General features: G+C 42.7%; 3 protein-coding genes and 1 pseudogene across 5 annotated transcripts; all 4 read right to left on the bottom strand.

Moving 5' to 3' along the window:
* Positions 1-6,895: 6,895 nt before the first annotated feature.
* Positions 6,896-27,489, bottom strand: LOC134495933 (cytochrome P450 2K6-like). Its single transcript, XM_063301646.1, has 10 exons — positions 26,993-27,489; positions 25,204-25,353; positions 23,320-23,402; positions 13,481-13,558; positions 12,841-13,014; positions 12,323-12,470; positions 9,824-9,961; positions 9,746-9,792; positions 9,208-9,349; positions 6,896-7,424 (listed from the first exon to the last, which is right to left on the bottom strand). Exons 1-10 carry the CDS (start codon positions 27,183-27,185, stop codon positions 7,240-7,242), a joined length of 1,338 nt encoding a protein of 445 aa, XP_063157716.1. The 5' UTR covers positions 27,186-27,489; the 3' UTR covers positions 6,896-7,239.
* Positions 27,490-32,138: 4,649 nt separating this feature from the next.
* On the bottom strand, positions 32,139-96,469 carry LOC134506861 (cytochrome P450 2K6-like). Of its 3 annotated transcripts, XM_063317230.1 has the most exons (10): positions 96,164-96,468; positions 72,097-72,210; positions 57,524-57,686; positions 50,604-50,753; positions 48,621-48,781; positions 41,106-41,279; positions 36,900-37,044; positions 35,837-36,021; positions 35,396-35,537; positions 32,139-33,244 (listed from the first exon to the last, which is right to left on the bottom strand). In XM_063317230.1, exons 1-10 carry the CDS (start codon positions 96,344-96,346, stop codon positions 33,057-33,059), a joined length of 1,605 nt encoding a protein of 534 aa, XP_063173300.1. In that variant the 5' UTR covers positions 96,347-96,468; the 3' UTR covers positions 32,139-33,056. The 3 variants fall into 3 exon arrangements, 2 of the variants coding, with proteins under 2 accessions (XP_063173300.1, XP_063173307.1); XR_010068833.1 differs by lacking the exon at positions 32,139-33,244 and having other exon boundaries at positions 35,474-35,537; positions 35,769-36,021; positions 96,164-96,469; XM_063317237.1 differs by lacking the exons at positions 32,139-33,244; positions 35,396-35,537; positions 35,837-36,021; ... (4 more) ...; positions 57,524-57,686; positions 72,097-72,210 and adding exons at positions 77,146-77,365; positions 79,178-79,319; positions 79,716-79,900; ... (3 more) ...; positions 92,937-93,086; positions 95,014-95,176 and having other exon boundaries at positions 96,164-96,453.
* A 13,614-nt stretch (positions 96,470-110,083) lies between these two features.
* LOC134506912 (cytochrome P450 2K1-like) lies at positions 110,084-128,440 on the bottom strand. The gene is made up of 9 exons (XM_063317288.1): positions 128,190-128,440; positions 127,219-127,381; positions 126,175-126,324; positions 120,807-120,967; positions 118,761-118,934; positions 117,942-118,086; positions 113,548-113,732; positions 113,089-113,230; positions 110,084-110,445 (listed from the first exon to the last, which is right to left on the bottom strand). The coding sequence occupies exons 1-9, from the start codon at positions 128,370-128,372 to the stop codon at positions 110,258-110,260; spliced, it is 1,491 nt and encodes a 496-aa protein (XP_063173358.1). The 5' UTR covers positions 128,373-128,440; the 3' UTR covers positions 110,084-110,257.
* A 9,307-nt stretch (positions 128,441-137,747) lies between these two features.
* Positions 137,748-144,179, bottom strand: part of LOC134507072 (cytochrome P450 2K6-like) — a 14,483-nt pseudogene continuing 8,051 nt past the window's right edge.

Raw genomic sequence — 144,179 nt, 5'->3', positions numbered from 1 at the left:
ATATTTTAAAAATCCTAATACTTTAAATTTTAATACTGTGGCTCTATCTAGTGTCCAAATATTGTAATTACAAGAGGAAAGAAGCCCAATATACTCAATGGATAGGGGAAGTTATCCAATCAAAAGCCTTGGGTTTGAAACGTGAACTTTTCAGTGTCAGTATTTGAAACATGAGCATTTCAGTATGAGTATTTTAAAACAGTATCCAATCACAGTTTAAAAAGCTAGCCACAACAAAACTTTCTCATGCTGTCTAAAAATAGTTTCAATCTCAAATCCAACAGAATCCCTTGCTTAACTAAAAAATATTGTCCATAAAAATAAAATCGAATAAGAAACAGAGAACAATTTTATTCCCTTAAAAAAATAAAATAAAGTTCAATAAAACAGTATGCCTTTTAGATTTCTTGCTTGACTTTTAATCCATGAAAGTAAACAAAACACATTTAAACATAAGTCCCTGAAAATAATGAAAAATCCACCAAGAGAAGATAGTACTTCGGTATCAGAGATCACCTCTTAGAATTCAGTAAGAAAAGCAGAAGTGAATTAAGAAACCGGGTGGCTGGAATTAATGTCCCTAAGGGCTTCAGACGCAGTTCGGACAAGATGGTTCTCCCACTTCTCAGCTGTTCCACACGCAGTTTGATCATCGATTTCATGACCCTCCGGCAAGCTGCAGCTGTCCAGAAACCTGAGGAGCGGTTCTTGAATTTCCTCCTTCCTGGAGAATATTTTGGGGCTCAGAATCTCCCCTGAGCCACCAATTAAACATCACGCTGTCGGTCTAGCCTCGGAGCTGGCTAAGATCGCACTTCCACCATGAAATCCCCGCTGGAAGTCTCGTAGAAACTTTCCAATTGTGCCCATAGTAGTTTTCAAAGGTGATCATGTGAATTCCTTAAGAAAAGAACTTAAAATATACACTCATGAACAAATATGAAAATCAGGAATGTTACCCCTCTCCCCTTCATTAATAGCTGTAAGAAAAGCTTGGGTGGGGTGTTCCTTCCTGAAGAAATGGTTTTAATTACTTATAATTCTGCTTAAGAGGTGCAAACATAGGAGTCCCTCTAAGTAGATGTATCAGATCTTTTACTTTAATACAGTAGCATTGATATTTCCCCATTGGCTCACTGGGATTTTGAACCATCTCTTTTCCCCTAGTCCCCACTAGCCAACATTCCTTGGTGGATGGGACCGGTAACATGCCCAGCATGCCAGACTGAATCAGATGGGTAGAAACAACTGGGAGAAGACAGTCCCTTAGGTAACCCGGGCCCAGTCCATGAAGGGCTTTAAAGGTGACAACCAGCACCTTGAATTGCATCCAGAAGCACACTGGTAACCAATGCAGCCCCCGAAGCAGTGGCATTACATGTGTCCAATATCCAACACCATTTCCTATCTGTGCAGCAACATTCTGTACCCGTTGAAGCTTCTGAAAGGTCTTCAAGGGCAGCCCCAGGTAGAGAAGTAATTGTCCTAACTGCCAGGAAACATGCTGAGACAAGGAACTGGTCTCTAATGTTTTATTGCTTGTACATAACAGGAATCCTAACAAACTGAAGAAGCGTGGGAAAAAACCAGCCATATAAACCTCAAAGGTTAAGGCGGTCCCGATCTGTCTCTTTGAATGGCTACCTAATTCCTCAGTGCTACGCATGCGCTTAACAGTCTGGATGGGAGCCCCCTGCTCGCCATCCTTACTCATGACAGTAATCCAGATTACTGCATGCTTCTTAATCACCAGGTGTTACGTCCATCATTGTTCTGTAAGGCCTCTTCAGATCCATCACGTGCAGATTTCCCAAAATGAGTATGGTCCTGGGTTCCGGGGGAAGATTTGGGGAGCTGTTATTCCAGGAACTGCCTTTTTCAAAAGGGATGCAATTGCAAGAATAAATAGTAATAATATTAAAATTGGTCCAATCCAATCCATTTCTTTGCACAAAGCAGTTTTCAGTAATAGTTGCAATGAATCTTATAAACTGAAATGATTCAAGCATGTCCTTCAAAGAAATGCATTAGGCATTGCCTGACCACTCTTTCTGCTGAATCACCAGAGTGCTGTGGACAATAAAGTACTTCCAACCTTTTCCCTAGTTTTCTCTCTCCCCACCAGGAATCTGATCTGAACTTGCCTAGGTATGGGCGGGATCTACGAACCTTGTCAAACAAGTTTAAACTTCTTTGAGCTGTGTAACAATCCAACCTTTAGGACAGGTGTTAATAATATTTTACAGAGCCTTTGGGGTAAACATTTCACTATTCAGTTAAGGAATCCAGCAAATGGAATCAAATTAACCAATACTGGGCCCAAAGAAGAGATGTGCCTTCATGAGTAATTATTTAGCCAATGATTTAGCCAATGTTTTCACACAATGAAAAAGAATTTTCCACGTCTCTCTGAGTAGGAAGAGGGGAGTATTTTCTTTTTTCTGCATGATCTCTTCTTTGGGCCAAACAGGTTTCTGTGACCAACTTCCTCTCTGCTTGTGGCACTGGGGTCTTGGAGGGTGATGTATGCAAATGTATGCAGCCGTGTATGGCCATTTCATTTCCTCCTCCTTCCACGCTGAGGAAACCTGTCAACTGGTCCAAGAATGCAGCAGTGTGGGCAGTATTGTGCATGCCTTCCAATGCCCCTATAACATGCCTGCTCTGCCAGGGGAACTGGTTACAGTTTAGTTTCTGCATGAGGGTCAAGGGGCTTTTGTGACCAATAAACCCTTACATGGCAAAGGTCCCGGTTATTTGAGGGACCGCCTATCGCCTGTGGTATCTGCCTGTCCAATATGAGCCGACGGGGTTGGCATGTCCCAGCTCCCTAATATCAACCCACGTCATCTTTCAGGCCCCAGGAAGTGCGCCTTCTCTGTCACAGGGCCTGAGATTTGGGTGGCTTCCATGCTAATGGTGCCATACAGGGCCTTAACGACCTGGCAGTTCTCCCTGGCCTTGGGGCAGGGTAGCTGGATCCCCCTGTGAAGTACAGTATATCCATTAATGCTTTCAGTGTTGTTGGCTGGATTATTATTATTATTATTATTAGTTCTCTATTTATCTTGGGCTTTTTTTAATCTCCTTATTAATATTGTATTTTATTCTGTTTGTTTGTTTGTTTATTTATTTATTAAATTTTTCTGCCGCCCATCTTGCTTACAATGGCTCTGGGTGACTTACAAATAATAAAAATGGCAAATCACTAAAACAATTAAATATAAATACATGAAAATACAAATACAAGATATAAAATATAAACATAGAATATAAAATATAAAATATAAAATTCAAGATGGGAAGCTTTTAATCCTGGCACCTTCACGGGGGCCAACCACCCCCATGAATAGCTGTCCCCCCTTCCATCCCGGGCCAGGTGGCATAACCATGTTTTCATTCCCTTCTGAAAGGCCGGGAGAATGGGGGCCTGTCTTACCCCCAGGGGATAGCTTGTTCCAAAGGGTGGGTGCCATGGCAGAGAAGGCCCTCCCCCTGGATCCTGCCAATCAGCAATCCGTCATGGTCAGGGTCCGTAACACGCCCTCCCTGCCTGACTGGGTGGGATGGTTCAATGTAACGGGGGTGAAGCAGTCCCTCAGGTAACCTGGCCCCATTCCATGTAGGGCTTTAAAGGTGATGACCAACACCTTGAATTGGGCCCAGAAGCAAACCGGCACTCAAAGCAACTTGTGCAGCAAAGGTGTTATATGTGCCCTTCCAGGGGCTCCTAAAACTGCTCGTGCAGCTGCATTTTGCACCAGCTGTAGCTTCTGGAAACTCTTCAAGTGTAGCCCCATGTAGACTGCATTGCAGTAGTCTATGCAGGAGATGACCAGGCCATGAGTTACTGTGCGGAGGGACTCCTGATCCAGGAAGGGACATAGCTGGCACACAACATGAAGTTGTGCAAAGGCTTCCCTGGCCACAGCTGCCACCTGCTCTTTGAGCAGGAGCCGTGAGTCCAGGAGAACCCCCAGGTTCCACACTGGATCTGTCTGGGGCAGTGCAACCCCATCCAGAACCGGATACCTGGGAGCTCCCAAACCACAGCCATTCCGTCTTGCCAGGGTTCAGCTGAAGCCTGTTGTTCCCCATCCAAACCTTTACAGCCTTCAGGCACTGCGAAAGGGTGGCAACAGCATCATCTATGTCACCCGGGATGGAGATGTATAATTGAGTATCATCAGCATATTGATGATACCTCAACCCATGGCAACGGATGATCTCATCCAGCGGTTTCAGGTAGATGTTAAGAAGGAGCAGAGAGAGTACTGAACCCTGCGGCACCCCACAAAGGAGGGCCCGGGGCCAGGATTTCTCTCTCTCTATCAACACTGATTGGGACCAGCCCTGGAAGAAGGAGGTGAACCAACGCAACACTACACTACCCACCCCCAACTCCCTGAGCTGACCCAAAAGGATACCATGGTCAATGGTATCGAAAGCCACTGAGAGGTCATGAAGAGCCAGGATGAATGCACTGCCCCCATCCAGCCCTCACCAGAGATCATCCATAAGCTTGACCAAAGCTGTTTCCATCCCATATCCAGGCCTGAAACCTGACTCAAAGGGGTCCAGATAATCCGTTTCATCCAGGATCCTCTGGACCTGCAATGCTACCACTTTCTCAATCCAGTCTCCCACTTTCTAAAAAGGGATGGTGAGAGACTGGATGAAAATTGTCCAGAATGGTAGGGTCCAGTGATGGTTTCTTGAGGAGGGGGCGCACCAGCACCTCTTTAAAGGCTGCCAGAAACACTCCCTCCCCCAAGGATGAATTGACCATCACCTGGACCCACCCACACATCACCTCCTGAGCTGCCTTCACCAGCCAGGAGGGACAGGGATCTAGTTGGCAAGTGATAGCATTTATAGACCCAAGAACCCTTTCCACTTCCTCAGGCCCAACAGGATCAAACTGTTCCCAGATAACTGAGTGAGTACTCTCCCCAGGCATCTTCCCAGGCCCTGCCCTGCACCTGGCATCCAATTTGGAACAAATCCGAGCAATTTTATCCTCCAGATGCCAAGAAAACTCCTCAGCACAGGCCTATAGATGGGTTTCTAGATCCACCTTCCCTAAAAGAGATCGGGTGATCCTAAACAGGGCCATCAGGCGGCATTCTGTGGATGCAATAAGAGCAGAGAAATACTGACATTTCGCCTCTCTTACCTCCACAAGGTAGGCCTTAACAGCCACTCCAGCTTGTGTTTGGTTGAGTTCAGTCCTTGTCTTTCTCCAGCAGCACTCTAGATGTCTCTTGATCCTCTTCAGAACCCTCAGCTCCTCTGTAAACCATGGAGAATGTCGGACTTGATTGACCAAGAGGGCGTGATCCAGTCCACGGCCCTGGCTGCCTCCCTATTCCAGGCAGCAGCCAGGGCCTCTGCTGGACTATGCAGCAGATCCTCAGGTATAACCCCCAGCTTCCTCTGAAACCCTGCTGGGTCCATCAGTCACCAGGAGTAGACCGATCGAATTGGTCCTGCCTCCCTGTGGAGGGAGCAGCATAGGAGAATCTCAAGGTCACCAGGGTGTGATCTGACCATGACAAAGGGGACAGATGTAACTCGCCCCTCAGATAACATTGCCATTGCTCCATCAAGAAAACTAAATCCAGTGTGAGGCCACTGCCTCGAGTCGGGTCCCGAATAATCTGAGATAGGCTCATGGCCACCATGGTGGCTGTGAACTCCTGAGCTACCTCTGAGGCATGCCCCAGGTATGGCAGGTTGAAGTCCCCCAGAACCATGAGTCTGGGGAACTCCAGTTCCAGCCCTGAGACAGCCTCCAGCAGCTCAGGCAGGGAGGTTGCTATGCAGCAGGGAGGCTGGTACAATAGCAACAATCCCAACTGTTCTTGGGAACCCAACTTCAAAAACAGGGTCTCACAACCAGCCACTTGCAGAGCAGTGCACCTGAGGGCCAACAGAGACTCCTGGATGACAACAGCCACCCCTCCTCCCCTGCCCTGGGGTCTCAGCTGGTGCCATACCATGAACCCAGCCAGGCACATTTCTGAAAGGGGTACCCCCCACCCTTCAGGGCCCAGGCAGGTCTCGGTAATACATGCCAGATCTTTATTCTGTTTATGTTTATTCTGCAGATTCAGTTTATGTAGAGAGCCACTCAAGAATTATTCTGGCATCGGGCAGCACCTATATCAAGTGAATCAAATTAAATTAAAACAATTAAATATGTTTCACCCTTACTACCCTAAGGTAATCCTTAATACAGGTTCTTAACTGTTCTTAGCCAGATTCACTCCTCATATCTTTTCAGAGGTATTCTAGGAACCTCCGCAATGATGGTTTCATCTCTGAAAACAGGGAGCTCTCTAGGACACACATGCATAGACAGTTCACATGGGAAGAATCCAATTCAAGGCTGACATCATTTGTTCATTCTCACTAGCGACTAAGGCCCCTGAACTTAGAACCAGAGCTTCAGAAATTTCCCCAAGTTCCCCCAGGTCTTTCAAGTGTCTGGGGAGGACCAGCCAAATAGGTCCCATCTCCCTCTGGTGGGAGGAAGCCACAGAAAACTCCAAGGCTAAGAGAATCTGTCCTTGACAAGGTACTAATGCTACATTTCTGAATTCTAGATGGTATTCAAGCAGCAATCCCATCCGACCTGCGTGGCCCACCTTTACAGATAGGATCTTATGTCTAGTTATTTGTGGAACAGCTCCCTGGAAGCCACCAGAGTCTCTGGCTGCACACACATCCTGCCCTGGAATATCAACTGACGACTCAGCCTTAAACCCAGGTGGGCACATTTCCAATTTTTTTCTTTAAGAAAGAATAGAATTGATAACTAGGTACAACAAAGGAATACATAAATTTGCACTTGGGACTATTGCATAAAACATGATATTGCTTTTCTAAAAACTACTTAAAATTACTCTTTTTAGGTAAAGCAAAACAGACCAAAAATACTAAACAGAAACAGAAAGTCAAAGAGGAGGAAAAATAGTAAAAGGCAAAGGAAACAAGGGCCCCAAAAGAAAAAGTCAGTAAAAACAATACAAAGCTTTTTGCTTTTAATCATTTCCAGACTATTCTTCCCTATCAGCATCTACATTTTATGTATCTATAGATCATTACAATTCAGCTCCTCAACAAGATCTTAAACTTAGACAATCTGGCATCATGTTGTCAGATTTTGCCAATGTGTCAAAATAAAGCCATTTCAAAGGCTGAGAAAACAGCTTTTCATATTTTTTTTCTGTTGGATCAATGTAAAACAGCACAGGTTTTGTACAGCATGGGAGGGGCTGTAAACCCGACTGCAGGGGTCAGGTTCAGATCATCTTTAGATGTTCCTGGGGGTGGCTGGAAGGTAAATCTCTGCAGCAGGCTGGTAAAGAAGAGGACGAGCTCCATTTTGGCAAGGTTCTCACCTGCACATGCTCTCCAACCTGGAAGGAGGCATAAGTAACAAAAAAAAAAAAAGTGTTATTGGTTTCTTGAACATGTTCACATGGCTTCCCAATGTCCTATGGCCATGGAGAGGTCAGCACACTGAAAAGCAATGGCAGAGCATAGATACAGAATGAAATTAAAAGGCAGTAAAGGAATGCAGATGGATTATTTTTCTATTAGATGGCAGCAGATGTTCTAAATGTGAAAATAATGTCAAAAAGACATAAAATTAATGCCCAACAAATAGAGTAATGCCCCCCTTTTAAATATGTAGGCATCACCTTTCATTAGTTCTTTATATAGGGAACACATGCGGGCAATATCCTCAGGTTGTTTGATTCCAGAGGACGGCAGTTAAAATATTGTAGGGTAAGGTGATAGCCCAGATGTTGATGGAACTGAGATCTGGATGGGGTGAGGAGGTTGATTCTCAGTTAGACATAGCCCAGAATAACTTCATTGGGATGATTTTAGGCCTCCCTAGACCACCCCTTCTGTACATCTAATTCTCTGCTCTTTGCGGGGAACTTAGTTCTCAGACACAGAATACATTAGAGATAGGCTTCTTGAAAAGGATGCTAATAAACATGCTGCTGGGGTACAATGGCATCAAGATGAAAATATATCCTGGTACCATTATTACGAAACCTCTGAAGCCTCTCCCAGAATCTGATTAGTATTATCAGTGCCCCACTGAGAAAGGCCTTTACGTCCCATTGGCTGCAGACTATGGCTTTGGCTTAGCTTGAAGAGAGATTTCATAAGTGCCCTGTTGAACAGCGTCTCTGCCCCTGTGCTGTCAGTCAAGGGGAGGACATTACTGGCTCTGTCCTCCACTGCCCAGTTTACATTGAAATCAGGGCCAAACTACTAATTGTAGGTGAACTCAAGGGCTTGGACCACAAAATGACTGAATTAGATTCTTGCAGATGTGTTTCAAAAAATTAGTAATCAGGTTGCTACTTTTGCTTTGTTCTCATTTACACTTAAAAGAAATTTTTAACTTTTTAAATTGTAACCCTGGTTTTATCTTGATTTATTTTATTTTATTTTATTTTGCTTTCTTGTATTTTATGCTCTGCTCCATTGTTGTGACCTAAACATAATTCTTTTTACTTATAGAGTCAAGCTAAGAATACCGAAAGCCTGCATCCTCCTGAAGGCCAGAGTCAGCCAGGAAGGCTGCAAGACAAGATTCATCCTGGATTGCCAAAATGCAGATGTGGTGAGGCCAACACAGCAGGAATAACAGAAACTCAGGCACAGAGTTGATGGGTCTCCAGAGTTTGGAAACAACAGACTAATCAGTCAATGAGTGGTGTGTTTTTTTGGTTTTTGTTTAATTGTATGGCATAGCATTTTGGTGATCAAGCTGCTTTTCTTGCTGGGAAATCCTTGTGAGGTCCAGCAGCCAGATGTGTAGATTGTTTAGCTGTGAAAAGTCACATTCCCCTGGGTGCACCTTGAGGAGGCTAGTCTACATTGCACTGAGTTGGGCTGAGAGAAAGTGACTGGCCCAAGGTCACCCAGCCGGCTTTCATGGCTAAGGTGGGACTAGAACTCACAGACTCCTGGTTTCTAGCCCAGCGCCTTAACCACTAGAACAAACTGGCTGACTTCAATGAGTGGTGAAGTCTGGCCACAAATGTTGCCCATTAGGTTTAAACTCTGTAAAATTAAGGCCTATGAAATTGAGCTTTTATCATTTGTTTTCTTTTCAAGTAAGGTGTGAAGGCTTGCCTATTAATGGATGCATGCTCACACAGCAGAGAATCTTACCTGCAGAGAAAGGCAGGAATGCAGCGTTTTTTGCAAATTTTCCCTCAGAGTCAAGAAAATGCTCAGGGTAGAATTCATGAGGTTTCTCCCACTGAGATTCATCATGGAGCACAGATGTCAGCAATGGAGCAATGTGCATGCCCTAAACAACGAAAGGGAAAAAACTGTATGAAAAGGAGTATGTCCATTTAAGAGATTACTATATAAATTATATAATTTATTACAGTGAGTTTTTAAGAGTGTTACTGAGAAGTAAATAGTGGGCCTGGAGAAACACTCAAATTCAAAAATAAAAAAATAAAAAATATTACAACTACATTTTTAAAGGGGTATTGCAAATCCAGATATACTGCTATAAATACAGGGCCTAGAGAAATGGACAGGTTCAAAAAGTTGAAACATGAGGCATATTAATAGAATATCAGCTGGACCACTGCTCAATAGCTATTAAACTGCATTTTGTTACCATGAAAATTCTACTTTATGTTGTCCAAGAAAGACTAGATCTTGCATAATGCACTGATTTCAGACTGATCACCCTGGGAATGAAGAAGCCTTTGAAAGCAATATCCCTGGTGGTTGCATGTGGCACATTGGTTGGAACAATTGGTTGCATGTGGCACATTGGTTGGAACAATGTCAGCAAACCTGTGAACTTCACGAATCACTGCATCAGTGTAAGGCATTCGGGCCCGGTGGTCTGTCCTTGGCTGTAGATCTCCGATTACCTTTGCAATTTCTTCTTGGACCTTCCCTGGGAGAACAAAACAGTATTATGTATCACCCCTTCAAATAGTCCCTCATGCATTGGTCACTTTATGAACTACAGTAATGGCTGTACATGTGGCTGCCTTGAAGACCACTTGGTGGTTTCAACTGGTCCAGAATGTGGCAGCAGGGGCAGTGGTTTCCATGCCTCATTGTGCCCACATGAGCCCACCAGAGTAGCTGTAGTAGGCTTCTTAGTGCCATTCATATGCTGGTGACATTGGGCAAGTAGGCTCACTTGGGGTCCATTTATGTCATCTAGTGGGACTCCAGGAAGAGTGCCGTCCCTCTGGAAAGATCCCCCCCCCCCAGAGATACAGTTTTCTGCCACTCTGACGAAGTTCAGAAAACTACTGGAAACCAGGTTATTCTCCCGGCCTTGCGGTAGGTTGAGTTTGGAGACCTTGGTTGGGTGGCTTTTGGTTTTTGTTTGTCTTCAGGCCATTGAGGAGTCTTTTTTTGCTTTTGCTTTTGCTTTTTTTCTTTTCTTTTTGTCCTGTTTTTTTTTATCTGTAAGCTACCCAGAACCACCAGGTCTCAAGTAGCCCCAAAATTGCTGACTAAAAACAAAATAATAAATATTTGGAGAACTGGTGCTAAAGTCTGAAGGAACTTGGTCACACATTAGAGAAACAAAACAAATTAATATTTGAGGGAAATATTACAAAGATACAGAAAATATAATTAGTATAATTTTCAAATATAAAATTCAACGGAGTATTTAACTTGCTTAAGTACATACAGAATATTTCATCGGCAGTATTAGAAGATAAGCCCATGAAGCCAAGTATGCTTGTAGTGCATATCTGGTGGTACAAATCTGTGATCTCCTGTGGGGTACTTGTAAGATTTTTTTTGGGGGGGGGGTTAAATATTTCCCCCCCCACCTTTATTATTTTTATAAATAACTCAAGGCAGGGAACATGCCTAATACTCCTTCCTCCTCCTATTTCCCCCACAACAACAGTCCTGTGAGGTGAGTTGGGCTGAGAAAAGGTCACTGGCCCAAGGTCACCCAGCCGGCTTTCATGCCTAAGGCGGGACTAGAACTCACCGTCTCCTGATTGCTAGCCGGGAGCCGTACCCACTAGGCCAAACTGGCTCTCACATGCTAGAACGTTTTTCTCTTCTTTCTCCTTCTTTTATGAATATTTCCATCCAGCGAAGAGATGAACGAATGATTGACTATCAGCTTACAGCTTCAACCCACAGAGAGAATGAAATGTAAAGTGGAGCACAGGGAGATGTGTCAAAGTCTGATCACAACAGAAATACAGTACTCTTCACAGACAGTCACTTCCCTCTTGCCTCATATTAGTGGGTATAGGGCAACTCCTGCTGCCCCCGGTTTTATTTGTTATTAATTTAATTTCTTCAAAGTTTTGCAAGTTTTTCTGTTATTTCCAATCTTGGATATAGCAGTTTTTTTCTCTTTCTTTTTTGCTGTTATCATCCTCCTTTTCTTCCCTTTTCTGACGTGATATGTCAGAGGTTTCCCTGGTTTGTTTGCATTTCCAAAATATTTTATCTTCTTTTTGAAATGATCTGCCCATGTCACTGAGCAAATCTGCACTTCTGTGAGAGATGGCGCGAGAGCCATAGAGATCCAGCACATGGGAATTCCTGAGTACACTTGGTGTCTTGCCGAAAGAAACATACCTTCTCTTGCTGTTGGATTTCTTGATCTCCAAACATTGGTCAAGGCCACGATATCCATATTCTGAAGAACCTTTCCTGGAAGTTGTCCTCCTTCCTTTCCCTCTAGGGATGATGTGCCTAGATCAGATCTCGCACTTTATCCATGTCTCCTAGGATAATCATTTTCTTCTCTCAAATTAACATCCGGAAGAAGCCTCCATAGAATTGTTCCTTACCTGTCTTTGGAGTCTAAATGGATGCCAGTATTAACATCTTACCTTCTTTTCTTAAGTTTGAGATCAAAGTTCTTCCTTCTTTAACTTTTAATTTTTTAGTACTTCCCAGGAAGGTGATTTAAGATAAATTACTGTTCTGTTTTTCTTTCTATTTCCTGATGTTGTATATTGCTGGCCTAGTTTTTTTTGTTTCAACAAATTGACATTGACAAAGTTTTGTTTTCTGTGTGTTTCTTGCAGTCAAACAGGATTGGCTTTCAATGTTTTGAGTTTATTAAAATTCACTTTCATTTATGAAGTAAGTTACTCTGTATACATTTACTGAGATCAATGATGTCTTGTCTATTTTGAGGGGAAATTATTCTTGCTTCATCTCTTTTCCCTTCATTCAAGTATCATTGACACCAAAAATCTTTGTTCTCTCATTTTTATATTTTTGGTTGCAAGCCAATCACAAGAAAGTCCTTACTTACTCTGAATTTCTGGGTGCTTCATCATTAGGAGGATGGCCCAGAGCAGACTGTTTGCAGATGTTTCTGTACCAGCACCAAATAGGTCACTTATAAGAGCTTTAAGGTTTTCATTATGGAAATATTTGCCATTTGTCATCTTCATATTCTCCTGAAGTGTATAAAGAAATTTCTAGTAAGGAAACTCAACCTACTCATGTAACCAATATTCTCAAAGGCTAAGAGGACGCTTCATGGGTGAGTACTATCCCCCCCACCCCCAAGAGGTTAGACTTGCCCACCCCTACTGGATTTCTATAAGGGAAACTCTAAGAAACAGTCCAGGCGTAGCTTTAGTAGCTGCAGATTCTGAAATAAAGTAATGAGGAGGAAATGTCTAGAAACTGCTAGAAACTCGTTTCCTTCTACATTTCTGAAGGAAGGTTCTTAACCAACCTGCAGGAAGTTTATATGGAGCCACGTTTTAAAAATATGTAAAATAATCATCAATAATTCCAGGCATGTATAAAATAATCCATTACCTCTCTTTGCCGAACAAGAAATGAATCAATAAAACTCCTCCTGTCATTTTCATCAAGATCTTTGAGACGTTCTATGAAGGTGGTCTGTATGAAATCATGCAACTCCTTTCTGTTATTCATTACTGTTTTATGAGAACCCAAAAGCAACCCCAGCATGGAAAATACATTATATATCTGAAAAAATGATGGAAAAAAAAACCATAAAAGCAATCAGTCTAAGCAACCGAATGCAAGCCCTAGTCAAGGAAACTATTGAGCACAGTTAGAGTTGCAGAGTATTCTCCAAAGATTAAAAAGATGGAAAAGGTATTTTCCGTGAAGGCTCCCACCCCTCCAACCTGAGTGCATTCACGAGAAATGTACAAGGAAGGGAGAGGAAGTGATGAAGCATGCATCATGGAGTCATGATGCTCAGAAGGGATCTGCATGCTCCCACGTGATGTTTCCATGCAACTCCTGTATGTAAGGGTGGACTTTGGATCCTGATAGCATCATGTTCATGTTGCCTTTTGGATGGGATCTTGCTGAGGATGCCCATGAGAAGCAACATGCTTTGCTTTGCTTTGCAATAAAGCTTGAATGCCACACATTCTGCTGTGTTTTTTTCATGACATTCTTTTCAAATGAAAACTTAGCTTACCAACACAACAGGAGTTGCTGAAAGCTGGACGTTTTCCCTCATTAGCTTTAGTAGTCTTAGAAATGTGGCATCTTCATAGTCATAGCATGTGATGGTTGCCTTATTCTACAAAAACACAGACTCACCAGCCAGGGCTAAGGATATCTGGTTTATTGAGAATAGAATGCAGACACTGAGAAAGATGGGAATGAGCACATGGCGTGCGAGGTAGCCGGTAAATACCTGCGGTGCGGACCCGATCCTTCCCCACCCCCCATTGTCCCAAAGTCCTGCCTGACGGCGATTCCGGAGTCTCGATGGGCGATCAGGGGGATTAGTGCTGATTACCTCTGTCCTCTTCCTGTGTCCGGAGCAGGTGTGTCCCCCATGGTAATGCAGAGATGTCAGGGAGATAGGATGATGGCTTCCCGGGTCAGGGCAAAGGTATGGCTCCTTTGTCCCTTATCTGCATTGTCCCTTAGTGCTTATAGGATTAGCACTGATTCCTTCCTCCCCTCTTCCCTTCACCGGGAAGGCATGTTCCCTGTTGTGATGTATGTATACATCGCAACGGGGGACATTGTTGAGGTTTTCCTACTAATAGATTAAGCTACTATTATACCTAATCATTTGGCCAGGTGAAGGGGTTGCATTTGATTGTCTCCTCTCACGTGCTTCATGCAAAATAGCCTGGGGGGAGGACCTGCCCGGACTTCTTCACTTCTTCTTTTTCTCTCTGCTGGAAATGTAGCTCAGCAAGGCTTGCTCCAAAAAGGGAGCTAGGTCCTTTAAATGTTTTGCTTTTGGTTTTGTTTTCTGTAAATAAATTATTTTTATAGAAATGCTTGGTGTGTGACTTTTTTGACCTCTCCTGGGCTAAAGGCTTTCCCAGCATCTGCAACAGGTTATGTGCCCAGTAAACAACGCAGTAAAACCCAGAGAGAAAAGAGAGGTCAGCTTCACACCTCGTGCACAATTTAAAGGCAGGTAGCAAAGACCTGTGAAGATTTTCTTTGGAGCCACCTGGAGATTTTCCAGCAACTGCCGGTCTGCAGGACAAAGAAGCTAGCTGAGGTGACTTGCAAAAGAAGGAAGAAGCCATGGCTACCTCCCAGCCCTCAGCGATGCCTCTGGAGCGCCTATCAGAGACCAACTATTTGAATTGGGCCCTGAAGATGGAGATGTATCTTCGCAGAGAGAATCTTTGGCTGCAAATTGGTGAGCAAACCCCCCAAAATCCCAATGCTGAATGGCTGAGACAGGATGAGCGGGCTAGAGCCACCATTATCTTGGGAGTTGAGGACAATCAGCTAGTCCACGTGCGAGGCATGCAGTCTGCAAAGCAACTTTGGGACGCTTTGAGAGACTTACATGTAAAGGCAACAGCAGGGAGTAAAGTTACTCTGACGAAAAAGCTGTACAGAGCCTACCTTGCAGAAGGAGATAGCCTTCCTGAGCACCTGCATTATATTCAGCAGCTGTTTGTTGAGTTGCAGGAGAGAGGAATGGAATTTACACCTCTCACAAAATCCTATATCCTCCTGTCCTCACTAAATGAAACGTGGGACACGCTGATTTGTACCCTGGAGGCTATGCCTGAAGCAGACCTCACCCCATCGTATGTTACACAGCGCTTACTCGCTGAATGGGAGAAGAGAGAGGAAAGATCCCCCCCCATCTCTTCTGGAAAGCTGCAAGACCAGAAAATGAGGGAAAAGAAGGGAAAGGAACCTGAGGGCACAGCACTAGCAAGCCAGAGATGCTTCACTTGTGGTTCAGCTGGACATTTGCAAAGAGACTGTGCCATGAGACCCAAGGGTAGAAAGACAGAGCAGAAGAACACAAGGGCAACACAGAAGAAGGCTCTTCAGACAACCCAAATTGCACAGGTTGCTGAGAAGGGTAATTCTGATGTATGGGTGTTAGATTCTGGGGCCAGTTGTCATTTATGTAATTGTAAAAGCTCTTTTGTGTCACTGTCTAAAACTGAAAGACAAAGTGTATCTTTGGCTGATGGGTCTGTCACCAAAATTATGGGACAAGGTGACTTGTATTTATCCTGCTTAGGAGAAATTGTAAAAGGTGTGTTGTATGTGCCAAATTTACAATCAAACCTTTTATCTGTGGCACAATTGGCTGCAACAGGGTATATCATAACATTTAAGAAAAATGGTTGTGAGATACGTAAAAATGGGAAATTGTGTGCTACTGGTATGTTAAAAGACTCCTTGTACATTGTGCAAAATGCAAGGAAGCCAAGCTGCAAGTCTGCAGTTGGCAACACACCATATCATGACCAATGTGTACACCTGATGCACAGGAGATTTGGTCATGCTAATATCAAGTATATAGCACAAATGCCACAGCTGTGTGCTGACCTAAAGATAAAACCCTGTGATAAATACTTAGATTGTGTAGTTTGCAAAGAATGCAAAACACTAAAAGCTCCTGTGAGTAAGCACAGTGACAGAGTTACAACTAGACCTTTGGAAATTGTACACTCTGATATTATTGGTCCTTTTGCTCCAAGTCTTGGACAAGCAAGGTATGCAATGACCATCATTGATGATTTCTCAAGATACACATTTATCTACATCTTAAAACATAAAGATGAGGCATTTGAGAAATTTAAAAGTTTTGTGACATGGGCAAATGGAAAATTCCCTAGGCCTGTATCTGCACTCCAATGTGATAGAGGAGGAGAATACCTTTCTCACAAATTCAGAAGGTTCCTAGTGGAAAAAGGGATAGAACAAATTCTTTCTAACCCGTACACCCCTCAGCAAAATGGTGTTGCTGAAAGAAAGGGCAGAACCTTGCAAAATGCGATGGAATGCATGTTAAAAGATTCACGATTATGTTTTAAGTTCTGGGGAGAAGCTTTATCGACTGCTTGTTATGTTCAGAACAGGTTGTATAACTCTATGATTCAGGACACTCCATTCCATTTGTTTTATGGTGTGAAACCAAAGGTAAGCCATCTTAGAGTGTTTGGTAGCACTGCATGGGTTCACATTCCAAAACAGCAGAGAAGGAAAGGAGGCCCCACAACAAAGAAAGCCATCTTTGTTGGCTATGAACAAAGCCAGAGGAGCTACAGGTTCATAATGGGAGAGAAATTAATAATTAGCAAAAGCGCTTCTTTTGCTGAACAAAACTGGGGGAGATTAAATTCTAGCTCTCCAGTTGAACTGACCACCACAAGAGAACAGCAAGGACTTGCTGATGGTGATCTTTTGCCTGATGAGGACATTAAACCAGAAAAGCAAACTGAAGATCTGTCTGATGAGACAGATGCTTCTCAGGAAAGTGATAGGAGTCAAAATTTAAGCCCTATATTACCTCGCAGATCTCAGAGGAGTAATAAAGGCGTTCCTCCATCACGTTTTCAGGCTGAAACAGTAAAGGCTTTTCACATATTCACAGAACCTGAGTCTTTAGAACAAGTGAATGCTTTACCACCTGAGATTGCACAAAATTGGCATTCTGCCATGCAACAGGAGTTAGCATCCTTGAAAGAAAAAGCCTTGGAGTTGTGACCAATTACCTAGGTTTGGAAAAACACAGGAAGAAGAATGGTAGCTTTCTGTTAAACCAAAGGGGAGATAATGGTAATGTGAATGGAAAGACATATAAAGTCAGAGAAGATTGGTTTGCAACTTAATCTATAGTGTAAAAAGGGGAGTGTTGAGGTTTTCCTACTAATAGATTAAGCTACTATTATACCTAATCATTTGGCCAGGTGAAGGGGTTGCATTTGATTGTCTCCTCTCACGTGCTTCATGCAAAATAGCCTGGGGGGAGGACCTGCCCGGACTTCTTCACTTCTTCTTTTTCTCTCTGCTGGAAATGTAGCTCAGCAAGGCTTGCTCCAAAAAGGGAGCTAGGTCCTTTAAATGTTTTGCTTTTGGTTTTGTTTTCTGTAAATAAATTATTTTTATAGAAATGCTTGGTGTGTGACTTTTTTGACCTCTCCTGGGCTAAAGGCTTTCCCAGCATCTGCAACAGACATGACATACTGCCTCCCCCCAAAAAACTTCAAGGCGCTGATTTGGACGGATACGCTGCATGGAAGCGTGCGACTAGCCTTTGCGCTGAGACATCCCGGGCATGCACCCACTCAGGGTGGGGGAAATGTCTCCAGCGGACCAGGTACTGAAGGGTGCCCCATAGCCTTCGGGAATCTAGAACCTCCTTTATTTCAAAGTGCTGCTGCCCATTGATCATGATGGGAAGAGGCGGGGGGGTTGTTATGCCACTTTGAGGAGGTAGCCAGTTTCAGTAAGGCAGAATGGAACACCGGGTGTATGCGTTTCAAGTTGTGTGGCAATTCTAACTTAAAAGTTACCGGGTTGATTATTTCCACGATTGGAAAAGGGCCAATGAACTTGGGGGCTAACTTCTTTGAGGGCTGCGGAGACTTAATGAATTTAGTGGAGAGGTAGACCTTATCTCCCACTTTGAAGTCTGGCTGCGCAGCCCTGTGGTTGTCCGCATAATGCTTGTAGGTTGCTTGGGCTTCGGAGAGAGCCAGCTGAATGATTGGCCAAACGTTGGCTAGCTGAGCAGCCCAGTCATCTGGGGAACAAGGCGAGGTAGCTGGCTGTGGCAACTCCAGGATCAGGACGAAGTCTCGTCCATAGACTACCTGGAAGGGGGTGTGGCCCGTGCTCTGGTGCACTGCATTGTTGTATGCCACCTCAGTGAAGGGGAGTAAGTCTACCCAATCGTCTTGCTGGTAGCTTATGAAGGAGCGCAAAAATTGCTCCAGGGTGGAGTTAAGGATTTCCGTAGAGCTGTCCGTGTGGGGGTGCCAAGCAGTGGACAGTGCCTGCTTGGTGCCAATCAACTTCAAAAATGCTTTCCAGAATTGTGAAGTAAATTGTGTACCCCTATCTGTGACCAAGCGGGAGGGGGTACTGTGTAATTTGTAAATGTGATTTAAAAAGAGGCATGCCAGCTGTTGAGCGGAGGGAATGGAGGCGCATGGAATAAAATGGGCCTGTTTTGAAAAGTAGTCCTTAACCACCCAGATGACCGTTTTCTGCTGGCTGGGTGGCAAGTCTATGATGAAATCCATCGAGATTTCCTCCCAAGGGCGGGAGGGGCTTGCCATCAGCTGCAATAGTCCCTGGGGCTTACCCGCTTTTCGCTTGGCCATAGCACATGTAGGGCAAGCAGCGACATAATCTTTTACATCCCTCCTAAGTGTGGGCCACCAGAATTGTCGCCTCACCAGATGTAGCGTTTTTACAAAGCCAAAGTGCCCTGCCATTTTGTCATCGTGAGAACGTCTCAGAACCTATGCTCGCAATTGCTCTGGCACATACAGGCTATTTTGTTTCCAGGCCAAATCACTTTCAAAAGAAACATTGTTTTTGTTGGTCTGCAACCATGTATCCGTTTTTAAGGCTTGTACGAACTGCTGTTGCAATTGCGATGAAATTGACATGCGTCTCCCTCCCCTTGCAGGCAGTTGTGCTGGAGTACGCTGCGTTCCAGTTTGGCTGCGCGTGACAGCTTGGCAACCCAGCTGTGTGTCGGTCCACACCGTACCTATAATATCTGATGCCTGACTGGCATCCTGGGGCCGCCTAGAGAGAGCGTCAGCTAAGATGTTCTTTTTTCCTGGTATGAACTTCAGCTGAAAATTAAAGCGGCTGAAAAATTGAGCCCAGCGAACCTGCTTGGGGCTGAGGCGTTTCAGGGTGCTGAGCACTTCCAGGTTTTTGTGGTCCGTCCAGACCTCAAAGGGGCAAGTGGCCCCTTCCAGGAGGTGTCGCCATGCCTCTAAGGCAGCTTTGACGGCAAAAGCCTCTTTCTCCCATACATGCCATCTCCGTTCTGTTTCAGAGGACTTGCGGGAGAGGTAAGCGCAGGGCTTCAGCTGATCATTTGGATCCCGCTGAAGTAAGAGCGCCCCAATTGAGAAATCGGAGGCATCTACTTGGACTACAAAGGGCTTGGTGGGGTCGGGGTGTTGTAGAACCAGTTCGGCTGTGAACAGGCTTTTGAGATGATCAAAAGCCCTTTGGCATTCAGGTGTCCAGTTAAGTAGCGCTCCCGGGTTTCGTGCCTTGCGCGTGTCTCCCAAACCCTTGATGTGGAGTAAATTAGTTAGGGGCAAAACGATTTCCACTAGTCCCTTGATGAACCCCCTGTAAAAATTAGAAAATCCCAGAAAACTTTGTAGTTGCCTCCTAGTGCGCGGGTGCTCCCACGCCAGGATGGCCTGGACTTTCCCAGGGTCCATTTCAATGCCCCTCTCAGAGATTCTGTAACCCAGGTAATCTAGCTGAGATTTATGAAACTCACATTTAGAAAGCTTGGCAAATAGCTCGGCTTTGCGGAGTTTCCTGAGCACCTGCTTAACCAAGTGCTCGTGCTCCTCTTCAATCTCAGAATATATCAATACATCGTCTAAGTACACAAGGACCCCCTTGAACAAGTGTTCGTGCAAGTCCTCGTTAATCAATTGCATAAATACCCCTGGTGCCCCTGCCAAACCAAACGGTAACACTTTATATTGGAATGATCCCAGTGGGCAATTGAAAGCCGTCTTCCACTCATCCCCCTCCCGTATGCGTATGTGGAAATAGGCTTCTCGCAAGTCCAGTTTAGAGAATATTTTCCCCTTTGCCAGATGTGCTAATATGTCTTTGATTAGGGGCAAGGGATATTTGTTCGATATGGAAACCGAATTCAATCCGCGGTAGTCCGTACAGAGTCTTAATGTCCCATCCTTTTTTTCTCTGAACAACACTGGGACTCTAACTGGCAAGTTTGCGGGCTCGATGAAGCCTCGTGCTAAGTTCTTGTCCACAAACTCCCGCAATGCTGCCAGTTCTTTCTGGGTCATTGCGTAGATTTTTGGCTTTGGCAATGGTGTGTTGGGGACCAGTTCTATCGCACAGTCGGTCTTTCTGTGGGGTGGGAGTTTGTCTGCTTCGTTCTCCCCGAACACATCTGCAAACTCAGCGTACCTGTCCGGCAAGCCTTCCAGGGCTGCTGCAGCCAGATGGGTGGTTGTAGACGCCACCCTCCCCACCACAGCACGGGGAATTCGGTCCCCTGTAGATGCTTGGTAGAAGCCTTCTGCAAATGTGATCGTCCTGGTTTCCCAATTTATGTATGGGTTCCTTCGTACCAGCCACGGAATGCCTAAGATGATTAAAGGGTGGCCCACTGGTGCCACAACAAATTTCAGTCTCTCCCGGTGGCTGCCTAACTGCAGCGCCAATTCTTCGGTAAATTGGGTGACGGGGTCCCCTCCTGCTGCCAAACCGTCCAATTGCATGAAAACTATGTGGTGCTGAAGTGGAAAGCAGCAGAGATTTAAATTGGCAACCATGTCCGGGTGCATTAGGCACCTAGAACAGCCCGAGTCTATTAGGGCCCAGACTTCAACCGACTTCTCGGTGGACCTTAACTTAACTTTTATGTACAGGGTGGGACAGTTGGCACTCACCCAGATGTTGCTGCGCCCATTCTCCTCCTCCACCTGTCCTCTGGCGCTTCTCAGGGCAGGTGGCTGGCGTTTCCCGCCAGTTCTTCCTGGTTGTTTTCCTCCTCTTCACTGGAGTAGGGTAGTTCTTTAGCTCCGATCTCTCCCCTGGCCGCTGGCATCTTTTTTGGGCCCCACAGGTGGTTTGCCCAGCGTTTTTCCTGGCCTGTCAACTACCTTTGTTTTCGGGCATGCCGCCGCTTTGTGGTCCTCTTTCCTGCATCGAAGGCACTGCCCCTTGGCGAACCGTCGCTCTCTCTCCTCTCTTTGAAGCGTTCAATTAGAATAGACTGCGACCAGTCCCACACCTTTCCAGCCAGTGCTTTAAATTCCATGGCATAATCTGCTACCGATCTTTGCCCTTGGCTGATTCCCCTTAGGAATCTCTTTGCTCTTTCTTTTTCTAAGGTTTCTCTGAAGTGTAGATCTAGTGCCCAGAGGAACTCATCGAATTCATAGAGCTCAGGGGCTTCTGCCTGGCATAGCTGCACATACCAGTCAGCCACCCTTCCTTTAAGTTTGTTAGCAATGGCATTAATTTTGCCCTTTTCAGAGCGGAAATATGGCCCAAAATCTTCCATGTAGTTCTTGGCATTTGTTAGGAAGAAGGATAATGTCGCTGGGTCCCCGTCAAATTTGACCCCGAAGTCTTTCACCCCTGCTCCTGGTGGGCTCCAAGCCACATCTGGTTGTCTGGACATACCTCGGGCTGCTGGGGTTCTCCAGTCTTGGTGTGGGGATTCCCCAAGCTGGGCTCCGTATGACGTTGCCTCAGTTTCATGCTGGCTCCAGCCACTTCCCAGCAGTCGCGTCTCCAGGGGGGTGGGGGAAGATGACCTCCTGGCGGATTCCGCGAGGTGAACTCTGCCCGGCGCTGCATCAGCCTCCTGCCATCTCCTTCCTCTCCCTGGCTGTCGCATCTCAAGGGTGAGAGGGGGGGTGATGAACTTCTGGTACCTGGTGTAATGGTTGCCTACTCCAATATACTCAGTCTCACAAGCCCGAGCTTTAAGATAACTGATTTATTAAAGGAATAGTGTGCAGATACAGACAAAGCTGAGAATAAACCAAAAGCGTGCGAAATACAATTCAAATACTGTTGCTTCAGTCCAACTCCGCCCCGTGCCTCAACGTAGCAACCACCCCATCCCAGATGTCAACCATCGTCATACACCGGCCTGGGAAAGTAACCTTGAATAGAGTCACCAACCCAAACATGCATTCCAGAGATTACAGCCTCGCAGGGCTGGAAATTTCCAACAGGGAAACACGGATTAGAAGAGTGACATGTGAAACGTTACGATGTATACAGGACATTGAAATGGAGAACATGACACCTGGTTCCACTTCGCCCCTTCCTCGGGATTCCCATGCCACCGACCATCACAGGAACAGCTGTTCAATTGACTCCAGCCTCGCCTCCATTATACTCAGCCGCTCAGCTGTCTGGGAGCCTTCCCTGGTTCATCCGATCTGGCACCTTCCCTCGGCTCCTTCGACCATCGAGGACAGCAGGTCCCACAGCTTCCTAGATGCCCCGAGTGTCCCTGGCAGGGATTCCGGCGTTTCATCCAGGATGACCCACTCACCCTGTGACTCTCTGGTGGCTTCAGGTGTCCTGCTCCTTCCGGGCTCCTCCTCCTCTGAGCTTGATCCGGAACCCTCCTGGATCTCGTACCGTCTGGGAATAGGGTTCTTACCGATCGCCCGTGCCGTGGAGTCGGGTGCCCCATCGCCGCTCCTCTGGTAGCCACCTCTTCATGGGTTGGGTCTTTCCATTGCCAGCTGTGATCCCTCACAGATGAAATCTGGAATGGTGCTAGCGGAATTTTTTTTTCCGATTCCCGTCTTTATGTGATGGTTGCCTTATTCTACAAAAACACAGACTCACCAGCCAGGGCTAAGGATATCTGGTTTATTGAGAATAGAATGCAGACATGGAGAAAGATGGGAATGAGCATATGGTGTGCGAGGTAGCCAGTAAATACCCGCGGTGCAGACCCGATCCTTCCCCACCCCCCATGGTCCCAAAGTCCTGCCCGACGGCGAATCCGGGGTCCCAATGGGCGATCAGGGGGCGATTCCGGAGTCTCGATGGGCGATCAGGGGGATTAGTGCTGATTACCTCTGTCGTCTTCCTGTGTCCGGAGCAGGTGTGTCCCCGTGGTAATGCAGAGATGTCAGGGAGATAGGATGATGGCTTCCCAGGTCAGGGCAAAGGTATGGCTCCTTGTCCCTTATCTGCATTGTCCCTTAGTGCTTATAGGATTAGCACTGATTCCTTCCTCCCCTCTTCCCTTCACCGGGAAGGCATGTTCCCCGTTGTGATATATGTATACATCACAACGGGGAACATGACATAGCGCTTCCCAAATAGAATAGAAACTATGATGTTGGAAACAGCAGCCGTCATAATTGTTGTGACTCCAAATGATTTTCCTGGGCAACAAATAAATCAAAACAGAAGTGTGAACGAAACCAGGATTAAGTCTTCTCTTCAACACATTTTGACTGAAAGTCAGCTTATACAGTATAAAGGGCGTCTTTATCACAGAAACCTAGAGCTCAACTTTAGCATGTGTAATGAAGCAGAGGGATTTGATGCATGCCACGGAATATCAGAAGAGATTGCATTTTGAGTCTTCTATACTAAAATAAATAGATTGCTTTAAAGTCCCTTTCTGGCATCTTGGCGAAAACTAATGCATGCTCTCCTCAGTGTTAATAGGGACTACTGCATGTGGCATGAGGGCAAGTAAAGCTTGGAATCTCTTTAACCCCTTCTCTGTATCCCTATAAAGCAATATGCACAAGCCTTGATTGACCAAAGCCATAATGGACATGGAGGTAACTGTTTATGGAACATTGGTGATGGCCAAGCAATATGGAATCCGTGACTTGGAATGAAAGAGAAGTAAATTTTAAACCGCTTGAACTAATGAATAAAGGGAAGGAAGGAAAGAAAATTAGATCTATTATATGGGAGGTAGTTATAATAGATCTGAATGCAGATACTTATGGCGGTATCAAACCAGTAGTTACCAACAGGCAGGACAGAGTGATTATGACAAGACTGTGCAGGTGCTTCCCACTCTCAAATCTGTGAACAGAACAGCCAAAACAGCATTCATCTCAGAAGGCTGGAAAGTGCTAGAATTCAAGCCCTGGAATGCAGACACCCACAGTATATATACTGTGACTCCTGTGTAGTGGGAGTAAACTAGATATTGCTTTTTTTCCCAATGATCTCATGCCTCTCTTTACTGCAACTGGCTTACCAGAAAGCAAATAGGTTGATCAGTTGGTAGGTATGTAGGAATGCTCCACAAATGGCAACTCATGTGTCAGTAAGACAAAGAAGCTTTAATTTTCTAGATCACTGTTATATCAGAGGGCATCTCTTTTTTCTTCCTCCTCATGTCAATGAATGGTCAGTTTTATCCATATCATTTCTGGGTTCCAAAAATGCAGAGAACCGTAAATGCCAACGATTATCGCTCTGTGTATCGCTCTGCTGCTATCCCATGGTTATCCAGATTTTTCCAAGCACTGTGTGCTAGGCAGATATGACACTGGAGGGCCTTAGGGACCACGATTGTGGAAAATATGGGACTCCTTCTCCTGCTCTATTGGCTACCTGTGAGGTGTGCTGCTGAATAAGTGCACCAATTGCAGTTTGAGCGATATGATTGTGCTAACGATAACGGGGGATTCCAGATGGACAATGGAAAGGTAATAGTTTCGTTGGAGAACTTGGGTAAAATATGTATCCCTTAATAAATGTGGATTATGTCTTTTTGTTCTCTGGGAAACTGCAATATGATTATCATTGGCCAAGAGCAGGGAGGAGCAGTAACTCCAACATCTTTTCACGCTCAGATGGAGGGCTTGCAGCCCTAACTCCTCCCTGTATTGGGAATCTAGAGGATTCTGAACAGAAAATCAAGCCTAGAACTGTTATTCACAAGGGATCGTTGGACTACTGTACTGTAAATGAACTTTTCAAGTCACATGGAATCCATTTGACACCCAGACATCACATTTCTGTAAATATAGTTAGCATAAATTGGACAAGGAAGCATATTTATAGGAAGAAAAGGATGGGTTGGAGAATTGTTGGAGAGAAGGTACTCCAGAAGCACTCCTTCTTCCCTTGATACAAACTGAGGAATTTGTTTCCCGGTCTGTGTTTGTCCTGGCAGATGCTCCGGTAGAGCATTGGGAGGAAATGCCAACCCACCTGCATAAGTCTCAATCGTCTTTGCTAAGACGCCACACTCTTCAATGATTTTGTCCTCAATGGTCCTCCTGCCCATCCCGTAGTCCCGTAACGTGGCTAATGTGAACCGTCGCATCACTTTCCAGTTCTCACCATGAGCAAAAACAATCCCTGAAGAGAAAAGATAGAGAAAAGGGGTCAGATGTGTAATTTTACCAAGAAATGTCCATGATTTTGCATATAATTTTGGTAGACGTTCATCTGAGTATTTTTAGAAAACCAGGAATGAATTATGTACAAAGCAGTTTGTTTCTATATGATCTTTATGCCAAACATTTTTGTACTTCTTTCCAGGAGCCCAGAATTTTGTGGATATTTACTGAGCAAGTGGCTGTAAAGACCTGAGTTTTTTGGTTTTGTTTTTATTGATGCCTCGATGGATTCTGAATAAGTCCTGCAGTCCCCCATTTAAAATTCCCAGGTCCCTCTTGCAAGGAGAGGGGGGAGGAGATGACCCTGATTGGGATCATCTGTGCCCTGTGACTAACCTGCCTTTTTCCATTAAAACCTGGAAGAGAGGCTGCTTAGACAAGCTAGCTCTTCTTCTTTCTTCTTGTAGCTGTAAGATAAGAAACACCTATTCTGACCCCAGTTGGATAATTATTCCCACCTTTGTGGTAAGGAGTGACCCAATACCTGCTGCACTTAACAGTGTAGCTCATCCTCACTAATAGGTAAGCTTCCCTTGCTGAGGCCTAAACTGAGCTACTCCAGGGGCAGTTTGAAGGGGTCTAAAACTTGCCCAATGAAAACAACCACTTTGTCAGTCGATTCCAAGGAATTGCCTTCTCGCCACTACTTTGGAACTCCTCAGTGGGAGGAATCTCTCTGATGCTGTAAGTATTGGGAATTCATTAATCAATGTGTATTGATGCTGATTATTCTGGTATCTTTCCCGGGGCATACTCTCTTCAGTATCCAATGTGAGGAGAGCAAGCTTCCAGTTGGATGGGAATGATTAACTCAAATGGAAATATAAGGCATTTGCAATAGCCTTGTAGCTGGTTCACACCAGCCTGTTGTAACCCGCATCAGAACATTCCCATGACAACCCATGAATCTGTCGCCAGGATGCCAGAGAAGGACGTCTTCTTCCTGGCATTTGGCACCCTAAGTTGCCACTCCTTCTCACTAAGACAGTTGTTTTCTTTGAAGATAGTAGATATCAGAAGGGTAGGAAGGAACCCAAGACCTATAACATATGAATAGGTATGCCTGCATCATTTCCCCCCTTTTCTGAAATGTATAAATATCAGTGCAATTCGTTTGTTTGCAGGGGTGTCTCTCTAAAACTAATGCATACTCTCCTCAGTGTCAAGAGGGACTGCTGCATGTGGCATGAGGGCAAGTAAGGCTTGGAATCTCTTTAACCCCTTCTCTGTATTCCTATAAAGCAATATGTGTAAGCCTTGATTGGCCAAAGCCATAGTGGACATGGAGGTAAATATTTATGGACCACTTGTGATGACCAAGCGATATGGAAGTCTGTGGCTCGGAATGGAAGAGAAGTAAATTTTAAGGAGCTTGAACTAATAATGAAAAGGAAGGAAACTAGATCTATTAAATGGGAGGAGGTTATAATAGATCTGAATGGAGATACTTATGGTGGTATCAAACCAGTAGTTACCAACAGGCAGGACAGAGTGATTATGACAAGACTGTGCAGGTTCTTCCCATTCTCAGATCTGTGAACAGAACAGCCAAAATAGCATTCAGAGTTTGGCAAAGAACATCCATGCTTGTTAGTTGCCAGGCTTTACCTGTATCATTGTTCTGTAAGGCCTCTTCAGATCCATCCTGTGCAGATTTCCCAAAATGGGTATGGTCCTGGGTCCCGGGGGAAGATTTGCGGAGCTGTTATTCCAGTGACTGCCCTTTTTCAAAAGGGATGTAATTGCAAGAAGACATAGTAATAGTGTTAAAACAAGTCCAATCCAATCCATTTCTTTTTAGCAGTTTTTAGTAATAATTACGATTAATCCTGCAAACTGAAGCGTTACAAGCATCTATTTCAAAGCATTGCATTAGGCATTGCCTGACCACTCTTTCTCCTGAATCATCAGACCACTCTATATGAGAGAGGACTCTGTTTTCTCTCTCCTCCCCAGGATTTTGATCTGTTTTTGCATACCCGTGGGGTCTATGGAAACGTTGCAAACTGTCTTGTACTTGAGAACTGATCTGTTTATCTAAAGCTACAGCTTATCAACAAATATTTTCTTTTTTTAATAGTAATTTTATTAACCATTATAATTACAACAGTAAAAAGTTAAACAAACTAAAAAAGATAGAAGAATAGAAAGAAAGAATAGAAAGTGCAGAAAAGAAAGGAAAAAGGAAAAATAGAAATAGAAGTAGGAAAAAGAAGAAAAGTAAGAATATAGTGAAGAAAAAGAAAAGATTACATATATATATAAAGATTACATATAGATATATATATATATATACACACACACACAGAGACACATAACCATATACTGGGAAGGCACAATAGAGTGCCAAGAAAATGTCTGTGAAAATGGCATCCCCCAAGGAGTCAGAAAATGACTTGGGGACCTTTCTTCTTTCTTCTTTTCATACATAACCATACAGAAGTCACCTTCCACCTTCATCACAACTAGTATAAACAGCTTCAGCAACTTATCACCTCCTCTTACAGGGCAACAAATGGTCTCTTCTTCCCATATCTGATCTCTTATCGATAAACTAATCCGTAAAGCATTGTCATTTCAGTCCTGGTGTCAGCAAAGTCAGTTAAGGGTTAGCAGAGTTGACAACATATTTACTTTAACCTTGAAATAAACCAGCTTTGTATTCCTTCCTTTCAATTCTAACAATCTTAGTCTTTAGTCCATTCAAATAATGTCCTAGAAATTGATTTCTTTTCACTTTTCCTTTGTCCCTTCTCACAAGATTCTTCAAAGATTCTTCAAAGATTCTTCAAACAAGCCTCCTTTGTAAATCCAATATAGGGAAATTGTCTAGATCGCTCTCTTGGTTTATTGTTTGTATATGCCATGTAATTACTGAAAACCTCAGCCGGTTTCCTTTGCCTGTCCAGTGTAGCATCTTTTTCCATGTCATTCCTGTCACCTGTCACCTGTACATTCGTTTTCAGCTCAGCTCGATCTTGTCAGGGAGAGCTTGTTCCTCTTCCATAAAAACTTTTGGAGACAGTCTCTCCCTAAAGGCAGATGTCACTGTTGACGCTGTTAGAACCAGCTGCTGAGTCCATGGTTCAAAAATACCCGTCAATATGCTCAACGTTAGAACAGTTTGCTTCGTTCTGTAATTGTCAGTTGAGTTTCTGTGTTCTTCTCCTTTAATTGTAATCTTTAGTTCCCTCTCATTCCCTCTAGTGTCCAATTTTTAAAGCTTTATCTTATAATGTTTTTTTTAATTCAAAACAAAAGCATTTTACCATGGAAAGGATTCATTATAATTAATTCCAAAACCTTATTTCAAATTTATCTGGACCCTTAGTCCATTTGTAACTTTCTAAAAAAAAAGTTTTGATCACCTTTTTACTGTTTATTCCTTAATTTTTTTTAAAGTACTTAAATCTGTAGTTAGAACTTTTGCTAAGGATTGAAGGAAACTTACCTGGTTCTGTCAAACTTGTTGATCCAAAATTTTCTAATAGCTGAAAAGCAGTTAGCAAGCAATTTCTGAAAATGATTAGAAAAGGAAGTATGAGAACCCAGTGTCCTTAAAGGGACTGACTGTTTGGTTCTCCAGACTTTTCTTTTGAGTTTTATATGTCCGTATGTCCTATCATTTTGTCTTTTGGTTTGCTTTGGCTTGGCTTTTTGTAAGCCACCCAGAGCTGTGATAGTTTGGGGTGGCCTGTAAAATTTGTGAATAAATAAACTCATTCGGATCACTGTGATTGGTAACCTCTCTCAGCTCTTGAGTATAACACACAACCTCAAATTGACCCATTTTCTTAAATTTCTTGCATGTAAGACATTCCGTCTGGATAAGTTGAATACATCATTTCCCAGACCAAGTACATCTGGAACCCTTCACTGTATTGACCCAAATCTCCTTGCTCATGGTTTTCTTTTACTTTGATTTTGATTTTTCCCTTAGAAGTCCTTTAGCAACCCCATTACAGGTAGTCCTCAACTTACAAATATTCATTCATTCATCTCTTGCATACCGACACACACCACCATGCACCCTCCCTGACCATGGATGGGATTGAATGGAACATCAGTCTTGCCCAAGACAGAGGGAGAGACATTCTTCTCTGCTTCAACAGCTAAGGTGAAAGCTTGAAAAGTTTGCTATGCCTATGTCTTCAAAGAGGGTGCATAACTGGGGTGGGCACTGATTTCAGCAGTTCCATAAATATGAAGCTCCCTGGGAATGCGTGGCTAACATATGAGCCCAGGAATGGTTGCAGCTTTAAGAAGGTGACCGTAAGTGTGTTCCATATGCCTTTGCCCACTTCAGAGCTCTTTTTCAGCTTCCAGTCCCAAGTGTATCACATCCATACAGCATTATCTTCCTGGAAAGAACTACACATTGCATTTACAAAAGCTTCCAATCAACTTGGAGGTTTTCACCCAATGGGCAGTCCAAAACCCCCTGCCTATCAGCCAGGTGGACATTAATGTCATTCTTTCCATTTTTGCAGAATGGAATAGTTATGAGACTGAGTACTTTCAGAGGCAGGCTCCCTTTAGTTCTCTCAGGACCTCTTGGAAAATCAGTCCATTCTCATCCTTGTATCTGTAGTTTACTCAGGAAAACCCAGTTATTTCGCTCTCTGGTTGTTAAGGGTTTCCCTCTTGTTCCCAATCCTTCATTCTGCGCCCTGGCTTTGACTGGCACAATGCCAGCTCTACTGAAAAGGAGAGAGATTCTGTAACCCCAAGATCAGGGAGCTCTGCCCCAGATCAGTGGTGAGCAACAATATTCACCTGAGGGGCACTTTGCCTCTTGGCAGACCTCTGAGGTCCACATACCAGCAGTGCCTGAGCAAAAGCTAGATCGTGTTACTTCCTTTCTTTGACTGATTCCCACACATTCACCAATACGTTTCGAAATGCCTCATACCTAGGAGTTCTCATTAATAGTTATTGCACCCTTGCAATTCTACACGTGAGGAGGTAGAATGGGATGGACCTTTGCCCCATGCTTGCTGTGTTTATGGTCCCTCTGGCTGTACAGAAGGAGTCTGTGGGCACGTGAAACCCTGTTGCAGTCACCCTCTGGCAAAGTAGGTTGCGAGATTATGAAACCTACTTATGCTCCCCTCCCTCCTCGTGTTTAGACATGACTCAGAGTAATGAGAAATGAAGAGTACTATATATCCATTAAACCTTTTATACAAATATACAGCTTTTTGTCTCTATGTACGCATGTATTCTTACCCAGAACCCAGGAATATGATTATTTCATAAATTGAAATTTTCTCTTAATTAGCTTTTTCCTCTATTACGCCTTCTGCAAGTACAAAGAAAAACTAGAGAAGAATACAATGAACCAAAACAAAGATTTACATAGTAAAATTAGCTAAAAATTCAAAAGGATGTTAATATAAGTCTGCAATTTGAAAATGTGTGTCAGTATGAATATGTCATTATTTAAAAGGGGTTATTATGCAGTAATTAACATCTAGTATAGCTCAAATCTTGAATTATACATTGCCATCATTCCTGCCTGGTCTAAGATGTTTGCCCTGTGCAAAGCCAGTATATCCTCTGAGTATACTTCTGGGGAATACAGACGTTAGTCATCATTGATAAAAAGAGAGAGCCACCTGAAAGGAAAAACTTGCTTTTAAGGTAGGTTTCATGCTCTTATTAATCATGGTCCAATATTATTGGGCTTTGTAACATTGCTACCAAACATGGGGAAAAATTAATCATCATCCTTTATTATTGTATTTCCAGCAATGCGATAGAGAATGAATTGTCTCTTTTGGCAACCAACACTGGAGTAATATACCATCAGTGGAAGATCTTATACCAGTCTTCTCTGAATATAGCCTGACTGTAAATTTGATGATTTCCTTCCATTTCTATTCTTATATATTACTTGTTCTCTTAACATTCTGCACCAATTAATCATACCGTCTTTGACTTGTTCACTTTCTGAATGATGTGATCTGATTTTTGTGTAATACTTTGTTCAAGTCCTGTCAGGTCTCTACATATTGCACCTGGGTTTTGTAATTCCTTTTGGACTCTGCTACTGAATTGTAGGTATTGCCACCAACGAGGGGATTCTGGCCACTCAGAAGAGAGAGCTTTGAAGGATTTCTTCCTTGTCTTATTAACAATGAAGTCTTGTAGCCCATATAAATTATAATTATAATCCCTCGCCTGATCCTTTGTGTTTGTATATGAAAGTAAATATTTCACATTGAGGTAAGAGGTGATAGAGCTGGCCTGATATTTTTTCTATGTTTGTGTAATCTATTTAAGACACCCTTTATTATTGAACGATCCTTTATTGGTTGTATTTTTCTACATCTACCAAATCAAAGGTATTTGTGCAAGTTCCCTGGAAGTCCTGCTCCGTTCAGAGAGACAATCCAGCCGTAAGGTGTTCTAATCCGTCTCTTATCCCAGTTAACACAACTGGCCACCCGTCCACCTCATTCTTTCACCTGTTATAAATCTTTAGACCTTTTACCTCTGGGTCTTTTACTAGACAGTATAAAATCAGTTGTGTATCTCTGCCAGTGATTTAGTGTGGATTCTTCTGTCTTACTGGGATCCTCTGGAACAAAAACTCAAGCCTTGGCAAGATGTTCATCCCAACCGGGACAGTTACAGCTTTGTCCATCTTGAAATATCTGCCATTCTGTTTCTCCAGATGAGGAAATAATTGTTCTTAAATAAACCTTTTTTTTAACTTTTTGTGAAATAAATTCCCAGTAATGTTTCCTATTGGTACTGCTTTTTTATTTCAGATACGTTCTGTGCCATTGTGCATTTTTATTGGTACAAGAAATCAATTTGGTTAATTATTCTTTCTGCACAAGGGCAGAAATCCAGTATTTATTTTAGTCTATCTCTCATTTCAACACATGGATCCCGTATGTTTTAGGAGAAAGCGTGGCCAATTCGACTGAAAGACTATGCCAATTTATGCTTGATGAAGAGACAATACAGGTAGAAATCTGGAGGCTAAGCAGTCTAGAATCTGGACTTTTTCTGTTGTTGTTCTTGTTAAAACAACAACACTGGTAACTTGTAACGAACAAATACATTATTTATTTATTTATTTATTTTCTACCCCCCCCTTTATTATTTTTATAAATAACCCAAGGTGGTGAACATACCTAATACGCCTTCCTCCTCCTATTTTCCCCACAACAGCAACCCTGTGAGATGAGCTGGGCTGAGAGAGCACGACTGGCCCAAGGTCACCCAGCTGGCTTTCATGCCTGAGGTGGGACTAGAACTCTCAGTCTCCTGGCTTCTGGCCCAGCACCTTGACCACTAGACCAAACTGGCTCTCCTTTATATGTATGTTGAACTATTGTAGAAAAATCTATATTGCTTAAAAATGAATGGAAATAATTAAAAGAAAAAAAGAAAAAGAAAAGAAAATTGAGGGGGCGAAAAAATAGTAAAAGATCAAAGGAAACAAATGGCTCAAAAAGAAAATAAATCAGTAGTAAGGGTACAAAGTACTTCACATGTCATGACTTCCCTCCTTTTTTCATTCTCAGAATCTAGATTTATGTGCATGCAAATCACTACAGTTCAGTTTCAATCAACCTATTAAGCCAAGACCATACAGAATCTCCTTGTCCAAGGCTGAGAAATGGTCTGTTATGAATGCCTTGTGTCTTATGAACGTGGCATGGCACAGGTCCTGTAGGGCATAGGAGGGGTTGTAAACCCAACTGCAGGGGTCAGGTCCAGGTCATCTTTAGATGTTCCAGGGGGTGGCTGGAAGGTAAATCTCTGCAGGAGGCTGGCAAAGAAGAGGAAGAGCTCCATTTTGGCAAGGGTCTCACCAGCGCATACTCTCCGACCTGGAAGGAAGCATATGTGTCAACAAAGATGTTTTTATTGGTTTCTTAAACTATTTTCTATAGCTTCCCAAAGTCCTATGGCCATGGAGAGATTAGCAAAAAGAAAAGTTATGACAGAACGCTCTGATGCACACAAGCTAAAATGCACCAATAAAATAGAAATGGACCTTTTCAGAATCATGCTAATCTTAAAAGAAGGATGAACCTTCATCAGGACCCGTCTACACTGATCCCCTTAAAATCAGGTTGGTTCAGCATCCCACTCTAGGTAGAGATACTCACTACCACTACAGGTACACCTCTGTTTAACAGATCATTTGCAGGGGAACAGGGGACTTCTTTTAAATCTTGGTTTAAAATCTTTTGCTTGTCAGAATGATCTCCTGATCCATGGGCTGGATGATTAATCTTGAAGTTTTGGGGGAAAAAAATGCATCTAGCAAGATCATCTGTCACCATGGGATGAGGTATCATCCGTATGCTGATGATACTCAATTGTATATCTCCATCCTGGGTGAAGTAAGTGATGCTATGACTACCCCCTCCGAGTGTCTGGGGGCTGTGGGGGCCTGGATGGGGAACAACAGGCTTCAACTGAACCCTGGGAAGACCAAGTGGCTGTGGGTTAATGGTTCTTCCGTATCCGGAACATTAACATCTCTGGTTCTGGATGGGGTTGCACTGCCCCAGACAGACCCGGTGCGTAACTTAGGGGTCCTCCTGGACTCATGGCTCCTGCTCAAAGAGCAGGTGGCAGCTGTGTCCAAGATAGCCTTTGTGCAGCTATGTGCTGTGCACCAGTTACTTCCCTTCCTGGATCAGGAGGCCCTTCGAACAATCACTCATACCCCTGTTATCTCTCACGTAGACTATTGCAATGCACTCTACATGGGGCTACCCTTAAAAAGTATCCAGAAGCTTCAGATGGTCCAGAATGTAGCCGTGCAAGCTGTTTTTGGTGCCCCTAGAAGGGCTCATGTAACACCGTTGCTGCGCAAGCTGCATTGGGTACCAGTTTGCTTCTGGGTCCAGTTCAAGGTGTTGGTTATTACCTTTAAAGCCCTACATGGCATGGGGCCAGGTTACCTGAGGGACCACCTCTTCCCCATTACATCAACCCGTCCCACCCAATCGTGCAGAGAGGGCATGCTGCGGACCCCGTCTGTAAGACAACTTCATTTGGTGGGGTCCAGGAAGTGAGCCTTCTCTGCAGTAGCTCCCGCTCTGCTGCCCCCGGAGGTGAGATTGGCCCCATCGCTCCTGGCCTTTCGGAGGAGTCTGAAGACCTGGTTCTGCCGCCTCGCTTGGGGCGGAGAGGGGAATAGATCCACATGGGGATGGCTGCTATAGACCACTCCTCCCACACTCGGACCGTTTTAGTTTCTTTTGCCACTTGGACTTTTTATCTTTACTCTTATTTATATTATTTATTACTGTAATTTTATACTTTATAATTTATGATCGTTGTTTTAATTGATTGTTGTAAACCACCCAGAGTCCCCCAATGGGAGGGGATGGGCGGGGACAAATTAGATAAATAGAAATAAATAAATAAATAAACAGAAATAAATAAATAAATAAATAATCTGTTTTCTACTATTCATGCACATTTTTTTTCTCCAACGATCAAACTAGAGCATTTTCAAGAGTGCCTTCATGTTCTCAGCTAATATTTTGAACCCCTCATTTTGATAAAGATTGACTTCAGATATTTACTGGCTGAAGAACCTTGAAAAAGTAATGAGATAAAGAATGCTAGGATCTGTAGTAGATGACTGCCATATTGCCCTCCAAACTCTTGGACATCTGCAGTATGACTGGTCTTCATCGCTGAAGTCCATAAGTGCTTCCATAACCTATCAAAGAGACCTTTCTAGAGCATTTTTCTGCTGCTGCTGCTGCTGCTGCTGCTGTTTTAGGCTCAGATGTCTGACTGTCTTTCGAAGCTGGATGCCAGAACAGTGAGGTCTCGTTGGCACTGCTACCTTTGTGGCAGCATCAGATATTCTTACGTCTAAAATGGAAGTTTATGAAATCATGTCTTTTTTGCCACTTTTTCACATGTTCCATTCGCTCTTGTGAAAGTTGCTTTCCAAAATGGAAAGGGTTGCCTATTGCTGGACGCATGCACACACATACAGAGCATATTACCTGCGGAGAAAGGCAGGAATGCCTCTTTTTTCACAAATTTCCCTTCAGCATCAAGGAAATGCTCAGGATAGAATTCCTGAGGTTTCTCCCACTGAGATTCATCATGGAGCACCGATGATAGCAGTGGAACAATCTGCATGCCCTAAACATTGAAAGGGGAAGAAACTATATTAAAAAGGGTGTGTCTGTTGAACACATCGCTATAGACATTATTACAAAGAACTTTTAAAGGTGGTATTGCAAATGTGTGAGTTTTCAGACAATGAGAGGTAAATACTAGGCACGGGGAAACAGGCAAGTTCAACAAAACCTGGGAAATAGATAACCAGTTAGACCCAGCGCTTGATAACTCGTAAAACCGCATTTTACTTACTGAAAAGTGTTTATACCGCACTAAGAAAGATTGGCACCTGAACCATGCAGTTACTTCAGACTGATCACCTTGGGAATGAAGAAGCCTTTGAAAGTTACGTCCATGGTGGTTGCATGTGGCAAATTGGTTGGAAGAATGTCAGCAAACCTTTGAACTTCATGAATCACCGCATCGGTGTACGGCATTCTGGCTCGGTCTTCCGTCCTTGGCTGACGAACCCCAATCTCTTTTGCAATTTCTTCTTGGACTTTACCTGGGAGAACAAAACAACATTTTTGTTTCAGGATGATTGTTTGAATTTTGTTTTAAATGGAAGTTTATGCAAACATTTCAAATGTTGAAAGATACAGTAATCATCAACTGAGATCCCTGGACATTTTGGAGAACTGGCTCTAAAACATGAAGGACTTTGGTTGGACATTAGAGAAGCACAATATGTATCTCTGAAGAAAATATTATAAAGATACAGAAAATATTATTGACAATTTTTAAAAGTGATAAGGATCCTATTTGGAGGTTTAAACTTGCTTAAGCACCTTGAGAAATATTTCATCTGCAGGGTTAGAAGATAAGTCTGGAAAGCCAAATACATTTCTGGTGCACACCTAGTAATACAAAGCTATGATCTTTTATGTGAGCATTTTCCCCTTCTTTTTCCTTCTTTTTCCTTCTTTTATGAACATTTGTATCCAGGGAAGAGATGGACTAAGGATTGACTATCAGTTTATATGTTCAAGCCCTAGAAAGAATGAAATGTTGGGTGGAGCACCTAGAGATGAGTCAAGGTCTGATCGTGGTTGGAATTCATTCTTTTTAACAGGAAAGTCTCTTCAGTCTTGGCTCATATTAGGGTATGATCTGCTATTCCTCTAAGAAATAGCAATGGGGGTGATGACAGCATACATTGAAATGGCTGAAATGTGTATGTTTGTGAACCCTTAATGCAGAAATATCTTATACCTCTCTTTGCATACTCTCACATCCATGAGTTCCTTAAAATACAAACAGGAAGGACTATGTGTTCCTGCTTCCCATTTTCCCCTGGTTCAAAGAACACTTGCATCTACCACAATCTTCTTTTAATTACTTTTATTTTTTTGATTGGAAGCCAATAAAACGAAACATGCGTACTTTGGATTTCCGGGTACTTCATCATCAGGAGGATGGCCCAGCGCAGAGTGTTTGAACTCGTTTCTGTACCGGCAGCAAATAAGTTTGCCACCACAGCTTTAAGATTTTCATTATGGAAATATCCATTAGTTACCTTCTTATTCTCCTGAAATGCATTTTAAAAAAGAAAAGAACAATCAAGGAAACTCAGTATACTCATATAACCTAAATTCTAGAAGGCTAGGAGGACACTTTATCCATGGACCATACAGTGGCCTCCAGGTTTGGGGACATCATTTACCTTTTACAAAATGGTAAAGGACTATTGAAGGTGTAGTCCGAAAAGTAGTGAGAGAGACTGTGCTTCAGACATTTACAGGAAAGTAAAGGAAAAGTTGAATATCTAGAAATGTCGTCTATATTAAGACAGGAATATTGGTGGCTATAGAGAGAATAACATTGACACAGTGCACTATATACTGCCATATTTTAACTTCCTTTCTTGTTTGTTTGTTGCATTTTAATTTCACCCTTTTCTCTAAAAGAAAAGCCAATAGAGCCTGATAAGACAGTCGCTGTCATCAGTCTAAAATACATGATAGACAAAATAAAGGAAGAAAGAAAAGAAGGGGACCATTTCCGAAGGATTTAGACTTTAGAATTATAGCTGGGGTGGAAAAAGACTGCCAGGAAACTATGGGTTCCTGTATTGATTTGTTTAATTTGTTGTTGTTAGGATTATTATGATCATTAAATTGACAACCAAACTTTATATTAATCAAAGCGAATATTTGTAGCTCAGGGTTGAACTGTGGAGTCCTTGGTGCTCTCTGAGCCTTGTTGTTTTCTTGCAGGCGTTTCATTGCCAGACTAGGCAAAGTCTTCAGTGCGAGGAGGGAGTGGGCCTTGCTCTCAGTTTATACACTGTGGCTTGCCCTGTTTGTGTTGGTGGGGGTGTTGTTCTCTCCTTGGGAGCTCTTTGATTGGGCTGTTGTTTGCTGCTTGGTTGATTGCCTGAGTTAATGGTTCCTTGATTAGGGTGTATTGTGCTGTTTGATGGTTCATCTGGTCTTAATCCTAGTGTTGATTTTTGCATATCTGGGTGTTGATTGCTGGCAAGGGAGTGTACCGGTCTTTTGGCTTTTCTATTGTCTCTTTTGCCTAGTCTGGCAATGAAATGTCTGCAAGAAAACAACAAGGCTCAGAGAGCACCAAGGACTCCACAAACTTTACATTTATTTATACACTGATAGTGGTTTGCAACAAGACGAGAAATGAAACAAAAGATAAAGATTCTGAATGTGTCATTATACTGCATAGTCCTCCAAGATAGTGAATTGGGAGGCAGCTGTATATTGGCTTGCCAGGTAGACATTAGATTAGACATTCTAGTTTGCACAATATGCTTGGAGAATACATGCAGTAAAACTGGCTGTGGTTGTGTTTATGGGATAGTGGTCAGAACTGAGGAAATTAGTGACAGATACCAGAGAGATGAAGCAGTAAATGCAGGGGTTTTGAACTTGTGAGATGCAGGGCAACATTTACCTCAACTGTGGCATGGCTGGTAAACTAATTTTTCTTTATCTTATAAAATCAGTATGTGAAAACTTTGATTGGCCCAAGCCATGATGGACAATATTCAACAGATACTCAATAGTCAATATCTGTTGATGACCATGGCTTATGCAATATTGCAACTTGGAATATAGGAGGCATAAATGCTAGGGATCATGAATTAATCCATGAAAAGAAACTAAGTGAAACTTTGTGAAACTAATAGAAACGGAAAGATGTAAGACATCTCAATGGAAGTTTGATCTCGTGAAGTGATGAATACATGCAGGAAAGCAGAGGTGTAAAATTAACTATGAATGAATAGGTTAAACTGTATATCAGAATGTTTGAATTATTCTTATCTAGATTCTTGCATACTGTGCTGCCCGTGAATGGTGATAATAGAAAAACCATCATGAGTTTTGGAGCAAATTGTGAATGTGATCCTGGGGAAAACGTTATTCTTTCATCTAACATGAATGAAGGGGTGTGAACAAGAAAGTGATTTCTGAAAAGAAATGAGAACTGCAGTTGTTTGCTGAGTCCTGTATCTGCATAGAAAAAGTTGTGTTTGTTTTGAACATACGCCATTTATGAAGATTGAGAAAATTAGTGACAAATGAAACAGAAAAGACAGAGATTTTCTCTTCCACAGTTCTGCCAGGGTGACACCTCTGAGATACTGAATTCCAAACCAGCCTAATACTAGTATTCAGCTGTAGACTTCATGGATTTTTCTCAAATGGGCAAGGACCATCATCCTATTTCTCCTCCACACTAACTCTCAAATTTTGTCAGGCCTACACCCACGTCAGCAGTGCGTATGTCCATGTGGGGATGGCTCTGGGGAGTTCCTAAGCCCCGTGTTCCTTTCTTGTTCTCTTTACAGGGAATCTCAGAAGACATTCATCTATCCCATCTTAAAGAAATACCCTGGGAGACAGCGTGATGCTTATGTGTCACTTCTTCTATCTGACCAAGACTCTGATGGATCGTTTCAGGCTGCCCAATCCTCTGTTTGTTCTATTCGTTCCACCTATGACTGAAGATTAGCACTACTCTTGGTGATCACCATTGTTCTTTGTATGATTGTTATTAAACTATTTTTTTTCTTATGTAATTTTATTGCATTTTATGCCTACTTTTTAGTCCTATCAATAATTTTAGATATACAGTATGTGCTTCTATGCAGTGTTTTCTGGCCTAAGATTTATTGTTGTTGTCAGCCCAGGCTTCAACAATATTTCCAACAGACACTGCTATTTTTCAGGGGTTTCCTATAATAAACCATTTTTCTATTCAAGCCACAACATGAGGTTCATTAGTCTGCTCAGGTTAGATTCCAGTTCCTCAAGAATATACACACATTGCTTCATCTAACACATTGGAAGGCACACCAAGTGTTCCTTCTGAGCTGTCTCAGCTACCCTTGTGCAGAGCAAACATTCAAACTCAGCAGATTGTCATCACAGAATCACAGTATTGTAGAATCAGAAGGGATCACAAGGACCATCTTTACCAACCCTTTGCGGTATGCAGGAATATCCATTAAACTATCCAGGAGAGGTTGCTATTCAGCCTCTTCTTAAAAACTTCCAGAGATGGAGAACTCACAAGCTGCGTAGGTAGATTATTCCACTCTTGTACAGATCTTACCATCTTTTCCCCATATTTAAACTACACTTAGATAGCTGCACCTTATATCTGAAATTTCTAGTCCTAGTTTCTGCAGCTGTGAAAAATTGTTCTCATCCACCTTCTGTGTAGCTTCTTCTGATGTACCTGAGTGTAGCTATCCTGCCTCCCCTAAGTCTTCCTCTCTCCAGATTGAACATCCCAACTTCCTTCAGCCTATCCTCATAGGACAAATACTCAAGTCCCCGAATCATCTTTGTTGCCCTCTGCTGAACCCTCTTCTAGCTTATCATTAGCCTTTTGAAAATGGGGTGCCAGAACTGAACACACTATTCTTTCAGATGAAATGTCTAGTCAGTGAGATAGAACTCCTGTGGACTTCAGCCTATAGATTTCATTCATGATCTACTTCTCTCTCCCAGACCTCCACAATAAATGCCAGGCCAGTGATTTCACTCAGAATTAAGTCCCAGACAACTGATGTTTTACCTACAGCTAATTTGTCATGAACAAGAAGGACCTTTAGGTTGGAGGGCACATCTTGATTTTCTCAGGCTATAGCCAGAAAAAGAAGGGACCCACCAATAGTTACCCTGCTTCCCCTGCAACGGCCAGCTTGCAGTTTCTTACCATCTCTCCCCCAGCCTGAAGTTTTTAATATTTAGTTCAGACCATGCTCCATTCTACATTCTCCCCCATTTTCCTGACACACCTGATTAGAGTCAACCAAATGGTTTTACAGAAAAATAAATGGATTGGCCCATTGAAGGCATGACCAGAATGGGCTGTATATTGATGGTATTTTTCATGCAAAAAAACAGTGTGGCTGTAATTTTAGTAGCTGCAGGCTCTGAAACAAATAATCAAGAAGGAAAAATTAGAAAGTGCCAAAATTTGGTTACCACTGCCAAGCGCACACTTTTCTAAAGCAAGGATTTCCACCGACTGCATGTAATTTACAAGCAGGAACATTTTTTTTAAAAAGCATGTAAAAAAACACCTGTACTTCCTGAGATATGTAAAATAATCCATCACCTCTCTTTGCCGAACTAGAAATGAATCGATAAAGCTCCTCTGGTCATTTTCATCAAGATCTTTGAGATATTCTATGAAGGTGGCCTGGATGAAAGCCTGGAACTCCTTTCTGTTATTCATTACTTTTTTATGAGAACCCAGTAGGAACCCCAGCAATGGAAACATGTTATATAGCTGAAAGAATGGTGAAAGAAAACATATATTAAGGAAATTCAATACTCTGAACCCATTTCTCAGGTGGACATCTCAAAGCATTTTTATCAAAATAATGTTCCATTCATCTATAAACAATAAGCCACGATCGTAAGCAAAAACACATGATTGAGGGAGCTATGGAGAGTCAAGATTTCTATTTCACAAGGTCCAAATCCCATGGATTAAATCCTCACACAATTCTTGGGAGAGGGAGTGCTCATCTTCCATCATACCATTGAATGAGCTCCTCCTGCTCACATCCCGTTGATTCCCAAACAAGCAATGGAAGTGATCAGTCTAAGAAACCAAGCGCAAGTCTGAGTCAAGAGAGCTACTTAGTACATTCAGAGTTGTGGAGTAGAGGGAGAGGGAGGGAAGGACATTGGAAATGGCATTTTCAGTAGAAGGCTGCCAACCCTACAATTTGAGTGCATTGGCAAGTAACACGGACCTTTGCTGTCATGAGTGCCATTGAGCTGAAGACATCAGCGCAATGGCACACATGACAATAACAAGGAAACAGGGGAAGGGGCTCAAGATAAGTAGCCATCAACTTACAAAGACTAAAGGACAAGAGACAATGGCTAAGCAGATCGCGAGGCACACCCAAGCTGTTAGCGCTGGCGCAACGAAGATCGCCCAGCTGACAGCAATCACCGGAGGAATAGGGAAACCGATGATGGGCGATCCCGGAGCGCCAGCAGGGCCTCGCAACCCCTCACCTACCGGCAAGACCGCGTGTTGGACAAAGGGGGGTGACGTAACCACGAGTGAGGGGGCGCTGACCGGCGCGGGGTATTTAAACTCCGCACCGGCGCGCTCCTGTCACTCTCAGCTTTTTTCTATCACTGTATCTACACTGCGAATAAACCAGAGCCTGCTTCATCGGAATCAGCGTCTGTGTATTACTCGGAGGTAGGCAGCGCATGACATAAAGCTGAGAGTCATAAACTCAGCCTCGCCGAGCCCCACCGGACGACAACGATCCGCGGGAGGAGTAGACGGCGAGAAGACCAGGAACGATGAGGCCAGCGCGACGCGGACAAGGGGGGCGAGCCGCATGGCAAGAAGCAGAGGAGGACCGATCAAGGCCAGAGGCACCGCGGACTCCCGGAGCCATGGACGCCCACCCGGCCCAACCCGAGCCTCAGCTCCAACCCCAAGGGGAGATGGCGACGGTGGCAACCCGGCCACGGGAGGGAGCAACATACCTCCCGAAACCAGCGGAGAACCCCGCGCCCCACATCGCACCCCAGCCACGGGCGTGGAGCGGCAGCCCAACGGCGGTAAGCACGGGGGAGGACAAAGAAGCAACCCAGCCGACGGCGGAGGAAGCGGACCAACGGTCGGGAGGGCCTGAACCCCACTGGCGACCCACCCCCGCCGACACACTGACAGAACCGGCCCCAGCGGCGGCGCGGATCACGGACGCGGACGCACAAGCTAGACTCGCGGCCATGGAGACCCAACTGAAGGAACTCCGGACCATGCTTCAGTCGTTGATGCCCCCCGCGCCACCCAACAACGTCCCCGCACAGGTCCACACCCCGAGCGAAGCGCCGAACTCCCACGGGCCAGATGAAGGTCAACAAACGGCCCAGGCGGACGATGCCACAGGCCGGGAAGCGAGAGGAAGGGGCTCACAAAACGCCCGGGCCCCAAAGGACTTCCCCATCTTCTTTGATGGGAACCCCACGAAACTGTCGTTCTTCATCACGAACGCCAGGGAGTTCATGGGGAGGCACGGACACTCCTACGACTCCGAAGCGGACAAGATCGCAGCCGTGGCGATCAAACTACAAGACCGGGCGGCAGACTGGTACGTCCAACTGTACGAGTCCAGCTCCCCCGCCCTCGCCAACTTCCCCGCCTTCATCAACGAGATGAAGAGCTACTTTGAGGACCCACTAGCCAAAGTGAGGGCGAAAAGCGCACTCCAAAGACTTAAACAGGGCGCACGCACTGTCCCGGACTACGCCCTCAAGTTCAAAGCCCTCGCGGGGAAGGTCAATGACTGGTCCGAGACCACCCTGCTGGAAATGTTCAAAAGGGGGCTCAACCGCGACGTACTTCAATGGGCCCTCTACCGCGACGACCCAGAGACTCTACACGGGTGGATCCACCTCGCGGGGAAAGCAGAACACGCGCACCGCACCTTCCTCATGACAACTACGGAAGACACGACCAACACCTGCACAAAGGTACACGCACCACACGTGGGGACGGCCGGCCCCACATACCCAAGGAAGAAATTTAATCGTGGGCCCTGCGGGAGGTGCGGGAAACTGGGGCACAAGACGGCAGATTGCTTCACCAACCGACCGCCGACCAGTGTGCCTAAACCCACCCCGAAAACTAGCCCCAAACCACCTAACCCGCCGCCGCCCCCTCACCGCCGAATGACCGGAGCCACAGCGACACCAGAGGAAGGCTGGGACGCCTACTGGGGGGAAGAGGACGCCGTAGACCCAGACCAGCCGGCGGGAAACGCCCCCCGCCTGCCCTGAAACGCGTTGCGAGGCAGGCGGTGGGACAGCAGCGCGGACCACCTCGACGGAACGGCGACAGCTCCGTTATAATGGCGGCAATCAAACTCTCTGCCGGCAACGGAGCCACCACGGCCGCGGCACTAGTGGACTCAGGGTGCTCAAAAAACCTCATCCACCCCGACCTAGTCGCCAAACTCGACCTCCGCTGCTCCCCCCTCCCCACACCGCTGGCATTCCACCAGCTGGACGGCTCAACAGCGGGAGGGAAACCAGCCACGATGCAAACCGAGCCGGTCACCCTGCAAATGGGCACTCACACCGAACGCACATCGTTCGTCGTCACCCACATCGGACGACCCATTGCAGTCCTGGGAATGCCATGGCTCACGACAAACAACCCGCAGATCGACTGGGAGACCTGCACCTTCACATTTGGCGACGGCGAGTATCGGGCACCAGTTCCGGCGGGCAGAACCAACCCCACTGTGGGACGAGCAGAGGCGACCACACAGGACAACGCAGCTACCACAGCAGACCTACCGGAACAATACGCCGACTTCTCCGAGGTCTTCGGAGAGGCGGAAGCTGACCAACTACCCCCCCACCGCAAGACGGACTGTCGGATCGACCTGCTGCCCGACGTCCCCTTACCTAGACCGAAGATCTACTCGATGACCCCGAAGGAGATGGCAACCCTCCGGGAGTTCATCGATAAAAACCTAGAGAGGGGATTCATAGAGCCAGCATGCTCACCAGTCGGAGCCCCCGTCTTATTCCGGGAGAAGAAAGATGGCACCCTACGGCTCTGCACCGACTACCGGGGCCTAAACGCGGCTTCCCTGTCCAACAAATACCCCTTACCCCTGGTGAAAGACATGCTCGCCCACCTGTCCACGGGCAAGGTCTTCTCCAAACTGGACCTGCGCGAGGCGTACTACCGCATCCGAATCAGGGAGGGGGACGAATGGAAGACTGCGTTCAACTGCCCCGTAGGTGCCTTCCAGTACAAAGTGCTGCCGTTCGGACTCGCGGGGGCCCCGGGGGTGTTTATGCAGCTCATCAATGAGGTCCTGCATGAACACCTGTTCAAAGGGGTCCTCGTCTACATAGACGACGTCCTTATCTACACTAAAATGCACGAGGAACATGTGACCCTAGTCAGGCAAGTCCTCGATAAGCTCAGAAGGGCGCAGCTCTATGCCAAACCCACAAAGTGCGAATTCCATAAAGCGCGCCTAGACTACCTGGGGTACCGAATCTCCGGAGACGGCATAGAAATGGACCCCGCAAAAGTTGAGGCGGTGCTGAACTGGGAACGCCCCCGCAACAGACGCCAACTCCAGAGCTTCCTCGGCTTCGCGAATTTTTACAGGTCATTCGCCCGGGGGTTCGCAGAGATAGCCCTCCCCCTAACGGACCTCCTCAAAACCAAAGGGGTGGGGGACACCCGACGCGCCAAGAACCCGGGCACAGTATTGAATTGGACTCCCGCGTGCCAGACCGCATTCAACAAGTTGAAAGCGCTGTTCACCACGGAGCCAATCCTCGCGCACCCGGACCCAGAACGGCCGTTCGTGGTCCAAGCCGACGCCTCAGACTTCTCCCTGGGGGCCATCCTACTCCAAAAGGACCCCACAGGACTCCTGAAACCATGCGCCTACCTGTCGAGGAAATTCTCCGAGACAGAAAGGCGATGGCACGTCTGGGAGAAAGAAGCCTTCGCGGTAAAATCGGCGCTAGAAACATGGAGACACCTACTCGAGGGAGCCACCCAACCATTCGAGGTCTGGACCGACCACCGGAACCTCGAGGCCCTCCGAACGCCCAGATGCCTCAGCCCAAAACAGGTCCGATGGGCCCAATTCTTCAGCCGCTTCAACTTCCAGCTGAAGTTCATGCCGGGTAAAAAGAACTTCCTGGCCGATGCCCTTTCCCGACTGCCCCAAGACGAAGAGCCCGCCCCAGACACCATTGGGACGGTCCTATCCGCTTCTCAACTGGGGATGGCCGTGACCACCCAGAGCGGCGCCCGGAGGCAGCTCGACTCTACGGCACAACCGACGGCGGGACAACCTGTGACCAGACGACGCCAACCGCAACTACCAGGGGGGATACGCACGGACCTCGCCGCCGCCCTCAAAACCGACCCCTGGTTCCTGGCAAACCCTGACAAGGTAACGATGGCACAGGACCTGGCATGGGGGGAAGGCAGAATCTATGTCCCGGACTCGCAACGCCAAGCGATCTTGCATAGATCCCACGACGCCAAGCAAGCGGGGCACTTTGGGTTCCTTAAGACCCTGCACCTAACAAGGCGTCAATTCTGGTGGCCCGCGCTAAGACGGGATGTGAAAGCTTACATAGCGTCCTGCCCAACGTGCGCCAGAGCCAAACGGGCACCAGGCAAACCCGCGGGGCTTTTACAACAGGTGGCAGAACCCTCCCGCCCATGGGAGGAAATCTCCATGGATTTTATAGTGGACCTCCCACCCAGCCAGAAGAAAACGGCCATTTGGGTGGTGAAGGACTATTTCTCGAAACAGGCCCACTTCATCCCCTGCACGTCGGTCCCATCCGCAGAACAACTAGCCAAACTCTTCCTCATCCACGTGTACAGGTTACACAGATGTCCCGCACGTGTGGTGACCGACAGGGGCACACAATTCACTTCTAAATTCTGGCGGGCCTTCCTAAAGCTGACGGGGACCCAACAGGCCCTATCCACTGCCTGGCACCCCCAGACGGACGGAGCCACAGAGGTCCTCAATGCCACCCTAGAACAATTCATATGCTCATACACCAACTATCATCAAGACGACTGGGCCGAACTGCTCCTGTTCGCCGAAGTCGCATACAACAACGCCGTTCACACGAGCACGGGGAAAACTCCATTCGAGGTAGTCTCGGGGCGCAACTTCATCCCAATACCGAGCTACCACAGCCCCCGGAACCCCACGTGGACGCTAGCGACTGGGGACGGAAGATTGCAGAATCGTGGCCAATAATCACGGCAGCACTGAAGGATGCACAGGCGGCCTACAAAGAGCAGGCCGACAAGCACCGGCGCCAACAGCCGATGTTCCAGGCGGGGGATATGGTCTACCTATCCACCAAATTCCTAAAGTCACCCCAACCCTCGAAAAAACTGGGGCCTAAGTACATCGGGCCGTTCCGAGTCACGCAGATAGTGAACCTGGTGGCAATACGCTTGGACCTGCCACACAACCTACGGAGACTCCACCCGGTGTTCCACACCAGCCTCCTGAAACCGGCAACCACCTCCCGATGGCACCCAAGCACGCCACTGCCCTCACCGGTGATGATCGACGGGCAACATCACTTTGACGTAAGGGACATACTCGACTCTCGCAGGCAACGGGGAACTTTACACTATTTGGTCAGGTGGAAACACTTCCCCCACCCAGAATGGGTGGCGGCGCACAACGTTAACGCGCCTGACCTGACCCGGGCTTTTCACTGGGCGTACCCCGACAAGCCTAAAGCAAGACTAGCAAACCGACACCTGCATAACCCCTCCCCCGCGCCCCCCCCCGCCTACCATGCCCCAAGGGAAAGGGCCCCCCCAAGCCCGCGACTTGGGTGGACCTCCCCCCCCGGGACTCACCCCCCCCGCCCCGGGCCCACGAGGCAGTAACAAGCGGTCACCAGCACCCTCCCCCCGCCCCGGGCCCACAGGGGAGTGGCAAGCAAGTCAACAGTGCATCCTGGGGGCAACGCCCAGGAGCACACATAACAAAGGCGACGCACTTAGAACAAAAAATAAGGGCCCTACCTGGAGCTGATAAGCACCCGACCAGCCACGCCTCTCTCCTCATCGAACTGAGCCGAACAAACAGGGTGTGGCCAGAGCATGCGCACGCCCAGGGTGTGACCGGGGCATGCGCACTAAGAACACACCCTAGAGGGACACGTGGTAGAGGGCGGAACAAAGGGAGGGGCGAAAACACTCCGGCGGGAAATTCAAAAAAAAAACAAAAAAAAACCATTTTGACAGCTCTCCTGGAAGAAAAACCGGAAAGCCGGGGGGGGGCACTATTCGGACAGGGGGCAGTATGTCATGAGTGCTGTTGAGCTGAAGACATCAGCGCAATGGCACACATGACAATAACAAGGAAACAGGGGAAGGGGCTCAAGATAAGTAGCCATCAACTTACAAAGACTAAAGGACAAGAGACAATGGCTAAGCGGATCGCGAGGCACACCCAAGCTGTTAGCGCTGGCGCAATGAAGATCGCCCAGCTGACAGCAATCACCGGAGGAATAGGGAAACCGATGATGGGCGATCCCGGAGTGCCAGCGGGGCCTCGCAACCCCTCACCTACTGGCAAGACCGCGTGTTGGACAAAGGGGGGTGACATAACCGCGAGTAAGGGGGCGCTGACCGGCGCGGGGTATTTAAACTCCGCACCGGCGCGCTCCTGTCACTCTCAGCTTTTTTCTATCACTGTATCTACACTGCGAATAAACCAGAGCCTGCTTCATCGGAATCAGCGTCTGTGTATTACTCGGAGGTAGGCAGCGCATGACATATGCCTTTAGAAGGAAGGGAGAGACAGTGATGAAGCATGCATCCTGGTGTCACAACATGAAAAAGTGACTTGTATACTTAAATCAGATTTCTGGATGCAAGTACATACTGTAAGAGTGGAATATGAATCCTGATATCATCATGTTCATATTGTCATTTGAACAAAATCTTGCTATGGATAACTATGACAAGCAATATACTCTTTCTTTGCAATAAAGCATAAATGACACACACCATGCCTATATTTCGTGCTTTTTCCCTTCAACTGAAATATTAGATTACCAATATATTTGGGCTTCCTGAAAGCTGAATATTTTCCCTCATTAGCTTCAGTAGTCGTAGAAATGTGGCATCTTCATAGTCATAGCGCTTCCCAAGAAGAATAGAAACTATGATGTTGGAAACAGCAGCTGTCATAACTGTTGTGACCTCAAATGGTTTTCCTGGGCAACAAACAACAAATCAAAACAGAAGTGTGAATGAATGCCACTGCATTTAGACTCAAAAACAGTTTACATAGAGGGAGCATTTATCATAAAAAACTTATAGCCAGTTCTGGCAAAGTTGAAAGTATTTAGATTAAGAAATGTGAAACAGTATTTGAATGGGAACTGTTCGTCACAGAGTCACAATTTCAATTTTATTGATCATACATCAGTAATGAATTCTTTGCAAATGAGGAAGTCCTTGAGGGCAAGTGCTGGATATTGTTGTTGTTCAGTCATTAAGTCATGTCCGACTCTTCATGACCCCATGGACCATAGCATGCCAGGCCTTCCTGTCCTCCGCTGTCTCCCAGAGTTTACTCAAATTCATGCTCATTGCATCGGTGATGCTATCTAACCATCTCATCCTCTGCAGGCCCCTTCTCCTTTTGCCTTCACTCTTTCCCAGCATCAGGGTCTTTTCCAGTGGGTCCTCTCTTCACAGTTGGTGGCCAGAGTCTTTGAGCGTCAGCTTCAGTATCTGTCCTTCCAGTGAACAGTCAGGGTTGATTTCCTGTAGGATTGCCTGATTTGACCTCCTTGCAGTCCAAGGGACTCTTAAGGTTCTTCTCCAGCACCACAGTTTGAAAGCGTCAATTCTTTGGTGCTCAGCCTTCCTTATGGTCCAGCTCTCACAGCCATACATACAGAAGGAAATGACAACCCACTTCAGTATCCTTGCCAAGAAAACCCCATGGACAGTATTAAAAGGCTAAGATCTCGATACTTCTTCATTAAATGATTGCAGTTTTAAACAGCAAATGGCTGCTGAGTTTCAGAAATATTTTAATTCAGATTATTGTAGGGTACTGGATGGGAAGTGTGGGCTCATACTGTATTGGATGGTTTTTTATATAGGCTGGAGTTTGGCATGAGAGGCATGTCATTTTGGAAGAGACTCCGGAGCCTACCTGGTTTTGTTTGGCACACGCTGGTGGAGGGCGTGATTGCCCCAAGTCATGCTCTGGGCACGATCAGCTGGACTACTAGACTCGTGCTCCCTTTTGAGCCATTGGCTATGAGGGGAGAGGGCCAAGGTGGCTAAGGCCTTGGATTGGATTGCACCCATGTGACCTTTCTCCTCCTGTGCATCCTGTCCCTCTCCATGTTTCACAGAAGAGCTGAGGGACATGAAATGGGATAAGGGATGTCTAGTGCAGTGCTGGAGGTCAACAAGGAGCAAACCTGACCAAAAACAAGTCAGAGCTGCTATTAAGGCCTACTTCATGGTGATAAGTGCAGTGAAGCATCAATATTTCTCCACCTTTTTTCTGTGCAACAGCAACCCTGGGTAGAAGGGATTCTGGGGTCGACCTTCAGGGCTGAAGGGAGGAATTTGCAGAGCACCTGTCAGATAAAGTAGCTCAGATTTGCTCTAAGTTTTATACCAGCCTTGGTAGAGTTCCTGTGGAGATGCCTGGGGCATAGTCTTGCCTTGTTATCTGGGAACAGTTTGAGCCTCTTTGACCTGAGGAAGTGGAGAGGGTCCTTGTGACTGTGAGCTCAACCACCTGCTCATTAGGTCCGTGTCCCTCCTGGCTGCCTAAGGCTGCCCAGGAGTTGATGTGTGGTTGGGTTCTAATGGTGGTGAATTCTTCCTTCAGAGAGGAGATTGTTCCTCTGCCCCTTAAAGAGGAATGATGGGTTTAAGAATTGTTGGAGAGAAGGTTCTGCAAAATCAGTCCTTGTTCATTTGATGGAATCTGATGAAGTTATTTCAAATTCTGCATCTGTCTTGAAAGGTACTCTGGTAGAGCATTAGGAGGAAATGCTAACCCACCTGCATAGGTCTTAACTGTTTTTGTTAAGACACTACACTCTTCAATGATTTTGTCCTCAATGGTCCTCCTGCCCATTCCGTAGTCCCGTAATGTGGATAATGTAAACCGTCGCATCACTTTCCAGTTCTCACCATGAGCAAAAATAATGCCTTAAATGAAGAGGTAAAGACAAGAGGTCAAATTTAATATCCTTTTGTATCAGCAAAATTCCACTGTTATAATCCATATAATCTATTTTGAAGTTATTTCCAGAATTGTTAAATTATCAAAAATAAAGGATGTAGAAAGCAGTTTGTTCCTATGTGATCTTTACACCAAACATTTATTGATCGCTTTCCAAGAGAACTGGCAATGCAGTGGATATGCTCTGAGCAATTGATTAATAAGTTCTGAAGGTGAGTTAAAAGTGGTAGGTAAGAAAAAAAAATACGATGGTTCTAATGAGTAAGCATTGCAGCTGAATGTGTAAAATACCCAGGTGTCTCTTGCCAGGAGAGGTGGCAAGAGATTATCTAAATGGGGCTTGGGAGAAAACAGCCCATCCTTCCTTACACAGACCAGCCACTTCCCACACTCACTAGAGGCTCTACAAACTTTCAATTTCCATAGAGGTTGGACCAATTGTTTATCAGGAAAGAGAAACTAGCAAAAACATTGCACAAAGGAAAGGTAAGTATAACTACATATAAGACAAGAAAAATACAGAAAAATGCATACACAATACTGGGACTCCCCACACCCAAAGTTTCAAAGAAGCAGAATCAAACCTGTTGGACATGTGCATGGAAGTGGGTGGGTGGGATGTATGATCACTTTTACTACCATATTGCCATCTCTTTTTATTTTCCAGCTTCCTCCATTAGCACTTGGGGATCAATAAATATTCTCCTCTATCCTGTTTGGACTTGCAGAAGCTGTGATGGTCCTTTGAGGTTCCTGCCTATGAAAACTTCAGGGGAAAATTTCTACATAATAGATTTGCCTCTATTTGGCAACCACTTTTAGACTATTTGCTTGTGTAATGATTGCCTATTCCAATAAAAGGAGTCTCATCAGTAATTACTAGAGAAAACTAATTTATTGAATGAATAGTATGCAAAGTACGAAGAAAGCTGAGAATGAGCAAAAGCGCGCCAAATACAAACTTAAAAAGCCTTGCTCCCGTTGCGAACCCTCCCCTCAGGCTAGCATAGCAACCACCCACCCCAGATGCTAGCAACCGTTAGAATCAGCCTGAGAAAGTAACCTTGAACAGCAGAGATAACCCAAACATACATTCCAGAAGATCACAAGTCAGCACAAAGGAAATTTACCAGCGTGGCCAGGCAGGCACGCAACTGCAGATATGACATGTGAAACGTTATGAGGAACCATAAACATCGGAACGGGAACATGACATACTGCCCCCCCACAAAGAAAAAAACTTAATTGTTAAGGCGCAGGTTTATCAGGGTAAGCAGCATGAAACTGAGCAACCAAGTGGGGAGAGCGCACATGTTGTGCAGGGACCCACTCTGGATGAGAGAAATGCTTCCAGCGAATCAGATATTGCAGAGTGGAATGGAAACGTCTAGAGTCTAGTATTTCCTTGACTTCGAAATGTTGTTGACCATCAATCATTATGGGGGGAGGTGCAGGCGGCTCAGGATGCCAATGGGTAGACTCCACGAATGGTTTAAGCAAACTGCAATGAAAAACAGGGTGTAAGCGCTTGAGATTGTGAGGTAAGTCCAACTTAAAGGTAACAGGATTAATCTGAGCAACAATAGGAAATGGACCTATGAACTTGGGTGCCAGTTTTTTGGATGGTTGAGGGGATTTGATGTATTTGGTGGAAAGGTATACTCTATCCCCTATTTGAAAAAGAGGTTGTGGTGCCCTTTTTTCGTTGGCATGTCGTTGATAAGTGGCTTGAGCATCGGCTAAAGCTTGCTGTAGTTTTGGCCAGGAATCTGCCAGTTGTGAGGCCCAATCGGTCGGGGAGGTGGGCGAAGTAGACGGTGGAGGCAATTCAGGAATAGGGACAAAGTCATGGCCAAATACAGTACGAAAGGGCACCGCCCCAGTACTTTGATGCACAGCATTATTGTAAGCAACTTCAGCAAATGGCAGGAGGTCTACCCAGTTGTCTTGTTGATAATTAACAAAAGCACGTAAATATTGCTCCAACGTGGCATTAACCACCTCAGTATTCCCATCTGTTTGGGGATGAATAGTTTTTGTAAAGCCAAAATGCCCAGCCGTTTTATCGTCATGAGACCTGAATAGCACGGTTTTGCGCAAGGTTACAGGCACATAGAGGCGATCATCTTTCCATGCCAAACCTTGCTTCAAAGTAACCGCGCTCTGATTGTTTTGCAACCAAGTATCCGATTTCAACTCTGCCAGAAACCTTTGTTGCAAATCTGCAGGAACGGATACATGTATCGCGCTAGGACCGGCAGGGGTGTCAGGTTGCTGCGCTCGCGTCTGACTGCGAGTGACTGCTGCCAGTGCCATTTGGGAATCTGTCCAGAGGGTTCCCACCACATCTGGGGCTGTTCCTGAATCCTGGGGTTGGCGCGACAGTGCATCAGCTAAAAAGTTTTTCTTTCCCGGAATGAATCTGAGTTTAAAATCAAAGCGGCTGAAGTACTGAGCCCATCGCACTTGCTTAGGGCTGAGCTTACGAGAGGCAGTAAGGGACTCCAAGTTTTTATGATCAGTCCACACTTCAAAAGGGTGTGCCGCCCCCTCCAATAGATGCCTCCAATTTTCCAAAGCGGCTTTCACCGCAAAAGCCTCCTTCTCCCAAACATGCCAATGTCTCTCTGTCTCAGAGAATTTACGTGACAGATAAGCACAAGGCTTTAATTGTCCTTGCTCATTGCCTTGCAATAAGAGGGCACCAATAGAAAAGTCTGAGGCATCGACTTGCACCACAAATGGTTTGTCAGGATCAGGGTGTTGCAAGATTGGTTCAGAGGTAAACAGTCGCTTGAGTTGGTCAAACGCCTGTTGACAAGCAGGTGTCCATTTTAGGAGTGCCCCTGGATTCTTTGATTTGCGGGTGTCTCCCACACCCTTTGTTTTGAGTAATTCGGTTAGGGGTAAGGCAATCTCAGCAAATTTTTCCAAAAATGGACGATAAAAATTCGCAAATCCGAGAAACGATTGTAGTTGTTTGCGTGTGCGTGGGGGCTCCCATACTAAAATAGCCTCAATTTTGGCAGGATCCATCTCAATGCCTTTATCTGAAAGCCTATACCCCAAATAATCAATTTGTGTTTGATGAAATGCACATTTGGATAGCTTGGCATACAAGTCAGCCTTTCTCAATTTGGTTAACACTTGCCTAACCAATTGCACATGTTCCCTCATGGTTTTTGAATATATTAACACATCATCTAAATAAACCAAAACCCCATTGAACAAGTGGTCGTGCAAGACCTCATTTATCAACTGCATAAAAACCCCAGGTGCCCCAGCCAATCCAAACGGTAACACTTTATACTGAAAAGCCCCAAATGCACAATTAAAAGCTGTTTTCCATTCATCCCCCTCCCGAATGCGAATGCGATAATACGCCTCCCTTAAGTCCAATTTAGAGAAGATTTCCCCCCCCCGCCAAGTGGGCTAACATTTCCTTGATGACCGGGAGGGGAGATTTGTTTAATAGGGAGACTGCATTTAACCCACGGAAATCTGTGCATAGTCTTAAAGTTCCGTCTTTCTTTGATCTAAAGAGTACTGGAGCACCCACTGATGAATTGGCTGGTTCTATGAAGCCCCGCTGTAAGTTTTTGTCTATGAATTCACGAAGAGTAGCCAATTCCTTTGGGGTCATTGCATATACCCTTGGTTTGGGCAACTTGGCATTGGGAAGAATTTCAATGGCACAGTCAGTTTTCCGATGAGGCGGCAGCCGATCTGCCTCCTTCTCCCCAAACACATCGGCAAAGTCCTGGTATTGGTCCGGTAGCCCTTCCAATGGTACAGCGAGGGTATGCAGCGTTGATAGTGCTGCCCTCCCCACATTGGTATCCTGCTCCTCATCATCCCCAGGAGGGGCTTTATAGAACCCATCTGCAAAAGTAACAGTTCGGTGTACCCAGTTTATACTAGGGTTCTGTTGAACAAACCAAGGCATCCCCAGAATGACCAAGGGACCACCCACCGGTGCAACTACAAAGGGCAACTTTTCCCAGTGGCTACCCAGTTGCAAAGCCACTAACGCTGTAGACTGGGTGACTGGTTTTCCCCCCGATATAGATCCATCCAATTGGGTGAAAATCATGGGACGTTTCAACGGGAAGGTGGGTAACTCCAAAGCAGCTACTACATCAGGATGCATTAAGGAACGTGAGCATCCAGAATCAATCATAGCCCATAGTTCCACAGTTTTTGTAGGGGAACCGAGCTTAAGTCTCACGGTTAACATTGGGAAATTTCCACTCACCGAGACATGATCGCGCCCCTCTTCTTCCACCTGCTCTTTGGCGCTTTTTAGAGCAGGTGGCTGGAGTTTTCCGCCGGTTGGGAGGCTTCTTTTTCGTCTTGCCCACCATAAAACAAGTCTACATCCTCCACCAGCTCTGCTACTGTCGCTTTCAGCTTCCTCGGTGCCACTGGTGATTTCCCCCCCGATCTGTCTCTCCGTTCCTCTGGCTTCCTGCGGGGACATGCAGCTGCCAGGTGCCCCTCCTTACCACACCGCAGGCACAATCCTTTGGCAAAATGGCTTTCTTTTTCTTCTTGCCACGACCGTCTCACTGGTTTGCTAGCAGTAGCTGCTGGCCTTGTAGGTTTCCCCATCGCTTGTTGTTTGGGACCTCTTTTACTTTGAGTATACTTAGCTTGGGCTTGCTCAACCTTCGCAGCCAATTGTATCCACTCATACAGCGTTGCTGGGTCGTCCCGTACAACTGCCCATCGTAGTATATCTGGTCTTAGTCCATCTTTGAACATCTCTACAAGGGTGGTGGCAGACCAATCCTCTACTTTGCCGGAGAGTGCTTGAAACTCCAGCGCATAATCCGAGACTGATCTGGAGCCTTGAACCAACTCCCTTAGGGCTACCTTTGCTTTTTCCTCAGCTAGAGGATCACCAAAATGCATTTTCATTGCCCACATGAAATCATCAAAGCAATCCAACTCCAAAGCGTCCATGTCAACCAGTCTCACGAACCAGTCTGCTGCCCTCTCCTCTAATTGGGTCGCGACAGCATTAATCTTAGCCCGCTCAGAACGAAACACGCTCCCAAACTCTTCCATATAGCTGTGTGCATTCGTCAAAAAAAATGACAGCTTTGTGGGATCCCCATTAAACTTCACATTAAAGTCTCGATATCGGACCCGGGTTGGGCTATCGTGTCTCTTTTTGTGCTTAGCCTTTCGTGGCTGTGGTGGCTCTTCCTCCTGCACCTCTGGCGCTATTTCTTGAGCCTCTGCCAGTCAAAGTTTCACACGTCTCCCCCCCTCCCGGCTCCGTCCTCTCTCCTTCTGCTCCCTACTTGGGGAAGGTAAGGAGGCTTTCTTTGGAGGCCTGCTTAGCGGGGGCCCTCCCCCCCAATATTTCCGTTGCTTTCCCTGTTTGTCTACGGGGGGAGGGGGGGTTGGGGACGCGGAGGTGTCAGGAGAGTCACTACCTTCTTCACCTCCCATCTTTTCCTTTTTCTGAGTGTCCCTGGTAAAAGTTAACTTTGCCAACAAATCCTCTATGGATTTCATCCTCGCCTCCAGCTGCTGGGATTTCTCCGTCTCCATCTCCGTTGGTGTCACTGCTCTTGTCCTTTTGGTGATCTGCACGGTTGGAAACAGCGAGGAATACACCGGCTTGGCTGGGGCTGGTGGCGACCCATACAAGGGTCCCTCCGTCTTCTTGACTACCACTGACTTCACTGCCTTCTCCGTATCGCAACTGGAATCCGTTGCCTCGGAGAGGTCATCCGACCCTGGCGTGAGAGTCCCCTCTCTCCGCGGTCCCATGGGCTCTTGTTCCCCACCTCTGGAGAGCTGACTTTCCCCCAAGCCGGTGGTTGAGGTTGGGGCAGTTTCAGTCATCGCTAATTAAACTCCTCACAGGAAACTGGATGGATGCTAGCAGACTGATATTAAAGATTCTCAGCTTTATGTAATGATTGCCTATTCCAATAAAAGGAGTCTCATCAGTAATTACTAGAGAAAACTAATTTATTGAATGAATAGTATGCAAAGTACGAAGAAAGCTGAGAATGAGCAAAAGCGTGCCAATTACAAACTTAAAAAGCCTTGCTCCCGTTGCGAACCCTCCCCTCAGGCTAGCATAGCAACCACCCACCCCAGACGCTAGCAACCGTTAGAATCGGCCTGAGAAAGTAACCTTGAACAGCAGAGATAACCCAAACATACATTCCAGAAGATCACAAGTCAGCACAAAGGAAATTTACCAGCGTGGCCAGGCAGGCACGCAACTGCAGATATGACATGTGAAACGTTACGAGGAACCATAAACATCGGAACGGGAACATGACAGCTTGTGTCAGAAAAAAATGAAGTTTCGATTTTGGGTTTGATCATTAAATGGTTTCATTTGGTACAATAGAAATAATGTTATTTATTTATTCTATGGCACATTCACATCACAGTTCAATGGAATAAAAACACAGGAGATAAAATAGAAAATACAAAATGTCGAATATAAAATTATAGACATATGTCTTGTAAATGCATTTATATCTTTATTGGATGAGGTTGGAAGTCAATTTCTATTTCTGTTTTCTCCCTAACTTTACACTTTTATAGCTTTTCTTTTTTCTTTAGTTCTGTACTCTATCTTTTATATATTCTACATTTTGTATTTTAACTATACTCTGAAAATTAATAAAGTTCTTTAAAAAAAATAATACTGATCACGCATCAGAAATGATTGTAAACTACAATCCAGAATTAAATAACTCACCAAAGCCTTTTGATAGATCATCAAATATTGGGACGAAGGGCCTCCCTGCAAAAGCATCTGCCTGGTCCACCAGAGCCTCTTTGACCGTCTCATAGCCAGTCAGCACCACCATTTCCTGGAATCCCAGTTTGAGGCGGAAGACAGGACCGTATTCTTTCGACAACTGGAATTCAACAGAAGGAAAACGAGAGGCCGTTTTGATCAATAATTAATAACTGATCATATGCAGGATTTTGTTTAACATATCACGTCTCACATTTCCAAGACTGAGATCATGTTATTTTCTTATTCTGTTTTATGGCATATTGCAATGCTGTTATTTTTTATTATGTTTTTAACTTTTCTTTTCATTTCATTTACACAGTATATTTATAAATATAAATACAAAGAACCCTTGGGTCAGAGCTTTCCAAACTGTGTGCCGCAACATGTTAGTGTGTCAGCTGCAGTGTGCAGGTGTGTCATGTGGCCGAGGGATCATACAGGTACTGCACATGCGCAGTAATCATAATTGGGTCAAAACAGCTGATTCCGCGTGACTTCCAGTGACGCGGCCACACCTGCAGAGAGTTAGTGTGTCACCAACACGAAGAGTTTGAAAAGCTCTGCCTTAGGTAATAAAAGGCTCCTTGCACACCAGATCACCACGTCAGACTGATAAATGTTTCTCATAAATTCTCCAGAAGTCAACTGCAAAGAACTTTGTGTGAGATGAAGCCTGCACCAGAGTTACACTTGTATTCCAGGATCTTGCGAAGCTGCCTTGCAGCCTTCAGTGCCGGACATACAGTGGAAGTTTAGCTAAAAGAGAAGCTGAGCCTCTGCCACGTCGTTGAAGGGATCACACAGAGACTTTCCAATTGTGCCCGTAGTAGTTTTGTTTTGTAAGAATTTTAACAGATTTAGAACAAAGATAAAAACTACACAGAAGGAAAAAAAAACTCCTATGGCCTCTGGTGGAGACTTTACTGGCGGAAGGACGATCTTAGCTGGGCTCCTTGGCTAGGATTGACAGGGTGACATTTATCTGGTGGCTCAGGCAAATTTCTGAGCCCTGAAATATTCTCTGGGAAGGAGAATTCAGGGAATTGCTCCTCAAGTCTTCTGGACAGCTGCAGCTCACTGGAGGATCGTAAAACTGTGATCTAACGATGAGTGGAAGGCTGAGAGGCAGGAGAAACATCTTGTCCAAGCCGCATCTGAAGCCCTTTTAAAGGAACATTAATTCCGGCCACCCCATGTCTCAAATCACTTTAGTGCTTTATGATTCTTGGATCTCAAGAGGCTATCCCTGATACAGAAATACTACCTCCACTTGGTAGAGTTCCATTACTTTGGGGATCTATTTTCTTCATGTGTTTTACCTACTTTAATGGATTATAATTCAAGCAATAAATCTGAAAGTTATACTGTTTTACTGAAACTTTTTTTTAAAAGGGAATAAAATTGTTCTCTATTTCTTATTTTTTTATGCAAGAGATTTTCTTGTTAAATAAGAGACTTTGTTAGATTTGAGACTGAAGCTGTTTTTAGACTGTGTGGCAAGTTTTGTTGTGGCTAGCTTTTAAAGCTGTGACTGGATACTGTTTCAAAAGACTGATATTGAAAGACTTTAGTTCCAACCCAAGGCTTGTGATTGGATAATCCCCTCTCTCTATCTCTTACCTTGCAGTTTTGTCTTTTATAATTACTACGGTGAGACACTAGAGGGAGATAAAGTATTAAAGTTTAAAGTACTGGAACTTTTTAAAAGATTCAGCCACTGGAATTACACAATTTTTATATAACGTTTATATATATATAAAAGAAAGGGAGGGAGGAAGAGGAAATTATGACTACGAGGAAGCAAACAAAACATGATCCTGGTGAATTGGACTTTTTAAAAGTGATGTTTCAGGATTTTACATTAAAAACTACACAATCTATTGCCCAATCTTTTGAAGAATTAGAGAAGAAGGGGGGGGGGGAAGGAGGATAAAAGATCTGATGAATTTGAAAAAAGACTTGAGTCGAAGTTGGAAAAGTTGGAAATGAAATGGGAAGGAGGAGTTAAAAAGTTTGATAATAGAATAAATGCATTGGAAAGGGAACGGGAGAAGGGACTTGGTAACATTTCAGTATGGGAAATTAAGAGATAAGGAGTTTTGTTTAAGATTCAGGTGAATCCCTGAAGCAAGAGAGGACAATCTTCAAGATAAGATTATACAGGCTTTGGCAGTTTTAACTGATTGAGAGGGAGATAAAATGACAGAGGAAATGGGAGAAGTTTTTTGGATTAACTCAAGATATGCAGACCGTAGCAATAAGCCGAGAGATGTTCTGGTTCAATTTGCTAGGAGAAAAACAAGGGATTTGGTTCTTCAAGCTCACTTCGATTCTAAACTCAGTACTGAGAACGTGGATAGAACTGTGTGGAAGCAAATTCCTGTGAGAATACTAAGGAAGAGGAAAGAATACACTTTTTTGACAGATGGCCTGAAAAAGAACAAGATGCCTTCTTGCTGGGAGGAACGGGAAGGGGTGAGTTTTGCTTTTCAACAACAAACATGTAGATTAACTTCGACCCTGAAGGCCAAGGCATTTCGGACCAAATACGGAACTGCCTGGATCAGGGGGTATCTGGATTGCGACATACGAATTTTACAACAGAAGTTGAAGAGATGGCTGCAACATCTCAAGACTGTGGTGAGTTATATTCATGAAAAATGGCTTTAAACTGTCTTACATGGAATAGAAATGGGGTAAATGCTCCTCAAAAGGGAAAAAAGTTGTTCACTATTTTAACAAATTGAAATGTGATGTGATGTGCTTACAAGAAACACACGTAAGGAAAAAGGATATAAAAGATTTGATAAACAAGAATTTGGGACAAGAATTTATTTCAGCAAACTTAAAGAAAATTAATGGACTTGTATTATAAATCAAACCATATTTGCAACCACACTTATTATTAACTGATTAACATGGTAGATATGAAGTTGTTGAAACTGAACTTTAGAGACTAAAATCTATTATTGTGGGAATATATGCACCAAATGAAGATAAGAGTAAATTTTTTATCCAACTTTTGAATGATTTGTCAGCTTTTTCATATCAAAGTTGGTGTTTAATGGGGGGTTGGAATGGAGTTACTTCCCCATCAATTGATAGAACATCTGAAAAACAAATTAAAATTAAACAAGGGAGACTACCAAAACCTTTTTTTGATTTGATGGATAATTTGTCCTTAGTGGACTCATGGAGATATAAAAATGGTTTGGCAAAAGATTATACTTTCTACTAAGAGAGACATAAATCTTTTTTCTAGAATTGACATGATTTGGGTTTCAAAAGACTTAGTGAATAGAATTTCTAAAGTGGATATATTGCCAAAGACTTTTTCTGATCAAAACCCTGTTGGTATGATAATAACAAGAATTTCTAGGTCATACAGATGGAGGTTGAATGAATCTATCTTACAAAAAGAAAACGTTGTAGAAGATTGTAAGAAGAAATTAAAGGATTTTTTTGAAATCAATCTTGATAATGAAACAGACTTGAAGACTGTGTGGGATTCCAGTAAAGCGGTTATGAGGGGACACTTTATCTATCATAATTGTAACCTTAAGAAAAAAATCTCAACAAAAGTTACAGATGGTTCTGGAGCAGATTAAATTGAAAGAAATTGAGTTACAGAAAAAACCATCAGATAATAATATTGTCTATTAACTTAAATTATTACATCAGCAAGTGTCCATGTTGACTGTGAAAGAAATTGAAATAAAGTTGAAACAGAGACATTTGAATTTGCTAATCAACCAGGAAGATGGTTAGCATCCAAATTAAAGAAAGAAAAAGAAAATGATATTAAAGATTCAAGAAGGAGACATGGAATTTTTGGATGACGAAAAGATTAAAAAAGCATTTCATCGTTTTAGGGTTTTTTTTCCAATTTATATAAAAACCAAGAAGTCTTTCTGGAAAAGATAAATGGATATTTTAATAGACAAGATTGACCTAAACTTACACAGTCACAGAAATTAATTTTGAATAGTCCCATAACTACCTTTAAAATAGTTGAAGCTATAAAAAGAACAAAATTTCTTTTTGGGAAATTTTGTTCTTTTTATAAATTGAGAAAAGCAGCAGGACATAATAGTTTATCTGCATTGTATTATAGATGTTTTAAAGATCAGATTCTTTTACCTTTTAAAAGACTGGTGAATCCTATTTTGTTGGGTTCTTCAGTGCCAGATTCATGGAAAGAAGCTAACGTTGCTTTAATACCCAAGGAAGGACAAGATCCTTGTTCAGTCAAAAATTATAGACCAATATCATTGTTGAATGAATAATGATTATAAAATATTTGCATCAATACTAGTGGAAAGAACGAAAAAGGTTTTACAAGAACTTATTCATCACTATCAATGTGGATTCTTACCAAAAAGACAGTTAAGAGAAAATGTAAGAGTGTTCTTGGATATTATAGAATATCTACAATATCATAACGAATGTCAAGCAGCTCTTATCTTCCTAGATGCAGAAAAAGCCTTTAATAGTTTGAACTGGAGTTTTATGTTTAAAGTTTTGGGAATCATGGACTTTGCGGAATGTTTTATGCAAGGAATTAAGGCAATTTACAGACCACAAAAGGCAAATATTATTGTGAATGATGAATTAACTGAACCATGTCAGATACAGAAAGGAACAAGACAAGGATGTCCTCTATCACCTCTGCTATTTATCTTAGTACTGGAAGTTTTAAACAGAGACATTAGAAGTGACAAACGAATAAAGGGACTAAACATTAAACAAGAGGAATTTAAATTAAGAGCTTTTGCTGATAATTTCGTCTTGGTATTACAGGATCCCTTGGATACTGCAGAACATCTGATGAAGAAACTGAAAGAATTCAGATCATTGGCGGGTCTTAAAGTAAATAAAAAAAACCAAACCCAAAATGTTAATTAAAAATATGACCTTGTCCAATCAAGAATTACTGATGGGTAAGATGAGTTTTGAGACTGAAAAAAAGGTTAGATACCTGGAGGTGATCCTGTCAACTAGGAATAGTATGTTATTTCAGAATATTCATTTGTTTATTTATTTATCAAATTCGTCACTGCCCATCTCCTCCCATCAGAGGGACTCTGGGTGATTTAATTAGGTTTATAATTATGTGAAAATTTGGAAGTATGTGAAAAAATATTTGATAAGATGGGGGAAATTACAATTGTCTCTCATGGGAAAAATTTGTTGTTTATTCGTTTAGTCGCTTCCGACTCTTCGTGACTTCATGGACCAGCCCACGCCAGAGCTTCCTGTCGGTCGTCAACACCCCCAGCTCCCCCAGGGACGAGTCCGTCACCTCTAGAATATCATCCATCCATCTTGCCATTGGTCGGCCCCTCTTCCTTTTGCCCTCCACTCTCCCTAGCATCAGCATCTTCTCCAGGGTGTCCTGTCTTCTCATTATGTGGCCAAAGTATTTCAGTTTTGCCTTTAATATCATTCCCTCAAGTGAGCAGTCTGGCTTTATTTCCTGGAGGATGGACTGGTTGGATCTTCTTGCAGTCCAAGGCACTCTCAGAATTTTCCTCCAACACCACAGTTCAAAAGCATCGATCTTCCTTCGCTCAGCCTTCCTTATGGTCCAGCTCTCGCAGCCATATGTTACTACAGGGAACACCATTGCTTTAACTATGCGGGCCTTTGTTGTCAGTGTGATGTCTCTGCTCTTAACTATTTTATCGAGATTTGTCATTGCTCTTCTTCCAAGGATTAAGCGTCTTCTGATTTCCTGACTGCAGTCAGCATCTGCAGTAATCTTTGCACCTAGGAATACAAAGTCTTTCACTGCTTCTACATTTTCTCCCTCTATTTGCCAGTTATCAATCAAGCTGGTTGCCATAATCTTGGTTTTTTTGAGGTTTAGCTGCAAACCAGCTTTTGCACTTTCTTCTTTCACCTTCATCATAAGGCTCCTCAGTTCCTCTTCACTTTCAGCCATCAAAGTGGTATCATCTGCATATCTGAGATTGTTAATGTTTCTTCCAGAGATTTTGACTCCAGCCTTGGATTCCTCAAGGCCAGCTTGTCGCATGATGTGTTCTGCATACAAGTTGAATAGGTAGGGTGAGAGTATACAGCCCTGCCGTACTCCTTTCCCAATCTTAAACCAGTCTGTTGTTCCGTGGTCTGTTCTTACTGTTGCTACTTGGTCGTTATACAGATTCTTCAGGAGGCATACAAGATGACTTGGTATCCCCATACCACTAAGAACTTGCCACAATTTGTTATGGTCCACACAGTCAAAGGCTTTAGAATAGTCAATAAAACAGAAATAGATGTTTTTCTGAAACTCCCTGGCTTTTTCCATTATCCAGCGGATATTGGCAATTTGGTCTCTAGTTCCTCTGCCTTTTCTAAACCCAGCTTGTACATCTGGCAATTCTCGCTCCATGAATTGCTGAAGTCTACCTTGCAGGATCTTGAGCATTACCTTACTGGCATGTGAAATGAGTGCCACTGTTCGATAGTTTGAACATTCTTTAGTGTTTCCCTTTTTTGGTATGGGGATATAAGTTGATTTTTTCCAGTCTGATGGCCATTCTTGTGTTTTCCAAATTTGCTGGCATATAGCATGCATTACCTTGACAGCATCATCTCGCAAGATTTTGAACAGTTCAGCTGGGATGCCGTCGTCTCCTGTTGCCTTGTTATTAGCAATGCTTCTTAAGGCCCACTCAACCTCACTCTTCAGGATGTCTGGCTCTAGCTCACCGACCACACCGTCAAAGCTATCCCCGATATTGTTATCCTTCCTATACAGGTCTTCCGTATATTCTTGCCACCTTTTCTTGATCTCTTCTTCTTCTGTTAGGTCCTTGCCATCTTTGTTTTTGATCATACCCATTTTGGCCTGGAATTTACCTCCAATGTTTCTAATTTTCTGGAAGAGGTCTCTTGTCCTTCCTATTCTATTGTCTTCTTCCACTTCCGCGCATTGCTTGTTTAAAAATAATTCCTTATCTCTTCTGGCTAACCTCTGGAATTTTGCATTTAATTGGGCATATCTCCCCCTATCACTGTTGCCTTTTGCTTTCCTTCTTTCTTGGGCTACTTCTAGTGTCTCAGCAGACAGCCATTTTGCCTTCTTGGTTTTCTCTTTCTTTGGGATGTATTTTGTTGCCGCCTCCTGAACAATGCTGCCAACTTCTGTCCAGAGTTCTTCCGGGACCCTATCTACTAAGTCCAGTCCCTTAAATCGATTCTTCACCTCCACTGCATATTCTTTAGGAATATTAGTGAGCTCATATCTAGCTGATCTGTGGGTCTTCCCTAATCTCTTTAGTCTGATCCTAAATTGTGCAAGAAGAAGTTCGTGATCTGAACTACAGTCAGCTCCAGGTCTTGTTTTTACCGACTGTACAGATGTCCGCCACCTTTGGCTGCAAAGGATGTAATCAATCTGATTTTGGTGTTGTCCATCTGGTGAAGTCCATGTATAAAGCCGTCTCTTAGGTTGTTGGAAGAGAGTGTTTGTTATGCAGAGTGAATTGTCTTGGCAAAATTCTATCAGCCTGTGTCCTGCTTTGTTTTGTTCTCCCAGGCCATACTTACCTGTAATTCGAGGTGTCATTTGACTGCCCACCTTAGCATTCCAGTCTCCTGTGATGAAAATAACATCTCTTTTAGGCGTGTTGTCCAGTAGTTGCTGCAGATCCTCATAGAACTGCTCTACTTCAGCTTCTTCAGCATTTGTGGTTGGGGCGTATATTTGGATCACTGTGATGTTAGATGGCTTGCCCTGAATTCGAATTGAGATCATTCTGTCGTTTTTTGGGTTGTATCCAAGCACTGCTTTAGCCACTTTACTATTAATTATGAAGGCTACTCCATTTCTTCTGTGGTCCTCTTGTCCGCAGTAGTAGATCTGGTGGTCATTTGATGTGAAGTGGCCCATTCCAGTCCATTTCAGTTCACTGACGCCCAGAATGTCTATCTTTAATCTTGACATCTCACCAATAACCACATCCAATTTGCCCTGGCTCATAGATCTTACATTCCAGGTTCCGATGGTGTGTTGATCCTTAGAACATCGGATTCGCCGTTCACCACCAGCACCGTCGGCCGCTAGCCGTCCTTTCGGCTTTGAGCTAGCTGCGTCATCACGTCTGGGGCTAGTTGAGCTCATCCTCTGTTCCTCCCCAGTAGCATTTTGACCATCTTCCGACCTGGGGGTCTCATCTTCCGAAGGTATACCGACATATCTCTGGTTGTACTGATCCATTTAGTTTTCACGGCAAGAATACTGAGGTGGGTTGCCATTACCTTCCCCAGGGATCGCATTTAGTCTGACCTCTCTGTCATGACCTTCCCGTCTTGGGTGGCCCTTCACGGTTTAGCTCATGGCATCATTGAGGTGCTCAAGCTCCAGCACCACGACAAGGTAACGATCCTTTGCTGAAGCATGGGAAAAATATCTGTGGCTAAATGAATGTTTGCCTAGGATGTTGCTTCTTTTTCAGACCTTACCTATTTTGTCGACAGCTTTACCATTTCAAGAATGGCAGAGAGATGTTTCAAGATTTATTTGGCAAGGCAAGAAACCAAGAATTAAATAAAAATTGTTGCAATATACCAAAGAACAAGGAGATTTGGGTCTGCCTAATTTGAAATTGTATTTTGATGCTTGTTTGTTTTGGATGAAGGAATGGATTACTTTGAAGAACAAGAAATCACTACAGCTTGAAGGACATGAATTAAGATTTGGGTGGCATGCCTACTTATGGTATGATAAAGTTAAAGTTAACTAGGATTTTAAAAATGGTTTTGTTAGGAGTAAATAGGAATAAATGCAAAGTAAGACTGTCTCCTAATATACGGTTATGGTTGTCACCTCAAGAAGAATATGTTAGAAGAGAAAATGCAGGAAGACTAAGTTAGTTAAAATATAAAGACTTGTTAAATTTTAAAGATGGGGAACCAAATCTTATAACAAGGGAAATGTTAGAGTTGGAAGGTTGTACATGTCATTGGTTCACCTATGCACAATTGTTGGAACATTTTAAAGTGGATAAAAATAATTATAAATGTGTTAATGAAATAACTCAGTTTGAAATGGAACTTTCTATAAATGATGAATGTCATGAGTACTGATGGTGAGCAGGAGGGGGCCCCTATCCAGGGGGGAAAACGCATGCGTAGTACTGAGGAATTAAGCAGCCATTCAAAGAGACACAGATCAGACCCGCCTTGACTTTTGGGGTTTATCTGTCTGGGTTTTTCCCATGCTTCTTCAGTTTGTTAGGATTTTCTGTCGAATGTAGCAGTAATAAAGCACTAGAGACCTATTCCCTGTCTCAGCGTGGTTCCTGACTGTTAGGACAATGAACATGTTATTACTAAAATGTACAAAATCTTGTTATAGATTAATCTGGAAGATGAACAGGTTAAAGAAAGTATGATTAAATGGGTTAAGAACTTCAGATATAATATTAAGTTGGAGCAGTGGGAAAATATGTGGAATAAAGGTTTGAAATTCACTTTGAATTACAATTTAAAAGAGAATTTTATAAGATGATGTATCATTGGTATTTAACTCCCCATAAGTTGTCAGAAATGTATAATGGTGTAACTAATGTTTGTTGGAAATGTTTACAGGGTGAAGGAACCTTTTATCATCTCTGGTGGGCTTGTGAGAAGGCTAAAAAGTTCTGGGATCAAATATGTATTACTATTCAAAAGATTCTTAAAGTTAATAGACAAAAAACTTCAGAACTGTTTCTTCTGGGCTTGATGGAGAAGGAGTTAGAGAAACAACATGGAGTTTTGCTTTTATACATGATTACAGCTGCAAGACTTTTATATGCACAATGATGGAAAGATTCACAAATACCTACGGCTGAAGATTGGATTGTTAAATTAATGGATTTGGCTCAAATGGCTAAATTAACAGCAATAATTAAACAGCACTCTGTTTCTGGATTTATATCTATTTGGCAACCACTTTTAGAATACTTGCTTGTGGGAGAAAAAAATGAAATTTTGTTCTTGGGTTTTAGTGATTAACTGGTTTGTCTTATTAGAAATAATGTTTCTTTGGTTTAAGCAATGGGGAGAGATTAGATTTGTAAACATATTTATATCTGTATTGGAGAAAGTTGGAAGTCACTTTCCGTTTCAGTTTTCTGTCTGTCGACAGTTTTATAGTTCTTTTCTTTTTTCTTTAGTTCTATTCTCTATCTTTTCTATTTATTTATTTATTTATTTATCTAATTTGTCCTCGCCCATCGCCTCCCGTCAGGGTACTCTGGGCCGTTTACAACAATCGATTAAAAACAACAACCATAAAATACACAGTATAAAAATACAATAATAAATAATATAAATAAAGGTAAAAATAAAGAATCCAGGTGGCGAAGAATCTAAAACAGTCCAAGTGTGGGAGGAGTGGTCTATAGCAACCATCCCCATGTAGATCTATTCCCCTCTCCACCCCAAGCGAGGTGGCAGAAGCAGGTCTTCAGACTCCTCCAAAAGGCCAGGAGCAATGGGGCCAATCTCACCTTCCAGGGGCAGCATGTTCCACAAGGCGGGAGCTACTACAGAGAATGCCCACTTCCTGGACCCTGCCAGATGAAATTCTCTTACAGACGGGGTCCACAGCATGCCCTCTCTGCACGATTGGGTGGGACGGGTTGATGTAATGGGGAAAAGGCGGTTCCTCAGGTAACCTGGCCCCATGCCATGTAGGGCTTTAAAGGTAATAACCAACACCTTGAATTGGACCCAGAAGCAAACTGGTACCCAATGCAGCTTGCGCAGCAGCATTGTTACATGTGCCCTTCTGGGGGCACCAAAAACAGCTCGTGCAGCTGCATTCTGGACCATCTGAAGCTTCCGGATACTTTTCAAGGGTAGCCTCATGTAGAGCACATTGCAATAGTCTATATGAGAGATAACAAGTGTATGAGTAACTGTTCGAAGGGCCTCCTGATGCAGGAAGGGGCATAACTGGTGCACAGCATGTAGCTGCACAAAGGCTATCCTGGCCACGGTTGCCACCTGCTCTTTGAGCAGGAGCCATGAGTCCAGGAGGACCCCTAAGTTATGCACCGGGTCTGTCTGGGGCAGTGCAACCTCATCCAGAACCAGAGATGTTAATGTCCCGGATATGGAAGAACCATTAACCCACAGCCACTCGGTCTTGCCAGGGTTCAGTTAAAGCCTGTTGTTCCCCATCCAGGCCCCCACAGCCCCCAGACACTCGGAGAGGATAGTCACAGCATCACTTACTTCATCCAGGATGGAGATATACAATTGAGTATCATCAGCATACTGATGATACCTCATCCTATGGTGATGGATGATCTCGCCTAGTGGTTTTATGTAGATGTTAAAAAGGGGAGGGGAGAGTACTGATCCCTGTGGCATCCCACAAAGAAGGGGCCGTGGGGCTGATCTCTCCTCCCCTATCAACATCGACTGGGATTGGCCCTGGAGGAAGGAAGTGAACCAGTGTAAAATTACACCACCCACCCACAACTCCCTGAGTCACCCCAAAAGGACACCATGGTCGATGGTATTGAAAGCCACTGAGAGATCAAGGAGAGTGAGGATGGATGCACTGCCTCCATCCCACTCCTGCCAGAGATCATCCATAAGTGTGACCAATGCCATTTCTGTCCCATAACCGGGCCTGAAACCTGACTGAAAGGGGTCTAGATAATCTGTATCCTCCAGGACTCTCTGGAGCTGTAAAGCCACCACTTTTGGAACCACCTTCCCCAAAAAGAGGAGGTGGGAGACTGGGCGAATATTGTCCAGAACAGTAGGGTCCAGCGATGGCTTCTTGAGGAGGGGGTGCACCAACGCCTCTTTAAAGGTTGCCGGAAACACCCCCTCTCCCAAGGATGTATTGACCATCGTATGGACTCAACCACATGTCACCTCCCGGGCTGCTTTTACTAGCCAGGAGGGGCACGGGTCTAGATGACATGTGGTGGCATTTACTGTCTGTAGGATCCTGTCCACTTCCTCAGGTCCAACAGGATCAAACTGCTCCCAGACAACTGGGTAAGCCCATTCCCCTGGTATCTCTCCAGACCAAGCCTCACGCCTGGAGTCCAACTTGGAGCGGATCTCAGCGATTTTGTCCTGCAGATGCTCAGTAAATTCCTCTGCACGGCCCTGTAGGTGGGTCACTGAGCCTACCTTCCCCAAAAGGGATGGAGTGATCTTAAACAGGGCCATCAGGCGGCATTCTGTGGATGCAATAAGAGCAGAGAAGTATTGACATTTTGCCGCTTTTATCACTACAAGGTAGGCCTTAATAGTGGCTCTTACTTGTGTTCAGTCGAATTCAGTCTTTGTCTTCCTCCAGTGGCGCTCTAGGCATCTCTTAACCATCTTCAGAACCCTCAACTCCTCCGTAAACCACAGGGAGTGCCGGGTTCGATGGGACAAGAGGGGGTGCACAGGCGCAATCCTGTCCAAGGCCCCGGCTGCCTCCCTATTCCAGGCTGCAGCTAGGCCCTCCGCTGGACCATGCAGCAGATCACCGGGTATAACCCCCAACTCCCTCTGAAACCCTACTGGGTCCATCAGTCGCCAGGGGCGGACCAATCGAATGGGTCCTGCCTCCCTGTGGAGCGGGGTGGCAGGACAAGAAAACCAAGTCCGGAGTGAGGCCACTGTCTTGAGTCAGGTCCCAAATTATCTGGGAGAGGCCCATGGCTGCCATGGTAGCCATGAACTCCCAAGCTGCCTTGGAGGCACGCCCCAGGGATGGCAGGTTGAAGTCCCCTGGAACTATGAGCCTGGGGAACTCCACCACCAGCCCCAAGATGGCCTCGAGCAGCTCAGGCAGGGAGGTTGCCACATAGCAGGGAGGCTGGTAGAGCAGCAATACTCCCAGCTGTTCTCGGGAGCCCAACTTGAAGAACAGGGTCTCGCAGCCAGCCACTTGTGCAGCAGGGCCCCTGAAGGCCACAAGAGACTCTCGGATGACAACAGCCACCCCTCCTCCCCTGCCCTGGAATCTTGGCTGGTGCCATACCATAAACCCAGCTGGGCACATTTCCAAAAGGGGCACCCCCCCTTCAGTGCCCACCCAGGTCTCGGTAATACATGCCAGGTCTGCCCCCTCCTCAGTGATCAAGTCACATATGATGTGGGCCTTGTTATTAACTGACCTGGCATTAAAAAGCAGCAGCCAGAAACCAGGGCCCCTATGGATCTGCTGACCAGGGCCTGGGTCTGAGCGCAGAGGGCCGGAACATGCCACTGGTAGCAAACACCGGGAGGGTCTTCCCCAAAGATGGCTCGCCCTCCAGCTCCCGCCATAACATCCCCTACCTGTCACCACCTCAATAATGTGCCCCGCCCTACAGCCCCCAGTGACTCCTGATCCTTTAGCCCCCATTCCTGGACCTTGGCAGTCTCTGGCTCTAAGTAGGGCTCCCTCCTTCCATTCATACATCCTTACTCACAGTCAATCTCCCACAGGGCGATGGTAGGCCCTCCGGCGCACCAGCTTCTGCTCTCGGTGCCGTCAGAGCCCAACCGTCACCCCCCCATTCGCTATACCCCCCCTCAAACTCTCTCACTGCTCAACAGGGGGCACTCATTCATTCCTCACCCACCCCCTGTCTCCCACTCAGGGGCTGAGTGCCCTTTTACACAAACACACTGCCAGACTCCCCCTCTCGTCTCTCACCCCACTGCCCTTTTTCAAAAGGGATGCAATTGCAAGAATAAATAGTAATAATATTAAAATTGGTCCAGTCCAGTCCATCTCCTTTTAGTAAGCAGTTTTCAGTAATAATTACAAGGCATCCTGCAGACTGAAGTGATACAATTCTATACTTTCTACTTTGTATTTTAACTATACTTTAAAAAATAATAAAGCTCTTTTTTTAAAAAAAAAAAAGGATAAAACTACAAAAGAAAAAGAAAAAGAAAGGACTAAAAAGATGTGAAAACACACAAGAAGAAAAAAAAAATTAAAGGTTACGGAGAAAGATGACTTCTGACTTTTAACAGCAAGAATATACAACATGCCCATAGGAGTTTTTGAAGAAGATCATGTGAATTCCTTAAGGAAGAACTTAAAATATATTTTCATGCAGGAAGCTGAAAATCCAGCAAGTTACTCCCCTCTGCTTCATATAAAACTGTAAGAGAATCTTGGGCAGGGTGTTCCTTCCTGAAGATATGGTTTTAATGGCTTATTTTTCTGCTTAAAATGTGTAAACATAAGAATCCCTCTAAGTACATATATCAAGTCATTCACTTTAATTGCATTTATATTTCCCCATAGGCTCATTGGATTTCAAACCATCTCTACAAATCAGAAAAACAATTAGAACAAAATTTACAAACTAAAAGGTTTTCTTGGAATAATCCTTCCCGGACATTTAACTGTATTCAAAATTTACCAGGTAAATCCTGACGTTTTAAACATTTCCATAAACATTGGAAAGCACCTGGGAACACATGAGACTTACCTGTGCAAGTTACCAAGATTTTGTGCTATGTCAATAAAGTTTGGCAAAGAACCTCCATGCTTGTTAGTTGCCAGGCTTTACCTGTATCATTGTTCTGTAAGGCCTCTTCAGATCCATCACATGCAGATTTCCCAGAATGGGTATGGTCCTGGGTCCCGGGGGAAGATTTGGGGAGCTGTTATTCCAGGAACTGCCCTTTTTCAAAAGGGATGCAATGGCAAGAAGACATAGTAATAATATTAAAACAGGTCCAATCCAATCCATCTCCTTTTAGTAAGCAGTTTTCAGTAATAATTACAATGAATTCTGCAAACGGAAGTGAGACAAGCATGCACTTCAAAGCATTGCATTAGGCATTGCCTGCCCACTCTTTCTCCTGAATCATCACACAGCCCTATTTAAGAGAGGGCCTTCCAGCTTTGCCCTTGTTTTTTCTCTCCTCCCCAGGAATTTGATCTGTTCTTGCTTATGTATGGGTGGGATCTAGGAACATTTGCAATCAAGTTTAAACTTATTTGAGCTGTGTAACAATCCAACTTTTTGGACAGATGTTAATATTTTATAGATCCTTTGCGGTAAATGTTTCACTACTCAGTTAAGGAATCCACAAAATGGATATTGGACCCATGAACAACAGAGACATGCCTTCTTGAGTAATGATTTAGCCAATGATTTAGCCAATGATTTCACACAATGAAAAAGAATTTCCCATGTCTCTGCTGGTAGGAAGAGGGGAGTATTTTCTTTTTTCTGCATGATCTCTTATTTGGGCCAAACAGGTTTCTGTGACCAACTTCCTCTTTATTTGTAGCCCTGAGGTCTTGGAGGGTTATGGAAGGCCATTTGTATGTGAGGACTGGAAAGATCTTTGTAAATGAGAGCTGCCACACCATTAAAGGCCCTCATCTTGACTGGCAGTTCCCTTGGCATTTGCACAGGTTTGGCACAAAATTGTTGCAATTTTGGGGTTGATATATGAGGATTGCCATGCATGGCTGCAATTGTGTTCTTTTCGTTTCCTCCACCTTCCATGCTGAAGAAACAGGTCTGCTTGTTGCTCCTCCCTCCCTCCCTCCCTCCCTTCCTTCCTTCCTTCCTTCGTTCCAAGACCATCAACTTTGAGGCTGATGCACAATCTGGGGGTCTTCTTGGATTCACACCTTCATGACTGCTGTGGAGAAGAAGGCCTTTGCCCAAGTTCACTTGATATAATAGTTAACAGAATCTTCAGGAATCAATAGCCTTTGCCTTGCCCAAGTTCACCTGATGTTCCAGTTACATCCATATGTGGACTGAGAGACCCTTGAGACAGTCACTCACACTTGGGGCACTGAGCATCTGGACTCCTGCAAAGCACTCTACATGAGGCTGCCCTTGAAGGCCACTCAGAAGCTGCAGCTCTTCTTGAGCTGCACTGGTAGGCTTCTGGGCACAACTCAAAGTGCTGGTTATCACTCATAAAGCCTTTCATAGAACAGGGTCTTGTAATTGAGGAACCACCTATCCCCTGTTGTTTATTTTCTTATCTTGTATCTTATTTTCCAGTATTTTTAATGCCACTAGAAATTGTAATGGTATGTGGGAATGACCTTGGAAGACAGGGCAAAGAGACACAGCCAAGGGAATGATCAGATAACAGGCAATTTAGCCCGCAGCAGGAATGTGGATGGGGCAAGTAGCTCAGAAGGGACCCTCCCTAGTTTCTCAGGCTGTAAGGACAATGTGGAAGGGGAGAAATGTACTTTCAGACTTGCAAGATTCTGTTAATGTGAGCTTACAAAAAATGGAATTAGCTTCTCTGTTCGTGTTTCCTGTATTGCCTACCTCACAAGGCTAACATCAATCTTGCAAGTCTGAAAGTACATTTCTCTCCATCCTCCCAAGGTAATTCTCACATACTGTTACAGAAATAAAGGAGAAGGGGGCAAGCTTCCTTTCTTTATTGTACCTTATTGTCATAAAAGTCCATTTACAATGAGATTAGCTATTTGCTTATTTGTAGATACTCCATATCCATGTAAGAAAATTGATGCCACAGTTCCTTTTTTCAGAGATGTAAATATGAAGGTTATCAAAGGCTTTCTCCAAATGCAAGATGCCATGACTGCTTTCTTGCTTTTCTACTTTATTTTATTTATTTATTTGACAAATTGATAGTGCTACCTATATAGCTACTGAATCTCTAGTTGGCAAATAAAGATTGAAGCATTCTCCAAAACTAATAGAAGAAAAAACCAGGTTGAGGCCATTATATTAAAAAAAATGTCATTACCAGCATGTCTCATGCACTCATGGCCAAACTCCATTAACATCCCAGCTCCAGTGCCTGGGGTCAAAGCCAGGGCTTCATGGCCTTCCAGAAGGCCAACAGGGTTGGGCCCATCCATATCACCATGGGGGAGATTGTTCCATAAGGCAGTTGCCATGGCAGAGAAGGCATGCTTCCTAGGAAGCACCAGGTGACAATGCCTTACAGAGGGTGCCTATTTACATATATTATTCATGGGCACTCTGCCAGATCTTGTGGGATGGGCAGAAACTGTACCTAGGGGAGTGTTATTGCATCTACAGTCGATGAATGATGCTCACTAGGCATGGGAGGGTGGGGGGCGACTTAAAACCCATAGCCACTCAGTCTCGTCACAGTTGAGGTGAAGCTGATTTTTCTCCATCCCAGACTGCACGGTACAAAGGTCCTGGGACAGCACTTGGATGTATAACTGAGTATCATCCGCATATTGGATGGAAGACCTGGCTGTTCTCCCTGGCCTCGGGGCAGGGTAGCTGGATCCCCTTGTGGAGTGTATCTGTGAATGTTTCCTTGTTGTTGCCTGGGTCTGCTATTTTGTTCTTGACTTTTTTAAAATTTGTTCTCTATTTAGCTTGGTTTTTTTCTTTCCTTATTACTATTGTATTTTATTCTGTTTGTTCTGTTGATTCAGCTTATGTTGTGAGCCACTCAAGAGTGATTCTGGCATCGGGCAGCAGCTATATCAAGTGAATCAAATTAAATTAAAACAATTGAATATGTTTCACCACCCTTACCACCCTAAGGGAATCCTTAATACAGGGTCTTAAGTGTTCTTAGCCAGGCTCACTACTCATACCCTTTCAGCGGCACACACGGCATCTCTGCAATGGTGGTTTCATCTCTGAAAAACAGAGAGCTCTCTGGGATATACATGCACAGAGAGTTTGCATGGGGAGAATCCGATTCAAGGCTGACATCATTTGCTCATTCTCACTGGTGACTAATGTTGGCAGAGTGTTGGAAAGCCTTTGGCCCAGGAGAGATCAGAAAAGTCACACACCAGGCATTTCTATAAAAATAAATGTATTTACAGAAAGCACAAAAACGTATTTACAGGCTTGTGCATTTTCACAGGTGCTCAGAGAGGAGAGAGCTCTCTCAGAGAGCTGCTTACTGGCTGCAAGGCTAAAAGAAAACTGAAACTAAAACAAATCCAGGCAAGCTTCCTCCCTTCAAGCAATACAACTATTAACACCTAAACTGAGGACAATTACATTCGACCTCTTCACCCGGCCAGAATGATTAGTTACCATAGTAACCTTAATCTGTAGCAGAAAGCAATATACCAAACAACTAAAGCCTCTGTTGAGCTGTGCACCAGAGCTTCAGAAATTTCCCCAAGTTTCCCCAGGTCTTTCAGGTATCTGGGGAGGACCAATCAAATAGGTCCCACCTCCCTGCAGTGGGAGGCAACCACAGAAACCTTGAAGGCTAAGAGGGAGTGATCTATCCTTGACAAGGGGCTAATGCCAATCTTTCTGACTATTTAGACCACATAGCTGCTGCCCTGAGTAAAAAAAACAACAGAACTAGTATGTGACCCCGCCCCCCCCCATAGTAAGTGAGACCTTCAAAAGGCCCAAGGTTGTCATAGTGGCTGTAAACGTCTAAGCCACTTCTGACTCAGGAAAGACAGGATGAAATTCCTCAGGAGCTAAGCCTTGGGAACTCCACCAAGCACCTGGCCATGGGTAAAACAGGTCAGGTAAGGAAGGTGCTGCATAGCATGGAAGTAGTATGCAAGTAGCAATCCCATCTGATCTGTTTGGACCACCTTTTTTTTTTCCTGTCAGAAGCACCTACCAAGGCGCTTCTCTATTGAAAGAATTTGCTGGTGACATCACTGTTGCCCGGGGGATGCCTGAGGGGGCTCCTTTCATGTCCCTGTTATTTTCCCACCAAAGTGGTACCTATTTATCTACTTGCATTTGCATGCTTTCAAACTGCTAGGTTAGCAGGAGCTGGGACAAGTTGATGGGAACTCACTGTCACGCGGCTTGCACTCTTGGGCTTCGAACTGCGAAACTGCCAACCTTAATGGTCCTCTGACTCAGTATATTAACCACTGAGCCACCACAGCCCCAATGGCCCACCTTTACAGATAGGAACTTATGCCTAATTATTTGTGGAACAGCACCCCTGGAAGCCACCAGAGCCTCTGGAATGGCAATGGTTACACACACATCCTGCCCTGGAATATTAACTAATGACTCAGCCTTAAACCCAGATGGACACATTTCCAATTTTTTTTCTTTAACAAAGAATAGAACTGACAACTAGGTACAACAAACAAATACATAAATTTGCACTTAAGTCTATTGCAGAAAACACAATATTGCTTTTTAAAAAGTACTTAAAATTACTATTTTTAGTTAAAGCAAAGGAGACACAAAATACTAAACAGAAACAGAAAGGCTGGAGGACCTTGGACCAGTTCCTCTCTCTCACCCTAAGTCACCTCACAGGGTTGTGTTGTGGGGAAAATAGGAGGAGGAAGGAGCATTTGGTATGTTTGCTGCCTTGAGTTATTTATAAAAGTAATAAAGGGATAGAAATAAAAAATAAAATAAAGTTGAAGAGGAGGAAAAATAGTAAAAGGCAAAGGAAACAAATGACCCCAAGAGAAAAATTCAGTCATAACAAAACAAAGGTCTTTGCTTTTCGTGATTTCCCTACTATTCTTCCGCATCAGAATCTACATTTTATATGTCTATAGATCATTACAATTCAGCTCTTCGACAACATCTGAAACCTGGACAATCTGGCATCATGTTGTCAGAGTTCGCAAATCTGTAAAAAAAAAATGCCATTTCAAAGGCTGAGAAAACAGCTTTCTGTAATTCTTTCTGTTGGATCAACGTAACCCAGCACAGGTCTTGTATGGCATGGGAGGGATTGTAAGTCCAAGATCAGGGGTCAGGTCCAGGTCATCTTTAGGTGTTCCTGGGGGTGGCTGGAAGGTAAATCTCTGCAGGAGGCTGGTAAAGAAGAGGAAGAGCTCCATTTTGGCAAGATTCTCACCTGCACATGCTCTCCGACCTGGAAGAAAGCATACGTGGGGGGAAAAAAAGGTTTTATTGGTTTCTTGAACATGTTCACATGGCTTCCCAATGTCCTATGGCCATGGAGAGGTCAGCACACTGAGAAACAATGACAGATCATCGATACAGAAAGAAGTTAAAATGCACTAATGGGATGGAGATGGGTTTTTTTTTTCTGACTACTAGATGGCAACAGATGTTCTGAATGTGAAAATAATGTCAAAAAGGACATAAAATTAATGCCCAACAAATAGAGTAATGCCCCTCTTTTAAATATGTAGACATCACCTTTCATTAGTTCTTTATATAGGGAACACATGCGGGCAGTATCCTCAAGTTGTTTGATTCCAGAGGATGGCAGTTAAAATATTGTAGGGTAAGGTGATAGCCCAGATGTTGATGGAACTGAGATCTGGATGGGGTGAGGAGGTTGATTCTCAGTTAGACATTGCCCAAAATAACTTCATTGGGATGCTTTTAGGTCTCCCTAGAGCACCCCTTCTGTACATCTAATTCTCTGCTCTTTGCGGGGAACTTAGTTCTCAGACACAGAATACATTAGAGATAGGCTTCTTGAAAAGGATGCTAATAAACATGCTGCTGGGGTACAATGGCATCAAGATGAAAATATATCCTGGTACCATTACTACGAAACCTCTGAAGCCTCTCCCAGAATCTGATTAGTATTATCAGTGCCCCACTGAGAAAGGCCTTTACATTCCATTGGCTGCAGACTATGGCTTTGGCTTAGCTTGAAGAGAGATTTCATAAGTGCCCTGTTGAACAGCATCTCTGCCCCTGTGCTGTCAGTCAAGGGGAGGACATTACTGGCTCTGTCCTCCACTGCCCAGTTTACATTGAAATCAGGGCCAAACTACTGATTGTAGGTGAACTCAAGGGCTTGGACCACAAAATGACTGAATTAGGTTCTTGCAGATGTGTTTCAAAAAATTAGTAATCAGATTGCTACTTTTGCTTTGTTCTCATTTAAACTTAAAAGAATTTTTTAACTTTTTAAATTGTAACCCTGGTTTTATTTTGATCAAATTTATTTATGTCTAACACTCTTTTTATTATTTTATTTTATTTAAATTTATTGTATTTTATGCTCTGCTCCATTGTTGTGACCTAAACATAATTCTGTTTACTTACAGAGTCAAGCTAAGAATACTGAAAGCCTGCATCCTCCTGAAGGCCAGAGTCAGCCAGGAAGGCTGCAAGACAAGATTCATCCTGGATTGCCAAAAGAGAGAGTTGCTGAGGCCAACACGGCAGGAATAACAGGAACTCAGGCACAGAGTTGATGAGTCTCCAGAGTTTGGAAACAACAGACTAATCAGTCAATGCGTGGGGGTTTTTTTGGTTTTTGTTTAATTGTATGGCATAGCATTTTGGTGATCAAGCTGCTTTTCTTGCTGGGAAATCCTTGTGAGGTCCAGCAGCCAGATGTGTAGATTGTTTAGCTGTGAAAAGTCACATTCCCCTGGGTGCACCTTGAGGAGGCTAGTCTACATTGCACTGAGTTGGGCTGAGAGAAAGTGACTGGCCCAAGGTCACCCAGCCGGCTTTCATGGCTAAGGTGGGACTGGAACTCACAGATGCCTGGTTTCTAGCCCAGCGCCTTAACCACTAGAACAAACTGGCTGACTTCAATGAGTGGTGAAGTCTGGCCACAAATGTTGCCCATTAGGTCTAAACTCTGTAAAATTAAGGCCTATGAAATTGAGCTTTTATCATTTGTTTTCTTTTCAAGTAAGGTGTGAAGGCTTCCCTATTAATGGATGCATGCTCACGCAGCAGAGAATCTTACCTGCAGAGAAAGGCAGGAATGCAGCGTTTTTTGCAAATTTCCCCTCAGAGTCAAGAAAATGCTCAGGGTAGAATTCATGAGGTTTCTCCCACTGAGATTCATCATGGAGCACAGATGTCAGCAATGGAGCAATGAACATGCCCTAAACAACGAAAGGGAAAAAACTGTATGAAAAGGAGTATGTCCATTTAAGAGATTACTATATAAATTATATAATTTATTACAGTGAGTTTTTAAGAGTGTTATTGAGAAGTAAATAGTGGGCCTGGAGGAACACTCAAATTCAAAAATAAAAAAATAAAAAATATTACAACTACATTTTTAAAGGGGTATTGCAAATCCAGATATACTGCTATTAATACAGGGCCTAGAGAAATGGACAGGTTCAAAAAGTTGAAACATGAGGCATATTAATAGAATATCAGCTGGACCCCTGCTCAATAGCTATTAAACTGCATTTTGTTACCATGAAAATTCTACTTTACATTGTCCAAGAAAGACTAGATCTTGTATAATGCAGTGATTTCAGACTGATCACCTTGGGAATGAAGAAGCCTTTGAAAGTTATGTCCCTGGTGGTTGCATGTGGCACATTGGTTGGAACAATGTCAGCAAACCTTTGAACTTCATGAATCACTGCATCGGTGTAAGGCATTCTGGCCCGGTGGTCTGTCCTTGGCTGCAGATCTCCGATTACCTTTGCAATTTCTTCTTGGACCTTCCCTGAGAGAACAAAACAGTATTAAGTATTAAGATGACTCATTGTTTGAATTTGGTTTTCAGTGGGAGCTAATGCATAAATCCCAAATTCTGAAGGATACAGTTGGCATTAGCTGAGATCGCTACGCCTTCAAACAGTCACTCAAGCATTAGTCACTTTATGAACTACAGTAATTTGTTGTAATTGTGGCTGCCTTGAAGACCACTCAGAGGTTTCAGCTCGTCACAATGTGGCAGAGGGGGCAGTGGTTTCCATGCCTCATTGTGCCCACATGAGCCCACTGGAGTAGCTGTAGTAGGCTTCTTAGTGCCATTCATATGCTGGTGAGATTGGGGAAATAGGCACACTTGGGGTCCATTTATGTCATCTAGTGGGACTCCAGGAAGATTGCCTGCCCTCTGGAAAGATCCCACCCCCCCAGAGATCCAGTTTTCTGCCACTCTGATGAAGTTCAGAAAACTACTGCGGACCAGGCTATTTTCCTGGACTTGCGGTAGGTTGAGGTTGGAGCCCTGGTTGAGTGGCTTTTTGTTTTTGTTTGTCTTCAGGCAATTTTTGAGCCTTTTTTTCTGGGTTTTTTTTTTTGTCCTGTTCTTTTTTAACTGTAAGCTACCCAGAACCACCAGGACTCAAGTGGCCCCCAAATTGCTGAATAAAATAAAATAATAAATAATTGGAGAACTGGTGCTAAAGTCTGAAGGAACTTAGTCACACATTAGAGAAGCAAAACAAATTCATATTAGAGGGAAATATTACAAAGTTACAGAAAATATCATCAGTGGTAATTTTAAAAGGGATTTCTTCTATGGAGTTTTTAACTTCCTTAACTAAATCCAGAAATATTTCATTTGCAGTATTAGAAGATAAGGCCATGAAGCCAAGTATGCTTGTAGTGCATATCTGGTGGTACGAACCTGTGATCTCCTGTGGAGATATTTTAGATTTTTTTCCCCACCTTTATTATTTTTATAAATAACTCAAGGCAGGGAACATTCCTAATACTCCTTCCTCCTCCTATTTTCCCCACAACAACCCTGTGAGGTGATCTGGGCCGAGAAAGAGTAACTAACCCAAGGTCACCCAGCCGGCTTTCATGCCTCAGGCGGGACTGGAACTCATGGCCTCCTGGTTTCCTTAACCACTAAACCAAAGTGGCTCTCACATGCTAGCACCTTTTTCTCTTCTTTCTCCTTCTTTTATGAATATTTCCATCCAGCGAAGAGATGTACGAATGATTGACTATCAGCTTACAGCTTCAACCCACAGAGAGAATGAAATGTAAAGTGGAGCACAGAGAGATGTGTCAAAGTCTGATCATGACAGAAATACAGTACTCTTCACAGACAGTCACTTCCCTCTTGCCTCATATTAGTGGGTATAGGGCAACTCCTCCTGCCCCCGGTTTTATTTGTTATTAATTAGCTAAGAAAAGCAACAATAAAAGGGAAAACAAGGGGAAAATGCATGTACGTTGTCCTATCTTAGAGCGAAGAACCACGCTTAGACAGTATCTTGGGTCTCCAGTATTTCTTGCCCTATTCTAATAGACAGAGAATCCTGCCAAACTGAAAGGCCATGGGAAACCTTCACAGATAAAGCCAAAAATTAAGGTGGGTCCACTCTGAGTTCCTTAGAAGGAAAGTTCAAAGCCTCTAAACTACGCATTCATTTTTCCCCCTGGATAAGGGCCCCCTCCTGCTCACTGTCAGTGCTCATGACATCACCCTCCTCTCCAGATTCACATTCCATTTCAGTGCCCTCCCTTCCAGAGTTCCCTCCTCCCTCCAAAATCTCATGAGTGACCATCTTCTCCTCCAAGCTCCATGGGAACTGGGCAATGGTGGAAAATCTTCAAAAGAAAACTCTTCCAAGGACAAGACGCTGCTGCTCTCCAAGTCAGATAATACTTCTGGCCCAGGTGGCTGCTTCTGGAAAATAGCTAGATGATTAAAAGATTCCTCCCCCCTCCCCTTTGGGAAATGCAAGCCTGATGTGGAGGCTGAGGCTCCCCCTCCTCCTCCTGCTCTGGCCTCCGTGCCTCTCGCAGGGGTGGAGGTTGCCAACTTATGAACTCCTCTGCTTGGGATTCTTCTGCTTGCTCAGCTGAGTGAGGAATCTCTGAGAGAGTGCAAGGCTTGGGTTTGTTAGGGAAAAGCTGATGAAAGTACTGGAGCGTGTACATCTCTGCATTTTCCCATGTTTGTTCTTCCTCAGGGTACCCTTTCCAGGGTATTAAATATTGGATGCCCCTTCCCCTCCTCCTAGAGTCCAGAATTTCCTCAACTTCATATTCCTCCTCCCCTTCCACAATCACTGGAGGTGAGGGGGCAGCTGCAATCGCAATGCACTTGGAGAGCATTGCGATCACAATGCAAGGATCTGTGAAACACAGGATGGACTTTCATGGAGGCTGACAGCTGTAAATGATAAGCCACTGGGTTTATCTGCTGCACCACTGTGAAATGGCCCACAAACTTAGAGTCTAACTTTTTGGAAGGCCTGGTAGAAGTCAAAAGCTGGGTAGAGAGCCACACTTTGTCTCCTACTGCAATCGCTGGCCCATCTTGTCTGTGGACATCTGCAACTTTCTTGTAGGCACTTTTTGCCCTGTTCAGCTGCTCCTTTAACAACTCATGGGTGGCTTCTTGCTGCTTAAGAAAATTTGCAGCCACTGGAACTGTTCCCTGCTGGGAGGAGGTGGGCAAGACCCGAGGGTTAACCCCGTAGAGTGCTTGGAAAGGAGACATCTTTGTAGAAGAATGCACAGAGTTGTTATAAGTAAATTCTGCCATGGGCAGCAGGGCTGGCCAATTGTCTTGCAGATAAGTGGTGTGACACCTGAGATATTGCTGCAACCACTGGTTAATTTTCTCAGCTTCTCTGTTCATTGACTGATGATGCAATGAGGATAGGTGGATCTGGACCCCTAATGACTGGAAAAGGGCCCTCCAAAACCTGGAGGTCAACTGAGGGCCTCTGTCACTCACCAAGTCATTAATCATGACTCTATGCCTAAAAACATGGTCCATAAACAACTGCGCTGTGGCTTGTGCAGATTGGAGGCCTTTGCAGGGAATAAAATGTGCCATTTTAGTGAAGAGGTCCACCACCACTAGTATGGAAGTAAAACCCTGGACCGGGGGTAAATCAGTGATCAAGTCCATGGAAACTGTATGCCAAGGGCAGGGGTATGTGGGAAGGGGCTGCAAGAGTCCTGTGGGCTTCCCTGGGATTGGTTAGCTCATCTACAGGTATGACAAGAAACAAAGTAACTCTTTACGTCTGCAGTCATCTTAAGCCACCAGTAGTCTCTCAAAGCTCTATGGAGTGTTTTGGAAACACCTCCATGCCCAGCCATTTGATGGTCATGGCAGAGTTTCAGTACTTCTTCCCTCAATGAGAGGGGAATGTATAACCTCCCACTATGCCAGAGAAGAGCAATGACAAATCTCAATAAAATAGTTAAGAGCAGAGACATCACACTGACAACAAAGGTTCACATAGTTAAAGCAATGGTGTTCCCTGTAGTAACATATGGCTGTGAGAGGTGGACCATGAGGAAGGCTGAGAGAAGGAAGAGAGATGCTTTTGAACTGTGGTGTTGGAGGAAAATTCTGAGAGTGCCTTGGACTGCAAGAAGATCAAGCCAGTCCATCCTCCAGGAAATAAAGCCAGACTGCTCACTTGAGGGAATGATATTAAAGGCCAAACTGAAATACTTTGGCCACATAATGAGAAGATAGGACACCCTGGAGAAGATGCTGATGCTAGGGAGAGTGGAAGGCAAAAGGAAGAGGGACTGACCAAGGGCAAGGTGGATGGATGATATTCTAGAGGTGACAGACTCATCCCTGGGGGAGCTGGGGGTGTTGACGACCGACAGGAAGCTCTGGCGTGGGCTGGTCCATGAAGTCACGAAGAGTCAGAAGCGACTGAATGAATAAACAACAAGATGCCAGAGGATTCCTGCTTCTACAGTGAATGGGGAAGCTGTGTCTTGCAGGCCCCTCTGGAGGTTATCCATCCTGGCCCTGGCATATGGGTCCTGTCGCTGCTGAGCTTTGACCCTTGCAAAAAGGTCCTCTGCTTCTCTGCCTGTTGCTAAAATCTCTGTCTGATTCCCCCCAGGCCATTGATCAAAGTTGTGAGGTTGTAGTGTTGTAGCCTGGGTCTCTTGGTATGCAGCTGCAATTGCCTGAGTGGTGTGGGACAAAGCATCTGCTAAACAGTTCTGAGCTCCAGGCAAATAAGAGATAAAAAAAATGAAAAGGGAGAAAAACTGGCTCCATCTGATCTGGCATGGGGTGAGCAATCTGGTGTTTTGTAAAAGCTGTAAATTCATGTGATCTGTGCAAACTTTCACTGGAAAGGTCACTCCTTCAAGCCAGTGCCTCCACTCTTGGAATGCTGCTTTAATTGCAAGCAACTCCTTGTTAAAAACATCATAGTTTCTCTCTGCCGGCGAGAGTGAGCAAGAGAAAAAGGCACAAGGAAGCATCCTCTCCCCTTCCTGGTCTGCAGCTTGTAATAACACTGCGGCAATTGCGAGTCTGATGTGTCTAAGTATTACGAACTGTTTCGTGGTATCTGGATGTTTTAGAAGGGGTTGGGATGCAAACAGTTGCTTAAATTCTTGGAAAGCTGCTTGCTCCTTCTCCCCCCAAAGGAATTTGCTTCCTTTCTTCAAAAGTTGTGTGAGGGGCTTAGCCTTGTCAGCAAACCTATGTATAAATTTTTGATAAAAGTTAGTAAACCCCAAAAATCTCTCTACCGCTTTCACATTGCAGGGAGAGTTCCAAGAGAGAATTGCCTGGACCTCTGAAGGGTGCATAGACATGCCTTCTGTTGATATTCTATAACCCAGAAAATGTAATTGAGTTGAATCAAAGGCACACTTCTCTAGCTTGGCAAACAGCTTGTTCTCTCTGTCTTTGTAAGACATTACGTATGTGTGTTCCATGAGTTGTAGCATCATCAGAGAATATTAGAAGTCATCTAGATAAATGATCAGATACTTATCTGGTAGATCAGAGAAAATTTGATTCATAAATTGGGAAAATATAGCTCCAGCATTAGCTAAGCCAAAGGGGAGAACAAGGTACTCAAATTTCCCATACCTAGTATTGACGGGCATCAGATATTCATGCCACTCTTTCATCCAGATTAGATTGTATCATTCCTGAGGTTGAACCTAGTAAAAATGTGTGGAAGATGGTCAAAATGCTACTGGGGAGGAACAGAGGATGAATTCAACTGCCCCCAGATGTGATGACACAGCTAGCTCAAAGCCAAAAGGATGGCCAGCGGCCGACGGTGCTGGTGGTGGACGGCGAATCCGATGTTCTAAGGATCAACACACCATGGGAACCTGGAATGTATGAGCCAGGGCAAATTGGATGTGGTTAATGGTGAGATGTCAAGATTAAAGATAGACATTTTGGGTGTCAGTGAATTGAAATGGACTAGAATGGACCACTTCTTGTCTGTGGACATCTGCAACTTTCTTGTAGGCACTTTTTGCCCTGTTCAGCTGCTCCTTTAACAACTCATGGGTGGCTTCTTGCTGCTTAAGAAAATTTGCAGCCACTGGAACTGTTCCCTGCTGGGAGGAGGTGGGCAAGACCCGAGGGTTAACCCCGTAGAGTGCTTGGAAAGGAGACATTGTTGTAGAAGAATGCACAGAGTTGTTATAAGTAAATTCTGTCATATGGAGCAGGGCTATCAGTTGACCACCAGATCTACTACTGTGGACAAGAGGACCACAGAAGAAATGGAGTAGCCTTCATAATTAATCAATAGTAAAGTGGCTAAAGCAGTCCTTGAATACAATCCAAAAAACAATAGAATGATCTCAATTTGAATTCAGGGCAAGCTATCTAACATCACAGTGATCCAAATATACGCCCCAACCACAGATGCTGAAGAAGCTGAAGTAGAGCAGTTCTATGAGGATCTGCAGCACCTACTGGACAACACGCCTAAAAGAGATGTTATTTTCATCACAGGAGACTGGAATGCTAAGGTGGGCAGTCAGATGACACCTGGAATTACAGGTAAGCATGGCCTGGGAGAACAAAACAAAGCAGGACATAGGCTGATAGAATTTTGCCAAGACAACTCACTCTGCATAACAAACACTCTCTTCCAACAACCTAAGAGATGGCTTTATACATGGACTTCACCAGATGGACAACACCAAAATCATATTGACTACATCCTTGGCAGACAAAGGTGGCGGACATCTATACAGTCAGTAAAAACAAGACCTGGAGCTGACTGTAGTTCAGATCATGAACTTCATATTGCACAATTTAGGATCAGACTAAAGAGATTAGGGAAGACCCACAGATCAGCTAGATATAAGCTCACTAATATCCCTAAGGAATATGTAGTGGAGGTGAAGAATAGATTTAAGGGACTGGACTTAGTACATAGGGTCCCGGAAGAACTATGGACAGAAGTTCGCAATATTGTTCAGGAGGCGGCAACAAAATACATCCCAAAGAAAGAAAACCAAGAAGGCAAAATGGCTGTCTGCTGAGACATTAGAAGTAGCCCAAGAAAGAAGGAAAGGAAAAGGCAACAGTGATAGGGGGAGATATGCCCAATTAAATGCAAAATTCCAGATGTTAGGCAGAAGAGATAAGGAATTATTTTTAAACAAGCAATGCATGGAAGTGGAAGAAGACAATAGAATAGGAAGGACAAGAGACATCTTCCAGAAATTAGAAACATTTGAGGTAAATACCAGGCAAAATGGGTATGATCAAAAACAAAGATGGCAAGGACCTAACAGAAGAAGAAGAGATCAAGAAAAGGTAGCAAGAATATACGGAAGACCAGTATAGGAAGGATAACAATATCGGGGATAGCTTTGACGGTGTGGTCAGTGAGCTAGAGCCAGACATCCTGAAGAGTGAGGTTGAATGGGCCTTAAGAAGCATTGCTAACAACAAGGCAGCAGGAGACGACGGCATCCCAGCTGAACTGTTCAAAATCTTGCAAGATGATGCTGTCAAGGTAATGCATGCTATATGCCAGCAAATTTGGAAAACACAAGAATGGCCATCAGATTGGAAAAAATCAACTTATATCCCCATACCAAAAAAGGGAAACACTAAAGAATGTTCAAACTATCGAACAGTGGCACTCATTTCACATGCCAGTAAGGTAATGCTCAAGATCCTGCAAGTAGACTTCAGCAGTTCATGGAGCGAGAATTGCCAGATGTACTAGCTGGGTTTAGAAAAGGCAGAGGAACTAGGGACCAAATTGCCAATATCCACTGGATAATGGGAAAAGCCAGGGAGTTTCAGAAAAACATCTATTTCTGTTTTATTGACTATTCTAAAGCCTTTGACTGTGTGGACCATAACAAATTGTGTCAAGTTCTTAGCAGTATTGGGATACCAAGTCATCTTGTCTGCCTCCTGAAGAATCTGTATAACGACCAAGTAGGAACAGTAAGAACAGACCATGGAACAACGGACTGGTTTAAGATTGGGAAAGGAGTATGGCAGGGCTGTATACTCTCACCCTACCTATTCAACTTGTACGCAGATCATACCATGCGACATGCTGGGCTTAAGGAATCCAAGGCTGGAGTTAAAATCTCTGGAAGAAACATTAACAATCTCAGATATGCAGATGATACCACTTTGATGGCTGAAAGCGAAGAGGAACTGAGGAGCCTTATGATGAAGGTGAAAGAAAAAAGTGCAAGAGCTGGCTTGCAGCTAAACCTCAAAAAAACCAAGATTATGGCAACCAGCTTGATTGATAACTGGCAAATAGAGGGAGAAAATGTAGAAGAAGTGAAAGACTTTGTATTTCTAGGTGCGAAGATTACTGCAGATGCTGACTGCAGTCAGGAAATCAGAAGACGCTTAATCCTTGGGAGAAGAGCAATGACAAATCTCAATAAAATAGTTAAGAGCAGAAACCTCACACTGACAACAAAGGTCCGCATTGTTAAAGCAATGGTGTTCCCCGTAGTAACATATGGCTGCGAGAGCTGGACCATAAGGAAGGCTGAGAGAAGGAAGATAGATGCTTTTGAACTGTGGTGTTGGAGGAAAATTCTGAGAGTGCCTTGGACTGCAAGAAGATCAAGCCAGTCCATCCTCCAGGAAATAAAGCCAGACTGCTCACTTGAGGGAATGGTATTAAAGGCCAAACTGAAATACTTTGGCCACATAATGAGAAGACAGGACACCCTGGAGAAGATGATCATGCTAGGGAGGGTGGAAGGCAAAAAGAAGAGGGGCTGGCCAAGGGCAAGGTGGATGGATGATATTCTAGAGGTGATGGACGCGTCCCTGGGGGAGCTGGGGGTGTTGACGACCGAAAGTCACGAAGAGTCGGAAATGTCTGAACTAATAAACAACAACATGAGTTTGGCAGGACTGATGACCTATCTTAGAGTGAAGAACAACGCTGAGACAGTATCTTCAGTCTCTAGTGTTCATTGTCCTATTCTAATAGACAGAAAATCCTGCCAGACTGAAAGGCCATGAGAAACCTTTGCAGATAAACCCAAAAGTTAAGGCCGGTCTGCTCTGAGTTTCTTAGAAGGAAAATTTAAAGCCTCTAAACTACACATGCAGTTTTCCCCCTGGATAAGGGCCCCCTCCTGCTCACCATCAGTACTCATGACATACATACAGTACTGTATATCAAATAAACTTTACACTAGATTACAATGAAAGTATGCTTACAAAAAGATTTGTAAGTTCTATCTTTTAGAAAGGTAAAACAAACAAAAAATGGAAGGAAAGAAAGTATTCTAGGAAAACATTCTAGTAACCCCCTCCCAGACACACACCTTTTCCCCCCTTTGTCATTATCTTTGTTTCCTTTTCATTTATTTTGTATAATTTTGGGGATGCCCTTCCTCATAAATTCAACTAATACAGTACTGAATATCTTGTAACTAACATTCAGTAAACAAATTGGTCTGTATGACCGGAGTTTCTCTGAGGCATTCCCTTCTTTGTGCATTAATGTTATATGTCTCGAGTGTTGTTTGTCCTTTCTGAGTTTCATTCCTCTTCAATAGTGGTTCTGCTATTTCCATTTCAAGCTTTTTGAAGCACAAGGTTACCATCCTATCTATGCCTGTCGCTTACCAATCTTAATTTTCTTTCATGCTTCTTTGATCTCTCAAGTTGTTATAAATTTGCTTAACATTTCTCTCTGTTCTTTAGTAAATTCTTTAGCTTCTGGATGTTCAATATATGTGTTCAACTTTCTTTCATTTCTTTTATGCCTGGAATTTCATTTCTTCAGAGTTTTGCAAGTTCTTCTGTTATTTCCGATTGTGGATATAGCAGTTTTTTTCTCTTTCTTTTTTGCTGTTATCATCCTCCTTTCCTTCCCTTTTCTGACGTGATATGTCAGAGGTTTCCCTGGTTTGTTTGCATTTCCAAAATATTTTATCTCCTTTTTGAAATGATCTGCCCATGTCACTGAGCAAATCTGCACTTCTGTGAGAGATGGCGCGAGAGCCATAGAGATCCAGCACATGGGAATTCCTGAGTACACTTGGTGTCTTGCTGAAAGAAACATACCTTCTCTTGCTGTTGGATTTCTTGATCTCCAAACATTGGTCAAGGCCACGATATCCATATTCTGAAGAACCTTTCCTGGAAGTTGTCCTCCTTCCTTTCCCTCTAGGGATGATGTGCCTAGATCAGATCTCGCACTTTATCCATGTCTCCTAGGATAATCATTTCCTTCTCTCAAATTAACATCCGGAAGAAGCCTCCATAGAATTGTTCCTTATCTGTCTTTGGAGTCTAAATGGATGCCAGTGTGAACATCTTACCTTCTTTTCTTAAGTTTGAGATCAAAGTTCTTCCTTCTTTAACTTTTAATTGTTTTAGTACTTCCCAGGAAGGTGATTTAAGATAAATTACTATTCTGTTTTTCTTTGTATTTCCTGATGTTGTATATTGCTGGCCTAGTTTTTTTTTGTTTCAACAAATTGACATTGACAAAGTTTTGTTTTCTGTGCATTTCTTGCAGTCAAACAGGATTGGCTTTCAATGTTTTGAGTTTATTAAAATTCACTTTCATTTATGAAGTAAGTTACTTTGTATACATTTAGTGAGATCAATGATGTCTTGTCTATTTTGAGGGGAAATTATTCTTGCTTCATCTCTTTTCCCTTCATTCAAGTATCATTGACACCAAAAATCTTTGTTCTCTCATTTTTATATTTTTGGTTGCAAGCCAATCACAAGAAAGTCCTTACTTACTCTGAATTTCTGGGTGCTTCATCATTAGGAGGATGGCCCAGAGCAGACTGTTTGCAGATGTTTCTGTACCAGCACCAAATAGGTCACTTATAAGAGCTTTAAGGTTTTCATTATGGAAATATTCGCCATTTGTCATCTTCATATTCTCCTGAAGTGTATAAAGAAAACTCTAGTAAGGAAACTCAACCTACTCATGTAACCAATATTCTCAAAGGCTAAGAGGACGCTTCATGGGTGAGTACTATCCCCCCCACCCCCAAGAGGTTAGACTTGCCCACCCCTACTGGATTTCTATAAGGGAAATTCTAAGAAACAGTCCAGGCGTAGCTTTAGTAGCTGCAGATTCTGAAATAAAGTAATGAGGAGGAAATGTCTAGAAACTGCTAGAAACTCGTTTCCTTCTACATTTCTGAAGGAAGGTTCTTAACCAACCTGCAGGAAGTTTATATGGAGCCACGTTTTAAAAATATGTAAAATAATCATCAATAATTCCAGGCATGTATAAAATAATCCATTACCTCTCTTTGCCGAACAAGAAATGAATCAATAAAACTCCTCCTGTCATTTTCATCAAGATCTTTGAGACGTTCTATGAAGGTGGTCTCTATGAAATCATGGAACTCCTTTCTGTTATTCATTACTGTTTTATGAGAACCCAAAAGGAACCCCAGCATGGGAAATACATTATATATCTGAAAAAATGATGGAAAAAAAACCCATAAAAGCAATCAGTCTAAGCAACCGAATGCAAGCCCTAGTCAAGGAAACTATTGAGCACAGTTAGAGTTGCAGAGTATTCTCCAAAGATTAAAAAAGACGGAAAAGGTATTTTCCATGAAGGCTCCCACCCCTCCACCCTGAGTGCATTCACGAGAAATGTACAAGGAAGGGAGAGGAAGTGATGAAGTCATGATGCTCAGAAGGGATCTGCATGCTCCCACGTGATGTTTCCATGCAACTCCGGTATGTAAGGGTGGACTTTGGATCCTGATAGCATCATGTTCAGGTTGCCTTTTGGATGGGATCTTGCTGAGGATGCCCATGAGAAGCAACATGCTTTGCTTTGCAATAAAGCTTGAATGTCACACATTCTGCTGCGTTTTTTTCATGACATTCTTTTCAAATGAAAACTTAGCTTACCAACACAACAGGAGTTGCTGAAAGCCGGACATTTTCCCTCATTAGCTTTAGTAGTCTTAGAAATGTGGCATCTTCATAGTCATAGCGCTTCCCAAATAGAATAGAAACTATGATGTTGGAAACAGCAGCCGTCATAATTCTTGTGACTCCAAATGATTTTCCTGGGCAACGAATAAATCAAAACAGAAGTGTGAACGAAACCAGGATTAAGTCTTCTCTTCAACACATTTTGACTGAAAGTCAGCTTATACAGTATAAAGGGCGTGTTTATCACAGAAACCTAGAGCTCAACTTTAGCATGTGTAATGAAGCAGAGGGATTTGATGCATGCCACAGAATATCAGAAGAGATTGCATTTTGAGTCTTCTATACTAAAATAAATAGATTGCTTTAAAGTCCCTTTCTGGCATCTTGGCGAAAACTAATGTATGCTCTCCTCAGTGTTAATAGGGACTACTGCATGTGGCATGAGGGCAAGTAAAGCTTGGAATCTCTTTAACCCCTTCTCTGTATCCCTATAAAGCAATATGCACAAGCCTTGATTGACCAAAGCCATAATGGACATGGAGGTAACTGTTTATGGACCTATGGACCTGTGACTCCTGTGTAGTGGGAGTAAACTAGATATTGCTTTTTTTCCCAATGATCTCATGCCTCTCTTTACTGCAACTGGCTTACCAGAAAGCAAATAGGTTGATCAGTTGGTAGGTATGTAGGAATGCTCCACAAATGGCAACTCATTTGTCAGTAAGACAAAGAAGCTTTAATTTTCTAGATCACTGTTATATCAGAGGGCATCTCTTTTTTCTTCCTCCTCATGTCAATGAATGGTCAGTTTTATCCATATCATTTCTGGGTTCCAAAAATGCAGAGAACCGTAAATGCCAACGATTAGAGCTCTGTGTATCGCTCTGCTGCTATCCCATGGTTATCCAGATTTTTCCAACCACTGTGTGCTAGGCAGATATGACACTGGAGAGCCTTAGGGACCACAATTGTGGAAAATATGGGACTCCTTCTCCTGCTATATTGGCTACCTTGAGGTGTGCTGCTGAATAAGTGCACCAACTGCAGTTTGAGCGATATGATTGTGCTAACGATAACGGGGGATTCCAGATGGGCAATGGAAAAGTAATAGTTTCGTTGGAGAACTTGGGTAAAATATGTATCCCTTAATAAATGTGGATTATGTCTTTTTGTTCTCTGGGAAACTGCAATATGATTATCATTGGCCAAGAGCAGGGAGGAGCAGTAACTCCAACACCTTTTCACGCTCAGATGGAGGGCTTGCAGCCCTAACTCCTCCCTGTATTGGGGATCTAGCGGATTCTGAACAGAAAATCAAGCCTAGAACTGTTATTCACAAGGGATCGTTGGACTACTGTACTGTAAATGAACTTTTCAAGACACATGGAATCCATTTGACACCCAGACATCACATTTCTGTAAATATAGTTAGCATAAATTGGACAAGGAAGCATATTTATAGGAAGAAAAGGATGGGTTGGAGAATTGTTGGAGAGAAGGTACTCCAGAAGCACTCCTTCTTCCCTTGATACAAACTGAGGAATTTGTTTCCCGGTCTGTGTTTGTCCTGGCAGATGCTCCGGTAGAGCATTGGGAGGAAATGCCAACCCACCTGCATAAGTCTCAATCGTCCTTGTTAAGACACCACACTCTTCAATGATTTTGTCCTCAATGGTCCTCCTGCCCATCCCGTAGTCCCGTAACGTGGCTAATGTGAACCGTCGCATCACTTTCCAGTTCTCACCATGAGCAAAAACAATGCCTGAGGAGGAAAGATAGAGAAAAGGGGTCAGATGGAGATGTGTAATTTTCCCTGGTTTTGCATATAATTTTGGTAGACGTTCATCTGAGTATTTTTAGAAAACCAGGAATGAACGATGTACAAAGCAGTTTGTTTCTATATGATCTTTATGCCAAACATTTATGTACTTCTTTCCAGGAGCCCAGAATTTTGTGGATATTTACTGAGCAAGTGGCTGTAAAGACCTGAGGTTTTTTTTGGTTTTGTTTTTATTGATGCCTCGATGGATTCTGAGTAAGTCTTGCAGTCCTCCATTTAAAATTCCCAGGTCCCTCTTGCAAGGAGAGGGGGGAGGAGATGACCCTGATTGGGATCATCTGTGCCCTGTGACTAACCTGCCTTTTTCCATTAAAACCTGGAAGAGAGGCTGCTTAGACAAGCTAGCTCTTCTTCTTTCTTCTTGTAGCTGTAAGATAAGAAACACCTATTCTGACCCCAGTTGGATAATTATTCCCACCTTTGTGGTAAGGAGTGACCCAATACCTGCTGCACTTAACAGTGTAGCTCATCCTCACTAATAGGTAAGCTTCCCTTGCTGAGGCCTAAACTGAGCTACTCCAGGGGCCGTTTGAAGGGGTCTAAAACTTGCCCAATGAAAACAACCACTTTGTCAGTCGATTCCAAGGAATTGCCTTCTCGCCACTACTTTGGAACTCCTCAGTGGGAGGAATCCCTCTGATGCTGTAAGTATTGGGAATTCATTAATCAATGTGTATTGATGCTGATTATTCTGGTATCTTTCCCGGGGCATACTCTCTTCAGTATCCAATGTGAGGAGAACAAGCTTTCAGTTGGATGGGAATGATTAACTCAAATGGAAATATAAGGCATTTGCAATAGCCTTGGAGCTGGTTCACACCAGCCTGTCGTAACCCGCATCAGAACATTCCCATGACAACCCATGAATCTGTCGCCAGGATGCCAGAGAAGGATGTCTTCTTCCTGGCATTTGGCACCCTAAGTTGCCACTCCTTCTCACTAAGACAGTTGTTTTCTTTGAAGATAGTAGATATCAGAAGGGTAGGAAGGAACCCAAGACCTATTACATATGATTAGGTATGCCTGCATCATTTCCCCCCTTTTCTGAAATGTATAAATATCAGTGCAATTCGTTTGTTTGCAGGGGTGTCTCTCCCAATCCTTGTGGTGTGCCCCCCTCCAGTACGTACTGTTCATATAATAAACACTGCAGTGAGCCCTGATTATTTGCTTTGGGTTCTGCATTTTGATTCCACACCAACAAGAAAATGTTAAAGATGGTTGCTCCTTGCACAGGCCAGCCACTTCCAACACTCACCAGAGACATGGAGTAGGCTTTGCAGATTCTCAGCTCCCATAGCTTGGGGCTAATATTGCGATAGGTTTTTGGTTTTGGTTTTGTTTTGGTACCGGATTCTGTGGCAGTGCATTTATGTGCTGCACGCATTGTATGTATGTTATGGAGAAATGCTCCATGAGGGATGGACAACAATCTGTTTTTACAGAGAGAGCAACTGGCAAGAACACTGCACGAAGGAAAGGTATGTCTAACTATGTATATGAGGAGAAATATGCAGAAAATGGCATCCATACTACTGGGATTATACACAGACACACCCTTGCAAAGAAGCAGAATTGAACATGGAGGTGAGGGGCATGTGAGGCTCATGGGCTTGGTACAATATTGCCTCAGCTTTTTATTCTCCACTTCCCTCAACTGGCACTGAAGGACTAAGTCACAGTGGCAGAAGAAAGGTTTTAGTTGGATCTCCATCCTGGTTGGATTTGTAGAAGCTGTCCCAGTCCTCTGAGGTTACTGCCTGTGAAAACCTCAGGTGAAAAGTTTGACGTGATACTGATGACACATCTGCAAGAAGTGCCAGCTAAGATCCAGAATGAAATAACTCACCAAAGCCTTTGGATAGATCATCAAATATTGGGACGAAGGGCCTCTCTGCAAAAGCATCTGCCTGGTTCACTAGAGCCTCTTTGACCGTCTCATAGCCAGTCAGCACCACCATTTCCTGGAATCCCAGTTTGAGACGGAAGACAGGACCATATTCTTTCGACAACTGGAATTCAACAGAAGGAAAACGAGAGACCATTCTGATCAATAATCAGACTCACACATGCAGAAGTTTGATTAAAACATCATGTCTCACAATTCGAATGTGAAGGTCAGGTTAGTTTCTTTTTGTCCTTTATGGCACATTATGATGCTGTTCTTTCCATTAGTGCATTTAATTTTCATAGTATATATATTTAACACAAAAAGAACCTTTATGTAATAAAAGGATCCTTGATCACCACACCAAACTGATAAATGTTTCTCATAAATTTTCCAGAAGTCAACTACAGAGAACTTTGTGTGAGATGAAGCCTGCACCAGAGTTACACTTGTATTCCAGGATCTTGCGAAGCTGCCTTGCAGCCTTCAGTGCCGGACATACAGTGGAAGTTTAGCTAAAAGAGAAGCTGAGCCTCTGCCACGTCGTTGAAGGGATCACACAGAGACTTTCCAATTGTGCCCGTAGTAGTTTTCGAAGGTGATCATGTGAATTCCTTAAGGAAAGAACTTCAAATATATGCTCATGATTGAATCTGAAAATCAGGAAAGGTACTCCTCTCCCCTTCTTAATAAGCTGTAAGAGAATTTTGGGTGGGTGCTCCTCCCTGCAGAAATGGTTTTAATTGCTCATAATTCTGCTTAAAAGGTGCAAATATTGGAGATCCTCTAAACAGATGTATCAAATCATTCACCTTAACTGCATTGATATTTTCCCGTAGGCTCATTGGGATTTTGAACCATCTCTGCAAATCTGAACAAACCATTAGAAAAAATGTACAGACAAAAACAAAATGTTTTTCTTGGAATAATCCTTCCAGGATATTTAAATGCATTCAAATACCAGCTAAACCCTCACTTTTTAAACAATTCCACAGACACTGAAAAGCAGCAGGGAACACATGAGACTTACCTGCACAAGTTACCAAGATTTTGTGCTATGTCAATAAAGTTTGGCAAAGAACATCCATGCTTGTTAATTGCCAGGCTTTACCTTTATCATTGTTCTGTAAGGCCTCTTCAGATCCATCCTGTGCAGATTTCCCAAAATGGGTATGGTGCTGGGTCCCGGGGGAAGATTTGGGGAGCGGTTATTCCAGGAACTGCCCTTTTTCAAAAGGGATGCAATTGCAAGAAGACATAGTAATAATATTAAAACAGGTCCAATCCAATCCATCTCCTTTCGCAAAGAAGTTTTCAGTAATAATTACAATGAATTCTGCAGACTGAAGTGATACAAGCATGTATTTCAAAGCTTTGCATTTGGCATAGCCCAGCTACTCTTTCTGCTGAATTATCAGACTGCCCTACATAAGAGTGGATCTCTGTACAGTAAAGTACTCCCAACCTTTGCCCTTGTTTTCTCTCTCCTCCCCTGGAATTTCATCTGTTTTCGCATACGCATACTATGAAAACGTTGCAAACCGGTTTCACCACATTTGTACTGCACTGTTTTGCTTTTTAGAACTGATCTGTTTATCTAAAGCTGCAGCTTAACAACAAATGTTTTCTCCTTTTTAATATTAAGTTTATTAAAGATTGTAATTACAACAGTAAAAAGTTAAACAAACTAAAAAAGATAGAAGAATAGAAAGAAAGAATAGAAAGTGCAGACGAGGAAAAAAGGAAAAAATAGAAATAGAAAAAAAAGAAAAGAAAAGAAAAGAAAAGAAAAGAAAAGAAAAGAAAAGAAAAGAAAAGAAAAGAAAAGAAAAGAAAAGAAAAGTAAGAATATAGTAAAGAAAAAGAATATGTTTCTGTGTGTGTGTGTGTGTGTGTGTGAATCTCCACCTTCATCACAACTAGTATAAACAGCTTCAGCAACTTATCACCTCCTCTTACAGGGCAACAAATGGTCTCTTCTTCCCATATCTCATCTCTTATCGATAAACTAATCCGTAAAGCATTGTCATTTCAGTCCTGGTGTCAGCAAAGTCAGTTAAGGGTTAGCAGAGTTGACAACATATTTACTTTAACCTTGAAATAAACCAGCTTTGTATTCCTTCCTTTCAATTCTAACAATCTTAGTCTTTCGTCCATTCAAATAATGTCCTAGAAATTGATTTCTTTTCATTTTATCTTTCTCCTTCTCACAAGATTCTTCAAAGATTCTTCAAACAAGCCTCCTTTGTAAATCCAATATAGGAAAATTGTCTAGATCGCTCTCTTGGTTTATTGTTTGTATATGCCATGTAATTACTGAAAACCTCAGCCGGTTTCTTTTGCCTGTCCAGTGTAGCATCTTTTTCCATGTCATTCCTGTCGCCTGTCACCTGTACATTCGTTTTCAGCTCAGCTCGATCTTGTCAGGGAGAACTTGTTCCTCTTCCATAACATCTTTTGGAGACAGTCTCTCCCTAAAGGCAGATGTCACTGTTGACGCTGTTAGAACCAGCTGCTGAGTCCATGGTTCAAAAATACCCGTCAATATGCTCAACGTTAGAACAGTTTGCTTCGTTCTGTAATTGCCAGTTGAGTTTCTGTGTTCTTCTCCTTTAATTGTAATCTTTAGTTCCCTCTCATTCCCTCTAGTGTCCAATTTTTAAAGCCTGAAAACAAAAGCATTTTCCCATGGGAAGGATTCATTATAATTAATTCCAAAATCTTATTTCAAATGTATCTGGACTCTTAGTCCATTTGTAACTTTCTAAAATCAATGTTTTAATCACCCTTTTGCTGTTTATTATTTTTTTTTTAAAAATGTTCTTAAACTTGCAGTTAAAACTTTCTTTTGTTAAGGATTGAAGGAAACTCACCCAGTGCTATCAAACCTTTTGATACAAAGGTTTCCAATAGCCGAAATGCAGTTAATAAGTGATTTCTGAAAGTGATTAGAAATGGAAGTATGCAAACTTAGTTTCCTTTGAAAGGCACCATTGTGGTTTGAGCAGGTTGACTCTTCCCTCATCTCCCAAACCTCTAAACCCACTGGAGCCTGCAGCTCTGCAATAGCAACTGAGATTCAAAGATTCTTTGTTGCAATACATAATTATTTCCAGCTTAAGAGAAGAGTTCATCCTGGTTGATTCTGCTAAGTCACTTAACACATTTTAACACTCCAGACCAGAATCTCTCTCTCTCTACCTCTACCTCTACCTCTATCTATCTATCATCTATCTATCTCTATCTCTATCTCTATCTCTATCTCTATCTCTATCTCTATCTCTATCTCTATCTCTATCTCTATCTATCTATCTCTATCTATCTATCTTCTAGCCAATTTATCTATCTCTATCATCCATCTACAGTATTTTCCTTTCCTTTCCTTTATTTTTTTATTTATTAAATTTGTCCCTGCCCATCTGCTCCCCTTGGGGGACTCTGGGCAGTTTACAATAAAACAGTCAATTAAAACAGCGAATATACAATATAAATACATTATATAAATATATCATTATTCTGATAAATGAATATAAAAATAAGAGTAAAAATAAGAATATGAATAAAATCCAAGTGGCAAGAGAATCTGATACAGTCTGTACAAAAGATACCAGCCATCCCCATGCAGAACTACTCCCTTCTCCACCCCAAGTGAGGTGGCTGAGCTAGGTCTTCAGGCTACTCTGGAAGGCCAGGAGTGATGGGGCCAGTCTCACCTCTGGGGGCAGCATGTTCCACAGGGTGGCAGCCACTGCAGAGAAGGCCTGCTTCCTGGATCCCGCCAAATGAAGTTCTCTCATAGACGGGGTCCGCACCATGCCCTCTCTGCACGATTGGGTGGGATGGGTTGATGTAATGGGGAAGAGGCAGTCCCTCAGGTAACCTGGTCCCATGCCATGTAGGGCTTTAAAGGTGGTGACCAACACCTTGAATTGGACCCAGAAGCAAACTGGTACCCAATGCAGCTTGCGCAGCAGCAGTGTTACATGTGCCCTTCTAGGGGCACCAAAAACAGCCGACGTGGCTGCATTTTGCACCAGCTGTAGCTTCCAGATACTCTTCAAGGGTAATCCCAGGTAGAGCACATTGCAGTAGTCTATGTGGGAGATGACCAGGGCATGAGTGACCATTCAGAGGGACTCCCGATCCAGGATAGGGCATAGCTGGCACAAAACACAAAGTTGTGCAAAGGCTCCCCTGGCCACAACTGCTACCTGCTCTTCAAGCAGGACCTGTGAGTCCAGGAGATCTCCCAGGTTCTGCACTGGATCCGTCTGGGGCAGTGTGACCCCATCCAGAGCCAAAGATGTTAAATTCCTGGATACTCGGGAGCCCCCAACCCACAGCCACTCCATCTTGCCAGTGGTCAGTTGAAGCCTGTTGTTCCCCATTCAGACCCCCACAGCCTCCAGGCACCTGGAGAGGACAGTCACCGCATTACTTACTTCACCCAGGATGGAGATGTATAATTGGGTATTATCATAATATTGATGATACCTCACCCCATGGTGACTGATGATCTCACCCAGTGGTTTCATGTGATGTTGAAAAGGAGTAGAGAGAGAACCAAACCCTGCGGTACCCCACAAAGGAGGGGCCAAGGGTCAGATCTCTTGCTCCCTATCACCACCGATTGAGACTGGCCCTGGAGGAAGGAGGTGAACCAGAGCAGAACTTCACCTCCCACCCCCAACTCCCTGCACCACCCCAAAAGGATACCATGGTCAATGATATCAAAAGCTGCTGAGAGGTCAAGAAGAGCAAGGATGTATGCACTGCCACCATCCCACTCCCGCCAGAGATCATCCATAAGTGTTACCAATACCATTTCTCTCCCATAACCGGGCCTGAAACCTGACTGAAAGGGGTCTAGATAATCCATTCTTCCAGGACCCTCTGGAGCTGTAAAGCCACCACTTTCTCAACCACCTTTCCCCAAAAGGGGAGGTGGGAGACTGGGTGAAAATTGTCGAGAACAGTAGGGTGCAGTGATGGTTTCTTGAGGAGGGGGTGCACCAACACCTCTTTAAAGACAGTCGGGAACACCCCCTCTCTCAAGGATGTATTAACCATCACCTGGACCCAACCACCTGTTACCTTTTGAGCTGCTTTTACCAGCCAGGAGGGGCATGAGTCTAGATGACATGCAGTGGCATTTACTGTCCATAGGATCCTGTCCACTTCCTCAGGTCCAACAGGATTGAACTGTTCCCAGATAACTGGGTCAGCACATTCCCCCGGTATCTCTCCAGACCATGCCTCACACTTAGAGGCTAACTTGGAGCAGATCCGAGCAATTTTATCCTGCAGATACTCAGCAAATTCGTCTGCATGGCCCTGTAGGTGGGTCACTGGGCCCACCTTCCCCGAAAGAGATTGAGTAATTTTAAACAGGGCCTTCAGGCGGCATTCTGCAGATGCAATAAGAGTGGAGAAGTATTGATGCTTCACTGCTTTTATTGCCACAAGGTAGGCCTTAATAGCAGCTCTAACCTGTGTTAACCTGTTAGTCAGATTTGGTCTTTGTCTTTCTCCAGTGGCACTCTAGGCATCTCTTAACCCTCTTCAGAACCCTCAACTCCTCTGTAAACCATGGGGGGTGTCGGGTTCAACGGGCCAAGAAAGGCTACACAGGGACAATCCTGTCCACCGCCAGCCCTGAGACAGCCTCCAGCAGCTCAGACAGGGTGGTTGCTATGCAGCAGGTAGGTTGGTACAGTAGCAACACTCCCAACTGTTCTCAGGAACTCAACTTGAAAAACAGGGTCTCGCAACCAGCCACTTGTGGACCGGCACCCCTGAAGGCCACTAGACACTCCTGGATGACAACCACTACCCCTCCTCCCCTACTCTGGGGTCTTGGCTGGTGCCATACCATAAACCTGGCCAGGCACATTTCTGAAAAGGGGCACACCTCCTTCTGGGCCCAGCCAAGTCTTGGTGATACACGCCAGGTCTGTCCCCTCCTCTGTGATCAAATCACATATGAGCGGGGCCTTGTTGTTGACTGACCTGGCATTAAGCAGCAGCAGCTGGAGACCAGGGCCCTCAAGGATCTGCTGTTCAGGGCCTGGGTCTAAGCACAGAGGGCTGGAACACAGCACCGGTAACAAACACAGGTAACAAAAACAGGTGTCTTCCCTGGAGACGGCCCTCCCTCCGGCTCCCACCATAGCATCCACCCATCACCACCTCAGTGATGTGCTCTGCCCTACAGCCCCCAGCGACTCCTAATCCATTTGCCCCCAGTCCTGGTCCTTCAGAGTCCCTGGTTCAAAATAGGGCTCCCTCCATCCATTCATACATCCTTAAACACACTCAGTCACCCACAGGGTGATGGTAGGCCCTTCGGCACACCAGCTCTCACCTCACCCCCCATTCAGTATTTCCCCCCCTCGACCTCTCTCACTGGTCAACAGGGGCATTCCTTCCTCACCCCTTTCCTTTCCTTTCCTTTCCTTTCCTTTCCTTTCCTTTCCTTTCCTTCTCTGACCGTGCTTCACGGCAATCAACTTTTATGGCACAGGCTTCATTTTCATCTGCAATGTAAGCTCCAATCTACAGTAGCTGAGTCATTTCCATGGGACTGCTGCCAAGTCAAGCCTGATAAACTGAATGAGAGCCAAATTCTTTAGAGATCCATGACTTCCTCTTAAGCTGAATTCTGAAGGCTAACCAGTTTGATGCAGAAAACACTACAGGTAGCACTCAAACACTGAAAACATTTATGGGGCAGATCCAGTAAGTGGACTCTTTATTTAAGTGGACTCTTCATGAGGTATAGCTCCTTTTTGGATGTTATAACAACAACAAAAAAATAATAACAACCAAATTATATAAAACCTGCAGGTAAGATTTTTTTTTCACCCTCCCCACCCAAAGAATAACCCTTCATATGATCAGCATTCCTGCCTGAAAAGAAAGAGTTCAAAAGAAATAATATTGCAACACAGCAGAAATCTACGATCACAACTATTACAGATCTTCCTTCTAAAATTATTCAAGAAAGCTATAAAGCTGATATGTCAAGATCAGAAAATGCTCAATAACCTCACTAACAACACAGAAACATGGCCTGATTAGGTATATTCAATCATCTTCCCTGTGCCAGTAACAAGATTATTCAAGAACCTTGACATCTTTTAATTCCCAGAAGTGGTTCTGCAATTCTTCCATCTGTAGGTCTTCAGCCATGCAGCACAACAAGGGCAGGCTATTACAGGCAGAATTTTGAAATAGCATCCCAGATGAACAAGACAAAACAAAATTTGAGAAGCAATGATACATTAGTCTCTGTTCTATTGGTCCCAATAATTTTGAAACAAATGTGATTATTAATCCTGTAAGTAACAGAAGCTATAGATTGAAGGCCTTTTCAGTTGCAATATGATCTATGATTTTTTTTTGTCCCTATAAAAAGATTGGCCAACATTTGTATGCACTTCTAATCATTCATTTCATTTACCCCAAATATTCTCAAGAAAAATTACAGTGTGTGTGTGTGTGTGTGTTAGAATTAATTAAGCAACAACCATTGATTAAAAAGCAGATCACTGGGCATGTATAACAAAGACACCCAGATAACTGGGTGTGCAGCTCCTAGTTGAACTTGGCTGTGGAGATCCATTGGGATTGTGGCTGCTGTACCAGCTTCCCTGCTGCAAAGCAACTTTGCTGCCTGAGCTGCTAGATTTCATTGCCAGTTGGCAATGGAGAAACTGAGTTTTATGATTCTTGGGAATATCAGTCTCCCTCCTGGTGGCATGAAGTCTGGAATAATTCAGGAGTTCATGGCCATCTTGCAACCATGGGCTTGACCATGGTCATTGACAGCCAGACACACAGTGGGTGGGGGTCACTAGCCCTGGGTTTTGTCTCAGGGCAATTGTGATGTGATCTGTGTGTGGAGGATCTTTCCATCAATCCTTTGCTCAGGTCAGATGACTATCTGTTTTTTGGCTCATTGATGCAGCCTGTCCCCATGGGAAGTACAACCAATTCAGTTGGTCCATTCCAGGTACCTTACAGACTCTTTGAAGTTCCAGAGGGAGCTTGAGGTTTGTCCCAGAGAGGTGATAGAAAGTTTGCCTGAGTTTCTTGTCACTGCCTGGAATGGGCTTGTTACAAGGGCCTTGGATTGGGTTGCTCCAATGCCACTTCTCACTCGTCATCAATTCCAAGGGTCTCCTAGGTTCTCCCAGATGAAAGACTAAAAGAGACCACCAGAGTGCTGTTGGGGGAAGAATAAGAGTGAATCTAACCAAGCACAGGTAAGAACCCACCATAGTAGGGATTACATTGTGGTGATAAGGGCAGTGAAAATCAATTATTTCCCTGCCCTTATCACATATGCAGATTGCCATCCAGCAGTCAATTTTACTGTGATTGATTCTTTGCTGGGGAATGACAAGCTACAGGATTATCTAATGGGCCCTTTGAGGAATATTCCAAGCATCTGGAGAATCAAGTTGCTCTGGGTGGTGACATGCAGTTGGGTCCATGAGACAATATCTGCTTGTTTGAGCGTGCTAGATAGTTTATCCTGCCTTGAAGCAGGCAGTTCTACTCTCCCTCCTCAAGTAGCTTTTGCTGGATCTCATTGTTCTAGACAATTTTCATCCATTGTCTGACCTTCATTTTCTAGGGAAGAGTGTTAAGAAGGTAGATGGGCTACAGCTTCAGAATGTCCTGGCAGTTACAGATTATCTAGATCCTTTTTGTTCTGGTTTTACCCTGGGATATAGTACTAAGATGCAATGGGAGTACTGTAACCATCCTAATTCTATTTGATCTCAGCATAATTCTATACCATTAAGCATGATATCCTACAGGTATTAGGAGTAGGGGGCATGGTATTCCTGTGGTTCTTCTCCTTTTTCTGTGGTTTTGATTGGGGGGAGGGATTGAGATTAAGCCAGAAGCCCCTTTTATGTGAAATGCCTCATGGCTTGATGCTCTCACCCCTCCTCTTTAACATCTACATGAGGCTGTTGGATGAGGTCATCTGTCAGTTCAGGATCCACTACCATCAGTGATGCCCAGCTAAAAATCTTGGCCTCAGGCCAACCAAGTGATTTTGTTGAGGTCTGGTCCCAGTGTTGGGTTGCTGTCTGGGTCTGGATGGGAAGGAACAGGCTAAAGATTGACCCTGACAAAAATGAATGGCTGTGGATGTTTGGACTGCCTGAGTCTGGAGCAGTTCCATCTTTCGCCTTGAGTGGGATTGCTCTTCCATCTTCAGGGCTGATGCAGAATGTAGGAGTCTTCTTGGATTCACAGCTCCTGCTCAAATAGCAGAAGACAGCTGTGGTGACAAAGACCTTTGCCAAACTCATTTGATGTCCCAGTTACATTCATACCTGGACTGAAAGACCCTTAAGACAGTCACTCACACTTTGGTAACCGTGCATCTGGACTATTGCAATTCACTCTATGTGGGGCTGCATTTGAAGGCCACTCAGAAGCTGCAGGTAATCTAGAAAGTAGCAACATGGGAGTTCTGGGGAAGGTATGGCTAATTGAAGATGCTGGCTGTGGCAAAGTCCAAGGAACCAGTGAGTAAAGCAGTTCTTTGGAACCTCTCCAGATAAGGGGAGGATGGGAAATCACCCCCATGTGCTCCAGATGGCTGCTCCATGCAAGGAGACTGCAGGACAGTGGTTTTCCACAGGTTTGAGTGCCACACAGCCACAGTGGAGCCTTTTAAAGGACACTTTAATAGAATGCAGCAACGTGAGTAGTTCTTGGCATGCCATGGTATGTCTGCTTCTTGAGCTGCACTGGTTACCAGTAAGCTTCTGGGTGCCACTCAAAGTGCTGGTTGTAACCTATAAAGCCTTTCATAGAATAGGGTCTTGTTATTGAGGGACACCTATCCCTTATAGTTTATGTCTATCCCATATCTTCTCACAGAGTTGGCCTGCTCCAGGTCCCATCAATTAAACAGTTTGATCTGGTGGGACCCAGGAAGAGAACTTTCTTGGACATGGCACCTACCCTCTGAAACAACATTCCCCCTGAGATTCCTATGGCACCCACTTTGACATTATTTAAATGAGCCCTCAAGATTTGGCTGTTCCTCCAGGCCTTGGGTTAGAGTGGATGCCAGACACCTTGTGTGGCCTTTTGGCTTTGTTTTTACTGGTTCTCCAGACTTTTGTTTTTGAATTTTGTATGTTTGTGTATCCTATCATTTTGAGTTTTGGTTTGGTTTTGTGTAATCCACTCAAGTCGAGTTGTGATAATTTGGGGTGTCCTGTAAAATTTGTGAATAAATAAACTCATTGGCATCACCAGGCTTTGTAACTTCCCTCAGCTGTTGAGTATGATACACAACCTCACAGTGGCAAACTATAAATTTGTTGCATGTAAGGCATTCTCTCTGGATAAGTTGCATACATCATTTCCCAGACCAAGTACATCTGGAACCTGTCAGAGAATATTGGATCTAATACCCATACATCAGAATTACCCTTCTCAGCAACCTGTGCAATTTGGGTTGTCTGAAGAGCCTTCTTCTGTGTTGCCCTTGTGTCCTTCTTCTCTGTCTTTCTACTCTTGGGTCTCAAGGCACAGTCTTTTTGCAAATGTCCAGCTGAACCACAAGTGAAGCATTGCTGGCTGGCTAGCACTGTGGCCTCAGCTTCCTTTCCCTTTTCCCTTGCTTTCTGGTATTGCAGCTTTCCAGAAGAGATGGGGGTGGATCTTTCCCCTCTCTTCTCCCATTCAGCGAGTAAGTGCTGTGTAACATACGATGGGGTGAGGTCTGCTTCAGGCATAGCCTCCAGGGTACAAATCAGCGTGTCCCACGTTTCATTCAGTGAGGACAGGAGGATATAGGATTTTGTGAGAGGTATAAATTCCATTCCTCTCTCCTGCAACTCAACAAACAGCTGCTGAATATAATGCAAGCGGTCAGGAAGGCTATCTCCTTCTGCAAGGTAGGCTTTGTACAGCTTTTTTGTCAGGGTAACTTTACTCCCTGCAGTTGCCTTTACATACAAGTCTCTCAAAGCGTCCCAAAGTTGCTTTTCAGACTGCATACCTCTCACGTGCACTAGCTGATTGTCCTCAACTCCCAGGATAATGGTATTTACTTTTTGTGAACTCCAAAGAAAAATCTTCACAGGAGGTCTTTGCTATCTGCCTTTAAATGTGCATGAGGTGTGGAGCTGATCTCTCTTCTCTCTCTGGGGTTTCACTGGACTGCTTACTGGGCTTACTGGGCCCATAACCCGTCAGAGATTGCTGGAAAGCATTTGGCCAGAGAGATCAGAAAAATCACACACCAGGTATTTCTATAAAAATAAATTTATTTACAGAAAGCACAGAAACATATTTTACAAGCTTGTGCATTCACACGCAGCTCAGAGGGGACTGGGAGGAGAGGCTGCGAAGAAAGAAAGGAAACTGAAACTAACAAGCCCAGGCAAGCTGCCCTGCAGGCAATTTCCTTAATTGTTCAAGCATTTTCACACCCAAAATGAGGACAATGAAGTGACCTCTGCACCCTGCTGATACTTAAGAAAGTACTCAATTACCATGGTAACATTAATTGCTGTAGCAAAAACAATATACCAACAGAACCTTTCACTGTATTGACCCAAATCTCCTTACTCATGGTTTTTTGTTTTTGTTTTTTACTTTGCTTTTGATTTTTCCCCATAGGTTTGCTATGCCAATGGACCTGTGGCTTCAAAGAGGGTGCATAACTGGAGTGGGCACCAATACCCTTTCAGCAGTTCCATAAATATGAAGCTCCCTGGGAATGCGTGGCTAACATATGAGCCCAGGAATGGTTGCAGCTTTAAGAAGGTGACCGTAAGTGTGTTCTATATGCCTTTGCCCACTCCAGAGCTCCTTTTCAGCTTCCAGTCCCAAGTGTATCAAATCCATACAGCATTATCTTCCTGGAAAGAACTACACATTGCATTTACAAAAGCTTCCAATCAGCTTGGAGGTTTTCACCCAATGGGCAGTCCAAAACCCCCTGCCTATCAGCCAGGTGGACATTAATGTCATTCTTTCCATTTTTGCAGAATGGAATAGTTATGAGACTGAGTACTTTCAGAGGCAGGCTCCCTTTAGTTCTCTCAGGACCTCTTCGAAAATCAGTCCATTCTCATCCTTGTATCTGTAGTTTACTCAGGAAAACCCAGTTATTTCGCTCTCTGATTGTTAAGGGTTTCCCTCTTGTTCCCAATCCTTCATTCTGCGCCCTGGCTTTGACTGGCACAATGCCAGCTCTACTGAAAACGAGAGAGATTCTGTAACCCCAAGATCAGGGAACTCTGCCCCAGATCAGTGGTGAGCAACAGTATTCACCTGAGGGGCACTTTGCCTCTTGGCAGACCTCTGAGGTCCACATACCAGCAGTGCCTGAGCAAAAGCTAGATCGTGTTACTTCCTTTCTTTGACTGATTCCCCCACACTTGCCAATACGTTTCGAAATGCCTCATACCTAGGAGTTCTCATTAATAGTTATTGCACCCTTGCAATTCTACATGTGAGGAGGTAGAATGGGATGGACCTTTGCCCCATGCTTGCTGTGTTTATGGTCCCTCTGGCTGTACAGAAGGAGTCTGTGGGCACGTGAAGCCCTGTTGCAGTCACCCTCTGGCAAAGTAGGTTGCGAGATTATGAAACCTACTTATGCTCCCCTCCCTCCTCGTGTTTAGACATGACTCAGAGTAATGAGAAATGAAGAGTACTATATATCCATTAAACCTTTTATACAAATATACAGCTTTTTGTCTCTATGTACGCATGTATTCTTACCCAGAACCCAGGAATATAATTATTTCATAAATTGAAATTTTCTCTTAATTACCTTTTTCCTCTATTATGCCTTCTGCAAGTACAAAGAAAAACTAGAGAAGAATACAATGAACCAAAACAAAGATTTACACAGTAAAATTAGCTAAAAATTCAAAAGGATGTTAATATAAGTCTGCAATTTGAAAATGTGTGTCGGTATGAATATGTCATTATTTAAAAGGGGTTATTATGCAGTAATTAACATCTAGTATAGCTCAAATCTTGAATTATACATTGCCATCATTCCTGCCTGGTCTAAGATGTTTGCCCTGTGCAAAGCCAGTATACTGAGTATACTTCTGGGGAATACAGACGTTAGTCATCATTGATAAAAAGAGAGAGCCACCTGAAAGGAAAAACTTGCTTTTAAGGTAGGTTTCATGCTCTTATTAATCATGGTCCAATATTATTGGGCTTTGTAACATTGCTACCAAACATGGGGAAAAATTAATCATCATCCTTTATTATTGTATTTCCAGCAATGCAATAGAGAATGAATTGTCTCTTTTGGCAACCAACACTGGAGTAATATACCATCAGTGGAAGATCTTATACCAGTCTTCTCTGAATATAGCCTGACTGTAAATTTGATGATTTCCTTCCATTTCTATTCTTATATATTACTTGTTCTCTTAACATTCTGCACCAATTAATCATACCGTCTTTGACTTGTTCACTTTCTGAATGATGTGATCTGATTTTTGTGTAATACTTTGTTCAAGTCCTGTCAGGTCTCTACGTATTCCACCTGGGTTTTGTAATTCCTTTTGGACTCTGCTACTGAATTGTAGGTATTGCCACCAACGAGGGGATTCTGGCCACTCAGAAGAGACAGCTTTAAAGGATTTCTTCCTTGTCTTATTAATAATGAAGTCTTGTAGCCCATATAAATTATAATTACAATCCCTCTCCTGACCCTTTGTGTTTGTATATGAAAGTAAATATTTCATTTTGAGGTAAGAGGTGATAGAGCTGGCCTGATATTTTTTCTATGTTTGTGTAATCTGTTTAAGACACTCATTATTATTGAACGATCCTTTATTGGTTGTATTTTTCTACATCTACCAAATCAAAGGTATTTGTGCAACTTCCCTGGAAGTCCTGCTCCGTTCAGAGAGACAATCCAGCCGTAAGGTGTTCTAATCCGTCTCTTATCCCAGTTAACACAACTGGCCACCCGTCCACCTCATTCTTTCACCTGTTATAAATCTTTAGACCTTTTACCTCTGGGTCTTTTACTAGACAGTATAAAATCAGTTGTGTATCTCTGCCAGTGATTTAGTGTGGATTCTTCTGTCTTACTGGGATCCTCTGGAACAAAAACTCAAGCCTTGTCTAGATGTTCATCCCAACCGGGACAGTTACAGCTTTGTCCATCTTGAAATATTTGCCATTCTGTTTCTCCAAATGAGGAAATAATTGTTCTTAAATAAATCTTTTTTTTTACTTTTTGTGAAATAAATTCCCAGTAATGTTTCCTATTGGTACTGCTTTTTTATTTCAGATAAGTTCTGTGCCATCGTGCATTTTTATTGGTACAAGAAATCAATTTGGTTAATTATTCTTTCTGCACAAGGGCAGAAATCCAGTATTTATTTTAGTCTATCTCTCATTTCAACACGTGGATCCCGTATGTTTTAGGAGAAAGCATACGTGGCCAATTCGACTGAAAGACTATGCCAATTTATGCTTGATGAAGAGACAATACAGGTAGAAATCTGGAGGCTAAGCAGTCTAGAATCTGGACTTTTTCTGTTGTTGTTCTTGTTAAAACAACAACACTGGTAACTTGTAACGAACAAATACATTATTTATTTATTTATTTATTTTCTGCCCCCCCTTTATTATTTTTATAAATAACTCAAGGTGGTGAACATACCTAATACGCCTTCCTCCTCCTATTTTCCCCACAACAGCAACCCTGTGAGATGAGCTGGGCTGAGAGAGCACGACTGGCCCAAGGTCACCCAGCTGGCTTTCATGCCTGAGGTGGGACTAGAACTCTCAGTCTCCTGGCTTCTGGCCCAGCACCTTAACCACTAGACCAAACTGGCTCTCCTTTATATGTATGTCGAACTATTGTAGAAAAATCTATATTGCTTAAAAATGAATGGAAATAATTAAAAGAAAAAAAGAAAAAGAAAAGAAAATTGAGGGGGCGAAAAAATAGTAAAAGATCAAAGGAAACAAATGGCTCAAAAAGAAAAAAAATCAGTAGTAAGAGTACAAAGTACTTCACACGTCATGACTTCCCTCCTTTTTTCATTCTCAGAATCTAGATTTATGTGCATGCAAATCACTACAGTTCAGTTTCAATCAACCTATTAAGCCAAGACCATACAGAATCTCTTGTCCAAGGCTGAGAAATGGTCTGTTATGAATGTCTTGTGTCTTATGAACGTGGCATGGCACAGGTCCTGTAGGGCATAGGAGGGCTTGTAAACCCAACCGCAGGGGTCAGGTCCAGGTCATCTTTAGATGTTCCAGGGGGTGGCTGGAAGGTAAATCTCTGCAGGAGGCTGGCAAAGAAGAGGAAGAGCTCCATTTTGGCAAGGGTCTCACCAGCGCATACTCTCCGACCTGGAAGGAAGCATATGTGTCAACAAAGATATTTGTATTGGTTTCTTAAACTATTTTCTATAGCTTCCCAAAGTCCTATGGCCATGGAGAGATTAGCAAAAAGAAAAGTTATGACAGAACACTCTTATGCACACAAGCTAAAATGCAACAATAAAATAGAAATGGACTTTTTCAGAATCATGCAAATCTTAAAAGAAGGATGAACCTTCATAAGTACCCTCCTACTGAAAATAAGATTGATTCAGCATCCCACTCTAGGTAGAGATGGTAACTACCTCTATTTAATAGATCATTTCGGAGGAGGTAGAGGTGAAATGTCTGTTAAATCCAAATGACAATAAAATCTCAATTTTAGCCACAAGCTGAAATATGATAAAATTCCAGAGAACGTTGCCGCAGATAATAATAGATGGATTAAAATTCCCTTAAGTTGGTGGGGTAAAATTAATGTCATTAAAATGAATATTGCTCCATGATTATTTTATGCATTAATAGGTATCCCAACGCTATTTCCATTAAAATAAAATGTGATTCCATAAACTCCAATAGAAGAGAATATATGTAGCTCAGGGTTGAGCTCAGGGTTGTCAAAAAGTGCCTGACCACTGAACCCACTACAGCACAACGAACACAAGGTTTGAAAAAGATAACACTACAACACATCAAAAACAAATCAGAAACAACCAACAGACTACTACAACCACACAGCATCACTGTAACACACAAACCAACCAAAGCCTTCCAGAACATCTTAAGCAAACCAAAAGACCCAGTAGCCCAAGAAGAAAAAAAACAGGAGTCATCTACAATATACAGTGTAAGGACTGTAAGAGCCAGTATGCAGAACAGACAGGCAGAACACTAGCAGAGCACATCCATGAACACCAACTAGCAGTCAGAAGACACAATGAAAACTCCTTAATCTCACAACACATGGACAGACTCAACCATAGTTTCAACTGGGAAACTGTGAGCATCCTGTTGTTGTTTATTCATTTAATTGCTTCTGACTCTTCGTGACTTCATGGGCCAGCCCACGCCAGAGCTTTCTGTCGGTCATCGCCACCCCCAGCTCCCCCAGGGATGAGTCCGTCACCTCTAGAATATCATCCATCCACCTTGCCCTTGGTCGGCCCCTCTTCCTTTTGCCCTCCACTCTCCCTAGCATCAGCATCTTCTCCGGGGTGTTCTGTCTTCTCATTGTGTGGCCAAAGTATTTCAGTTTTGCCTTTAATATCATTCCCTCAAGTGAGCAGTCTGGCTTTATTTCCTGGAGGATGGACTGATTTGATCTTCTTGCAGTCCAAGGCACTCTCAGAATTTTCCTCCAACACCACAGTTCAAAAGCATCGATCTTCCTTCTCTCTGCCTTCCTTATGGTCCAGCTCTCGCAGCCATATGTTACTACTGGGAACACCATTGCTTTAACTATGCGAACCTTTGTTGTCAGTGTGATGTCTCTGCTCTTAACTATTTTATTGAGATTTGTCATTGCTCTTCTGTTGATTGCCAGAATGATCCCTGTCCATGTGCTGGAGGATTGATTCAAGTCTCATTGGCATTGTAATTCTGTAGCAGTATCAGGCAAGCTTCCTAAATTGGTTCATTTAACTTGCTTCTATATGACTTTATCACTCCACTGGTATACTCAAAGCCGCACGAAAGCTTTATTTGTTAACAATATCTTAGCATGTATTAAATTACCATAAACATCCTTCAGTGGAACTTACATTCATGAGGTTGGCTATTATTTGGGTAGCTGATCTCAGTTCCATGCCACATTCCTTAACACCACATTAACGCCACTGCACATACCATTTCATCCCTGCTTCTTTCATGGTGATTCTTATACCATTTTCCTATGTTTTCCTGCCTTAGTTTCTGGTGACGTACTGTGATGGTGTGTAGGAAAGACCTTGGGAAACTGAGCCAAGAGATGCTGCCAAGGGAATGGTCAGATAAGAGACTGCATAGCCGGCAGCTGCATAGTGGGCGGGGCAAGAGGCTCAAAAGAGACCCTCCCTAGTTTCTTGGCCTGTAAAGGAGATGGGGGCGGGGTGGGGGGAGAAATGTACTTTCAGACTTGCAAGATTCTGTCAATGTAACTTTACAATAAAGTAGAATTAGCTCGTCTGGTTGTGATTCCTATCTGGCTTACCCTGCAAGATCGACATTAGCTGATAAAACCCATACTGTATGGAAAGATATAGATCTTCAGCTTCTCTATCAGTTTGCCAATATCAGATATAGATTGTTTTCACACACCAAATTCTTCCCAGTCACCCCATAATCTACTTTGGCAATCAAGTCTTTCTTCTGCTCAGCACCCAGACTAACTCAGTTTTTCATCCTGAAAGCCTTAATATCCCTGTCAGAGGAATTGTGAGCAACTAGAGTCTGATAACTTTTAATGCCCACCTTTGAATACTTTGAAGCCAGGCCAAGTCCTGCACAAGAAAGAGTCATCCAAAGAAGGCTGAAAGTTATATCAAACTCTGTTAAATGAAGGCCATTCAACTGAAGTTTTATTGTTGTTGTTGTTGTTGCTTTCGAATGTTCCAGGATCTCTTGTGAAAGCTTCTTTCCAGTGTAGTAAGGACTGACTATTACTGGACACATGCACACACATACAGAGCATATTACCTGCGGAGAAAGGCAGGAATGCATCCTTTTTCACAAATTTTCCTTCAGCATCAAGGAAATGCTCAGGATAGAATTCCTGAGGTTTCTCCCACTGAGATTCATCATGGAGCACCGATGATAGCAGTGGAACAATGTGCATGCCCTAAACAACGAAAGGGGAAGAGACTATATTAGAAAGAGTATGTCTATTTAACAATGCTATAGAAATTATTATGAAGAAATTTTAAAGGTGGTATTGTAACTGTATGAATTTTTAAATAATGAGAGGTAAATACTAGGCATGGAGAAATGTACATCTTCAAAAAACTTTAAGGAAAAAACAGGGGAACAGATAGATTATTAGTTAGACCCAGTGCTCAATAGCTTTTAAAACTGCATTTTACCATACTAAAAATTTCTACCTTACATTGTCCAAGAAAGACTAGATAATGTATAATGCACTGATTTCAGACTGATCACCTTGGGAATGAAGAAGCCTTTGAAAGTTATATCCCTGGTGGTTGCATGTGGCACATTGGTTGGAAGAATGTCAGCAAACCTTTGAACTTCATGAACCACCGCATCGGTGTAAGGCATTTTGGCTCGATGGTCTGTCCTTGGCTGCAGATTTCCAATCACTTTTGCAATTTCTTCTTGGACCTTCCCTGGGAGAAGAAATCAATATTACATATTAAAATGACCAGAATTGTGGACATTTTTGGAGATCTGGTACTAAAACATAAAGGAACTTGATCATACATTAGAAGAGCATAACAAATTAATATATGAAAGAAAAACAAATTAAAGGTACAAAAATGTTATTGTTAGTGACAATTTCTAAATATGCTTAGGATTGTGTATAGACATTTTAACCTGCTTAAGTGCATTCAGAAATATTTCTTCTGCAACATTAGAAGATAAGGCTATGAATCCAAGTACATTTGTAGTAAAGTTCTAGTGATACTAATCTGTGATCTGTGTTGGCATTTTTTCTTTCCTTCTTTTTCCTTCTTTAATTAATCTTTCCATCCAGAGGAGAGATGGACTAAAGATTCACTATCAGTTTACATCTTCAAGCCATAGAAAGAATGAAATGTTGAGTGGAGCACATAGAGATGAGTCAAGATCTGATCTGATCATAGTTAGAATACATTATTCTTAACTGAAAATTATTCTCAGTCCTGCTTCATATTAGGGTGTAATCTGCAATTCCTCTAAGAAATAGTAATAGGGGTGATTGTTGTTTATTTGTTTAGTCGCTTCCGACTCTTCGTGACTTCATGGACCAGCCCACACCAGAGCTTCCTGTCGGTTGTCAACACCCCCAGCTCCCCCAGGGATGAGTCCGTCACCTCTAGAATATCATCCATCCATCTTGCCCTTGATCGGCCCCTCTTCCTTTTGCCTTCCACTCTCCCTAGCATCAGCATCTTCTCCAGGGTGTCCTGTCTTCTCATTATGTTGCTAAAGTATTACAGTTTTGCCTTTAATACCATTCCCTCAAGTGAGTATGGACTGGTTTGAACTTCTTGCAGTCCAAGGCACTCTCAGAATTTTCCTCCAACACCACAGTTCAAAAGCATCTATCTTCCTTCTCTCAGCCTTCCTTATGGTCCAGCTCTCACAGCCATATGTTACTACGGGGAACACCACAGGGGTGATGGGAGCATAATTTTCAGAAATGGCTGAAGGGTCTAAGTTTGTGAACCCTTAATATGGAAACATGTTACAATACTATCTCCTCATCTTCACATCCCTCAAGTTCCTTAAAACATAAACAGGACAGGCAATTTAGGTAGTAGTCTACCCTGCTATAGGGATCCTTGGAAATTACCTTGAGAAACAATTGAGAAACTGTTAAGACAACTCATGTGCAAAAGGATGCTTTGAGCCTGGGGTAAAGGGAAGGTATTAGGAATAGACTCATACTGGCTCCCTCTGAATTCCTGCAGTATAAGAGGGTAGGAATGGAAAAGCAGTTAGACTTGCAATATCCTGTTACTATAGTCTTTTGCAATAAAATATATTTCCCATTTTCTTGTAGATTGTGTTTTCTGATGTAGACAAACTTGTAGGGCTGATACCCACATGACTGATTTCAAAATCTTCAGATGGGTAATATAGTATTAAAAGAACAGCAGAATAAACAGAAAATACTTTGGGATTTCACTGAATCTGAAATTCATATAATATAAGACTTGGAGCATCTGTTGGGCCTGATCTACACATTGTTGCTGAAATACAACGTAGAAACCTTAGAAATCCTAGTGAGATGGGCAGTGATGAAATATGAAATATAAATAAATAAATAAATAAATAAAACAAATTAAAGACTGTATGATTCAATGGGTGCAGAATTTAGATGTAGTAATAGATATGCAACAGTGGAAATTTCAGTAGAAAAAGAAGATCAAATTTTCACCAAATACGATACTCAGAGGAACCTCGTATAAGATGGAGTTTCATTGTACTCCAATTCTGATAGCTAAAATGAACACTTGCTGCAAATTTTTCAGAATGTAATGATCAGGTTAGATCATTCTTCCATATTTGGTGGCAATGCTTTAAAGCACAACAATTCTGTTAACTGATTTATATTAAAGTAAAACATATTTTAAAAGATGGATTTCCTTTTCAAACTGTGATATTTTTATTAAAATTTGTTGTTGTTCAGTTGTTAAGTCATGTCCAACCCTTCGTGATCCCATAGACCATAGCACTCCAGGCCTTCCTGTCCTCCACTGTCTCCCAGAGTTTACTCAAATTCATATTCATTGCATTGGTGATGCTATCTAACCATCTCATCCTCTACCATCCACTTCTCCTTTTGCCTTCAGTCCTTCCTAGCATCAGGGTCTTTTCCAGTGTCCTCTCTTCGCATTAGGTGGCCAAAATATTTGAGCTTCAGCTTCAGTATCTGTCCTTCCAATGAACAGTAAGGGTTGATTTCCTGTAGGATTGACTGATTTGACCTCCTTGCAGTCCAAGGGACTCTTAAGATTCTTCTCCAGCACCACAGATAAGCCATAGGTAAAGGTAAAGGTTTCCCTTGACGTAAAGTCCAGTCGTGTCCGACTCTAGGGGGCGGTGCTCATCTCCATTTCTAAGCCTTGGAGCCGGTGTTGTCATAGACACTTCTGGGTCATGTGGCCAGCATGACTCACGGAACGCCGTTACCTTCCCGCCGAAGCGGTACCAATTAATCTACTCACATTTGCATGTTTTCTAACTGCTTGGTGTGCAGGAGCTGGGACTAGCAACGGGAGCTCACCCCGCCGCGCGGTTTTGAACCGCCGACCTTCCGATCGACAGCTCAGCGGTTTAACCCGCAGCGCCACCACGTCCCTCGGTTAAGCCATAAATTCCCATAAAGATTACTGAATTAATTCTGTATATGCTAACTGCTACAAAAATAAGGATGCTTGATCCTATTTCCAGAAGCATCACTATCTAAGTTGTAGGAACATATGTTGATGCCCAAAATAGTTAGGTAAATCTGATGAAATATTTAACTCAATTCGGAAACCATTTCTAAATTACAACTTTATATATGGATATTTACTACATCGAAAATTTTGGTTTCTCTTTACATAAAGTCATCATGCGACATGCTGGGCTTGAGGAATCCAAGGCTGGAGTTAAAATTGCTGGAAGAAACATTAACAGTCTCAGAGATGCAGATGATACCACTTTGATGACTGAAAGTGAAAAGGAACTGAGGAACCTTATGATGAAGGTGAAAGAAGAAAGTGCAAAAGCTGGCTTGCAGCTAAACCTCAAAAAAACCAAGATTATGGCAACCAGCCTGATTGATAACTGGCAAATAGAGGGAGAAAATGTAGAAGAAGTGAAAGACTTTGTATTTCTAGGTGTGAAGATTACTGCAGATGCTGACTGCAGTCAGGAAATCAGAAGACATTTAATCCTTGGGAGAAGAGCAATGACAAATCTCAATAAAATAGTTAAGAGCAGAGACTTCACACTGACAACAAAGGTCCGCATAGTTAAAGCAATGGTATTCCCCGTAGTAACATATGGCTGTGAGAGCTGGACCATAAGGAAGACTGAGAGAAGGAAGATCGATGCTTTTGAACTGTGGTGTTGGAGGAAAATTCTGAGAGTGCCTTGGACTGCAAGAAGATCAAACCAGTCCATCCTCCAGGAAATAAAGCCAGACTGCTCACTTGAGGGAATGATATTAAAGGCCAAACTGAAATACGTTGGCCACATAATGAGAAGACAGGACACCCTGGAGAAGATGCTGATGCTAGGGAGAGTGGAAGGCAAAAGGAAGAGGGGCCGACCAAGGGCAAGGTGGATGGATGACATTCTAGAGGTGACGGACTCGTCCCTGGGGGAGCTGGGGGTGGTGACAACTGACAGGAAGCTCTGGCGTGGACTGGTCCATGAAGTCACGAAGAGTTGGAAGCAACTGAACGAATAAACAACAAAACAAAGTCTTAACATTTCAGATTCATAAGATTTCCTAAATTTTTATGTTTTATACAATAGTGATTACTGTTCCTGATATTTCCATTGTTTTTACAATTTAATACAGATTATCATTTTTTTTTAAAATATACTGTGATTTACAATTTACAATTAATCAGTGAAATATGGAAAAAATTATTTTCTATGATCCTGTTTATTCAGCTGTAAATTTTTTTACCCCTTCTTTTTTGTTCACTTAACTTTTTTAAAAAATATTTATGTATATATATGGAGAGAGGGAGAGAGAGAGAGAGAGAAAGGGAGGGAGGCAACTTATTCTTGTTTCCTATCTTCCCCTCATTCAGATAATATTAACAGCTACTAAACAACTTCTTTCAGTTACTTTTATATTTTTGATTGAAAGGCAATAAAATTAAACATACTCTGAATTTCAGGGTACTTCATCATTAGGAGTACAGCCCAGCACAGAGTGTTTGAAGTCGTCTCCGTACCAGCAGCAAATAAGTTACCCACAACAGCTCTAAGGTTTTCATAGTGGAAATATCTCTCGGTTGTCTTCTTATTCTCCTGAAGTATATCAAGAAAAAACAATAGCAAGTAAACTCAGTGTACTGATGTGATGTACAGTAAATTCCAGAAACATGAGCGGCCACTTCTTGCGTGGACAATATATTGCCCTCCAGATCTGGGGATATCATCTGCCTTTTATATAATGACAAAGGACTGTTGAAGTTGTAGTCCCAAAAAGAACTGAGAGACACTGTGCTTCAGGAGTTTACTGGAATGAAAAAAAGCATGAAACTCTAGAAAATTCATTTTATTAAAAGGCATACATTTAAAGGCAGAAAATATTTACATGTTTATGTAATTTAAATATTTAAATTTAAAGGCAGAAAATATATTTTAAGGCAGCATTTAAAGCCTATATTTAAAGGCAGAAAACATTCACATAGTGCACTGAAGGGCTGACCCTAAGGATCCCCAAATGGCAGCCACCCTTCCGAACAGACTCTATATTGATGATATTTTTAATGGGGGGAAAAACAGCCTGGCTGTAACTTTAGCTGCAGATTCTGAAACAAAGTAATGCAGAGGGAAAGCAACTGCTAGAAATTGGTTTTCTTCTACATCCCTAAAGCAAGGATCTTAACCAACCTGCATGTAGTTTATATGGAGGCATCTTTTTAAAATATGTAAACAAATCATCAGTAATTCCAGGCATGTATAAAATAATCCATCACCTCTCTTTGCCGAACAAGAAATGAATCGATAAAACTCCTCTGGTCATTTTCATCAAGGTCTTTGAGATGTTCTATGAAGGTGGCCTGGATGAAATCATGGAACTCCTTTCTATTGTTCAGTCTTCTCTTATGAGAACCCAAAAGGAATCCCAACCTGGGAAACATGTTGTATAGCTGAAAGAATGATAGAAGAAAAATATATTAAGGAAGTTGAATACTTTGAATACATTTCTCAGGTGGACATCCAAAGAATGCATGTAGTCCAAATGTCTACAAAAAATAAACAAGAATAGTAAGCAAAAACAATGATTGAGAGAGCTATGGAGAGTCAATATTTCTAATTCACTAAGGCCCAAATCACATGGACAAAACCTCCACACAATTCTTGGGAGAGGGAGTGCTCATCTTCCAACATACTCTTGAATGAGCTCCTCCTGCTCACATCCTGATGATTCCCAAACGAGCAATGGGGACAATCAATCTAAGAAACCAAATGCAAGTCTGAGTCAAGAGAGCTACTTAGTACATTCAGAGTTGTGGAGTACTGGACAAGATGGAATATGGAAAAGGTATTTTGAATGAAGGCTCCCAACCCTCCAATCTGAGTGCATTCACAAGTCTGTAGGAGGAAGGGAGAGAAAACAAAGAAGCATGCATCACAGAGTCATGATGTTAAAAAGAGCGGAATCTGAATCCTGATATCATCATGTCCATTTTGTCATTTCGATGAAATCTTGCTGCAGATGTCTAAGACAAGCAATATCCTCATTATGTGAGAGAATTTAAAATTCCTTATAATTGGGGTTATGAATTCTGATTGCCAATATGTATGTAGAGGACATGAGCTGTAGATTCCACCTCTATGCTTGCATATACTGTATACAAGTATCTTTTTCATATGGGAGACTGAAATATATTCATGTAGTATGGAATCCAAGGCTGAGATCTTCTTGTAGATATACAATTGAGTTCCTATAGCAATATACCCAGATGTTTGGTCTCAACAGCAGCTGGGACAAAATTATTCCCAAGCCAAATCTGCAAACCTGGTAATTGCTGGAGATGCTTTTTGAGTCCTTATAGATAGTTCCTTCACTTGATTACTCCAGCAGGTAGAGAAAATAAATACCTAAATATTTAAGGATTTCATCTGCTCAGTAGTTCTCCTATTTGTTATCCATAGTCAAGGAATTTGGGCCTTTTTGGAAAATACCAGGACATACCAAACAAATACCATTTTGTTTTTGAGTAGTTTATTTCAAGGTGTTTTCTATTGCAGAAAGCCAATAACACTCTGTATGAAGACATGCACATAGCCCAACTTTATACGTAGAGGAATGGCTGCATCGTTCACATATAGAAGAATAGATATAGGATGATGAGCAAGAAATGGAGGATGAAAATTTGTTATTGTTAATAAAAAGGTTAAACAATAAGGGGTGCTTGATCCCTTTACAGGTAGATAGGTTCTGTTAACTCCCCATAGCTATTACTCTTGACCAGTGGAATAGTGCCCTGATGTACAGTAACTGCATGATCTTTCTGGCCCATGGGCTGGAATAAAGGTTTGATTTGATTTGATTGTATGATCACTTTGAGGAGGTAGAGATCAAACATAGAAGCTACTAATTTTCTCCAGAGTTTATCTTGGGGTATAGAGTCAAAGGCCACCTTCAGATCTATGAAGGCAACATAGATAACTCCATTTGGCAGATTATAACATCTCTCTGCTAACAGCTACAGAATTATGCACTGTTTCATAAGACCATAACCTTTAGGCACCATAGTATTTGAGCACAGCCAATCAAAAAGTCTATAATATAAAAATCTGACATATCCTATAGTTTGCTAATTACCAAAAGAAAACTAATTGCGTGATAATTAGCAGGCTCCCACCTATCTCCTTTTTATATATTGGGAGAGTAATGGAGTTAAGCCTTGAGTATACATATAGAATTGTTCATGGCAGTGAAAAGAGGGGCTAAGGACACACATTATGCTACCTATATGTCATGAATTTTTTCTTCAGATGAAAAATGAGATTACCAACATATCAGAGGATCCTGAAATCCGGATATTTTCATTGATTAACTTCAGTAGTCGTAGAAATGTGGCATCTTCATAGTCATATCGTTTGCCAAATAGAATAGAAACAATGATATTGGAAACAGCAGCTGTCATAATTGTTGTGATCTCAAATGGTTTTCCTGGGCAATGGAAAACAAATTAAAACAGGGCTGTGAAAAAGCGCCAGGATTAAATCTGCTCTTCACTGCACTCAAAGTCAGATTTCATAAAAGGAACATTCATCATAAAAGCTTATAGTCAGTACTGATGAAATTGGAAATACTTAACATAGGTTAAGAAAGAGGAAAAAGTATTTGAACAGTAACCGATTGCTACAGAGGCACAGCTGTAATATCTGAACATAGATCAGTAATTATTTCTTCACAGATGGGAAGTCCCTGAGAATAAAATACTTGGCAAATGCATTTGGATGCCTCCTCGTTAAATGACTGCAGTTTTAAATAGCAAATGGCTACTGAGCTTCAAAAACAGTTCAGTTTGGTATGAACTAGATTGCTTATGTTATACATTAGCATATTGACTAAAACAGAAGGAATAGGAGGGTTATTCTGATTATTTGGGATGCTTATGAAATATAAGTAAATCTAGTTTACACCAAATCATTCCTTTCTATCCTTACCAACTATCCTTACCTCGACCACAACCATACATCATTTCATATACTGTATAATGTATGTATGTATTTTTATTTAGATGCTTATCCTGACACCAAACCAACTCTGAGCAGCCCACCATATAATAAACACTAAAGACCCAGTACAAAAAAGCCCACACCTAAGATAGGATCTGGCCGCTCAATATAAAAATATAGGCAAAAACACATCCAGCAAAAACACATCTGACAATGTGGGCTTTTTTGGGGCACAGGCAAGCTTTTCCTGCAGCCCTAGAATGTTTTAATGGTTAGAAAATGTTCAGAATTATCCCATGTGTGCGCCACAATGCCGTCTTGTAGCCAATGAATTGCAAACAGCATTCTCGATGACCCAGTAAGAAGTGACGGGAGATGGGGAATTCATCTTTTCCACACCACATCGCAGCCCTTTGGGTCAATAGGTCAAGCCTCCCTCATTTCTAAAACACCCAATTTATATATTTTTTGAAGTTTTGTACCCTAAGAGAGGCTCTCTACAGTAAGAAGTGAACTCTCTTGGTGTTTGTTGTTATTTTTGGATTAATTTTTAAAATCTTTTAATGTTTTGGCTTATTTTCCCATTTAAAGAATAAGGAGAAGTGAGAATAAATGACTGCCTCATTGTCATTGTTTTTGTACTGGATTTGAAGATTTAATATTTTTCTGCACACCAAAATTGCTGTTTTGAATTTCTAGTTCTCTGCTCACTTTTTTAGAAGCTGCCTATTAGCACACTTTCTCTTGTCAGTTTCACTTGGAAGTTGTTGTTTTCTATTAACTTATTAGCTCCTATTTGTGTGAGTCAAGTATCTAGGGAGTGTTATAATCTACTGCCTGAAACATGGAGGATTCTTGTGAATCGGAGCAGACTTATAAAGAGATTCTCTCAGATTTCTACCAGAATCTTCTACAGGAGATGCGGAACAATGGGGAAGAGATGATTTCTAAAATAATTTCTAAAATGTGTCATCTGGATGATGTTTCTACAGAAGAAGATGGAGATCTTGATAAAGATGAAGCTCTTTCTACTGACAGTAAAATTGAAGTAATGCCAGATGAGGACTATATTTTGGTTGTGATGGGGTTAAAGAGACAGCTTGAACTGCAGATTACTAGAAGAGCTATTTGTTATGACTTCTTCAGGGATTGTTATGGGAGAGAAAAGAATCTGTCTTGGGGAAAATTTTCTCTTCCTAAAAAAATTGCAATTTTAAGGGGGGCAGTTGGGCTGTTTGATTTTTGTAAGAAAAGTGCCCTGTATGTAATAAGGAGATATAGAAATTGTTTGGTTTATTTTGAAGTAGGGTAAAAATTAAGAACATTAATTGGATTGGTAATGAGACTTCTATGATTGCATTTTTCTTTAATGACTTGGATTTGGATTAAGATCTTTTAGGTTCCTTTTTTTTAAAGATTTGTATGATTTTTAAGATGTACTGTATAAGGTATTTATAAGGTATAACAATAGATGTCTGGTTATTAGGTTTGATAGGGTTAAGATTGCTATAGTATAAAAGAATAAAAGAAGACAATCTATAGTATACAAGTATAAAAGAAGACAATTTATATATTTTAGGGAGATATGTAAGTGTTTTGATCTATCTTGAAGTGAGGTAAAAAAAAATTAAGAATATGTAATTGAATGGACAATGATTTATGGTTATTATGATTTTATTTCCCTTTAATGAATTGGGTTAAGATTTACTAGATATATACTAAGGTTTGTTTGATTTGTAAGATTTATAAGATATCTAACAATTGCCTGGGTTTTTTTAGGTTTAATAAGGTTAAGATTGTTGTATTATTATTAATTAGAAAAGCAGACAATTTATATGTTTTTAGTTTGATTTTTATTACAGTGGACAGAAATATATAGAATAGTAAAAAGGTAAAGGTTTCCCTTGACGTAAAGTCCAGTCGTGTCCGACTCTAGGGGGCGGTGCTCATCTCCGTTTCAAAGCCTTGGAGCCGGCGTTGTCCATAGGACACTTCCGGGTCATGTGGCCAGCATGACTCACGGAACGCCGTTACCTGGTTACCTTCCCGCCGAAGCGGTAGTAGCAGGAAATAAATAAATAAATGTTGTTTTATGGGGGTGGGAAATTGATTTAGAAACATGTACTTTTCTTTGTTTATATATAAAGGGAAGGAGCAAATACATAAGTGATCTGTATACATGCTAATGGAAAGATTTATAGAAATAATGGGATCTTGATTTGATATAGAGAAAGGGATTGACTATGGAAATTGCTGTATATTCTTGCTGTTGAAAGTCAGAAGTCACCTTTGTATGTTATCTTTAAGCTTCTTTTTCCTGTGTTCTACGCTTTATTTTTTCTTTATTTTTGTAGTGATTTTTTTTGCTTTTTTGTAGTTTTATCTTTGTTTCAAATTCAATAAAATTCTTATTAAAAAAATAATAATCATGCCCTATACCTTGTATTTCAGATCACTGAGTTTAAATATATTCCTATCAGCAATAGAAATAAATTTGCATTTATGAACTCTACACAGTATCTGTGGTACAATTCAGCATCTTCCTCTATATATTTTACATTGTATTTTCAGAACTATGACTAACTGGTTTGCTGATTTATTTGGAGAAGCTCTCTCCAAATGAGTGAGTCAGTACATAGCATCTACCTGAATAAATTAAATATTAAATTAAATTAAATTAAATTAAATTAAATTAAATTAAGAGACATGAGTGGATGTCAGCAGGTTAAGTTTATCGTACACTATTGATATGAACAGAGTGTTAAGAAAACTGATTTATGCCTCATTTTCCATGAGCTGACTATTGATTGCTGAATGTGCTAAGTGTGGTTCATGATGGATTGAAAACATGCATGAGAATGAAGTGATTTAGGGACCAATATTTTGGAAAATATGGAATTCTTCTTCCTTCTTTATTAATTGTCAGTGAGGTGTGATGCTGAATAAGTGCACTAACTCCAGTTTGTTCCTTATGACTGTGCTATACAAATGGCACTAATAGCACTAATAATAGGGAATCCAATATTGACTATTTATTTATTTATTTATTTATTATTCAAATTTTGCTGCCACCCATCTCCCCCAAAAGAGGGACACTGGGCAGTTTACAATAAAATTAAAACTATAATAATAAACAATTAAAATCCTATAAAAATAAAACATTTAAAGGTAATACTTTTGTTGGTGATTTGCTAGGATTTGAAGTATGCACTCTAGATTACTAAATAAATTTAGATGTTGTCTTTTTTTGAGAAATTGCAACATGATTACTGGTAGTCCTCAACTTACGACCACAACTGGCACTGGAATTTCCATCATTAAGCAATGCGGACCACATCACTTAGTGACCACAATCCCGGCAGTCCCAGTTGCCATTGTTAACCAAGAATTGCAGATAGCTAAGCGAGTATCCACCCTGATCTGAGCCATTCCAGGCTTGGCTGCTCCCAGCCCCAAGCCTTAGTAAGGTAAGGGACTGCCTCCTCTCTAAATCCCCCTATCCCCCTATCTCCTCTATCTCTGTCCTTCTGGCTGCCATGCACCCTGCCTTGTGAGGCAGCAAGTTTCTTCAGAACTGCATGGCTCTGAGGCTGCTTGCCACACTCTGGAAAGCCGCAGCTGCCCCAGCCCAGTCGCAGCCACAGTTGCCCTTGCCACTCTGCACTCTGAGACCCCTGCCCCCCTGCACTTCACTGCCTCACCTGACTTTTGCCCTCTTCTTGTTCCCACTGTTGACAAGGCATGCCCAGCCAGGCTACTGGGCCAGGCTGGGCTGGGTTTCAGCTGCAAAAAAAAAAAAAAAGCCAAAAGCAGCCCCTGAGCTGCAGTGCACCAAAACACCCCTTTGTGCCGCACTCCAGGGGGGCTGGTCTTTTGGCTTTTGCTTCACACTGTGGAAAAAAAAAAGTCAAAAGCAGCTGCTGAGTAGCAGTGTGCTGAAATGCCCCTTTGCCCTGCACTCCTGAGCGAGGCTGAGCTGGACTTTTGCTTCGTGCTGGGTGGAGCACAGTGTGGCAGGGGTAAGGGGTGAGATAGATAGGGGGAGACAGGCAGGTGGGGGGAGTTGAAGCGCCCCTGCAGTCATAAGTACCAGCAGGCTGCCAAGCGCCCAAATTTTGTTCATGTGACCACAGGGCATTGCAATGGCTGTAACTTTGGGCACCGGTTGTAAGTCACTTTTTTCAGCGTGTTTGTAACTTGAAATGGTAACTGAACAAATGGACGTAAACCGAGGACTACTTAGTATCAGTGACGCAAAAGAGGGAGGAGCAATATCTCTTGTGTACAACATGTTTTCATGTTTATGTATAGGGTTGCAGCCCTAACACTCCTCCATTTATCTTACTGAAAATTAAGCCTAGAACAGTTATTAAAAAGAGACTGTTAGAATATACTGGATTATTCAAGAGTACAGAATTAGAAATTGTTTCCAGTATAAACTCTACCAGAAGGATTTTGACATATATTAAGTCAGGTTTCTATAAATATTATTAATTCAAGAAAAATCCTATTTAGCATAAGTTGGACAAGGAAGCATATTTATAGGAAAAAAAGAATGGGTTTGAGAATTGTTGGAGAGAAGGTACTCCAGAAGCACTCCTTCTTCCCTTGATACAAACTGAGGAATTTGTTTCCCGGTCTGTGTTTGTCCTGGCAGATGCTCCGGTAGAGCATTAGGAGGAAATGCCAACCCACCTGCATAAGTCTCAATCGTCTTTGCTAAGACGCCACACTCTTCAATGATTTTGTCCTCAATGGTCCTCCTGCCCATCCCGTAGTCCCGTAACGTGGCTAATGTGAACCGTCGCATCACTTTCCAGTTCTCACCACGAGCAAAAATAATGCCTGAAGAGGAAAAGTAGAGAAAATACCTGAAGTTATTTCCAGCATTGTTAGGGTATCAGAAATGAAGGGTGCAAAAAGCAACATATGATCTTTACACCAAAACGTCTGTTCATCTCTTTCCAGAAGCACTGGAAATGCAATGAACATGCTCTGCTCTGAAGGTTTGTTTTTTTAAAAAATATATGCTGCTTATATGTGTAAGTGTTGCAGTCCAATGTGTAAAATACTCAGGTCCCTCTTGCAAGGAGAGGTGGCAGGAGAGGATCCAAGTGGGGATTTGGGAGAAAACACACACACACACACACACACACACACTCATACGCAGAGAGACTTCTTTCCATAGACAATGGACCAGCCACTTCCAACACGCACTAGAGACTTGGAGCAGGTCTTGCAAATTCTCAGTTCCATAGCTTGGGGCTAATATTGTCACAGTATTTTTTTAATGAATTCTGTGGCAGTGTGTGTCTGTGTTGTACACACTGTATATATGTTATGCAGAAATGCTCTTCCAGGGATGGACAAAAATGCATATCAGGGAACAGAAACTGGCAAAACTATGTATATGAGGAGACACATACAGAAAAATGTGTACAAAACACCAGGACTCTCCACACCCCAAATCTGCAAAGAAGCAGAAGCAAATCTGTTGGGTGTGTGCATATGTGTATGACTCACACCGTTATTACAATGTTGTCTTATCTTTTTATTCTCCAGCTCCCTCTAGTGCCAACTAGAGTGTTGGCATACAAAGATTTTATCTGGATCTTTGTCTGGACTGGATTTCCACAAGCTTCCTAGTTCTCTTATGTTACTACCTATGAAAATGTCTCCACGGCAGTGATCACACATCAGCAAGGAATGCCAGCTATGGTGCAGAATTAAATAACTCACCAAAGCCTTTTGATAGATCATCAAATATTGGGACGAAGGGCCTCCCTGCAAAAACATCAGCCTGGTCCACCAGAGCTTCTTTGACTGTCTCATAGCCAGTCAGCACCACTATTTCCTGGAATCCCAGTTTGAGGCGGAAAACAGAACCATATTCTTTCGACAACTGGAATTCAACAGAAGGAAAACGAGAGACCATTCTGATCAATAATCAGACTCACATATGCAGAAATTGGATTAAAACATCATGTCTCACAATTCAAATGTGAAGGTCAGGTTAGTTTCTTTTTGTCTTTTATGGCACATTATGATGCTGTTCTTTCCATTAGTGCATTTAATTTTCATAGTATATATATTTAACACAAAAAGAACCTTTATGTAGTAAAAGGATCCTTGATCACCACACTAAACTGATAAATGTTTCTCATAAATTCTCCAGAAGTCAACTGCAGAGAACTTTGTGTGAGATGAAGCCTGCACCAGAGATACACTTGTATTCCAGGATCTTGCAAAGCTGCCCTGCAGCCTTCAGTGCCGGACATACAGTGGAAGTTTAGCTAAAAGAGAAGCTGAGCCTCTGCCACGTCGTTGAAGGGATCACACAGAGACTTTCCAATTGTGCCCGTAGTAGTTTTCGAAAGTGATCACGTGAATTCCTTAAGGAAGAACTTAAAATATATGCTTATTTACATTTCCCCAAAAGATCTTGGGGCTTTTTAGCCATCTCTTCCAATTTGGGTAAGTGATTAGAAAAATTTAAACCCACTAACAAAAATGCTTTTCTTGGAATAATCCTCTCAGGAAATTTAAATGAACTCAAACACCTGGTGTACCCCCTGAGATATAAATTTCAATAGATACTTTAGAACCAACAGGGAACACATGAGACTTACCTGCACAAGTTACCAAGATTTTGTGCTATGTCAATAAAGTTTGGCAAAGAACATCCATGCTTGTTAATTGCCAGGCTTTACCTGTATCATTGTTCTGTAAGGCCTCTTCAGATCCATCCTGTGCAGATTTCCCAGAATGGGTATGGTCCTGGGTCCCGGGGGAAGATTTGGGGAGCTGTTATTCCAGGAACTGCCCTTTTTCAAAAGGGATGCAATGGCAAGAAGACATAGTAATAATGTTAAAACAGGTCCAATCCAATCCATTTCCTTTCACAAAGCAGTTTTCAGTAGCAATTGCAATGACATCTGTAGACCGAAATGAAACAAACATGAATTTTAAAGCGTTGCACAAGGGACATCCCAGCTACTATTTCTTCTGAATCATCATACTGACATATATAACCTCCAACCTTTGCCCTAGTTTTCTGTTTGTCCCCATGAATCTGATCTGTACTTTGATAATGTCTACATGGGGTCTACAAAACTTTTGCAAACAGATTTCAAATCATTTTAACTGTACAGTGTTCCAATCTTTTCAGACAGATGTTAATAATCTGTTATAATTGCTTTTACTGAATACAAAGAAGATTGTGAAATCCTCATGCTTGAAATAAAATTTAACAGAGCCTTCAGGGGTAAATGTTTCACTACTTAGTTAAGGAACCAAGTAAATTGAATCAAATAAGCTAATACTGGGCTGAAGAACAACAGAGACATGCCTTCTTGAATAATTATTCAATCAATCTTTTCATAATGTTAGAGAATTTTCCATGACTCTGTGGTCATCTGAATAGGGAGCAGGGAGTATTTTCAAGATTATGTATGATCTCTTATTTTGGAGAAACAGGTTTCTGTGATGTATTTCCTCTTTGCTTGTGGCGCTGTGGTTTTGGAGAGTTATTTAAGCTTATCAGTATGTGGAAGAGATGTTGTAGATGAGAGCAGCCACACATTAAAAAATAAATTTCTATTGGTAACTCCTTTGGCATTTGCCCAAGGGTAGCAGCAAAGTGGTGGTGATGCATTATGGATAATCATAAATGGCTGAAATTTAGTTCTTTTAGCTCCTTCTGAAGCCAATTTAGTGGCCTGCTAGAACCACTGAAATTGAGCAGAGCTTATAACACAGCTGAGAAGCTGGCACAGAAAAAGAAAATTATCTTAGATAGCTTCAGCGAGCATGTCAGAAAAACACAGGTTATTGATATTACACATTCAGCCTTCCCAAGCATAAAGAATCACACACTTAGACATATTAGGTTAAGAAGTAAAAAGAATCATACTGACTTTATTCTTTGTTCTGTTACATCCATCTTGGTGGAAAAGATGAAGTTCCTTTGTTCTTCTTTTCTTTCTAAATACTTAGTTTGCCCAAACTCTCAGCCCTACAGCTGCCAAGAGCTGTGTGGAAGAAAGGGGCAGAATCCTTCATCAAGGCCTGAGCACATGGCCCTGATGAATGGAGAGCAGAGCAGCATGCTTGCTTCTCCCTGGGTGGGAGAGAGAAAGAGGAAGTGGGAGTGGCAACAAACAGCTTCCTCAGAGTTGCATTATGGGACAGCTCAATTTACATGCTAATTCACATGTTAATGAGTTATGCTGGATTTGCCAGGACTTCCAACACCTTCCACCTTGCAGGCTGAAGAAATATGTCGGCTTGTGACTATTGCTATCCTTTGTTCACTGATTGACCACACCAGGTGCCCACCTTACCTCTGTCTTCCAGCAAGCTGCAGAAAATGTTCTGAGTGAGATCAATCAAATGGGTTGGTTTTCTCCCCATTATTGTTGCTTGGTTCTTAGGTTCTCCAAGTGCCATTGAATCCAACATATTTGATTTGATTATGTGCCATCACATTGATGTTGACTCTTAGCAACCACACAGGATGATCGCTCCCCAACCTGGCCCTTCAGATCTTCCAGTGGTGCACCCATTGCTTTTGTAATTGAATCCACCCACCTTGCTGCTGGTCATCTTCTATTTACCTTTCCTTTCACTTTTCCCAGTATTATGGACTTCTAAAGACAGCTTCAACTTCACATAATGTATCCAAAATGTGATAATTTGAACCTGGTCATTTGTGCCTTGAGAGCTTTCAATTGATTTGTTGACTTCTGGGTGAGGTTTTCTACTAGACATCCCTGAAAGAGCAGAGACGGCACTGCAGCAGTGAATAGTGGCCAGCGGTGATTTCTGGCCGGCAAAGTCTTTCTGAATAAAGGAAAGACGGAGAGATTGCCCACCTGCACCATATGAGGAGACCATGGGATGGAAGTTGTGTGATCTTCTCATGAGTAGAGTGCAAGTACAACCTTTTAAAGGACACTAAGTTCAACCAAACCCTCATGTTCATAATCACTTTTGGAGACAATCAATTTACAGTTGAAAAGAGGTCTTTGAAAACAGCGGGACAAAGAAAATAGTCTCTCATTGAGTGAGACTCCCTTCCAAATTACAGAAACTAAAACAAAGAGGAAAATAATTGCAAAATTAAGAAATGTACCAAGGGATATTCTTGTGTACTTTGAAGATTAGAGACCAAGTTTTGCAGCAGCATTTTACTACCAGACTGAAGATTAATAATGCAGATGTGATTGTTCTTAAAGAAATCCTGCTCAGAATACTGTGCAAATGAAAGAGGGGTGTTTTTTTTAACTGACAAGCTCAAACAGAAAAACATAACATTTTGATGGGAAAAATTGGAAGGAGTGATCTTAACTTTTAAACAACAGAGGATTAGGCTGAATTCAGTCCAAAAACAAGAGAATTCCTAGAAAAATTTAAAGGAGAATTGGAAGAAATGCAAATGGAGGTGACAGAGGGCTCTAAGCAACAGCCACAACAAGAAATTGAAGAGGAGACCACCACGGTAAGTGCTACAGGTATTGACTTTTCTAAGTTTTTGACATATACATGGATTTTAAGTACCTAACATGGAATATAAATGGAGCAAATCCTCAAAAAAATAAAATTATTTCACTACTTTAAAAAATTGAAACAAGATGTAGTTTGTTTACAAGAAATGTACATTAGCAAAAAGGACACAAAATATTTGATTTGCAAAACTTGGGGTGAAGAATTTATTTCAGTGGCAACCAAAAGGCAAAATGAAGTTGTTTTGTATATAAGCCCCCAATTACAACCAGAACTAATACTGACTGATGATTATGGTAGATATGTTGGGGTTGAAGCTACTTTGCATGGGACCAAGACTCTGATAATGGGAATTTATGCTCCAAACAAGGATAAAGTAACATTTTACAAAGGGCTTAATGGATAAACTAATGGACTTACCATTTGACAATCAATATACCATTTAAGCCATGGCAAAAAGATATAGCTAGTTGTGTATAGCAAAGGAAAAAGTGAAGGGTTAAATATAAAGTCCTCTAAGATGCAAAGGAATGAGGAGGATTGAGATTGCCTGATTTAAAACTGTATTTTGCAGCCAGCTGTTAAGTTTGGATGAAAAAGTAGGTGCTGCTGAGAAATAAAATAATTTTAGAATTAGAAGGGCACGATCTGAGGTTTAGATGCCATAGTTTTCTGAGGTATGATAAAGTTAAGGTTAATGTAGATTTTAAAAATCACTATGTCAGAAGTGCCATATTGAGAACTATACCTGGATGTGACCATAATTCAGACTAGAATGGGCTTATTCCAATGCTGTTAAGGACACCATTATGAGTATCATGATGGGCCATACAAGTGGAGCCAAGTAACCCAGGGGCCCTTGTGAGAAACGAATCTTTAGGGTGCTCCCAGGGGATGGTGGTTTGGGGAGTAAATTGTGTTACTAGATGGGTGCAGCTAACTATGGTGAGATGCAGGTTGCCCAAGGTGGATCCAACATGAAGGCTAAGGGGAATTCTGAGATGGATGCACTGGTGGGATAATACCCTAGACTATGATTTCCCTATGGTATTGGTTTTTGAGGTTGTTTGGATGTAAAAGATGGAAGAAGGATTGACTGGTTAGGAGGGTAGCAGTATGAGTGGCTGGGACAAATTGCTGACACCCAGGGATTATTAGTTATGAAACAGCTTGTAAATTAACATGTTGGAATGTTTAGATTACATGGTTGGGGGATTGGCAGGTATAGACTGATTGTGGCAGGTCAAGGGTAGAAGGCACTGGGGTGGCCATTACAGGGGAAGGAAGAGGAACAAGCTGGTGTCAATCCACTTCTGATTCAGCTGCCTTACATCTGGATTCCTGTGGTCAGATGAGTGGTGATCTTGGCCTCAAGCTGCTGATGGTAAATTCTTGCTCTGTTTGTAATAAGACAGCACTTATCTGTGAAATGGTAGTAGCCAGACACAGGACATGGGATGTAGTTCTGAGATGGTTGGATGACAACAGTAATGTTGCTGTCTCAAAGATCTGTCATCTGAGATTTGAAGCCTTTCAGAGGCCTAGATTGTAAGATTGGGGAGAGAGTATTAGTGTTGTTCTTTAGAGACATCTTGCCTGTGATGTGCATACCTATATGTTACTGAAAGGGAGTTCTCAGAGTCAAGTGATAAAGAGGAGGTTTTCAAAGCATGATAGAGGAGGAGAAGCTGGACACTTCAGCCTTATCTTTTAAGTAAGGCACCAGGCTATCCATTAGTGAGTCTATGAGAAACAAGACCAAACAACTTCTAGAGATCCCACCATGTTGCATGTACTGATAAATAAGGACTAGTGTATACTCATCTAGTTTCCCAAATTCTCTAGCCTAACCCCTTTCTCTGGCATTAAACCTGATAAATGAATGCACGTGTGCATGCTTAGGATCAGCTGTGATTCAATAAACCTATGCAACTGTTGTAGTGTGTACTGTTGTTTCTTGTAGTGATTGTGCCCACTGGAGACAAGGATCCTGAGAAGGAGGGAAAAGTCCTCTATGTTTCCCCCCTCCCAAGAGTGCTTGGCCACCTGTTGGCATCATGAGATAATGTGGGAGCTTTGTGTGATTGCTCCTAAGCAGCCTATCTCAGTTGGCCAATCCTGAGTGGCTCCGGTTTGCTGAGGAGCCTCAGGAAATGAAGCAGCAAAACAACATCTGGGGCACCCATGAAGAAATACAAGAAACCAACTTCACCAAACACTTGCATGCGTATCAGTATGAGCCAATGCCATGACAATAAGGGAGAGAAACACTGTTCCTCCTTTTAACTGCATGAACAGGCTATTGGCTAGCATCTTGTTTAGAATGGACTGCTCCATGCTACAAAGATGGCAACAGGTAAATCTTCCACCTGGCATCTGTAACCAGTTTGCCCAGTGTTTTCAAAGAGAGTTTCTTAGTTTCATCAATCTGTTGACTCTTGGCAGGTAGAATCCAACATGGTGACTGGAGCTGAATCTTGCCAAGTTATCTCAGATTTGTTTTGGCCTATGAAATCCAAGCAAATTAATAGGATGCTTTTTAGTGTTTCCTTGGCCACTTGTGGGCTAGATCCACACCCCTCTTGTCTCTGATGTGTGTTATTGAGAGCTATGAGAAGCTAGATCTGGGAGAATATCAATGTCTCGCTAGGGTAGGGGCCCTTGAAAAAAGCAACCCCCTTTAAGACCCACTTAGTCTGGACAACTATCACCCATTCCCTAATCTCCTCTTTTTGTCTATTAACATCATGGTCTGTCAGCAACTACAGAACACTCCTAGGAAGCTGATTAACTTGACCCTTTTAAGTTATGGTTCACACCTATATGTGGGTCAGAGATGGCATTGGTTGCTTTTGTAGCTGACCTTTCTTGTGATCAGGAGAGAGGTACTCTTCCCCTCCTGGTCCTGTTGGACATCTCAGCAGCCTTTGACACATTGATCATGGTATCTGCCTATGAGGCTTGGGAATTGAAGGTACAGTTTTACAGTGATTCCACTTTTATGTTAGTGGGTAGTTCCAGTTGGTTCATGTGAAGGTGCAGACAGTATGATACTTACTCCCCTACTGTTTAACATTTAGTTGAAGCTATTGGAAGAGGTCTTCCATTTGTTTAGTGTACAGGTTCATCAGTTGATGATACCCAGTTCTACATTGCCATCCCAGGATATCCAAGATATGTACTTGATGTCTTGACCAAGTATTTGGAGACTGTTAGGATCCAGAGGACATGAAGTTAAATCACAGCAAGGCAAAATGCCTGTTTGTAGAATGAGATCATCCAACACCTCCAGGGATGTCTCTGATGGAGTGGTTCCACCACTGAGAGAGCATGCCACAACTTGAGGTCCTCTTGGACTTATAACTACCTATTAATATAAATTACTTCACAATACATACTTTTTTGTTTTTCATATATTTTTTCAAATAATGTTCCATTAAGGTGATACTGGGGAAGGTAATGGCAACCCACCCCAGTATTCTTGCCATGAAAACTAAATGGATCAGTACAACCAGAGATATGTTGGTATACCATCGGAAGATGAGACCCCAGGTTGGAAGATGGTCAAAATGCTACTGGGGAGGAACAGAGGATGAGTTCAACTAGCCCCAGACGTGATGACGCAGCTAGCTCAAAGCCGAAAGGACGGCTACCGGCCGACGGTGCTGGTGGTGAACGGCGAATCCGATGTTCTAAGGATCAACACACCATCGGAACCTGGAATGTAAGATCTATGAGCCAGGGCAAATTGGATGTGGTTATTGGTGAGATGTCAAGATTAAAGATAGACATTTTGGGTGTCAGTGAATTGAAATGGACTGGAATGGGCCACTTCACATCAAATGACCACCAGATCTATTACTGTGGACAAGAGGACCACAGAAGAAATGGAGTAGCCTTCATAAATAATAGTAAAGTGGCTAAAGCAGTGCTTGGATACAATCCAAAAAACGATAGAATGATCTCAATTCGAATTCAGGGCAAACCATCTAACATCACAGTGATCCAAATATACGCCCCAACCACAGATGCTGAAGAAGCTGAAGTAGAGCAGTTCTGTGAGGATCTGCAGCACCTACTGGACAACACACATAAAAGAGATGTTATTTTCATCATGGGAGACTGGAATGCTAAGGTGGGCAGTCAGATGACACCTGGAATTACAGGTAAACATGGCCTGGGAGAACAAAATGAAGCAGGACATAGGCTGATAGAATTTTGCCAAGACAATTCACTCTGCATAACAAACACTCTCTTCCAACAACCTAAGAGATGGCTTTATACATGGACTTCACCAGATGGACAACAGCGAAATCAGATTGACTAAATCCTTTGCAGCCAAAGGTGGCGGACATCTATACAGTCAGTAAAAACAAGACCTGGAGCTGACTGTAGTTCAGATCACGAACTTCTTCTTGCACAATTTAGGATCAGACTAAAGAGATTAGGGAAGACCCACAGATCAGCTAGATATGAGCTCACTAATATTCCTAAGGAATATGCAGTGGAGGTGAAGAATAGATTTAAGGGACTGGACTTAGTAGATAGGGTCCTGGAAGAACTCTGGACAGAAGTTGGCAGCATTGTTCAGGAGGCGGCAACAAAATACATCCCAAAGAAAGAGAAAATCAAGAAGGCAAAATGGCTGTCTGCTGAGACACTAGAGGTAGCCCAAGAAAGAAGGAAAGCAAAAGACAACAGTGATAGGGGGAGATATGCCTAATTAAATGCAAAATTCCAGAGGTTAGCCAGAAGAGATAAGGAATTATTTTTAAACAAGCAATGTGCAGAAGTGGAAGAAGACAATAGGACAAGAGACCTCTTCCAGAAAATTAGAAACATTGGAGGTAAATTCCAGGCAAAAATGGGTATGATCAAAAACAAAGATGGCAAGGACCTAACAGAAGAAGAAGAGATCAAGAAAAGGTGGCAAGAATATATGGAAGACCTGTATAGAAAGGATAACAGTATTGGGGATAGCTTTGATGGTGTGGTCAGTGAGCTAGAGCCAGACATACTGAAGAGTGAGGTTGAATGGGCCTTGAGAAGCATTGCTAACAACAAGGCAGCAGGAGACGATGGTATCCCAGCTGAATTGTTCAAAATCTTGCAAGATGATGCTGTAAAGGTAATGCGTGCTATATGCCAGCAAATTTGGAAAACACAAGAATGGCCATCAGATTGGAAAAAATCAACTTATATCCCCATACCAAAAAAGGGAAACACTAAAGAATGTTCAAACTATCGAACAGTGGCACTTATTTCACATGCAAGTAAGGTAATGCTCAAGATCCTGCAAGGTAGACTTCAGCAATTAATGGAGCGAGAATTGCCAGATGTACAAGCTGGGTTTAGAAAAGTCAGAGGAACTAGGGACCAAATTGCCAATATCCGCTGGTTAATGGAAAAAGCCAGGGAGTTTCAGAAAAAGATCTATTTCTGTTTTACTGACTATTCTAAAGCCTTTGACTGTGTGGACCATAATAAACTGTAGCAAGTTCTTAGCAGTATGGGGATACCAAGTCATCTTGTATGCCTCCTGAAGGATCTGTATAACGACCAAGTAGCAACAGTAAGAACAGACCACGGAACAACAGACTGGTTTAAGATTGGGAAAGGAGTACGGCAAGGCTGTATACTCTCACCATACCTATTCAATTTGTATGCAGAACACATCATGCAACATGCTGGGCTTGAGGAATCCAAGGCTGGAGTTAAAATCGCTGGAAGAAACATTAACAATCTCAGAGATGCAGATGATACCACTTTGATGGCTGAAAGTGAAGAGGAACTGAGGAGCCTTATGATGAAGGTGAAAGAAGAAAGTGCAAAAGCTGGCTTGCAGCTAAACCTCAAAAAAACCAAGATTATGGCAACCAGCCTGATTGATAACTGGCAAATAGAGGGAGAAAATGTAGAAGAAGTGAAAGACTTTGTATTTCTAGGTGCAAAGATTACTGCAGATGTCGACTGCAGTCAGGAAATCAGAAGACATTTAATCCTTGGGAGAAGAGCAATGACAAATCTCGATAAAATAGTTAAGAGCAGAGACATCACACTGACAACAAAGGTCCACACTGTTAAAGCAATGGTGTTCCCCATAGTAACATATGGCTGCGAGAGCTGGACCATGAGGAAGGCTGAGCGAAGGAAGAGAGATGCTTTTGAACTGTGGTGTTGGAGGAAAATTCTGAGAGTGCCTTGGACTGCAAGAAGATCAAGCCAGTCCATCCTCCAGGAAATAAAGCCAGACTGCTCACTTGAGGGAATGATATTAAAGGCAAAACTGAAATACTTTGGCCACATAATGAGAAGACAGGACACCCTGGAGAAGATGCTGATGCTAGGGAGAGTGGAGGGCAAAAGGAAGAGGGGCCGACCAAGGGCAAGGTGGATGGATGATATTCTAGAGGTGACGGACTCGTCCCTGGGGGAGCTGGGGGTGTTGACGACCGACAGGAAGCCCTGGCGTGGGCTGGTCCATGAAGTCAGGAAGAGTTGGAAGCGACTGAACGAATAAACAACAACAAAGGTGGTACTGTTACTTGGATTCATGAGCTACATTAGAAAATCAGAACATTAATGACTTGGAATTATAGAGAAGTGTTACATATTGAACTGACACATTTTGTCTGTCTCTTTTTCACTACTTACATTTTTTATATAATTAGCAGTTTGTCACCTAACCTGGTGTTTTTAATTAACTCAAAGACACAGTTTGGTGGTGGTGATGATGATGATGATGATGATGACGATGACTGTTATTACTTATTATACAGAGAATGTCACAAGAACTGAAGTCCATTTTTAAACTACCTTTTATCTCAATTCCACTTTTATCATGCTTTGCAAAGCACCATGTAAGCTTTGGAATGTGTGAATAATCATAGCACATTTCCCCCAAGACACTACACCAAAACATGCTTGGTGGAGGAGACTGAAAGCATCACAAATACACATATGGAAGTGAAGGAATCTAGAAGCTGGGTTATGGTTCATCTTACAAACGAGGCAGAGCACACAACTTATAAGGCATGGGAGGAGCTATAAATCCAACTGCAGGTGTCAAGTCCAGGTCTTCTTTTGATATTCCAGGGGGTGGTTGGAAAGGGAATCTCTGCAGGAGGCTGGTAAAGAACAGGAAGAGCTCCATTTTGGCAAGTGTCTCACCTAAACATATTCTCCAACCTGTAACAATGCACAAAGAGAAGGAAACAGGGTTCAGTGGTTATTTAATGACAGTTTGCACTTCCTGCCATGAAATGGTGGCTCAGAGATGACAAATCACGTGCCTGAAAACAAGCTAAAATGAAATTATATAATGGAGGTTAATTGTATAGGAAACATAGTAGTTTTAAAACATGAACCTCCAGTAGATACCTTCTACACTGAATCCCTAAAAATAGTTTGAGCATCCCATTATAGATAGTTACATTTTCTGCCACATTTTAGAATGATGAGTGGATTATCCTGACGATTTTCTTGCAACTAATGTTCTAAGGAAGAGACTGTTATTGAAACACCCATTCACTATATACAAATATGATAGAAGATGTTGCCTGCAGAGAAAGGCAGGAATGCTTCTTTTTTCACAAATTTTCCTTCAGAGTCAAGAAAATGCTCAGGATAAAATTTATAAGGTTTCTCCCACTGAGATTCATCATGGAGCACAGATGAAAGCAATGGAACTATGTGCATACCCTGCAAATCCAAATTAATGACTTATTAAACAATTAACATCCCTCTTTGGTATATTCATTAATATGAAAATTTATAAAGCATCCCAAATACGTGAATTTTCCAATGTGATGGAAATGTGATTTAAATTTCAGGCATATAGAAATGTTGAACTTTAATAGCTTTTATGGCAAAGATATCCAACATATCAAGAGGACTGGAAGATATGATTATCTGGTTGGACTTGATAATTAAGAGAGTCTACACTAAGCTACACTGAGTGAACAAAGCAGTTCTATCAGACTGATCACCTTGGGAATGAAAAAGCCTTTGAAAGTTATATCCACTGTAGTTGCACATGCTACATTTCCTGGAACAATATCAGCAAACCTTTGAACTTCATGGATTACTGCATCGGTGTAGGGCATTTTTGTTCGATGTTCAATCCTTGGCTGAGCAGACCCAATGATTCTTGAGATTTCTTCATGGACCTTATCTAGGAAAATAAAGTAATCATAAGATGCATGTTATTGTTTTAATTTTGCATTAAACCCTAGAAACATTTAACTGTAAAGGACAGAGTATCATGAATTCAGATCCCATTCGAATTGAGAGAACAAGGGCCCAAACCTGTGTGGGACGTCCAGATGCATACATTTATCAGTCCAGAGAATACTTTTTGGAGTCCAGACTCATATAGGAAGGAAACAGGAGCTCCAGCTGAGCACTGATGTGGACTCTAGATTCAAGCAATGCAACTCCAATATCCTTCACCATTGCACTTTTTTTAAAAAAATAAGAGATGACTAAGAACTTAAATGTAAAATCCATTACACACACATGTATTTTGTACTGCAAATCTGATATTGCATAGTTATGGCCTTTTATATGCTAGTATTTCCCTTTTTAAATATGTTTTCTTTCTTGATTTAATCGTTGATTTACCTTTGAGTTTACTTTTTCAAGCCATAGAAAGAAATGCAATTTGTGTAATGCCCAGAGATAGGAAAAGTTCACCAGGAAATGTGACACCCTCACCCCAGGTTAAAAAAATTGACCATGCTGCATAATATATTTTATATATGGGAACCATTTTTGCTTGAATTTGGTTTAACTTTTATTGTGAATATATGCTGTTAATTTTGCCATTGCTGCATATTCTTCAAGGTTAAATTCCTAGTCAGATATTGTCAGAATTGTAGCTTTTTTCCAGTGTTGGGCAAAATTTATTCTTGCTGCCATGAGCATGTATCTCAGTAAAGTATGATATTTCTTGTTGATGTTTTCTAATAAAAGTTGTGATTTCATTTCAGTTTTAATTTCCAACGTTTTCTGAAGTTTATAATATATATCTTTCCAGTACTTTTGAGATTTTTTTACATGTCCATCACACGTGGTAAAATGTTCCTTCTGTTTCATGGCATTTCCAACATTTATTGCTATATGATTTATCGATCCTGGAGATTATTGACCATCTGTAAAACATTTTCTACCAATTTTCTTTTAGATGGTAGCTTGGGGTAAATTTTATGAAATTGGTCCATGATTTTTTCCACTGTTGTTCTGTAAATGTTTCTTTAAATTTTTGCATCCATTTCATCATACAGTTTTTTATTTGTTCTGTCTCTGTGTCATATCTTTGTAGGAGTTTATATATGAGCTCTAACAAATGATATTTGGTTTGTATGTGTTTCAAATTCTGACATTTTTATTGTCCCTCCATCATTGTTAAGATCAGATTTCACCCTTCCAGCAATTTTAAATACATCAGCCACAGTGTATTCCAGCCTTCCCTGAATAATTCCTGCTGTGTCTTTAATCTATTCATTGAGTCTAAGTAGACCATGTCTGCATATGTGATTACATTTATGAAATAAATGTTACAAGACATTCAATAAACTGGAAAAAGCTCTCATTTGCAATTTTCAGGATTTCCTGGATGATATGTTGAGGGATTTTGGCTGATGGGGAACCAAGAAATGTTTCCTCTGAATTAAATTTGACATTTGCTGTGGCCAAAAAGAAGGCATTGGTCTGCATCACTTCATGCTATGGACTTTAAAGAAGCAGCAGCTTCCAATATAAATCCTTCTCATACAAAAACCAGCAGAGCACTCCAGGCAGCAAGGTCAGAAGACCTACCCCATGGCCCAGAATATGTACTAATACGTTTTGACAATCCAAATCAGGATTTGGGACATCAGCAAAAATATGTTTTCCTATATTTTGTTTTCCAACAGTTTCATTCTAAACTTGGTGAACCTTTTGAGCAGCTGCAATTTAGATGTGTGCTATGGAGTTTTCTGAGGGAAGTGATTGTGTCATTGCAAATAGGCAGCCCAAGAGTGTTTTAAACAAAACTGGTTCTCACCTTCAGAATCAGTATGCAAAGAATTCCTCATTTTATCAGTAAATTGTGAAGTGTATTCTCTGACAAACTAAAGGTTAGAAAGGGAAGCCACTCCACCTGGATTCCTCCATTGTACCAGTTCACATGCAAATTAGGAATGTGCCTTTTGCCTGTCTTGCTAAACCTGAAGAGGAGTTTAAGTCTCTTCAGGCAAGTCTCAAGAAAATGGATGATCATGTTAATCTTTACAGCAAATAATTATTTGTTAGCACTTCAAAAAAGGATTTATAATACCCAGTTTGACTGTGTAATTGACATCCCAAAATATATTAAAAGAGTTATCACCAATTCTCAAGAATTAAACATAGTCCAGGACTTCTAACTGAATCACTTTAAACTGTTAACTAGTCATTTGATGTAGATTTCTGTTTTAGACATAACTGTTTTTTATGTTTACTGCAAAGAAATTTTACTTTAAATTTGCCCAAGCATTTTGATTGATTGATTGATTGATTGATTGATTATGAGTCATCAAGTCAGTGTTGACTCTTAGCTACTACACAGATAGACCTTCTCCAACCTGACCCTTCAGGTCTTCATCACAACTATAATCAGATCCATCCACCTTGCAAGTAGTCATCCCCTTCTTTTTATCAATGATTTGGATGAGGGAGTTGAGGGTATGCTTACCAAATTTGCAGTTGATACAAAGCTAGGAGGAGTGGCTACTACTTGGGAGGAGAGGGGAAAAATTCAAAAAGACTAGAAGACTAGAAGGCTAGAACCATGGGCAGAAACAAATAGAATGAAATTTAACAGGCAGAAATTTAAAATCATGCACTGGGTTAAAAAAATGAAAGAAATGTACAGAATGAGGGAAATCTGGCTCAAGAGCAGCACATGTAAGAAGGATTTGGATGTACTAGCTCAATGTGTCCCAACAGTGTAATGCAGCTGCAAAGAAAGCCAACGGCATCTTGAGGAGCATCAACAGGAGCATATTGTCCGGATCACAGAAAGTAATTATCCTGCTTTACTCTGCCTTGGTCTTCAGGATTCAGTTCTTTACACTCCAGTTAAAAAAGACATTCCAGAGCAAATCCAGAGAAGGGCTACCAAGATGAGACAAGGACTGGAAACTAAGTCCTACAAGGAATGGTTAAAAGACCTAGGTATGTTTAGCTTGCAGATGAGAAGGTTGAGAGGGGGCATGATAGTTGTCTTCAAATATCTGAAGGGCTGTCACTTTGTAGAGGGTTCAGACTTATTCTCACTTGCTCCAGAGGGTAAGATTAGAACGAATGGGATGAAACTTCAAGGATGCAGATACAGATAAGGCATTAGAAAGAACTTCTTGACAGTATGAACTGTCAATCTGTAGAACAGTTACTGCATGGAGCGTTTTCTTCCCCTTCACTGAAAGTTTTCAAACAGGCTGGATGGTCATCTACCGGGTATGATGTAATGAATTCTGCAGTGTGCAAGGGGTTGGACTTGATGACTTCTTAGGTCCCTTTCAACTCTATGATTCTGTGATTCTCTTTCCTTCCTCCTTTCTCAGTTTATAAATTTCTCAAAAGAGCTAGGTTTTCACATAATGTGTCCAAACTATGATAATTTGAGACTGGTAATTTATGCCTCAAGTGAAAACTCTGAACTGATTTGTTCTGTGATCCATTTGTGTTCCCCCCCTCCCTGGCTATCCATGGAATTCTCAGGAATCTTCTCCAACACCAAAGTTCTATCCTGCTTCTTCAAAGTCCAACTACCACTTCCATAAAGTGTCATAGGGAAAACCATTGCCTGCACAAATCTGAACTTTCTAGGTATAGACACATCACCGCGTATGAATATCTTTTCCAAGGTCTTCATTGATACCCTACCAAGTGCTATTCAATGATGTATTATTGACTGCTGTTTTCTTTAATGTTGACAGTTGATTCTAAAAGGCAGAAGCTATCCATTACTTCAATAACTTTAACGACAACTTTAAGATGTCTGCTATACCTGTTGTCATTTGTTTGGTCTTCTTTGTACTGAATCTTAGTCCCATTTTTTTCACTGTGTTCCTTGACTTTTATTACTCGAGCTTGCAGATCATTTGCATAGTGTCATCAGCATAGCATGATTATTGAATTTTCTTCCTCCAACTTTAAAACCACACTCATCTTCTTCCAATCCAGCCTCCCTTAATATTTATTCAGAATATAGGTTGAATAGATAAGGAGAGAGTATACAGTCTTGTCTTACTCCTTTGCTGACCTGGAACCAGTCGGTTTTGTCACGGTCCATCCAGATTGTACCTGCCTGACCCATGTATAGGTTTCTCATAAGGACAATGAGATGTTCTGGGATTCCAATTTTACTAAGGGTGTTCCACAGCTTGACATGGTCAGCACAATCAAAGGCCTTTCTGCAGTTAATGACGCATATATTGATTTCTTTTGGTATTTTTTAACTTTCTTAATCATCCAGCACGCATCAGCAATAATGTCTCTTGTTTATTAAGTTTTTTTTTTCCTAAATTCAGCTTGAACATCTGGCAATTCCCTTCTCAGATAGGGCATTGCATTACATTGTACTGGATAATCCTAAGCAACTTTCCTGATGTGATCCGCCCAAACATACTAGCTGCTTATTGCAGATGATACTACGACGGATAATCAAGGAATCATCACTTATTGAGGGTGATATATGTTAAGTGTAAACCGCCCAGAGTCCCTCATTTGCTAGGCTAGTCAGCATGATCCACCAAGCATTCCTACCTTTGGGAACTGACCAAAGTCACATATTGATTTTGCAGAACCTTTTTATGAGAGGAACATCTTGATTATGGTAGATTCCTTCTCAAAAAGAAGTAGTGCCAATACAAAACAAACAAACAAACTGCAGCATTACACCATATATTCACTAAATAGCTTTTGACCTGCCTGAAACTATTAATTCTGATAATGATTTTGCATTTATTTTAGTAGAATTGGTGGACAAAAACCTTATTTGAGCTTGCACCACTGATCCTCACCATCCTTCAGGAAATGGCCTAGCTGAATGAACGATACAGGTAACAAAGGATGCCCTACAGGAGCTATGCAAAGACTATACAATTCAACACATTACTCCCTGTTTGACAAGAAGAGTCAGCCATGAAAGGTTATTTTTGTAGTTCACT

The sequence above is a fragment of the Candoia aspera genome, chromosome 1 (assembly GCF_035149785.1).
Source record: "Candoia aspera isolate rCanAsp1 chromosome 1, rCanAsp1.hap2, whole genome shotgun sequence".
Lineage (NCBI taxonomy): Eukaryota > Metazoa > Chordata > Lepidosauria > Squamata > Boidae > Candoia > Candoia aspera.
The sequence above is the reverse complement of the archived record's forward strand: the minus strand, read 5'-3'. Positions and strand labels throughout refer to the sequence as shown.

Bases quoted from the DNA above. Each gene is read 5' to 3' on its own strand.
- LOC134495933 (XM_063301646.1), bottom strand. From the start codon at position 27,185: ATGGATTGGATTGGACTTGTTTTAACACTATTACTATGTCTTCTTGCA. The intron at 23,403-25,203 runs GTGGGTTGGCAT...TTTGTTGCCCAG, and splicing joins GACGATTGAGACTTATGCAG to GAAAATCATTTGGAGTCACA. The intron at 13,015-13,480 runs GTAAGCTAAGTT...TCATTTTTTCAG, and splicing joins CAGCAACTCCTGTTGTGTTG to ATATATAATGTATTTTCCAT.
- LOC134506861 (XM_063317230.1), bottom strand. From the start codon at position 96,346: ATGGATTGGATTGGACCTGTTTTAATATTATTACTATGTCTTCTTGCA. The intron at 57,687-72,096 runs GTAAAGCCTGGC...GTTGAATTCCAG, and splicing joins CTTACAGAACAATGATACAG to TTGTCGAAAGAATACGGTCC. The intron at 37,045-41,105 runs GTGATGGATTAT...AATGCATTTCAG, and splicing joins TTCTAGTTCGGCAAAGAGAG to GAGAATAAGAAGGTAACTAA.
- LOC134506912 (XM_063317288.1), bottom strand. From the start codon at position 128,372: ATGGATTGGATTGGACCTGTTTTAACATTATTACTATGTCTTCTTGCC. The intron at 127,382-128,189 runs GTAAAGCCTGGC...GTTGAATTCCAG, and splicing joins CTTACAGAACAATGATACAG to TTGTCGAAAGAATATGGTTC. The intron at 118,087-118,760 runs GTGATGGATTAT...GATATACTTCAG, and splicing joins TTCTTGTTCGGCAAAGAGAG to GAGAATAAGAAGACAACCGA.